Genomic DNA, 144,179 nt, shown 5'->3' with positions numbered 1-144,179 from the left:
TAAAAATTAAATGCGTCATCGACATCATTTTGTTAGTAATATCATTATATAATCTATTGTACTTTTTTTTTTTTTTAGTGTACTGGGGAATTAAAGAAAATTTCTCAAAAGTATCATCATGTTTTCGTAAACTGATATATAGTGTTAAATTATTATATTAAATTTCAGTTTATTATAGCAGAAATCGTAAATAGCTGCATTATGTATAGCTCTTGCTTCGCTGAGCTTTCAGAAGTTAATCTGCGTCCATCCGCATAATCGAGGAGCAGGTCGATTTGTTTCTCAGTGCAATCGCTGTGGGATCTTAATTCTACTGACCGATGTTCTATAAATTTAAAATATTTTGCCTTGCCTAAATTCTGTAGCTCTCTACATTCTAAAACTTTTGCCGTTGTCAAGTGCCAAATTCTTAGAATTTCGCCATCCCTAAATTTTCTTGTTCGATGCCTCTTTAAATTCTAAGAATTTTTCAGCCATTAATCTGCCTCCTGGCCAGACGTGTTTTTCGATGCCACATATGTCACTGAAAAAGTTGAAAAATCGGAATTTTAAAAGCAAACTTCCTACTTTTCATCAAATAAATTTTATCGATTAGCAGTGCTATGGAAGCATTAAAACATTTATGTAATAAATACACAAATACTTCAGAAACATTTTTTTCTCTCTACTGAAGAAAGGCCTGTCTCTGACTACCTGCGAATTTGATTAAGTTTTATCCAAAATCTACGTCAAAGCATTTCTTTTTGGCCTAATATTAAATTTTACATTGGCATGTTCCTGTCCCTGCTTGATGTTGACAAGATTTATTCAAAACTTACTGTTCTTATTTTTTATTTTAAAACAAACAATTTAAATGGAAATCCTCAGCTTGCTTTTATTTATTTAAATAATAACATTTGATAATGTGAATTGAGATCAAGAAGTAATTTGCGTATTTGAACCCAAAAAAATGTTAAACACCAATTTTGAAGCTTTTATTTTGGTTTGTGGTTTTCTCTGTGCATAATGTGGGCGTGAGTAAGTTTTTCTTAGAATGTCCTCCACGGAGGCATTCCTCCCTTTAGGCAGATAGCTCTCGCGTGCTTTGAAGGTGTTTTTTTTTTGGGGGGGGGTTTGCTTTATTTTTCCTTCAAAGCACGCGAGAGCTATCTGCCTAAAGGGAGGAATGCCTCCGTGGAGGACATTCTAAGAAAAACTTACTCGCGGCCACATTATGCACAGAGAAAACCACAAAAATTCCACTTTGAAAGCTAAAAGTGTCTAATTTTTTTGAGCGAGATTTTCCTAACAATGAATTTTAGCAATTTAATATAAGTGCTATATTTAATTAAGAATTAAAACAATGTTCTTTTGTGGTTAACGTAAGGTAACTCTTTCTGTCAAAAATAATCATATGAAAATGCACCGAATTTCAGTACCATGTAATTTAGTTCGGAAACTGAGAGGTATCTGTGACTTCTTGTCTATATGTAGAAAATTTTTAATAAGGTTATTATAACTGAAATTTGTTTCAAAATATTCAATATTTCATAACTTCTATCAACCAATAAATGCGATAAAGGTAAACTCATCTTTTATAAATATGAAACAAGATAAACGAAATAAATTTGTGATAAAATGAATTACAAACATTATGTCGAAATGACTGACACTGAGCATGTGTTTGTTATTTTAATAGTAATTTAATTATCAATTACATGTAGCTTTCAATAGAAATTGGGTATTTTAAGCCTCTTATAAATTTTTTCTTAGCGTTAAAGCTCGATAACATGAATCAAAAGCAGAAAATTAGTTAAACTACACTGTCTCACTAGTCGTAAGATTATATTACTGAAATATGCATATAAAAACAAATTAACATTCTATAAACGTACATTAAAATACCGAAACGCAATAAAAATCAATAACATTTATACTTAAAAAGCAACAAAGCCGGGCTCATGTGAATCACTAGAAGAGGCGCCAAATTGGCTATACGAATTCGAAAATTACCTTAATTATTAGAGGAAATAGGCTTCGTCAAACTTAAATCAATAAAACAAACCAAAAAAATTGCAAGAAAACCTGGAAATTAATGCAATATGCATTTCAGTGTTATTTCTTATTTATCAAAAACGAATTTTTTAACGTTTTCATTTGAAAATTATAAATAATTGGCTACATTATTTCTCTGAATTTATAAAACTACGATTAAAAAATACTTTAAGAATTATGGTATAATTATGCTATAAGAGTTACGACATTTTGATTTAATACAATTACTTTTGCTTAATACAAGTGTAGTTATTTTTATATTTATATGGACGCGCATTGACCTTTCTGCCTCGGGTGAAAAATTATCTTGGCACGGCTCTGATAAGCAATTAAGATTAGAAATATGCACAAAATTAGTAACAAGGCAATACAAAACTTCCTTTTCTGTTTTGGATTTCCAGAAAAAAATATCTTTTTTCGTCTAACCAAAGCATGGACAAAAAACGTGTTCCTTCCTCCGTAAGGGCAAAAGCAGCCCATCTGCTTACTCGCCTCTAGGCGGTAATCAAAGGACAGTAGGAAACCAACACTTAAGTGAAACGACTTGTTGATCGCCCTACAAGGAGGGGGAAAGAAAATCTAACAAAGGCCGTTTTCAGGACAATTTTGGTTCACACTAAATGAAAAAAAATTGTAAACATGGTTAATTTTTACTGCAGTTTTCGAGACGTAAATAGATTTGAATGCGAGCCGCCCGGTGGGTTAACAGACTTTACTGCCAGGGCAGTGTCGTCTGCATAACAGGCCAAAATAGCGTTATTTTGAGATGCTTGAGGAAAGTCAGCAGCATAAAATAGATACATATAAGGTCCTAGAACTGACCCTTGTGGAATACCGCTATGGATATTTCTAGACGAGGAGATAGCACCGTTCACACAAACACAAAAAGTCCGGTTTGTAATGAAGGAGTGAATTTTCAAGATCATTTCTCGGTCCACGTTAGCAGTAATTAATTTGGATATGAACCCCTCATGCCAGATGCGGTCGAAGGCTTTCGCCACGTCCAACATGAGGAGAGCAACACTTTGTTTGTTATGCAAAGCAGGGCCACAAAAGTCAGTAATGCGTAACAATTGCTTCGTAGTAGAAAGGTGCTGGCGGAAACCAAATTGTTCCGGAGGCAGCATGTTTAGATAGGATTGCATACGTGAGAGAATAATGCTCTCATAAATTTTTCCGAGCACAGGCAGGAGACTAATAGGTCGATAGCCATCTGGTTTCGTGTGGTCCTTTCCGGGTTTAGGAATTAAAATAATTTTTGCACTTTTCCACTGCTGTGGAAAGTAGCAGTTAAATAAAGACGCATTTAAAATGCTAGTGAAATTCGCTACTGCACAGGGAGGTAACATTTTAACTGCAGCATTAGAAATGCCATCATTTCCGGAAGCTTTGCGTGATTTGAGATTTTTAATAATTTGAGACACTTCTACAGGGGTAGCAAATTTGGGAATATTTCGTGCTGGGGGGGGCATTTAGCCAATCTTTCACATGAGTAAGGGTGAAAAGTTCAAAGTTTCTGTCCACAAGCCAATCATTTGGCGTAAATTGTAGTTCCAAATGCGAGGCGAAAACATTTGCTTTATCTTCATTTGAAAGGGCAACAACTCCGTTGTGGAAGATGGGACGATTGGTAACAAAATTTGCTTTGAGGTTTTTTATTAAAGTCCAAAGAGATTCGTCACGGAAATCTAAGTTGCACATTTTTTCACCCCAAAGTTCGTCCTTTTGTTGCTTCACAGCAGTTTTGATGTCCCGGTTTAGGCAATTTATCGCCCTTTTGGCGACAGGATCCCAGGTAATGTTGTAAATTTTTCTGAGGCGATTTCTATGCCTCATCATTTGACGTATTTTAGGCGGCAGTCGGAAGAGCGTATTTGTATTTACAACTGTATCACTAGCATTTTCAATAGCCCTTTGAATTTTTGAGGTAAATGAGGATACTGCAGAGTCGATGTTATCAACACAGTTCAAATTTCTGACATCAAGAACACTGTCTTTCATGAAGAGTTCATAGCGCTGCCAGTCAGTAATTTTCCCAGTGGAAGCAGTATTATTTTTGTTCACTCCTAAAGTAGCAATGATAGCAATTCACTGCTAAAGTAGCAATATTTTTGTTCACTCCTAAAGTAGCAAGAAGTGATCCGAGGATAGTTCGTGCAATACTTCAAGCTTGATAGGGATAGCTGTGGTGGACAAGACAATCCAGAATCACATCCAGAATGTCGGAATATTCTATTCTGTCCGGGCGATAAGTGTATTCGTTCGGTGTGTAAATAACAACAGGATGGCTTAAGATGTAATTTTGTAGAGTTTTACCGTTTGTATTTCCTTTACGGCAATTCCATGCGATGCTCTTAGCATTTAGGTCTCCTGCCAGGATCGTAGGAGTATCACGAGGAAGGATTGAGTCTAGTAGGTTATAAGTTAACACATTATGCGGTGGATTATAAAAAGCACTGAAATAAATATTTTTGTACACCGGAAGGGTAATGCACACTATAATCAGCTCGCAACCAAAGTCTTTACAATCTTTAACTAGGCAAGATGGTAAATTTCTCTTCACATAGATGGCGACACATCCGCCTCGATGGCTAGTTCTATTACAGCGATAGATTCTGTAGTTGGAGATATTCAGACTCTAACATCTTTGAGCATGTGTCTCAGTAATGAGCGCGAAGTCAATATCGTGCTCGTACATAAATTCTTGCAGTTCTGAGATTTTATTGCGGAGACTTTTTGAATTCCACACCATGAAGCGGATTAAATTTGCGTTATTAGTGTGTTGGCCCATTATCTGAGATCACATTTTCTTGAGGTAGAGCGTTTTTTTCTTGGGTTAGTTGCTTGAAGAGCAGGGTAAGTCCAGAATTTTGAATAATTGCGACAAAGCTTTTAAGTTCATGCAGAATGGTTTTAGCTTCGCTTACCGCTTCAGAGGCAAGTCCACTGGCTAAGGCTTGCGAGTAGGATTTGTTACTGATTATTCGATCTGCATAAAATGATGGCTGAACGTGAGCTTTAGGCTTTGGAAACTTTTCACAACCACGAAAGTTCGCAGTGTGTCCAGTCATCTTACAATTCGCACACGTAGGGGGAGTATTCTTGTCTTTTTTACATAAAAACGATTGATGAGCATCCCCACACTTAACGCACCGAGGTTCATGGTTCATGGTGTCTGAGCATGGTGAACTCCCTGGCACCGGAAACACTGCAGGGGTCCAGCTCTACCTCGGTATCTTTCTACTTTAATCCTCATTCCTAGGATGAATTCTTCGTCGAAGATATTTTTACTTTTTTCCCTACGATCCAGGGTGATCAAGAAGAGAGGCATATTTATGACTTTTCTGTCTCGTCTTCGTTTGAGTTGATTCACTCTGATGATGCTATAACCTTTTTGAGTTCAACACTCAGCAATTTCGCTTTCGTCCGTGTCATTGGGGAGATCTCTAATAACAGCCTTAACATATTTGTTTTCAGGCAATTCGAAGCAGTGATATCGAATACCTTTGTCTTTGAAGACCTGTATGATTTGTTTATAAAGCGCAGGGGATTTGGATTGGATTTTAAATCCACTCTGAATTAATCGACCAAAGTAATCCTTTTCAGCCTGCAGATTATAGCCGATGAGGAGTGCTTTGACTTCTGAAAATTTGAATCTTTCATCTTTAACCATGATAGGCGGTGGTTTTCTTGAGCTCGTGATTGGTCGATGGTAGCGTCAGCATTGGTTGCGGACTGGGAGAAGTGTCCATGACGTTATTTTTTGGTGTTTCGGTAGCCGGATCTGCGACCTGTACTTCTGGGGCTGTATCCATATTATCAGAAGTTGTTTCCGTGGTCGGCTCAGCTGTCGAATCAGAGGAATCCGTCAGGGTAGGCTTTCGAAAGGGTTTTCTTGGTCTTCTAGTAATATCTCCTTTAGGACCTGAGTCCGTATCGGAGCTGTCTTCATCCAATGCTTTATATTTTTTCGACTGCTCTTCATCTGAGCGCGCAGGGCTGCTGGCTCGTCTGGCATTAGTTTTGTTGATTCCAGTTATTGAAGAATCGTTGTCATTAACCTTAGGAGCAGAGATGTTTGGTTTGGGAAGAGAAGTAGAAGAACGATCAGCGTACAATTCTCTGTCGATGAAAAGTTTGAGACGACGAAGGAATTTAAGGTCTCGCGCATCTTTAGATGAGAGAGATCCATCAGCTTCTTCGACGCATTCTAAGTTGGTAATCTCAGCGGCAATAAAATCAACCATTCGATCCATGGTGGAGCGGATGGCAGAGAATATAGCAACGGGGAAAGCAATCAGAGTCTAATGCAATGCCGGCCTACTGTTACAGCGGCCTGCACTCTGATCAGGTTAGTAAAAGAAGAGTTCCAATAGCACAAAATCAGGAGCGAGCAAATGTACGTCTTACACGTACGACAGTCAAAACTCGAATCCACGAGTGCATTCTAAAATAACTAACTGCGTCGCGGTTTTCGAGACAAATGAACTTTTTGCGCCGCGTAGCAGTCAAACGGTTAAATGCTTTACGCAAGCTCATTTTATTTTTCCTTCCATAATAAAACGTGTGGAGATTTTCAATTAAAAATTCCGATTCTTAATTTCGCTTAGACTCTAAATAAAATACCTCGTTATGGAAAAACAATCATATAAGCAAAAATTTGTGAGATTAATCATTTGGATCCATAGTTGAGTATCTGCTTGGCATACATATCAAACCAAGCATTCACCTATTTTATATCTCTGACGCCGACTTGGCGAGTCATTATTCATTATATTTTGCTTTCAGCACCGCATGTTTATCAATACATGACAGCTTCAGTAATAACTCATGCTGTGATGTCTAAACTTTTTTTTTATATTAGTAATTGAATAACAAGAGTATAGCAATCTTTTATGCTAACATTACGCTTGGCGATGATTATCGATTTTTAAATGCTCTAAAACAGTGTTTCTCAACCGCTGGTCCGCGAAATATCCAGCTATCTGTCCAAAATCCAAAGTGTCATCGGCCGACCACCGATATTACAATAACAATAATTTACTAGTTTACAAAATAATATGATCGATGATGATTTATTTATGTTAAACAATTGTGCCAATGGGTCGAATCATTAAACTTACCGGTCCTTGGAGTAAATCCAGTTGAGAAACACTGCTCTACGAAATGATGACGACGAAAAATTCAGCAAAAATTTCTTTTCATATGCTAAAAATAGATTTTGTTAATATAATTCAGGCCAAAATATTACATTTAGTGCTATTTTAATTAAGAATAGCTGATATGTTACTCACCATAAACCCAGAAACGGCGGCAGAGTATGTCGGAACCGGACGGCAGAATTTCTGGAAGCACCGAGCGGCAAAATTAAGGGATGAGAAGTTTTTTATGGTTTAGGGAAAGCACCTGAGATCCAAAGTTTAAGCGCGGTGAAAATTTAGAATTTAGACTCTTTGTAGCAGAATTTAGGACCCGTAGAGACACTGCACCAGGCGGTATCTAGCGCCGGCCCTAGATAAAGCCTTAAGTATATGTGGGAGTTTATTTATTCAGGACTCAGATTAGTTTTAAGTATGTGCAAGAAATAAACGTAGGTATAGTAAATAACTAATATAATTCAGGCTTAATTCAGTACGCAGTAGGAGCAAGACAAAATTTAGCGAAACATTTTGAATTTCGTCGCCAATCTTGTGATACACAGCCAATAATGTACAAAGTCCGGCTATTAATTTCCAAGACTCATGGAATAAATCAGAAGAAAAAAAGGTTAAATACATAGCCATTTAATATGATTCAAAGTAATCCCCATCAGCCGTAATGCACGTCTGTGCTCGGCTGTACAAATTTCGGAAAGACGTTTTAAAGTCCTCATTTGGAATGCTCTGTAATAGTGACGTTACAGTTTCCTTGATGGCTTCGACATTCTGAAATCTTGTTCCCTTCAGCGAATTTTTCAGCTTAGGAAACAGGAAAATGTCTGCGGGTGCTAGGTCTGGAGAGTATGGTGGATGCTGCATTTCAACGACACCATGCTGGGCTAAGAATCGCCTCACAGGCAACGAAATGTGCGGGCGGGAATTGTCATGTAGCAGCAGCCAACTCCCATTTTGTTGAAAATGAGGCCTTGCTCTACGAATTCGTTTTCGAAGTCGGTCAAGAAATTCTGCGTAGAACTGTCCATTGACAGTCATGTTAGGAGAAAGAAATTCATGATGAATGAGTCCATCGCAATCGAAGAAAGCGATTAACATGACCTTGATTTTGGACTTTTCAAATCGAAATTTTTTCTGTCTTGGTAAGCTTGGAGACCGCCTTTCGGAGCTTTGACGCTTGGTTTCAGGGTCATATTGATAACACCAAGACTTGTCTACCGTGACTATTCTATCCAGGAACGCAAGGTCAGCATCAGCGTTGTCGATAAGTTCGCCACATGCGTCCAGTCTCAGTTGCTTTTGTTCGTCCCTTAAATGGTGAGGAACGAATCTGGAACAAATCTTGAGTTTGCCTAGGTCTTGCGTCAAAATTCCCCGAACCGTGTCTTTGTCCATGTTCAGTTCATTGGCGAGTATTCGAATAGTCAATCGACGATCACATTTCACCATATCGCGACCTTTTTCAGTTGCTTCCGGCGTGCGTACGGACTGCGGCCGACCTGTGTGTGGATCATCTTCGACGCTTTCGCGGCCGTCCCGAAAGTGTTTAAACCATTCTAAAGTTCTTGAGCGGGATAATGCTTCCTCGCCGTAAACTTGTTTTAACATTTCGTAGGTTTCCGCAGCTGTCTTGCCCAATTGGAAGCAAAATTTAATGTTAATTCTTTGCTCCATTTTCACTTCGACAATAGGAATTTAAGAGCTACGTTTTAATGCGCCTTTCCACGAGAACCACTTACTTCAGAATGGCGCCAGTTGCACTGCACATGCGCAAGAAAACGCTCTTCAATATGCAATCATTAATGCCATCTTCCGACTTTTCGTTCTCCTACAGTTACGTCAGTCCTGGAAATTAATAGCCGGACCTTGTATAACGGACGCTATTAAGCTAAACTAAAATTATCTTTGCTGATTCTAAGGTATTTCTGTTAATGTAGCAGACTGCGCTGCTCCCTAATCTTCTAATTTGATGGAGCTGATTGTTTTTTGCAGACTGTTATTATTACGGCAATTTTATAAAAATTAAGCTTGAACTTTCGATTATGTCGAAAAGAGTTTCCAATTCTGGGGCTGTCTAAGGATCTACAAAGTGAAACCATGTTTCAATGTCCAGTAAACAAAAAGTGGAATTGCTGCAAAAAATGAATAAAGGCATATCCGTCTCAAAATTATGCGAGGAGTATGGTATTAGAAAGTCGACTGTATATGACATAAGAAAAAAGGGAGAAAGTGCAGAATGACCCACTGCTTGGCGCGTTTTTAAGAATAGCACAAACTCTGTATCCATGTACACATCGACCTATTTTCACTTTAAAAAAATATCCCAGAATTGCACAAAAATGGCATTGCGCACTCCCTTTATCCATGCACACATCGACCAATTTTCATTTAAAAAGTCAAAGGAAATTGACAAAAATCCAATTCCTCTTACTCTTGTAAAAAGCGCCAAATAAATAAGTGGGCGATTCTGCACCCGAAAAAAGGAACTTTTAGAATTTTTTGTGGAAGCAACTTAAACAAATTACATTGAAAGAAGTTTTCAATAAAGTAAGCAAATAAATATTAATCTTTTTTTTCTTGTAAATTTTACTACCAGTAGTAAGCCACGGTACTCGTCCGGTGGAAGTGACTTCACAGAAAAGGGACGTGACCAGTATCCAGAGGGACCTGTAATGCGAAAGGTGGTTCTAATTCTAAATGAATTGAAATACTTCAACAATCTACAAAAATAATCATTTTATTTACAAAGCAACCTGGATTGCACCGAAGGTTCACTGCTCACTGACTACGTCGCAAACTAAAAAAACTAACATTCTTTTTCAGAAGCGAAGCGCCCTCTAACGGCGATACATAAATCATTTGGGGGATTTTTCCACACTCCCCACCTGATAATTTTTGCAAAAATTATCACTATTTCAGCATACAAATAATAAAATATAAGAAAGCAACTTACATATCAAATACATTCAACTGATGTAAATATAAACTGCAAAAGGAAATTCTATAAAATAAACAAATATAGTTAACTGCATCAACTCAAATGTTACTCAATACGTAAATATTAATTCAAATTACAAACAGTAAATTATTAGTAATAACTAAACTAATTATCTAAAATTAATGTTAGTGAATATGAAATATAAGAAATAAAATTAAAAGGTTACAAATTTAGTTCATTTTCAGTCTGATAGTTCAAGGGGGTATATCAATTGCACAGGTCTCTTAAGGTCCCCTTTTTTAGTTTTTACCATACATGATCGTACAAGACCATCACGTCCTTTGAAGACTTGAATTACTCGACCTAAATCCCAGAGGAACTTAGATTTAGATGTTCCTTCAAGTGAAACTATATTACAAATTTTAAGATTTTTCTTGGCTTCTGGTGTACCAAAGAAGTGAGCATTTCTCAACTCAAGAAGATACTGATTTTTCCATTTTTTCCAGAACTGTTTTATAAGTGTTGTTTGATATTCTTTTCGTTTTATTAGACTCTTTCTTGCTGGAGAGTTATTCAGGATCTCAGCAAAGTTGTATGAATATTCATCCTTATGTCCAATCAATAGAAAATCAGCTGGTGCAAGCGGTTCAGGTTCATGTAAATCGTTGTAAACGTAGGTCAAAGGACGTCTATTCACAATATTTTCGACCTCTGTCAACACACTCATAAATTCTTCAAAATTCAATTGAGCTCTGCCTAATATCTTTTTCAACGGTTCCTTTATGGTTTTCATAAGGCGTTCATAAAAAGCTCCCCACCATGGAGCAAGCTCGACGATAAATTTCCAAGTCAAGCCTTCATTTGCTAGAAAATTTTGAAAGTCTGTACCTTTAATTATGCTGTAAAAATACTGTAAATCTTTGGCAGCATATTTGAAAGTTTTCGCGTTATCTGAATAAAAGGTGCGACAGTTTCCTCTTCTCGAAATGAAACGTCTGAGAGCCAAAATGAATTTGTTTGCAGACATATTGGAAATGAGTTCTAGATGTAACGCTCGTGTAACAGCGAACGTAAACAATACGATGTATGATTTCTGAATTTCGTTTCCAGACCTGATGTAAACTGGACCTGTGAAATCCACGCCTGTAACATAGAAAGGTGGAGTTTCAACAATTCGATCTTTAGGTAACTGAGCTGCCATTTGTTTCGCTGGTTTTACTGCGTATTTCCGACAAATTAAACAGTTCCCTAAGACTTTCTTTACCAACTGACGGCCTTTAGGAATCCAAAATTTCTGTCTTAGTTTGGCTAAAGTTGCTGCAACTCCCGCATGCAGAACGTTATTATGTTCCCTTTTTACAATTAATTCAGTAAATTTGGAATCTTTAGGAAGAACTGGATGTTTCTCGTCAACTGTATATTCGGTTTCTTCTAATCTTCCCTTAATTCGAAGAATTTCATTTTCATCAAGAAACGGTGCCAAGCTGAATATATCAGAGCTTGGAGAAATTGACTTGTTAGACTGAAGAGCCTTAATTTCAGGTGTGAAGAAATCCATCTGGGCTTTACGAACACAAAAAATTTCAGTGTCCTGAATTTCAAAAGCACTTAATGTTCCACTATTAGCAGGCAGTTTTCTTGCCTTAGCAACGAAACGTCTAATCCATGCCATAATTCTGAGATATTTCAGCACATTACTGAATTTTGTTATATCCAATAGTTGATCATCTCTTTTCACAACAACGTCATAAACAGATATCTTACTACGGAGTTCTAGTTGCTTATCGTTTCCCACGTCAAACTTCGGTTGAACTGGCCAGTCTATACGTTTGTTTTGTAACCATTCCGGTCCAAACCACCAAAGTGAACAATTTCTTAAATTAGCAACAGTAGTTCCTCGTGATATGAGGTCGGAGGGGTTATCTTTCCCACGGCAATAATGCCAATTATTGCTTTCAGTTAGTTTCTGAATTTCATAAACTCTGTTTTTGATGAAAGATTTAAATCTTTCGGGAGATCCCTGAATCCAAAAATACGTTATTTGAGAATCAGTCCAGTGGAAGGGGATTACTTCGTATTTTAAAGATTTTGCTATTTTATCACTCAATCTAGCGGATAAAAGCGCACCCAAAAGCTCCAATCTAGGAAGTGTAAGGGATTTCAGAGGTGCAACTCTACTCTTGGAAGCAACAAAAACTGTTTGAAAAGTTCCATTGTTCAAAACTATTCTCAGATATACCACGCATCCATAAGCTTTCAAACTAGCATCAGAAAAGCTATGGAGTTCTATTTGTTTCACATCTGCATCTAATATTCCTTCTAAATAGTAGCGGGGAATTCGAGGTGGTTCAGTTCTACAATTTCTTCGTACCAGGCTTTCCATTTATAACTAAGATCAGGTGGAAGTTCATCGTCCCAATCAATTTTGGCAGACCAGATTTTCTGAATCAGACACTTTATTCTTATAGTGAAAGGGCCATAAAATCCGACAGGATCAAAAATACGGCCTGCGGTTTGCAATAGAAAACGTTTTGAGTTGATTGACGAGGAAATGAAATTTGTCAAGTGCTGAGTGTGAAAATAAAAATCATCATTATCCGTATCCCAGTTAATTCCTAACACTTTGATCGGGACAACTTCAGGAGATTTTTGCATCGAAAATTCTTTGCGATGCCAAATATCTTTGAGTTCTTTGGAATTAGTATGCCACTTATGTAGTGACATGCTAGCTTCATTAAAAATGTTCACAATTTCTAAACTTGTTTTCAGGGCTTGTTCTAAATTTTGTTGACCACCAATAATGTCATCAACATACAGGCAGTTCTTTAAGAGTTCTACTGTTTCAGGATATATTTCTGAATATTTTTTAAGGTGATGCTTAATAGTAGCAGCGAGAAGAAAGGGACTAGATTTTACTCCAAACAAAACTCTTGTAAATCTAAAGGTTTTCAAACTTTCATTGTTATCACCGGGATCATCTTTCCAAAAGAATCGTGTAACGTCCCTGTCTTCTTCATTTAACTCTATCTGTAAGAATGCTTGTGTAATGTCCGCTGTAAAGGCTATCAAATTTTGTCTAAATTTTATCAATAAAACAAAAATATCAGGATATAGGTTCGGACCAGTATATAAACAGTCATTTAGAGAGAGTGTTTTTGGTTTATGGGCTGAAGCATCATAAACTATTCTTAGTTTGCTTGTTGCTCTATCATTTCTGATGACTGTTCTATGAGGTAAATAAAATAGGGTTTTATCATTTTGATTGTTTTCTTGAACTGGTTCAATAATATGTTTTAACTCGTAATCCTTTAAAACCTCTGTGTATTGAACAAACAAAGAGTTATCAATTTTAAATTTGTTACTCAATTTCTTAAATCTTTCAAATGCTATATCCCTATTATCTTCCATTAAATGTTTTGAATTCGGTTTCCAAGGTAATTTTACTTGGTATCTGCAGTTCTTATACCTGATATCAGATTCGAAAGATTTCATAATTTCTAAATCAACAGTTTTGCCGTTTTGAGTATCACTTTCCAAACCCAAGTTTTCTAACTTCCAAAACTGTTGTAACTGATCTGATATCAAGTTTTCATTTACAATTACTTTCATAGTTAATAATTCACTATGATCATTATTTACTTTACCCTGCTGTTCTTGCCGAAGATAGCTCGAACTTATTTAATGATACTTAACTTCAGTAAGTGGACTGTAATATTAACAATAACGATTTTATTTTAACAAAAACAACATTATTGAATACTAGCACACGCATGTGCTTATAGTTACCTATGTAACTTAGCTAAGAGCGAGCAACCATATGCTCTTACAGCAAGTCAGAAATCATTCATACTAATACAGCAAAAACGAAATAACTTTAGGGTTACACTAAAGCCAAACTCTGCTTGGCGTAAAACAATGCTGCCAAGCAATACTCTTTCAGACACCGAACATCCCGCCCGGCGTTGAAATATTAATTTCAATACAATAAGTAAAATTCAAAAAAGTAATAAATGTTCATACAATACAAAATGATACAATGTAAATTAATACACAAATTATAATACATGTAATTACAATGTGAAAAGAACAAATATGATAGATTACAATTCAAACCTTCAAATAAACATAAAAATTCGTACATTATTTCTCAATTGGCAGTACAGCAATTTTAGTAACTGCTCGTTTATAAATACCATTTTTGGTTTTGACAGAGACAACTCGCACTAGGTTGTCCTTCCCATAAAACACATCTACAATTCTCCCTAACAACCATTTACAGGTAGGAAGATTTTCTTCCTTAATCACTATCCCCTATTTTAATATTTTGTTTAGCAATCATCCATTTATTTCTTTGAATCAAAGTGCTCAAGTAATTATTAGTCCAGTTCTTCCATATATTTTGTACCAATTTTGTAGTTTTTTGCCATAAACTAAGTCTGTTATTATCTACTTCTGTTAAATTGGGTTCAATTATTGAATTGATCGGTCGACCTATAAGGAAATGACCAGGGGTCAAAACATTTTAAATCATCAATATTAGAAGTTAACGGTGTAAGAGTGTGAGAATTTAAGATTCCCTCTACTTGAACTGTTACTGTCAAAAATTCTTCGTAGGTTAATACTGAATTTCCTACTGTTCGTTTAAAATGAAATTTAAAGGATTTTACTCCTGCTTCAGATAGACCATTAAAATTTGGTGCTCTTGGGGGTATAAACTTCCATTGTATACCTTCCTCGGCTAGAAAATTAGCTAAAGTTCCATTCTGCTTTAGAAAAATACTCATTATTTTTTTTATTTCTGTATTTGCACTAACAAAGTTTTTTGCATTGTCACTAAATATTTTTTTTGGTTTACCTCGTCGGGCAAAGAACCTCTTCAGACAAGCAATGAATGCTTCTGCGGTTAAGTCATTGACAATCTCTAGATGAATTGCTTTTGTCACCATACAAACAAAAATACAAACATATATCTTATGATAGTTACCCTTGCGTTGCCCTTTGTACTTTATCAAAAATGGGCCGCAGTAATCAATAGCACAACAATTAAATGTAAAGTTAATATTAATTCTCTCTTTAGGTAATTCTCCCATTAGTTGTTGAGAAATTATTGGTTTTGCCTTAAAGCAAATTATGCAGCTTTGGACTATCTTTCTAGCTATATTCCTGCCATTAATGGGCCAATAAATTTGTCTAATAGAATTTAATAGTGATAAATAAATAAATATAAGTTCAGTTAACTTATTCTTGGCAGGCAAAATAATGGGATGTCTTTGACTATAACTTAAATTAGAATTCTTTATCCTACCACCTACCCTTAACAGACCTTTTTCATCTAAGAAGGGATCAAAATATTTTAACTTACTCCTTGATGTTATCTGTAGACCTTTCTGCAACGAAGAAATTTCTTCTGCAAAATACCTACCTTGGATATATTTAAGGAGTGTATTCCTTGACAGTTCCATTTCATCTATACTAATACTACCTGTTCGTTTCTCACTTGTGTTCCTACAGTTGTAGATAAATCTGAAAAGTAAACTAAGAATTCGTATTAGTTTCAAGAAATCATTAGTTATTTTTAGGAAGTCATCAAAGAATGAATCAGTTTTTAAAGTCAACAAGGAAGTCGTAACTGGTTTCAGTTCTGAAGAATAAAGCTCATCACTAAGTCCATTTTTATCTTGAAAATTGTCCTTGTTCAAAAAATCAGGACCTTTCCACCACAGCTTGTTAGATCCAAGAGTTGTAGCATCTGATCCTCTGGAAATGATGTCGGCTGGGTTCATTTCTGAAGACACATGTCCCCACTGATAGTTAGAAGTAAGTTGAATTTGTGAGACTCTATTACTCACAAAGGTTTTCAAAAGATGCGGTGATGTATTGATCCAGGCTAAAGCAATGCTTGAATCTGACCAGAGCTTAACGTCATCAATTTTGAGTTTCAAAGCTTCTAAAACCTTTTGCATAAGTTTGGACAGGAGTAGACATGCTGATAGTTCTAATCTAGGAATATTCATAGTCTTGATTGATGCTACACGAGATTTGCTACAAAGAAGTTTACTACAATATTCACCAGGGCTTGTAATGCTTTGAAGATATATCACTGCCCCAAATGCCTTCTCGGAGGCATCCGCAAATCCCTGTAAAATGAGCATTGAAAAGGTCTCCTTTACAATGCAACGAGGTACTTGTATATTTTCTATACTCTGAAGAGTTTTAATAAGCACATTCCATTCATTGGCAAGAGGTGGTGGTAACTGTTCCGCCCAGTCTAGCTTAAGCAACCAAAGTGCTTGCATGAATATCTTTGCCTTGCTAATAATAGGACCGAGTAGGCCTAAAGGATCATATAATCTTGCTATTTGAGATAAAACATCTCTTTTCGTAACATCAGGCTTTTCATTAACAGTAACTTTATATTGCAATGTATCCTTCTTATTATTCCACAACATACCTAACGTCTTCACAGTTGTATTACTATTACGATCAAATGAAAAATTCTGTAAATCAGAGTTCTGAGAATCAAAACTAGTACACCACTTGTGTAGATTCATTCCTCCTCTTTGGAGCAATTCTGTCTCTTTCTGGAGCTGAATGCATTCCATCAAATTCGAAGATCCAGTAAGACAGTCGCCTACATAGAAATCTTCCAAGACCACTTTCGATGCTACAGGAAAATCCTTTTCTTCATCCTTCGCTAGCTGTTGAAGAGTCCTTTGTGCCAAATATGGAGCGCATGCTGTGCCATAAGTTACCGTTTTGAGTCTGTATATTTCTATAGGCTTATCTTCATCTTCCTTCCAAAGTATTTTCTGATATTTGGTCTGCGATGGCAATATTTCAATTTGTCGAAACATCTTCTCAATATCGGCAGTAAATGCATAAATATGCTTTCTAAACCGTATCATGATGGAAAAAAGTTCCTCTTGAATCATTCCACCTTTACATAATATGTCGTTCAATGAACAACCGTTAGTAGTTTTGGCACTAGCGTCGAACACAACGCGTAACTTTGTTGTTTTACTATCAGGTTTCAGCACGCCATGATGAGGAAGAAAATATCCTCCTTCAGTTTCAGAATAGTCTTCCATCCTTTCCATATGATTTAATGATTCATATTCCCTTAAAAATGAAACATAAAGTTCTTTCATTACAGAATCACTCGACAAACGTTTCCACAACTGATTCAGTCTTTTTTCAGCGATTTCCTTTGAATCCCCTAATTGTATGTTTTCACCAATATCTGGCTTGAACGGCAATTTAACCACATATCTTCCATCCGCATGCCGGTAAAATGAGTTTTTAAAAAGTTCGTTGCAATAATTTAATTCAGAATTAACTGTAGATTTAGTTTCATTTACTTCTTCAACTTCCCAGAATGACTTTACTAAGTTATTTAACGAATTAATTTCTGTTGACAAAAAACAATAATTTAAGTCATAATTTTTTACATGTGGAATTCTAACGCTTCCAGAAACTAAAAAGCCGAAGCAGCTGTTTTGAAGAAGTAACTCATTATCTTCTAAACGTATTTTATCTGTTTTTAAAAATTCAAAAAATAATTCCGCACTTAATAATAAATCTACCTTTTTTGCCTTGAAAAACTCATCATCAGCTAACTTTATTCCTTTCGGAATATTTAATTTCGAAATATCAATAGATTTCGATGGTGTCATGTCAGTTATTTTGGGAACAACTAATAGCTCTATTTCCCATTCATTTTCCTTTTTTAAGTTCGATAAACTCGTCTTTATTTGCGATTTAACATTCAAAGTAGTGTTGCCTATTCCACTAACTGGAATAAATGCTCGTTCTTTTTTTATTCCTAATGAGTTCATAACACCTACAGTACAAAAATTAGAAGTCGAAGCTGAATCAAGCACGGCTCTAAAAGGAATTCGTTCATCGTTAACATCGCTGTATTTATTAACACAAATTTAGATTTATTTGCAGCTGCCATCAAAGTTGTGTGTGGGGGGGAGAGGGGCAGTCCTCTTTCCCATTCACTGACGAAAGGTTCAACGTCAATTCATTTTCTTTCGATGATTCATTTTGTTTTTCGTCAATTTTATGTAACAGCGAATGATGTGTGTCTTTCTTACAGACATAACAGCTAAATTTAGCCTTACACTGCGATAATACGTGTGATGGAGAAAGGCATTTAATGCATAATTTATATTCTTTAACAAAATCATACCGCTCAGAAACAGAAATACTCTTAAATTTCGAACAATGATAAATTGGGTGTGGTTCTTTACACATAATACACTTTCGAAAAGGGTTTGTTTTAGTTACCAAGGATTTTGAATTTCTAGAGCGACTTAATTGATTTGATACTTTAGTAGCATAGCTCTGCTTAGGAAAACTAACTTTGTTTATTTCTTCAAGAATGCGAATTCTTTCTTCGAGAAATTCTAAAAATTCATCAAGTTTGGGAATTTCATTTGATTTTACGTTTAGTTCAAATGCTTTCCTAGATTCTCTATCTAATTTATGCAATAAAATATTTAATATCAAAACATCAGATAAATTATTTCTATCAAATTCTAATACACTTAAAGATCTCAAACATCTTTTAACATTATCTACCAGTGATCTCAACTGAGAAGGTGAGTCATTTATTTTTTCAAAGTTCAACAAATTATTGATAAAGGCATCAACTACTGCTCTTTTGTTTTCATATCTGCTTTCAAGTGCAGAAAATAGCGACTCAAATGTATCCTGACATGATTCTAACATTTTTGCTTCACCTTTAAGTGATGCTTTCAAATAAAATAGTTTCTCAGTATCATTTAAATTATTATTATTACCAATCATAGACATAAATTGCACTTTAAATTTTTTAAAATCTTCATATTTACCATAAAATTGAGGAAGAGGTAAATCAGGCAGTTTAAAATTTGATTTAGAAACAGTTTTGGTTTCAAATTTATCTGTATTATTTGTTTCACAATTAGAAAGAAAAATTCTAAATCTTACTTCGAACTCTTCGATGCTTTCTTCCAATTCTTGTGTAATGCTTAGATTATCCTCATCTATTATCAGTTTCCTCTGGCAAATTGGTGTATTCCACTATGAGTTGTTTAACCCGAGATTTTAATTCCAACAAAGAATCCAATTTAGTCTTCATAATAACATCATGGTTGAGTTTATTCTCCTCCATTTTATACTCATCAAGGAATTTTATCAAAGCTCCGAGTTTCGTTTTCACTACGCCGCGTTGGCGATTCAATGAAACAATATTAGTAGCCATATTCTTCTCCGGCTAACGTGAGACCAAACTGTTCTTGCCAAAGATAGCTCGAACTTATTTAATGATACTTAACTTCAGTAAGTGGACTGTAATATTAACAATAACGATTTTATTTTAACAAAAACAACATTATTGAATACTAGCACACGCATGTGCTTATAGTTACCTATGTAACTTAGCTAAGAGCGAGCAACCATATGCTCTTACAGCAAGTCAGAAATCATTCATACTAATACAGCAAAAATGAAATAACTTTAGGGTTACACTAAAGCCAAACTCTGCTTGGCGTAAAACAATGCTGCCAAGCAATACTCTTTCAGACACCGAACATCCCGCCCGGCGTTGAAATATTAATTTCAATACAATAAGTAAAATTCAAAAAAATAATAAATGTTCATACAATACAAAATGATACAATGTAAATTAATACACAAATTATAATACATGTAATTACAATGTGAAAAGAACAAATATGATAGATTACAATTCAAACCTTCAAATAAACATAAAAATTCGTACATTATTTCTCAATTGGCAGTACAGCAATTTTAGTAACTGCTCGTTTATAAATACCATTTTTGGTTTTGACAGAGACAACTCGCACTAGGTTGTCCTTCCCATAAAACACATCTACAATTCTCCCTAACAACCATTTACAGGTAGGAAGATTTTCTTCCTTAATCACTATCCCCTATTTTAATATTTTGTTTAGCAATCATCCATTTATTTCTTTGAATCAAAGTGCTCAAGTAATTATTAGTCCAGTTCTTCCATATATTTTGTACCAATTTTGTAGTTTTTTGCCATAAACTAAGTCTGTTATTATCTACTTCTGTTAAATTGGGTTCAATTATTGAATTGATCGGTCGACCTATAAGGAAATGACCAGGGGTCAAAACATTTTAAATCATCAATATTAGAAGTTAACGGTGTAAGAGTGTGAGAATTTAAGATTCCCTCTACTTGAACTGTTACTGTCAAAAATTCTTCGTAGGTTAATACTGAATTTCCTACTGTTCGTTTAAAATGAAATTTAAAGGATTTTACTCCTGCTTCAGATAGACCATTAAAATTTGGTGCTCTTGGGGGTATAAACTTCCATTGTATACCTTCCTCGGCTAGAAAATTAGCTAAAGTTCCATTCTGCTTTAGAAAAATACTCATTATTTTTTTTATTTCTGTATTTGCACTAACAAAGTTTTTTGCATTGTCACTAAATATTTTTTTTGGTTTACCTCGTCGGGCAAAGAACCTCTTCAGACAAGCAATGAATGCTTCTGCGGTTAAGTCATTGACAATCTCTAGATGAATTGCTTTTGTCACCATACAAACAAAAATACAAACATATATCTTATGATAGTTACCCTTGCGTTGCCCTTTGTACTTTATCAAAAATGGGCCGCAGTAATCAATAGCACAACAATTAAATGTAAAGTTAATATTAATTCTCTCTTTAGGTAATTCTCCCATTAGTTGTTGAGAAATTATTGGTTTTGCCTTAAAGCAAATTATGCAGCTTTGGACTATCTTTCTAGCTATATTCCTGCCATTAATGGGCCAATAAATTTGTCTAATAGAATTTAATAGTGATAAATAAATAAATATAAGTTCAGTTAACTTATTCTTGGCAGGCAAAATAATGGGATGTCTTTGACTATTACTTAAATTAGAATTCTTTATCCTACCACCTACCCTTAACAGACCTTTTTCATCTAAGAAGGGATCAAAATATTTTAACTTACTCCTTGATGTTATCTGTAGACCTTTCTGCAACGAAGAAATTTCTTCTGCAAAATACCTACCTTGGATATATTTAAGGAGTGTATTCCTTGACAGTTCCATTTCATCTATACTAATACTACCTGTTCGTTTCTCACTTGTGTTCCTACAGTTGTAGATAAATCTGAAAAGTAAACTAAGAATTCGTATTAGTTTCAAGAAATCATTAGTTATTTTTAGGAAGTCATCAAAGAATGAATCAGTTTTTAAAGTCAACAAGGAAGTCGTAACTGGTTTCAGTTCTGAAGAATAAAGCTCATCACTAAGTCCATTTTTATCTTGAAAATTGTCCTTGTTCAAAAAATCAGGACCTTTCCACCACAGCTTGTTAGATCCAAGAGTTGTAGCATCTGATCCTCTGGAAATGATGTCGGCTGGGTTCATTTCTGAAGACACATGTCCCCACTGATAGTTAGAAGTAAGTTGAATTTGTGAGACTCTATTACTCACAAAGGTTTTCAAAAGATGCGGTGATGTATTGATCCAGGCTAAAGCAATGCTTGAATCTGACCAGAGCTTAACGTCATCAATTTTGAGTTTCAAAGCTTCTAAAACCTTTTGCATAAGTTTGGACAGGAGTAGACATGCTGATAGTTCTAATCTAGGAATATTCATAGTCTTGATTGATGCTACACGAGATTTGCTACAAAGAAGTTTACTACAATATTCACCAGGGCTTGTAATGCTTTGAAGATATATCACTGCCCCAAATGCCTTCTCGGAGGCATCCGCAAATCCCTGTAAAATGAGCATTGAAAAGGTCTCCTTTACAATGCAACGAGGTACTTGTATATTTTCTATACTCTGAAGAGTTTTAATAAGCACATTCCATTCATTGGCAAGAGGTGGTGGTAACTGTTCCGCCCAGTCTAGCTTAAGCAACCAAAGTGCTTGCATGAATATCTTTGCCTTGCTAATAATAGGACCGAGTAGGCCTAAAGGATCATATAATCTTGCTATTTGAGATAAAACATCTCTTTTCGTAACATCAGGCTTTTCATTAACAGTAACTTTATATTGCAATGTATCCTTCTTATTATTCCACAACATACCTAACGTCTTCACAGTTGTATTACTATTACGATCAAATGAAAAATTCTGTAAATCAGAGTTCTGAGAATCAAAACTAGTACACCACTTGTGTAGATTCATTCCTCCTCTTTGGAGCAATTCTGTCTCTTTCTGGAGCTGAATGCATTCCATCAAATTCGAAGATCCAGTAAGACAGTCGCCTACATAGAAATCTTCCAAGACCACTTTCGATGCTACAGGAAAATCCTTTTCTTCATCCTTCGCTAGCTGTTGAAGAGTCCTTTGTGCCAAATATGGAGCGCATGCTGTGCCATAAGTTACCGTTTTGAGTCTGTATATTTCTATAGGCTTATCTTCATCTTCCTTCCAAAGTATTTTCTGATATTTGGTCTGCGATGGCAATATTTCAATTTGTCGAAACATCTTCTCAATATCGGCAGTAAATGCATAAATATGCTTTCTAAACCGTATCATGATGGAAAAAAGTTCCTCTTGAATCATTCCACCTTTACATAATATGTCGTTCAATGAACAACCGTTAGTAGTTTTGGCACTAGCGTCGAACACAACGCGTAACTTTGTTGTTTTACTATCAGGTTTCAGCACGCCATGATGAGGAAGAAAATATCCTCCTTCAGTTTCAGAATAGTCTTCCATCCTTTCCATATGATTTAATGATTCATATTCCCTTAAAAATGAAACATAAAGTTCTTTCATTACAGAATCACTCGACAAACGTTTCCACAACTGATTCAGTCTTATTTCAGCGATTTCCTTTGAATCCCCTAATTGTATGTTTTCACCAATATCTGGCTTGAACGGCAATTTAACCACATATCTTCCATCCGCATGCCGGTAAAATGAGTTTTTAAAAAGTTCGTTGCAATAATTTAATTCAGAATTAACTGTAGATTTAGTTTCATTTACTTCTTCAACTTCCCAGAATGACTTTACTAAGTTATTTAACGAATTAATTTCTGTTGACAAAAAACAATAATTTAAGTCATAATTTTTTACATGTGGAATTCTAACGCTTCCAGAAACTAAAAAGCCGAAGCAGCTGTTTTGAAGAAGTAACTCATTATCTTCTAAACGTATTTTATCTGTTTTTAAAAATTCAAAAAATAATTCCGCACCTAATAATAAATCTACCTTTTTTGCCTTGAAAAACTCATCATCAGCTAACTTTATTCCTTTCGGAATATTTAATTTCGAAATATCAATAGATTTCGATGGTGTCATGTCAGTTATTTTGGGAACAACTAATAGCTCTATTTCCCATTCATTTTCCTTTTTTAAGTTCGATAAACTCGTCTTTATTTGCGATTTAACATTCAAAGTAGTGTTGCCTATTCCACTAACTGGAATAAATGCTCGTTCTTTTTTTATTCCTAATGAGTTCATAACACCTACAGTACAAAAATTAGAAGTCGAAGCTGAATCAAGCACGGCTCTAAAAGGAATTCGTTCATCGTTAACATCGCTGTATTTATTAACACAAATTTAGATTTATTTGCAGCTGCCATCAAAGTTGTGTGTGGGGGGGAGAGGGGCAGTCCTCTTTCCCATTCACTGACGAAAGGTTCAACGTCAATTCATTTTGTTTTTCGTCAATTTTATGTAACAGCGAATGATGTGTGTCTTTCTTACAGACATAAGAGCTAAATTTAGCCTTACACTGCGATAATACGTGTGATGGAGAAAGGCATTTAATGCATAATTTATATTCTTTAACAAAATCATACCGCTCAGAAACAGAAATACTCTTAAATTTCGAACAATGATAAATTGGGTGTGGTTCTTTACACATAATACACTTTCGAAAAGGGTTTGTTTTAGTTACCAAGGATTTTGAATTTCTAGAGCGACTTAATTGATTTGATACTTTAGTAGCATAGCTCTGCTTAGGAAAACTAACTTTGTTTATTTCTTCAAGAATGCGAATTCTTTCTTCGAGAAATTCTAAAAATTCATCAAGTTTGGGAATTTCATTTGATTTTACGTTTAGTTCAAATGCTTTCCTAGATTCTCTATCTAATTTATGCAATAAAATATTTAATATCAAAACATCAGATAAATTATTTCTATCAAATTCTAATACACTTAAAGATCTCAAACATCTTTTAACATTATCTACCAGTGATCTCAACTGAGAAGGCGAGTCATTTATTTTTTCAAAGTTCAACAAATTATTGATAAAGGCATCAACTACTGCTCTTTTGTTTTCATATCTGCTTTCAAGTGCAGAAAATAGCGACTCAAATGTATCCTGACATGATTCTAACATTTTTGCTTCACCTTTAAGTGATGCTTTCAAATAAAATAGTTTCTCAGTATCATTTAAATTATTATTATTACCAATCATAGACATAAATTGCACTTTAAATTTTTTAAAATCTTCATATTTACCATAAAATTGAGGAAGAGGTAAATCAGGCAGTTTAAAATTTGATTTAGAAACAGTTTTGGTTTCAAATTTATCTGTATTATTTGTTTCACAATTAGAAAGAAAAATTCTAAATCTTACTTCGAACTCTTCGATGCTTTCTTCCAATTCTTGTGTAATGCTTAGATTATCCTCATCTATTATCAGTTTCCTCTGGCAAATTGGTGTATTCAACTATGAGTTGTTTAACCCGAGATTTTAATTCCAACAAAGAATCCAATTTAGTCTTCATAATAACATCATGGTTGAGTTTATTCTCCTCCATTTTATACTCATCAAGGAATTTTATCAAAGCTCCGAGTTTCGTTTTCACTACGCCGCGTTGGCGATTCAATGAAACAATATTAGTAGCCATATTCTTCTCCGGCTAACGTGAGACCAAACTGTTCTTGCCAAAGATAGCTCGAACTTATTTAATGATACTTAACTTCAGTAAGTGGACTGTAATATTAACAATAACGATTTTATTTTAACAAAAACAACATTATTGAATACTAGCACACGCATGTGCTTATAGTTACCTATGTAACTTAGCTAAGAGCGAGCAACCATATGCTCTTACAGCAAGTCAGAAATCATTCATACTAATACAGCAAAAATGAAATAACTTTAGGGTTACACTAAAGCCAAACTCTGCTTGGCGTAAAACAATGCTGCCAAGCAATACTCTTTCAGACACCGAACACCTGCAAACACCACCCAAATAAAGATTCTGTGGCTACTACATTTCTTGAAATTCTTTTAATTTTACCAGTAATTATAGAATAGTAGAAATCTACCCCTATGAGAATATCAATTTTGTCACTTTTCCTGCAACAATCTGCTAATCGTAAATTTTATAAAATTTTATTTTTCTTAGCAAAGTTCAAATCTGGAGGAGAGATAACAGTATTGGATATATTTTCGGTTTCAAGAAGCTCAATATATATATAAAGATTAGGATTGTTAACATTTGTAACTGATCTGATATCAAGTTTTCATTTACAATTACTTTCATAGTTAATAATTCACTATGATCATTATTTACTTTACCCTGCAAACACCACCCAAATAAAGATTCAGTGGCTACTACATTTCTTGAAATTCTTTTAATTTTACCAGTAATTATAGAATAGTAGAAATCTACCCCTATGAGAATATCAATTTTGTCACTTTTCCTGCAACAATCTGCTAATTGTAAATTTTATAAAATTTTATTTTTCTTAGCAAAGTTCAAATCTGGAGGAGAGATAACAGTATTGGATATATTTTCAGTTTCAAGAAGCTCAATATATATATATATAAAGATTAGGATCGTTAACATTTTCTAGTTTTGCTCTAACAACATTAAAGGTTTTTTTCTAACGCACTTTTATCATCAAAGGAATAAACAGAAAGTGATTCTTTTCTAACAATGGGAAGTTCCATTTTAGTAGATACATCTTTAGTTATGAAAGATCTCATTGAGCCATTATCAAAAAGAATTCTGACATTTTCAGATTTATCATTATTTCGGATCAATGCAGAAGCCGTTTGTAATAATATTTTATTAGATCTATTTTCATCGGAATTATATGACGAAACAGAGGAAATAACGCTCGAATCCGACGTTTTCTTTTCAGGTTTTTCATTATCTTTTTTTCTGATGAAATGAATAACAAATGGCTTTCGAGTGTTTATTAAAGCAGAAGGCACAGTTTATTTTTTGTTTACAATTTTGAATCCGGTGAAACCGACCCAAACATAAAAAACACCGCAATTCACGTTTTAAGATCTCTTTTTTCTTTTCTACACTTAAAATTTCGCAATCCGCAGATTTATAATTTGTGTTCCCACAGAACAGACACTGTGATTCGGATGACGCCGCTAATAACTCAACTGTAGACGGCTTGCTCGTTATGGCTGGAGAATGTTTATGTTTGAAGGCCAAATGCTTTTCCAATCGCAAATATTTTTCTCTAGAATTATAATTAACAGAAGCCGCGCGTTCTCTACTGAATACTTCATTCCTCAAAAAGGCTACCAAACCTTTAAAATCCCAATTTTCGTCTTTAATTTTTCGGCTATAATCAAGAACGAATTCATTAGGAAGTAATTTCAAAATTAAAGGCGTTAACAGATTTCCATAGGTATCAGAGTCTATTTTTAATGCTTCAAGATTTCTTATCTGTACTTCGGCATGATCTAGAAGTTTTCTTAAGCCGTTTATATCATTAGGATTTCTAACAGGAGAAGTACTTAAGAGTTGTCCTAAATGCGAATTAATTAAGATGTTCTTTTGACCAAATCTCGAACGTAACAGTTCAAGAGCAGCTTCGTAATTATTTTCGATGAGAGCGAAACCAGAAATAGCTTTGGCGGCTAGCCAATGCAACAACCCGGCTTCAATTATCAGAGGTTTTTGATGCCCTCTCTCTCTCTATATATATATATAAACATTACAAAAAATCAGGGCACATCTTTAAAAAAAGAAATTCAAAAATTTAATTTTATATGTATGGTAGTTTATGGTACAAAATACTGAACAAAGTTAATGTTAGCAATATTCTCCAAAATAAATTTTTAATATTTCTCAGGCTTTTGAAAGTTTAAATAAATTAAACTGCTTTCTGAACGAATATGGATCTGATAAAGGTTTCAGTGATATGCTCACCGAAAGTAAAGAATTGGCATCTTCTTTAGATGTTTATACAAATTTTAAAAGCCAAAAAATATTAAGGCCTAGAAAAATTTCAAAAAATAAATTAAAAAAATTAGGAAAGCGAAGCCCAGTCTATACAGAACAAAAAAGTAAACTTTAAAAAAAAAAAAAAAAAAAAACATATATATATATATACAGTCAAAAGTCATTAATTCGGACCTCAAAGCTAAAAACTTTCTGCGCGTGCGCGTAAGACCTTGACTACTGCGCATATGCGTGTGCGCAAGTGCAGAATACGTTTTCGCCTGCGCGTTTAATGTATAACGGACGGTGTAAGCTAAAATTATCTATTTCAGTTAATGTTAATGATTGCGTTGTTCCTTAATCTTCGAATTGGATCTCGCTTATTATTTTTTGAAGACTGTAAGAGCAATTTTATAAAAGTAAACTTGAACTTTCGATTATGTCAAATAGAATTTCCAATGCTGTAACTTCCAAAGGATCTACAAAACGAAAGTATGTTTCGATGTCCAACAAACAAAAAGTGGAATTGCTGCAAAAAATGGATAAAGACATGAAGAATGTGACAGAGAGGTTAGTGAAAACGAAAAAATTTCGATTGACAAGTTAGTCAGTATTCTCGGCACAGCAATTAACGGGACTTGAACAGCGGAACTTTGTAACTGAACAAGAAATTATGTCTTTTTATAGAATTAAAGAGAAAGTATTATCACATAAAATGAAGCAACTTCAACAACTTACATTGAGAGAAATGTTTAATAAAGTAAACAAATAAATATTAAGCTCTTTTTTTTTTTTTTTTTTTTTTGTGTAAATTTTGATACCCTTTAGATCATAATTGTTCTTTATTTCATAAATTACGGTTTCATATTTTTAATTTTAGAATTTGTGCATGCCATCTTACCAGATTTAAACTGATGATCTATAATCCGGAATCGCCGAAGTCCCGACGAGTCCGGATTAACGACTTTTGACTGTATATATTTTTAAGATGTTGCAATATTATCTTTAAGTGAAAGGTTTGATTTCATCTTCTTCAGAAGTTTCTAATTTTTTTTGGAATATTTCCGATTTCAATAAATACACTGAACAAGATCAGCTCAATTTATGTCAAAAACTGCAAAAAGCATTAATTGATAAAAATCAAAGCGATATAAACAGTGTATATCTTATACATGAACCACAGTTTTTGCAATTACAATACAATTCTGAATACAAGACCTCTTATCTAAAATAGCAACTTAGTACAAGGGACAGAACGAGGGGCTGAAGATGCTCTCTTTCACAATCTAAACACCCTAACCAAGAATATATTATAATTGCATTATAGCAGGTAAACAAAAAGGGAGAAATGACAGCACAGATCCAAAACATATAACTGGTTAATTAACATAAAGGAACCTCACAAACTATTTAATTTTACTTATACACTGAAAATAACCAAAGTCTGTGTTTTACATTATTTATACAATTTACTATTCAGAATTTTGCAACTATATACAAAATTTCCAACTATATACAAATATAACTATTGCTTTCACAAAGGAATAAATAATTTGCACGAGTTTTTGTAACCAAATTATAATATTAAAAAGTTTCATATTAAAAACTTAAGAGAAAAATCATTCAGTTTATGATATTTTAAAACATTGAAATGTTTGCTCTAGAAGAAATAAAAATATCTAATCTGATGTGCATATAAAAAATTTATTTCACTTATATACATATTTTACAAAGTCCGGAACAACTGCACTAGCATAACTGTTCCTCATTTCTTAAATACTCTCCTATGTCTGCTTGGTGATATGCAATTATTGCCAGGGGATCAGCATTCCGCGTCTCTTCTGCAGATTTTGCTGCTACTCCAAAACCCTGAAAAAGTATGATTATTATAAGATATTGAGACTTGTCATTTTCAGGATATTTTATAATTTACTTTCAAATATATATCACCATAAATGTTTAATATTATAGAAATATGGTACAGAACTAAATAAAAATATTACAAAGATTACACATATTTTTTCTTCATAAAAATTTTGTTACTTTAAATTTGTTTCACACTTTTTTCAAAAAATATTTTGATTTTTTTTTCAAAAATATGCTTTATATATACAAAAGTTTTATATATACTGTTTAATATTTCTAACCAAAATTAATATGCAGTCTGATTTTTAATAGTTTTTATTGATTTTTGTACATGCACACATAAACACATAGGGCATTATTTTAACTCCATGTACATTTCGAAACTGACATAAAATGTATATGGTTCTTGATGATGATTACATTTATCTAAGGTGCAATAAAAGACAGGTTTGCATTTTGATACATCAAGATTTTCAAAAGGTTTCTTATCCTTAATTTGTTAGAAAAGTTGGAGATGCCTGTACACACATATGCAACACAGTCTCAATCTATTATTTCCACAATGACCTTTTTCAACACGTACGATTCAAAATTTTTAGTTTCCAATCAAGTTCTACATTATTTATTTCCACATTATCACCTGTAAGTTGCAGGACCAGCGCTGCATTTCATGAATGGATGTTTAAGGAAAAAGTGCAAAATACATATTTGTGTCATTTTATTTTTGAATTATACTGTCAGCACAGCAATACAGTAATATTTTATATATGACTCTTAGCTTTATGTCCAGATTAATGACTTTTGAATATTATTTCATTATAGACTGGGATAAGTTCAGGACTGGCAGGTTAAAACAGCAATGGCCCAAACAAGCTTCTACCATAAAAATGACTTGAAATAACTGAAAACAGATCAAATTATTGCTAAGTAGTAGTAGGAAGATAACAAGTTCAGCTGCAATGTTTACAATATTTATTTAAAGGTTAAATATCATCATCAAAGTTTAGCTCAACATTTCCTATAAAGTAGTCTATAGTAGAATACCATTCAGCTACTCTTTTAAAATTCAAAGAATTTTTTCAATTTATTGTGAATAAATTAAAAAGCTAATAAAAAGCTTTTTCAAGCCACAGGATTCATACATATTTCTGCACACAGAAGTCAAGTACCTTTAAGGATTATCAATAAAAAAATTAGGAATCTATCAGAAAATGGGAAATGAATAAATTAAAGCAATTATCTACTCCTGAACTTTACTTTTGTAATTTCATTTTAGGAATACAACATACCTATATGCTGAATGCATTATTATTAAATATAATTTAATATTTAAAATAATTATACAACAAACTCAAGAATAAAATCAAATTTGTAAAATTTATCAAATAATTAGCATAAAGTTATAAAATTTATTGAAATAGTTATATTAAGTTTTACTAACAATTTTATGTTGATTCTTTCTTTTATGCCCTGTTTTATCATATACTCATTAAGTCTAGAGGTTTATGCAGATTTGATGTCAAGTGGTTAAAATGAGAAGTAAAACCATAAGAGCATGATTCATAACAGATGCATGGCCGTTGTCACCACTCACAATGCTGGTGCAGTTAGTAAGGATTGAAAGTTAGTTGTGCTTTGTCCATCTGAAGCAGTTAATAGCTTTGTGTAGGAATTGCTGGAGTCGAACTCACTTAATATACTGTAAAGTTCCACTAAGCCATTGAAGCACCTGAAGTGATAAGTTGTTTCATACTATTTCTAGTCTCATTAGGTGTAGAGAATAATGTTTGTCATGACGTGATGACCACGCATGCGCAGTTTAGCCGAACGGCCTGCAACGCCTCTCTCTCATGAGACTTACTAGAGAAGTAGTTAGTAGGGAGTAGTTAGTAGGGAGTAGTGAAGTAACGAAGGAAACGTGTTGTATGTCAGCTTAGATGCAAAATACGAAGTTATACTTGTGTGTTAATCGCTTGTACTTATTATTTTTATTTGTGTGTTAATAAAGTTTTGTGCCGTTAAAATGGCTGTTTTATGCAACGCACACAATACGATACGTCTACGGTAGGAATTAAATATGTATCCAGAATCTACACACCCAAGAAAAAGAAGGATATGACAGTGGTGTCAGAACAGGAGGATATGTCATGCAAAGTTCACGGATAAATGCGTAAGTGAGTCTTCAGAAAGGTAAGAAATTTGTTCAATTTACTTTGTGGTAAAGTGGAATTCAAGGTTACAAAAATGGCTGAAGAGCTAACGAAATCTAAGAAAGAACAGAAAGTTATTCGTTCAGCCATTACTAAAGTAACAAATGCTATTACTAAAGTAAAAAATGCTAAAGTAACTATGCCTATAACAATCATTAATTGCAGCAGGTAACCTTGAAGACCTTGAAGAATCACTGGAAATTTTAAAAGTAAAAGCTATTTCTTTGAAAGCGTTAGACGAAAAAATTAAAACTTTGACTGATGTTAATGACATTGAAACCGAAATCGAAAGTGCCTTGGAATACGAAGAAAAAATTGCGAAATGGAGCTTTAGAGGCACAAAATTATTGAAAGAAAAAAGAAATAGCAATAATTCGCTAGTTTCTAATGGTTCTTCTAATGATAGTAACAATTTATCTATTTCTGGTGTCGATAAAAGTTCTGATTATAATGTTAAATTGCCAAAGATTATGATTGATAAATTTTATGGGAATGCTGAAGTGTGGCAGACATTTTACAATTCTTTTGACATGGCAATAAATCAAAACGAAAAACTATCTAAAGTAGATAAGTTTAATTACTTGCTTAGCCTGTTAGGCGGTGCAGCTTTAAAAACAATAGAAGGCTTTTCTTTATCTCCAGAAAACTACGACGAAGCTTTTAAAATTCTCAAAGATAGGTATGGTCGAAAAGATCTCCTTATTAATTCTTACATACATAAACTTTTAAATTTACGGCCTGTCCGAAGTTCTAATGACATTAATTCTTTGAGGGAATTATATGATACCTGCAACGTACAAGTAAGGTCACTAAATTCGATAGGGGTCAAGACCGAATCGTATGGAAAGTTACTATACCCTTTGTTAATGAAATGCATACCTCAGGATATAACGCTTGATTTTGCTCGTCAAAACGCAGATGAGGAAACTTTTAATGTCGGCAACCTCATGAAATTTCTAAAACGGGAAATTGAAAGTCGCGAACGAACTTCATTAAATTTATTTTATTCTAAGAGTCACGCTAATTCTCTTGGAAGGCATTCACAACCAAATGAAAAGCGAAACAACTTCCACACTCAGAATTCATTCAACGCCAACAAATTTGGCACCAGCTATTCCCCTAATGTAAGCAAAATTGCAGTTGTTCGAACTTTCCTTTGCTTATTTTGCGAAAGCGAGAATCATGCTTCGGAAAAATGCGTTATGTCTCCGGAAGAAAGGAAAAAGAGTTTAATGGCTTCTAATCGGTGCTTTCTTTGTTTCGAAAGGAATTGTAGAATAAAAAATTGCCCTTCTCAATTAAAATGTAATTCTAAGTATCATAATATATTGTTGCATGAAGATAAGGAAAGGGTTGCTAAAGAAGAAATTAAGAATAATTCTAACGCCATAACTGCAAAGATTTCTTCTAAATATTTTACTGCGAATCAAGAAGTTAAAGAATTAATAGATGACTTGCTAACCGTTAAACTTATATGTGATGGTAAATTAATTAATGCAGTAGCAGATACAGGCACGCAATTAACCGTTGTCAAGGCCGACATTGTACCAGAAAAATACCGTACGCCACATGGAAGTGTTATCCTTACGTCAGCTTTCGGGCAAGCTTTAAAAGCTCCTCTCATTAACCTACCTTTAGTAATATATTCTGAAAATGATAAATTTATGTCACCTATTTTTATAACATGTGCAATGGTGGATAAGTTATGTAATGATTTACTCTTGTCGTTAAGTGCTTTTAATGAGTTAAGGGGAGATGATAAAAGAAAGTTTAATTTTGAATGTAAAAATGTAAACATTGCTACTGATAGTTTCGGTGAAATGCCTTTTCATGAAACTGAAAATTTTGACGAAATACTTAACCATGATAGGGAAAACCTAATTAATGAAAAAATGTAATGAAACTGTTAAGAAGATATTAGAATGTTGTGCGCTTGTATATGAAGATACAGGTAAGGATGATTCCAAAGGTAGCACGGGACACGATCAATGTGCTTCGGATTCAGAACTGTTTCGAGTGCAACAAATGAATGACCCATCTTTAAAAACATGCTGGCAAAATGTTAAGAACGGAAGTAATAACTTTATTGTTATTGACAACTTTTTGTATCATAAAGATAAAGTTCTAGGAGAAAGAGTTTACCAGTTAGTCGTTCCTAAAGAAAGAAGAAAACAAATTTTGGACTTAGCTCATTCTAGCTTATGGGGAAGCCACCTGCGAACCAAGAAGACAGCCGAACGTTTGAGATATTCGTTCTATTGGCCGGAAATCAAGAAAGATGTAAATGAATACTGCAGTGCTTGTACTTCTTGTCAACTTCAAGCGAAAAAGCGTCCCTTTGATGAAGTTCCGATTACGCCAGTAACACGTCCTAAAGAACCATTCCAGGTAATTAATGTGGATATCCTAGGACCTGTAGAGCCAAGCTGTAGAGGTTACAAATATGTTCTGTGTGCTGTTGATCAATGTACAAGATGGCCCGAAGCGGTGCCATTGAAGAATTTGAATGCCAAAGCAACATACGATGCATTGTTGCAAATCTTTTCATGCACAGGAATTCCTGAAATTGTTGCTTCAGATCAAGGAACTAATTTTACTGCTTCGTTGACCCAAGAGTTTTTGAAAAGGATCGGATCGTCCCCAAGGTTCTCGACTCCTTATCATCCAAGTTCAAATGGCCTGGTAGAAAGATTTAATGCTGTTTTAAAGGGAATGATACATCATACCGTTAGAGAACATTCGAAAGATTGGGAGAAACATCTACCGTATTTACTTTGGGCCTACCGAGAAGTTCCTAATGCTACGACTGGTGTTAGTCCGTTCCAAATGCTTTATGGAAGACGTCCTAATGGCCCGTTGTCTATTTTGAAAACGTCTAATGGACTAATGAAACTCCTGTTCCTCATGGACAGTTAAGTTCAGTTACCGATTATCTGAATGATTTGAAGACGAAATTGGAAAAAGCTGCTGAATACGCAGGACTTACAGATGTTGGAAAGCAAAAAGCTTATGCATTCTACCGTAACTGAAAGACTCGTCATAAAGAATTCAAGGAAGGTGACAGGGTTATAGTTTTAATCCCTGATAGCCAAAGCAAAGTTTATGCCAAATGGACGGGATCTGCTACGATCATCAAAAAGCATACTTAAAAAGCATATCAAAAAGCATTTGTTACATAGTACAAATGCTTGACAATTCATCGAAGCACGTTCACGCAAACAAGATACGAGAGTTCAATACCGCTGTGAATAATGTCGGTGTGATATATGATACAGATATTGATTTCGGCGAAGTTGAAAACGTTCCAAGAATTGTTCCACGGAAAGCAAAAGAACACTATTCTAATGAGGAATGTGATTTTACACACCTTGAACCGCATAAGAAGAAAGAACTTATGGAAATTTTAAGAAGGCATAAGAACCTAAGAACTGGTATTCCGAAAATCGCCAATGTGGGAGAACACAGCATGAAACTGAAACCTGGATGTATGCCAAGAAAGCAGAAACCGTATCGAATACCTGAAGTTCTAAGAAATGAAGTTGATCGACAAATAGATGAGCTATTGCAGCTAGGGCTAATTGTTGAGTCGGAGAGTGAATATGCACATCCGGTAGTTTGTGTATCCAAAAAAGACGGAACTGTTAGATTATGTGTGGACTATCGATACCTGAACTCACAGACGGAAACCGATGCCTTCCTGATGAAAAACACTGTAGACCTAATTTACCAGGTGTCAAAGTCCAAATACATCACTTTGATTGATCTTCTTAAAGGGAACTGGCAGATACGACTGAAGCCCGAGTGCCAACCTTTGACGTCGTTTGTGACCCACAGAGGACAATATGCCTTTATAGTTTTACCCTTTGGATTAAAGAATGCCGCTGCAACTTTTCAGAGAACTATGAACAAACTTCTCGCCGAACATAAAGACTACGCCGATTCTTATATTGATGACGTGATTATAGTTTCTGAAGACTGGAATACACATCTGGAACATCTTAACAAAGTCTTAAGTACGCTAGAAAAGGCAAATTTCACGGTTAATTTCAATAAGTGTGACTTTGCAAAGCATAAAATCAAATTTCTAGGACACATAGTTGGTTCCGGTTCACATGAACCTGACCCAGAAAAAGTTGAAGCCATGCAGAATTTAGAAGTTCCCCGGACTAAGAAAGATGTAAGAAGTATTTTAGGACTATTATCGTATTACCGGTCTTACGTACCCAATTTTTCTGCGATAGCACAACCTTTAACGGCAATAACAAAAAGAAGGGCTTTGAACGAAATTACTTGGTTGAAGGAACACGATGAAGCGTTTATTCAACTAAAACGTGCCATTTGCAATGCCCCTAAATGTTACTCTCCAAATTTTAGTTTGCCTTTCATCATTTACGCAGACGCATCGGCATACGCTGTAGGAGCTTGTTTAGCTCAACAAGATGAAAATAGTGTAGAACACCCAATAGCCTTCACTAGTAAAAAGTTGACCGAGACACAAAGAAATTACGCTGTTATTGAAAAGGAAGCGTTTGCCGTTATCTTTGCCCTGAAGAAGTTTGAAGCTTATATCTTCAGTTCTGAGATAGTCATCGTTAGTGATCATAACCCTCTTAGATTTCTCACCGAATGTTCTTCACATAGTTCTCATTTACAACGCTGGTCTTTAGCATTACAGCGATTTCATGCAGTGGGAGCATGACTGACGTTATGAACTATGAACTATAAGACATTTTGACTGTTTAGTTTGATTTTTTTTTTTTTGCTAAAATGCTAAATTTTGTTTTTCTAACGTTAGGTAATGTGTTTATAGATTTAGCCAGGGTTTGCTAAAGTATTATGTTTAATGGTAATGATTGATTTGCATTGTCTCGTTTATATGATAACTGCTTATATGACTATGATTATGTGAAGGATTTAAGATTTAAGTTTGAAAAGTTAATTGAATGTTACATCCTTTTAAATGAATAGGATTACTGAATTTATGTTGAAGTAATTTTAATTTAAAATGGTAAGAATTGGTTAATTAAGTTTGAAAATTTCATAAATGTTATTTTATTTTGTTTCAAGAAATGTTTATATATGTGAATTTGACAAGTCATTGAAAGACGCAATCAAATCTTTTCGAGGGGAGGTGTCATGACGTGATGACCACGCATGCGCAGTTTAGCCGAATGGCCTGCAACGCCTCTCTCTCATGAGACTTACTAGAGAAGAGTAGTTAGTAGGGAGTAGCGAAGTAACGAAGGAAACGTGTTGTATGTCAGCTTAGATGCAAAATACGAAGTTATACTTGTGTGTTAATCGTTTGTACTTATTATTTTTATTTGTGTGTTAATAAAGTTTTGTGCCGTTAAAATGGCTGTTTTATGCAACGCACACAATACGATACGTCTACGGTAGGAATTAAATACGTATCCAGAATCTACACACCCAAGAAAAAGAAGGATATGACAATGTTTAATGTTAACTTTTACAATTACGCAATCTGAAATCAGCACGTATGCTAGATTCAATGCGCTGATAAATGGGCACGTTTGCTAGATTTGGCGCTTTTGCGCATACATTTTCGCTGAAATTCTTTTTACGGTCCTCAAAACGGAATAGTACCGACAATTCTTAAATATAGGCAAATAAATGTTCTATTTAATAAAAATGAATTAAATGCATAAATGTGTAATATAAAATAAAGAATTACATAACTTTGAGTTCATGGAAATTCGGATTTTATACATAAAATGAAACCATAATCATATTTTTACCCACTCATTTAACCCTTTAGTTCCTAATGGACACATAAGTCCCAGAGATTAGATTTCATTCTCTATTAGAAAATAAAAGCAACTTTTAATTATTATTATTATTTATTATTTTTTGCATTTGCAGTATTTTTAAGGATTTGGGGAACAAACAAATATAAGACTAAAGAAACCTGGCCTATTTTGCCACATGTGTCAGGTTGTACTTTGTAAAGATAGCTTTATGCCATATCATATTTAATTTGTACTGCAAGAATAAAATATTTGGTACATTTCATATAACTTTATTATTTATTCGCATGCAGTGTTAAGGTTATTGGAACAACGATCCTAGATGATTGGGACAAATTGTCCCTGGAGATTTCCAGAAAATGGAAAAAAGTTAAAAACTTTAAACTCGTATTACACTTTTCATAGTTAAATTTTAATCATGCAAGAGTCGGGCGAAAATGGTTATGAAACAAGGAAAGAGATGGAAATGGGAAAACTTTAACCTTACGAGTATTTCATAAAATTGGTAACAAAGTATTTAAAGCAATACAACTTTAAACAAAATTTAACAAACCTAAATCACACAAAAGTACTTACAAGGGGAAGATCATTCAAAGAGTAAACAACAACACCTCGATATTTAATTGTGTTTTCAGAAATTCTTGCTAGACCAGTCTTTAATATATTATGACCATATAAAAATTGCTGTTCAGCATTAGCCTTCAGCCATATTTTGTGCTAGAAGAAGATATAAATTCATACATTACATGTTTGATATACACAGATCACAACTGCAAAATAAGACTTTTTATTCATATTTACCTAAAAAATGCTTATCACATCTTTTAATTAGGATATATATGCTAAGTATCTATGCTATATTTTATTACTATAAAATACAGCTATACTGGATTTTATTACATAATCAGTTTAAATGATACTTATATTTAATTTCATTTAAAGATTAAATCTAGTTAAAAATTAAACCTTTTTACTTCTATAAGATATAATTTAAAAAAAATTCTATTCTTTAATTCTGTGAAAGCATACAAACTCACACCTACCAACATTACAGAATTATTTTATTTCATAAAGCATTCAAGCCGTTTGCATTTCAATTAAAATAAAGCAATGAAATTCACATTTCTTTCTGAAGATTTAAAATAAATTTAATCTTGTTTATTCTCCATAAAAATTGAACTAAGAAATTATTTCCTTTTTGCCTAAAATAAAACTCACAGCCTCTTTTATTACAGTACAAAGTCTTTAATCCGGACCTCAAAGCTACAACCTTTCTGCGCATGCGTAGCGTTTAATATATAACGGACAGTATAAGCTAGGCTAAAATTATCTATTTCAGTTAATGTTGCAGATTGCGTTGTTTCTTAATCTTCTAATTGGATTCGGCTTATTATTTTTTGCAGACTGTTAGAGCAATTTTATAAAAAGTAAGCTTGAACTTTCGATTATGTCAAAAAGAGTTTCCGATTCTGGAGCTGCCAAAGGATCTACAAACCGAAAGCATGTTTTGATGTCATCAAACAAAAAGTGGAATTGCTGCAAAAAATGGATAAAGGCATGAAGAATGTGACAGAAAGGTTAGTGAAAACGGAAAAATTTTGATTGACCAGTTAGTCAATATTCTCGGCATAGCAATTACAGGACTTGAACAGCGGAACACTGAAACTGAACAAGAAATTATGTCTGTTTACAGAATTAAAGAGAAAGTATTAGCACATAAAACGAAGCAACTTAAACAGCTTGCATTGAAAGAAATGTTTAATAAAGTAAACAAATAAATATTAAGCCTTTTTTTGTAAATTTTGATACCCTTTAGATCATAATTGCTCTTATTTCATAAATTATGGTTTCATATTTTTATTTTTATAATTTCTGAATGCCATCTTACCAGATTTAAATTGATGATCTATAATCCGGAAAATCCCCTAATCCGGAATCGTCGAAGTCCCGACAGGTCCGGATTAAAGACTTTGTACTGTACCAATCAACTAAAACTAATACGTTTTTTTCAATTAGTGAAACAATACAAATTATATTTTTTTGCACTCAGGTTTGCCTGAAATTTATGGCCCGCCGTCTATATATAACAAAGTGTATTCAACAAATGTTTTAATGGGATGCCACACTTTTTATCAAAACACTTTGCATTCCAAGTCCATTTTTTATTCAATGAATTAAAAAAAAATCTACCGATATTTTCATTCTATCATGAAAAGAATATTTCATTGGTTGAATTTACTACGCTACATACAGTTATGTACAAATATCTATTAATAACAAATTTAAATATCTCAGGAACTGTGTTAACTATAGCATGATCTAGATTTGTTTTCTGAAAGAGAAACTTTAAGTTCTATTACCAACACAAAATAATTCCCTCATTTAATTACAGGTGAAAAATTCTGCATATCTACTTTAGTTATTTGACACGTCACGCTGAGATTCAGTCTCTCTTGAAATGTTCTGCAACATATCACAGATTAATAGTGACAATACTTTCCTGAAGGTTATCCAAGCCTTGCATAATTGAATAATGGGCTGTTATGCAATATGCAACTAGACATTTTTGGTCATGGGTAAAAAGTAAATACAGACTCCACTAACTTAAATATTAAAAATTGGAGATGTATTCTAAGCACGTAGATACAATGAAAAGCCACAGAAAGAAGGTGAATACTGACCTAAAGCTAGTGTATAATAAAGAAACTTAAAATTCTAATATAATTTTTATTTAGGCTTCAGATTTGACATTACCTCTTCTATGGAGATAAAAAAGCTGAGAAATTCTGGTAGTTTGGCATGGATTTTGTCTTGATGTATCCCTAAAAAATCTATGGGAATCATTAAATGGAGCTTTCTCTCTAATTGAAAATGATGGTTATGATTTTGGAAATTTCAATTTGGTGAAACCAATAAAAATGTACATAACCCCTAAAAAGGTGATAAGTTTCATCAAGAAGTCCCAGACGACATACGGCTGTACAGAATCATAAAAGTATTTTGATTACTGATACTGTCTTGCTGCCCTATTAATAACAAAATATGTAAGTTCGTGACTTTTCTGCATGTGTGTGCAAATAATCAAAAAATACCAATATTTTGCATTAAAAACTTATAAAACAAATATTGTTTATGATATCAGTTTAGTGTTTAAAACATTCATAGAAACCTAATTTGATAAATCTCCATTTAAGAAACATTTTTATAAGATTACTTCACTTTGTCAACTAGAGTCTTCCAAGACTTCTAAATTATAATTTTTAAAGCATATCTTTATTAAAAATATTACTAAATAATACAGACCTTAGCATAAGGGGCAATGTAATCTAAAGCTGTGATATGAAACTTAAACTGTAAAGACTTTGTAAATTTTCCAAAGCAGGTTCCCAAGCTCAAAATTGCTTCTTTGGGTATATTACAGGCAAGTTTCATATTTACTTCACTGGAAAAATAGATATTACATAAATTGTAACTTATCTGCAAACATAAAAATATACTAAAGAGAAGAGTTATTACTTTATATTTACCTGACATAAAATACTCTGTTCTTGTGTAATCTGAAGCAATAAATGCCGTCTGGACGATCTATTAATAATTTCACATTCTCTCCAATACTGAAAAAGATATTTTAAAGTGATTTGAATGCATAACTATTAACCATGTCACTTTATATTATCTATCTGGTTAGTAACAATAAAAACACAGTCATTATCAAAATACTTAATTAAAAAATCATTTCCTGAAACAAAAAATAATAATAGTTAACAATATACGTATACATGTACAGTGGGAACTCTATAAAATATCTGGCATACAGAGAGGGGGTCCAAAACCAACAGTTTTTATAAAGAAATGTGTGTGCAGAAATGACACATTGCGGTGATATGTCATTTGAAATCTTCACACCTATTTCTGCGTTAATGGATGGGGAACCCCACCAAATTGCATCAAGATAGTTGCATTAATACATAAGTATCTACTTACCTACTGCTACTTTTCATGTAGTTTAATATTACAATACCAATAGTTTCTTTTGGTTCCAATAATGGCTCATGGGGAGTAGGTCACCCGATGCGGGAATATCCTTAATTCTTCAACAATGATCAAATTTTTATTTCCTTCTTATGACTGTCATCTCTCTTTCAGGAGGAGGGGACTAAGGAAGGGTGGGGTGGCTTTTTAATTTCAAAGTCAATTTCCATCATGAGACGTGTCCCCATTTAAACAATGGGATGCATATGAGGATTAGACGGAAAAATGAATGGAAGCTTGCCACCGCTTTACTCATTATCATTTATTTGCTTATTTATCACAGTTCATGCCATGGCACAGATAATCTGTCGAGAACAGCAATGCATTTGAAGCCATTTTGAATGCAATGCTACACGTTACGCAAATCAAAACACAGATTTTTATCACCAAAAGATTGTTTGTGGTGTACCTGCAAAGATACTTATGAGTTATACAAACCACTTTAGTAGAAGCTGCCATATTCTGGTAATCATGGTCATAATAATCCTCAGATTTTGTAGGTACATATTTTGTAGAGAAGTGTGCATTATGATGAATGATAATATTCTGATTCATGGTAAAGGAGCAATAGTTAAAGTGGATGAGAGTAAGTTTGGAAAAATTATATATGGAAGAGAAAAGCCTGTAGACGGCCACTGGGTACTATTGAAAGAGGGATGAACTGATTTTTTTTTAGAGATTGAAAACAGATTAAAGATGAGTTTTGAGAGAACGATAGTTGGATGAGTGTTGCCAAGATCCTCTGTGGTTTTAGACTGCTGGAAAGCATTATGGTGGGCTGAAAAAATTTAGGTTTTGACCATATTATCATCAACCACTGTCTGCCCTTTGAGGATACTGAGACGGGTACGCACACCAATTCCATGCAGGGTCCAAACATAATTTGCATCGAAGTACAAATCACATTGATGGCAAATTTGGTTCATACTTAGCTGAATATATGTAAAGAAAATGGCACAATCTCTGAATGATGAAACTCTTTATGCGTTTCTAATTGTGATTATAAACCTTTATTTGCCAGAAACTACAGATAAACATGAGTAATTTTTTTTCAAAGTGGGAGGTTGCCGGGGTGTCCTGCCTGACATGAAATTTGTAAAAAGAATATCAAACTCCTCAAAAAAGACGTTTTATTCCAGTTTTGCTGAAAACAGTAAGGGGAAAAAACATCAGATTTTTTTCAATTACGTTTCTTTAAATTTAAAAAATTTGTGTAATTTTTTTAAATATTTGTTCATTTCTTGGTTGCCATTTTATTTACATTTCTGATGAGTGTCTCGGGGAGGTTACAATCCTAAAGATGTCCCCAGAAAAATGGCAAATTGCCAATTTTCAAAAAATTGCCAAGCAGTGGGCTAAAGTACATTTTCACCTTAAAACAATTTTCTTATTTATTATTACACTTTTTTCCTTATGTTAGGTTATTATAATTATTTTTGGTAAGAGTCTGGTGATTTTTTACAGTTCCGGTAACAGAACTGTATCCTTTTATCTGGTACTTGCAGAACAATTCACACAGAACGTGTTGCAATTTAAAAATTGTGGCTTATTTTTTATGACAGCAATTACTACACTTATTCCTCCAAAATCCGAAAAACTTAATCATCCAGTATGTAAGTGCAAATTTCAAATGTCAACGGAGGCTTAATTTAAAAAGGAAGTCACATTGTAGTATTATACTAAACATTGAAGGATGTGGGTGAAAACTTTTACAGTATTATAATAAATACAGTCAAAAGTCGTTAATCCGGACTTCGGTGATTCCGGATTATAGATCATCAGTTTAAATCTGATATGATGGCATGCAGAAATTATAAAATTAAAAATATGAAACCGTAATTTATGAAATAAAGAATAATTATGATCTAAAGGGTATCAAAATTTACAAAAAAAAAAAAGCTTAATATTTATTTTTTTACTTTATTAAACATTTCTCTGAATGAAAGTTGTTTAAGTTGCTTCATTTTATGTGATAATACTTTCTCTAATTCTATAAAAAGACATAATTTCTTGTTCAGTTACAAAGTTCCGCTGTTCAAGCCCAATAATTGCTGTGTCGGGAATACTGACTAATTTGTCAATCAAAATTTTTTCGGTTTCAATAACATCTGTGTCACTTTCTTCACTATCGGAAGCGAATTATAATGATGAGGAATTTGATTTAAATCATATCAAAGACGGAGTACATCGAGATGAAATACTACAATTAGTAAGGAATTATAAGCCAAATATAATAAAAACATCTGCCCTGAAGATAAGGATAGTGCTGACAGATCAACTTCCAATTCATTGCGCGCTGCTGCTCCCCCCCTCCACCACAAAGCAGCGTGAAATTGATAAACAGATTTCGTAACGGTTAGAGAAACAAATGCCTTTATCCATTTTTTGCAGCAATCCACTTTTTCTTTAATGGACTTCGAAACATACTTTCGCTTTGTAGATCCTTTACATATTAGTAAATATATATCGGAAATTCTATTTGACATAATCGAAAGTTCAAGCTTACTTTTATAAAATTGCTCTAACAGTCTGCAAAAAATAATAAGCCGGATCCAATTCGAAGATTAAGGAACAACCCAATCTGCAATATTAACTGAATTAGATAATTTTAGCTTAGCTTATACCGTCCGTTATACATTAAATGCGCATGCGCACACACATATTCGCAGCCGTAAAGGTCTTGCGTGCATGCGTCAACGTGACGCATGAACAGAAAGTTTATAGCTTTGAGGTCCGGATTATGGGTTTCCGAATTAACGACTTTTGACTGTATAAGTGACAACAAGAAGAACCGACACACAGCATAGTTAAAACGTACATTTATGAGGGAAAGGACAGGCTTGCTGATGTCGCATTAGAGAAAACAGGTGTAGTGTCTTTTGATGGAAGCAAAAGTAATTAATTCCTCAAGCTTTCCAACAAGACTTTACGCATCGGAAACTGCTAAGTGTTAAAACTTATTAGTGTGTTATTCAACTTAACCATGAACTGCACATTTCTGTTTATTCCTGACAGTAAATGATAAAACATACTAGAATGATGCATATTGTATGCACTCATAATACAGCATAACTAGTTCTAATGTTAGAAAAAGGGAGTCCATTTGGATTCACACCAAATATCAACCTTGGTTTTTTGCTAACCCAGAATCAACTGTTTCCCCAATGTTACAGCAACCATATTTTTGTTATGTGCCAAAGTTTCTCTTAAGTTTAATCTGACTAGTACTTCGTAGTTTAGAGATCGAGGGCTACATGATTTGTAGTATGTGTATCACATGCTACAAATTGCATACTTTGAATTTTGACTATATTTCGAACTGCTGTTGGTTTTCGTGGGGGAACGTGCAGAATCAGCCATTGCTTGGCGCGTTTTTAAGAATTGCACAAATTTGGTATTCGTTACACATCGACTTATTTTCACTTTCACTAACATAAGAGGACTGCACTAATTCAGCACTGTGCACTTCCTCGATTTTGTCCATGTACACATCGATGGATTTTCACTTAAAAAGTCAAAGGAAATTGAAAAAAATCCAATTCTTCTTACTCTTGTAAAAAGCGCCAAACATAACGCATCAAATAAGGGGGCGATTATGCACTTCACCCATTTTCGTTAGCTGGCAGGTTCTAATTAATTGCTGGGTTGTCACTTTCACAAAGATTTATTGCTCGTAAGATAAATATTCATTTTTCTTTCTCATGATTAGGAGTGAAATGACAGGAAAGTTATTATTGACTGGAGATGAATGAAGATTCATACTATACACACAGTATATACCATCAAAAGTCGTTAATTCGGACACCCATAATCCGGACCTCAAAGCTAAAAACTTTCTGCACATGCGCCCGTAAGACCTTGACTACTGCACATATGCGTGTGCGCAAGTGCAGAATACGTTTTTGCCTGCGCGTTTAATGTTAACGGACGGTGTAAGCTAAAATTATCTAATTAGCTATTTCAGTTAATGTTAATGATTGCGTTGTTCCTTAATCTTCGAATTGGATCCCGCTTATTATTTTTTGCAGACTGTAAGAACAATTTTATAAAAGTAAACTTGAACTTTCGATTATGTCAAATAGAATTTCCGATGCTGGAACTTCCAAAGGATCTACAAAACGAAAGTATGTTTCGATGTCCAACAAACAAAAAGTGGAATTGCTGCAAAAAAATTGATAAAGATATGAAGAATGTGAGGTTGATCTTTACAATAATGGTAACTGGTAGTTTGGCGACATTTTGGAGGCGATAAAGGTTACTACCTGGGACTTTGGTAATAATGTGAGCAGTACTCAGTTCCGATTACGCATTATTTTGCGTGAGGGAAATGAGAGATCATGGGATATGTCGTGATATTAATGGACGAATTACGGCTCTTTAATCGGAAAAGGGGGGAAATCGGGAAAAAATGTGGAAATTTTGTATTTAGCTTTATTCTGTGTTGTGTGAAACAGTGTTGTTAAATTTTTGGATCCCATGGCCCTAACTAAAGTGAATTCGAAATGGGTATTTAGGCATTGTGATAAAGAGAAGTTTGCTTTTTATTTAGCGGAGGAAGTATGGAGGAAAAATTCGCAGAAAAAATCTTTCAATAATTTTATTGAATGAATTAGAAAAGTGTATCCGCCACGTAATCAAGATTCTGAAGAAGATTAGGTAAGTTAGTATTTTTAATTATTTGAGGATATTATTTTTATGCATTGTTCTAAATGTAATGTGGAAAGGAATTTGGTATTATTGGGAAAATTGTAATTAGCAATGATTTAGTTTAAAGTAATTAGGATTGTAAGGTAATTTTTATTAATTTAATGTATGTGCTCATTTATATTTTAGGTAGTGTTTTTGAATTTAATTATATTTTAATGAAATGATAGTTATTTTGTGAATTTTATGTTTGTAGGAATTTGGTATACGTTTCAGTTGAAGTAAACGTGCATGGAAATAATTTAAATATTTGATACTAAGTATTTGTAATGCTTGTGGTATGAATTCGTTGGTGACGTTTATAATATAATAGATGATTTAGAGGTAAAAGTTTTTGGATATTTTATTTATTTTATATGTGGAAATGTTCATATTTGAAAAGGGTAAATACTTTTTCGCGATCAGCTAATTTCATATATGTTCTTTTTACCGGGTTTAAAGATTGAGAAAATTGTCATGTATTTTCGTGAAATTTTTCTAATTTATGAGAAAAAAGGGTACTATTCGGTTTTGAGGGCCGTAAAAAAATTGCAACAAAAATGTATGCGCAAAAGCGCCAAATCTAGCAAACGCGCCCATTTAACAGCGCGCCAAATCTAGCGTACACGTTGATTTCAGATTGCGTAAGTTTACATAGTTCTATATTTCTTAAGCCGCCATTGACATACTAGTTTAATTTTTAAATCCTTTTTTGATATCCTACAGATTTAACAATTTGGGAATTGCCCATGACGAAAAGTCGGCAATAGAATTTTGGGTAAAGTCCAGATTCACCCACTGCTTGACGCGTTTTTAAGAACTGCACATGCTCGGTATTCATGTGCACATCGACCTATTTTCACTTAAAAAAAGTCCTAGAATTAAACAAAAATGGCACCGCGCACACCCTTGACTTTATCTATGTACACATCCACCTATTTTCACTTAAAAAGTAAAAGAAAATTGACAAAAATCCAATTGATTTTACCCTTGTAAAAAGGGGCAAACAAATAAGTGAGCGATTCTGCACTTTACCGAAAATATTTTCAAAGAAAAGGCATCATTCATTATAGACAATTACGTTTGAACAACCAACGAGATGAAATTATGCTTTAGCAATAAGTCGGTAGCGAAATTATGCTTTAGCGATAGTCGGTAGCGAAATAGCGAATAATTTATCCATTCAGTTATGTTTAGCAATTTTTATATAAATATAATAATGATCTGAAATAGTTATTCACTCTTATGCTTCCATTCAGTCATATTTAGCCTTTTTCATATAAATTATAATAATAAAAAAGTATTATATGAAATTAACCTTTCATCTAAATGAAAACATCAATCTTAGATAGTTATTTACTATTATACTTCCTTTCTTGCCGAAATTATTTTTGGCAGCATTGGCATCAACAATAGTTTGGCGATTTTTTACGGCCCTCGAAACCGAATAGTACCGAAAAAAGCAGTGTACATGGATATAGTGAAGAGTGTGCGAAATGCCATTTTTGTGCAATTCTGGGATGTTTTTTTAAGTAAAAATAAGTCGGCATGTACATGGTTTATGTGTATGTGTTATTTTGAAAAACGCATAAGGAGTATGGTATTGTGCACTTTTTCCCAATTTTGCAGTGAATATTTGTCATGATTAAGCAGTTTTGTTTGATAAAATTTCTAGCATAAGTGTAATTCGGCTAGTAGATTGTTGGAAGAAGTGTTCAGTAGATAAGAAGAAAAGAAACATGTCTTTACTTCGTGAAGACAAAATGGTGGTGGGGAAAAAAAAAATAGAGGGTTGCTGTAGGAGAGTTGGTTGCCAAATTTTCGCCAAGTTACCATAATGTAAAGATCAACCGAATGTGACAGAGAGGTTAGTGAAAACGAAAAAATTTCGATTGACAAGTTAGTCGGTATTCTCGGCACAGCAATTAACGGGACTTGAACAGCGGAACTTTGTAACTGAACAAGAATTTATGTCTGTTTATAGAACTAAAGAGAAAGTATTATCACATAAAACGAAGCAACTTAAACAACTTACATTGAAAGAAATGTTTAATAAAGTAAACAAATAAATATTAAGCCTTTTTTTTGTAAATTTTGATAACCTTTAGATCATAATTGTTCTTTATTTCATAAATTACGGTTTCATATTTTTAATTTTAGAATTTCTGCATGCGATCTTACGAGATTTAAACTGACGATCTATAATCCGGAAAAATCGATAATCCGGAATCGCCGAAGTCCCGACGAGTCTGGATTAACGACTTTTGACTGTACTATGCATAACTATACATATTCTTTGAATGAACTGTTTACTACTCATCATATATGTCCCGTTTTTACTCCTCATCATAAACTCGTCAAATCCATGTGCACAGCCATCTTGGTAACATTGTTTTTTTTGGCGTTATAAAAATTGTCAACAATATCAAGGGGCACCCAAGTGCAAATTTTTACTGCATGACTTTTCAAAGTTTATCGTTATTTGTAGACTACATGATTTGTTTGCAAAATGTTTTGAATTCGAAGTTTTAAAAATCTCTTCCAGGACATTTACCTGAAAGTATCCGTGCAGAAATGGCCCCGTTCACTTAAGAAATCAACTGATTAGGAAACAGGGTGAATCTTCACATTATGGTAACTTGGCGATTTTTTGACGACCAACCCTGCAAAAGCAACCTGCTAGGGTACTCTTCTGTTTTGAGGGCCGTAAAAAAATTGCGGCGAAAATGTATGCACAAAAGCGCCAAATCTAGCGTACGCGCTGGTTTCAGATTCCATAAGTTTATATAGTTCTATATTTCTTAAGATGCCAATGAAATACTAGTTTAATTTTTAAATCCTTTTTTGATATCCTATAGATTTAACAATTTGGGAATTGCCCATGATGAAAAGTCTGCAATAGAATTTTGGGTAAAGTTCAGAATCACTCATTGCTTGACGCGTTTTTAAGAATTGCACATATTCGATATCCATGTGCAAATCGACATATTTTCACTTTAAAAAAAATCTAGAATTGCACAAAAATGGCACTACACACACCCTTCACTTTATCTATGTACACATCGACCTATTTTCACTTAAAAAGTAAAAGACAATTGACAAAAAACCAATTGTTTTTACCCTTGTAAAAAGCGGCAAACAAATAAGCGAGCGATTCTACACTTTACTGAGAATATTTTCAAAGAAAAAGCATCATTCGTTATAGAAAATTACGTTTGAACAACCAACGAGATCAAATTATGCTTTAGTGATAAGTCGGTAGCGAAAGAGCGATGCAGGCATCCATTCGGTTATGTTTAGCAATTCTTATATAAATTATAATAATGATCTGTAATAGTTAACACCTGTTACTTGTCTTTTGCTTCCATTCAGTCATGTTTAGTCTTTTTCATATAAATTATAATAATAAAATAGTATTATATGAAATTAACCTTTTATCTAAATTAAAACATCAATCTTAGATAGTTATTTGCCATTATTATACTTCCTTTCTTGGCGCAATTATTTTTGGCAGCATTGGCATCAACAATAGTTTGGCGATTTTTTACGACACTCAGTGTTGGTGTATTTAATTATGGCAAAGCACACAAGGGCTATCTGCCTAAGGGGAGGGATGCCTTCATGGAGGACATTCTAAGGAAAACTGGCTCGTATACATGTTACACATGGGGAAAACCACGAAAACGCCCATGCAGCCAGCCCGTTCGCGGGATTCGAACCTCGGACTGAGCTACCAGTGTTCAGCGACTTTACCGCTCGACCGTTGGTGGGCCTTACAGCCTTCGAAACCGAAGAGTACTCCTGCTAGTTTTTTTTTTTTTGGACGCCATTTTGTTTTCACAAACCCTTTTTTTTTTTACTCAACATTTTTTTCAACAATCTGCTAGCCGAATTACGCTTATGCTAGAACTTTTATGGAACAAAAGTGCTTGATCATGACGAAGATTAGGTGCGAAATTGGGAGAAAGTGCAGAATCGCCCACTGCTTCGCACGTTTTTAAGAATTGCACATACACGCTATCCATGTACACGTCGACCTATTTTCACTTAAAAAACATGCCAGAATTTCACAAAATGGCATTGCGCACACTCTTCATTTTATTCATGTACACATCGACCTATTTTTATTTAAAAGTCAAAGAAAATTGACAAAAATCCATATTCTTCTTACTCTTGTAAAAAGCGCCAAACAAATAAGTGGGCGATTCTGCACTTTAGCAGCGAAATCGTTTCTAAGTGATTATTAGCTAAAATCACGATTGGAATTTTCCGGAAAATGTCACATGACATGTCTCATGATATCTCAGACAAAATAATCTGTGATTCGAACTGTGTACTTCTCAGATTATTGTTAAAGTCCTACCTAGTAACCTTTATCGCCTTACCAAAATGTCGCCAAATTACCTGTTACCATATTCCAAAGATTAGCCGGAAACAGTTATACTAAAAAAATGCCTCATTAAAATTTTATTAAGATTTAACTGTTTATAACAAGTAGTTATAAATACTTACTATTTTGATAATTTTTCAAATAGAACTCTTGTCTCCTCATCCGTAAGCGGTCGCATATTAAAATGCTTCAAAAGGCAAGAATATAATCACAGTACTTAATTATAACTAGCTTACAATTACAAATTCAAATTTTCGGTTTTACACGTGCAGTTTTTATTTTTTTTCGAAACGTCAGAGTGTTGAGTTGAACAAACGCTGCTCTTCCGTTTCTAATAAATGATAACGATGTTGATTTAAAAAAAATGAGAAATTAAAACTCAAAAACATTCTTTTTCTGTATGGCAAATGTAGCAATAAATTTATATCAAGTTTTCCCCTTCATTTAGACTTCATCTTTGTATTTAAGAACTATGGCCATTTATTATATTAAGAAAAAAAAATGGTGTGGCAATACTAAGCCAAAACGAAAGTTGTGAAATTTGAAGATTTAAAAGAAAAATACAAATTTCCTCATAATAAACTGCAAAAAAAGAATCAGAAATAGTTACATTTATAACTTTCCTTTGATTTAATTGTAAAATCAGTCTTGATTTTTTTAAAGAGGCATTGATTTTTAATATTAGACACTTTAATTCAGTGCGTTATGATCAATGAGTATTAATTCTCTCCCAAGATCTTAGAATTCTGACACCCGTGAACGAAACAATGGTTACCAATGGTGAAGCAAGTAGCATATTTAAAGATTTTTGGGCCTGGCGTTTGAAAGATAGTCCAGAATTTGCTACTCTCATTGGTGTACATTTACATGATGGATGTTTGCAGGAATATAGCTTAGACTCGTTTGCAAAAAGAAAGGTATGATTTATGAACAATTTTTCATTTATGGTTATTTCTGTTTTAATGTGTATCATTTATAGATCTTCAGGAATTTGCTTTAATAATGTTGCAATGCTTAATATAGGTTTTAGAATATGTTTAGACATTAGAATGTGTTTTTTTAGAATATGTTCACCTGTAACACCTGTAAAAATGTAATTATTCTTTTTTGATTGCTAATATCCATTCACTTGTAAATATTTAACCTTTTTATATTGTGAAATTTGTATTTAGACCACATATTAATTGGCTAAATTTTTTTCAGCTTATCATTTAATTTATAAATTAATATTTATTTTTGAAATTATTGTTTAGAGAAATATAATCTGATATCTTCATTATAATCTTTAATGCCATACTAGTGCATAACTCTTGTGTTTGAATGACCATATATACTAATACCAGTTTACATATGCTTTATTTATAAATTGAAAACTTTTAAAATAAGTAACGTGCAGTTTTGTTTTGCATTTTTGGTCATCAGGAAAGATATTTTGAAGGAATGACATGGATTATGAATTATCTGAAGATAATTGCTGTCTGGAAAGATAACTGCTCTCTGTGTGGAAAGAGCAGATTGGCAGGACTTGAACTGCATAGATATACCTTGTGCATAAGTATGGTGGATTTGTTTTCACCTCTTATTGGGTAATCAGAGTGATGTTAGTATTGATTCCTTGAAGATCAATGAGGTCTTCTATTTTTCTTTTGCTGTTTAACTCTTGAGAAGATTTCTATATGTTTTTGTCTGATCCAGACCATTTTTCAACCTTATTTGACCTCTATGCTAATCAAAGCAGCTAGGTGGAATTATTATGCAAAAGATATAACAGTAAAAGTTTACAATTGACTGCCCCTTGTTTTTTTTTGGTGATTCTTTTTTGACACCAAGATTGGTGCGTAGAATGTACAATTTCAAGATGGCCACTGCACAAAACCAAAATAAGAAGTCAAAGAATTGCATGAACTCTGTGTCCATGTACACATCGATTTATTTTCACTTCAAAAAACATCAGAGAATTGCACAAACTCGTCATTGCACTTGCTTTGACTTTGTCTATGTATCTTTGTACACCGATCTGTTTTCACTTTAAAAAAAGTCAGGAAGCTGAAAACAAATTAAAACTATCATGGTAATCAGAAATGGGGGAATTACTCATATATATGCCCTTGGTTGGTGACAAATTTCTTGCCAAACATTTTTTGCGAGAAACTAGACAGCACCATATTATAACCTAAATTTTTTGTCTATATTTTGAAACATTCAGTTTATGCCAAAAATCCGAAACAAAAACAAAAAATTTAGATAGCGAAAACATAAAATTTCTAACCAAAAATATTTGACAAGAATCTATGTACACAGCGATCTGTTTTAACTTAAACCTGTTAGGACGGGTGTCCCATATACGCATTCCTTAAGAACGTCTATTACAGCCGGGGGTCCCATCCACTCATCGCTAGAGATTGCATTCAGAGGACGGGTGATGTGTATACTCATTTTAAGCTGGAACATTTTTTGAAGGCCACTAGATGGCATCCTATGTCCATTACTTTTGAATAAACACACAGTTTTAGGTTCCTGACCTTGAGTTTGATATATTCTGCTTGACTTTGGTATTTTACTCATCAGCTCTTGCGAGGGTGGGGGGTAGAAAGCGTAAACATAGGTGAGCTCTTTAAATTGCTGCGTGCTAATGAAAACATTTGCATGTCTGATTTATATCCAATTCCTTTTTTTATTCTATTTTTTTTTTCCTTTACTATGTATGGTCTTTTAGGTTTAGTATGTGGAGTATTCTTACGTTTTGCATTGCCTTCAGATATATTTCCGTTTCGTCTCTTTTTATTTCGGAAAGCCTCACCTCCAGTCTTTTATGGCGGGAAGGTGCTATTTATCAGAGGAAGAATACTCTCGTATGGTCAATGAACCATTTACTCATGCAGATGAGAGTGATGATTCATTTTCTAAAGAGTGTTAGAAAGCGATATTTTTTCTAAGAGTTAGAAAATGATTCTGCTCTGTGCTTCGAGATTTACCACAGTCTTCATTTTGTTACTTCTTACCGTAAATAGTCTTTATTGTGTTGTTTTATTAATTTTAAACTTTACTAACGAATTTTATCAATTAAACTTTCGAATAATTTGGATAGCGCTTCCAAAAATTATTTTACAAGGTAAGCAATTTTTTAAGTATATTTTCATGTAAAATAAAGAAAAAAAAAACGTTATTAAGTGCTAATTTGAACATATATAAGAGCTCAAGTAATAATCTAAAATGATACAAAAAATTATAATGCTAGAAGCAAAACTTTTTTTTTTCTGTTTTTTTTATAAAATTAGGCTTAGCGACGCAAAACCTCCATCCTATATGGTGACTGCCTTCCATTCCGCACGAGCATCTTAAACAAAGTTGCGCCATCGCGAAAAGGTTAAAAAAAAAATCAGAGAATTGTGCAATCCAAGCAGCGAAGGAATCTAGAAATTACGCACACCTCGCTAAAATAAACTAACATAACAACAATAAATTTCAAACAATACCATGTACACAGCATTCTGTTTAATAAAAAAAATATCACCAAATTGCACAATCTAGGCATTGCGCACAGCCTCAGCATTAGGCACAAATCAACAAAATAAACTTAAAAAAAAAAAAAAAGTGAACGTAACATTCTGCAAAATAACAATAAAATAAAATGTACTTATCATTGTGAATTCTTCTTCAAACAGCAGAAATATCAATTTCAAACATCAGCAAAATTTCAACCACTTTATCCTTTTCTCTATCTTTTGAGACACGGAGCATAAATTCGTGAATAAAATTTTGGCAGTCACACAACATCTGTGAACAAGAATGCCATGATTTTTGTATATCACACATCTTTTTGCAATTAAAAATTTCAAAAGTAACAATAAAAACTTCCTGCAAAGTTAACTTACTACACGAAAACCATGATCTAAATCTTAAACTTTGCTGACAGTTATGAAGCTATTTCAAAATGCCCACCAAACCAACCAGCAGATAAAACCACTACAGAAAAATCAAGTTTCAACGTGAAAAGAGTTGCATACAAACACACAGAACATACGATAGTGCCAAAAACTAGCGTAGAACACATATCGCCACGTTTGGCGTTATATAAAGTATATAAAAGTAGTACCGAAAGGGAGTTTCATCACCAAAATTGAACAAAATCGAAGGGGCACCCAATTGTATACTGGAGCCAATATAACTTAATTTAATCAAAGTGCTACATTTTTTAATATACAGTGGAACTTCAAGATACGAGCTTAGTTCGTTTCAACATTGAGCTTGTATAAAGAATTACTTGTATCTAGAAACAAACTTCCCCATTGAAATTAATGGAAATCCAATTAATCTCTTCTGCACCCCCAAAGATGTTAACATAAAAATTAATTTTTCTAATAAATAACACTGGTAAGTAATATAACGGTAGTTTACCTTTATAGAAGCTTCCGATAAATGATAACTGTCAACACTGAATCTCCTTTTAACTGCCTCTTGTTAATCCACACCAAGCTTCTCAACATCTTCTAGGTGTTTTGGGCAGTTCTTGGAAATAACAGTAACTCCTTTGGCCACATCAAGTTTTTTAATTTCTTTCTTCTTCTTCAGAATAGTGCAGATTGTTGGATATTGAACAGCCGTAAGTCTTCCCCAGTTCCTTCACTCTTAACCACATTTATGTTTATCTATAATTTCTTTCTCTATTTTAATGACCATGGCTTCCTTCTTTTTCTTTGCAGCACTATCTGAGACAACAATCTTCTTGGGAGGTATTGTGAAGTAATTATTTTCGCGTTAAATGTAAAAAATAATTAACTTACAAGCACAAAAACACAAAGAACAAAGAACACTGAGTGATCTGACGAGATTATTCCCCGAGTGAAGCCGAATCGGGAAATAGCTCCACGCATACCAACAACATGGCTCTTTGCTCGTTGCTTGAGTCGGTGCTCGTATTTAGAGACGAAGGTTTCGCTCATACTTTCCTCGTATCTCTAATTTCTCATATATAGAGGTGCTCATATTTTGAGGTTCCACTTTATTATCGTTAAAACAGTACTTGAAGAAAATCACGAAAATTTATGAGATAAGTAATAGGTTTAAATATGTGCCATAACCATTAGAGATAGGCAAGAGGGCAGGTACAGATACAGGTGGGTGGTATGTGAGAGTTTCACTATTGTCTGTGCAGATATAGTCCCAATGAATGCAGTTCCATTCTATCTAATACAAAATGAAAATTTGTATTAGAGGTTTGCCATTGCTGCAAAATTAAAATATCTTATATATACATATCTTGAATCCATACTTTTCAGATGCTATTTGACTATAGATAACATGGCCAGGAGCATAAATATATGTGTACAGCTCATGCCAGTTTATTTATGAAATGGGCAGAGCTTATCTAGGGTTTTCAGCATCTGGATACAACTGAAGATTTCATGCTGCCTCTTGTTTGCCAAGAATGGAAAATATTTCATTCTAAAATTTTGTAACATGAATTTGGCATCCCGTAGATGCTGCACCAGGGCACAGATATCCTCGCTAGTTATACAGCTGGAAATGCAGTTGATATGATCTTTTCAAGAGGATTTTATTTTATTTTTATGTGCTTCCTAGAAATTCGTGAAAAGTGAAGGTAGAGCAAAACAAATAAAAAACTATGAACTGTTTTTCATGTTCCTTCAGATATCCATTTTTCCAACTAGTGATCCTTCTCTGCAGGTCTAAGGGGTTTTGCAGAGAGCTGACTAGGGCTATGGTAATAAGATAATACCTTTTTTCTTTTAAATGAGTTTCCTGAAAGCAGATATATGTATATATACAGGGTGATTCTAAATTGTTTTTACAAATTAAAAGGGTCTGATAGTACTCATCCAGATGAGCAAAAATTACCATAGAAAATAGGGTCGCATTCCACTCTGAGAGGCAGAAAAGAGAAATATTAGAATTCCAACCTGAACTTGCAACAATGTCGAGTGAGCGAATGAACGAGACCAAAAGTTGCATAATCAGTTTAGTGAAAAACTCTCTGAGGACTCAAAACAGATAAAACCAAAAACTTGGAGTTCGAGTGTTAATTCGAGCTCAGACTTTGATGGCAAACACTCAAATGCACATCTTTGGTTAGCAAGGTGTCACCCTTGCAAATGATTACAGCAAGTTAATTATCTAAATTATTAGGGGAAAAATTGCTACCTTAATATCAAGTATCAATGTAGCAGTTTCCCCCCCCCCTTCGCCATCTTTTATCCTGTTCTCCTAAATTTACTGTGCAGCACTCATTTTACTTGAAGCACCCTTCTATGGGACACGAAGTTCTGACAGCCCGAACACAGCATGAACTTTTTATGCTAATCTCAGCATACAGCAGAAGTTAGAATTAGTTTATAATATTCAGCCCTTGATTAGATAATTAACTTGTTGCAATTGTTTGCAAGGTTGAGACCTTGCCAACCAAAGATGTGCATCTCAGTGTTAGCCATCTTAATCTGATCTTGAATTAACTCTCGAACGCCAAGTTTTTGGTTTTATCAGTTTTGTGCACTCTATGAGGTTTTTACTAAACTAATTGTGCAACTTTTGGTCTCGTTCATTTGCTCTCCCAACATTGTTGTAAGTTCAGGTTGGAATTCTAATATTCCTCTTTTCTGCCTCTCAGAGTGGAATGCGACCGTATGTTCTGTGGTAATTACTGCTCATCTGAATGAGTACTATCACCACTCTTAATTTTTAAAAACAATTTAGAGTCACCCTGTATAAGAATTACTTATTTAAAAACTTTTGGCTGATTTAAAATTATTTTGTTGTAATAATACTAAATATTATTCATGGCTGTTTTGTACACATTAAAAAAATTTTTGATTTTAATCATATGTGGTAATTTTAATTTCAGAAAAAGTGTAAAATGTTTTTAGAGGAAGCTATCCAGTATGCTTCACATGTTAAAGAAGATAATGAATTAAAAGAAAATCTACAACTGTTTATTGATGAATTATCTAATTATATAAAAGGACTGGATGCGAAAGGGTAAAATATATTGTAACTTTTTAAAACTTGGATATATTCATGATATTTTAGATCTAATGCATGTAACATTTTAAAACTGAGAAATTTTCTGAATATGTTAGATCTGCATATAATTTTCCTTATACTATTCTCTTTTTGAAAGCAGCATGAGTTTAGCAATATTTAAAATGCACTGTTGTCTAAAAATTGAACATAATTAAAAAAATGGGCAACATAAAGGATTAATGGATACGCATATATTACCCAGCAGTCATAAATGTTGGCTAACATTGAGCATGAAAGTTAGTAGAGATCCCACCAAAGGATCACTAAACAATCTGTTTCAATTTTTTGCTGCATAAAAAGGCTTATATCAGTTTGTACTATTTTGTTAGGACTCTACCAGAAGCTGTTTTAGAATGCTGTGAGAATGGAGACTTTCCCCAGGTTATTGTTCCCATCTATTACTGTTTTGTTGGCCATATCCAGTTGTTCATTTCTCTGTTTAACATATCTTGGTAAAAATATATTTACGTGTGCCCCTTGGTGACAATTGGCGATTTTTGGCGGTACGTGGACACTGAGTTTGTGCATTTCTTTGACTTGATATTTTGGCTTTGTGTAGCAGTGATTTTTGTGGCAAAAATCGTTGCTACACAAATCCAAAATAAAAACTTAAAGAATTACACAGACTCGGTAGCCATGTACATATCGACCTATTTTCACTTTAAAAAAAATCAGGGAATTGTGCAAACTAGGCATTGCGCATTTTTTTAACTTTGCCCGTGTACACATCAATCTATATTCACTTAAAAAGTCAAAGGAGCAGCGAAAAAAACATATATAATTTCAATAAATTACATTTTTTAAGTCAAACAATGATATAATATAAAAAAGGAAATTTATCTTAGTAAATGTCCACTTACCTTATTTACAAACTTCCATCTCTTCAGTCAAACAAAATTCCTTAACAGCATCCAAAAACTAACTAAAATTGTCCAAACTAGAATCTGTGTACTGGCATCACCACATGAATTCACAAAAATAAGAGTAAAAAATATCCTCCGTAGTGGCAGTATCCTCCAATGTTCGACCATATGCATTTCCTTTCTACAAACAGGACACTTATAATGACTACTAATTAAACCTTCATTTACACACCAGTCAATTAATGCTTTTTCCCTTTTTGTACCAAATTGTACAGAAACTTCAAATTAATCTTACCATGTAATGTTGCGCGGCCCCAACCTGCACGCAACAATAGTGGTGACTGCTGAGAACTGGAAAGAACTGGAAAGTCTTGAGAAGGGTTTAAATCCCTTTTTATTCAACTTTAAAAATTACAGATGCGTGCTCTTGACGCTCACAAACTACGCCGACTCGGCGGTAAAATAAAAATAAGAAACTAAAAATGAATAATAACAAGTGACTACCTACGAGGCTCTCTAAACGTAACTAACCTAACCGCGTTCTAAGATACCGCTGATAATTCAACAAACTTCTGAATATTACGTTGAAAGATTTAACTATCTGCCGAGGCAAGCACACAGGCCGAAACGCGCGGTTCTTCAATTTCTACCTAGCCACCTCCACGCTCGTGAAGCAAGAAAGCACACTTTCGAACTCGTTTCCCTTCTATTTAACTCAGAATACTTCCGCTGACTATTTTGAATACTTTGCGCGTTCTACTAAAATTTACATACTCTGGCATTGGCAATTCCAGGGGAAAGTAAGGCTTGACAGGAAAGAAAGTTTAAATTTAAAATAAATGTTAGTTAAAATAAATATAAACCCTACAACCATATTCAGCTATTTCACCATGTAAACCACAAAATAACAATATACTTCTTATCCAAAATCCGACACAAACAAGCATTTCAAAATCTTTTCCCATCATTCAAATTCACTGCAATCATGCAACCAATTACAAGTAACCCTCGTATAACAGGGTAGATAGGTTATGAGAAAATGCCGTGCTGTGTGAAACCGTGTTGTACGAGACCCAGAGGTAGTATAAAATGGGGGGTTATGTTCCGAAAATTTATTAAAACAAACTTTTTAAAATTGTATTTAAACATTTAAATTTTTATTAAAAATATACACAAAACAAAAAATATTACATATTAATGCAACTTTAGTTTAATAAATTTTTTCATTGTCACTGCTCCGTATAATCAACAGAGAACGCTTTTTCGTTGGAAAGAGATTGGTTTGGATGCCATTTCTATCGAAATCTTTGTCAATTTCTTCTTCTACTGTTAAATCTTGAATGTCCTCAATAGCCATGTTCACAAAGTTTTCACCTCCAATTGATTTAGCAAGTTCTAATATGCCACCACTTTCATTTTCTGACAATTCACGCATGTTTTCTAGTTGAACTGAAGAGGGCCATATCTTCTTCGAACATGCATATAACGTTGATGCTTTCAGTTCTTTCAGCGACAAAGAGATGAAGTCGATTCAGTTCTTGATTGAAATGTCTTCCACGCATCCATTATATTAATCAGTTTTGAATCAGTTACGTCTAAAATCTTCTGCAATGCTCTTCTTATGTAATATGTTTTAAAGGTATAAATAATATCTTGATCCAATGGTTGGAGTAACAAAGTAGTGTTATGTGGTCGGAACAGTATTTTAACATTGAGATGATTGAAATCCTGTGGGTGACATGGAGCATTATCTAATAGTAATAGAGCCTTAAAGTTCAAATTTTTCTGCCTCAAATAACGTTCAGCGTTTGGCACAGAATAATTTTAAAACCTTTAAATATATTCCCATCTACCCAAGCTCTTGATTTTGCTTTCCAATACACTGGTAAGGTGTTTTTATTTACGCTTTTAAGTGCACGAGGATTTAAAGATCTATAAATCAACAAGGTTTTTGTCATAAAGTTCAAAGTCATGCTGCAGAAAAATACAAAAATAGCGTTAGACAATTTTTAGACACCTTTAAATCAGGATGCAATTTTTTTCTTTTTTCAATATAAAGGTTCTATTGGGCATTTTTGTTCCACCAAAACCCAGTTTTGTCGGCATTGAAAACTTGAACTGCTGTATATCCTTGTTCTGTAATATTCTGAAATTTTTCAGGTAACTTCCTAGCAGCTTCATAATCAGCCGATGCAGATTCTCTTTGAATTCTTATGCTATGAATTGCAAAATGCTTTTTGAAATTTTTGAACCAACCTTTCCTTACCAGAAAATCTGGGTTGACGGAGGGTTCTCATGTTCTTTGAGGTGCTTGAAAATTTTGATTGTTTTTTGTTTAATGATATTACCAACCGACAAAATTCTTTTTTGACAGCTATCATCAATCCAAATGCTGAGTGCCTTTTCCATCTTGTCAATTATTGGTGGCCCCAGGGGCGAACTGCACATTTTGCGGATGTTGAAGATTCTTCAGCAATTGCACTTGTTATTTCTTTTTCATTTTTTTTTTAATTGTCTGAACTGTTTCTTCATTCCAATTAAAACATGTGAGATTAAATTAAACAATGTGAGATATCTTTTCTCCTTTTAGAAGACGGTCAAAGATTTGTATCTGTTCTTCAAAAGAAATTAATATCCTTTTAAACGTTTTTTTTTTTTAAATATTTATTGGACATGTTTCGGGACTGAAACTTAATGTTCTAAAGATGAAAAAGTTATTCTTTAACACACTGGGAGACTGCCAACCAGCAGCGTGAGACACTTCTGTTTTTAATCCATGGAGACGAAAATTTTAATTTTGGAAGCCGAACTTGCAGGTTGTGTATTTTAGAGCACTTATTGTGACCTTATGTTGCTCACCTTCTGCGATAGTGAGGTTTTTTCATTGTTATCTGGAACATTTGTTCATACGGGTCATCTGAGGACATTTGTTCTTACGGCGACCAGATCTTGGAAGACATCTGGCAGAACTTACGAAACAAGGATTCTTATGTATTAAATGACTATATGGGTGCTTTGCACAATATGGAAAAACTTCGTGCGGAATTCGTTGAATTTCTTTGGATTGCTTGGGCAGTTTTCTTACCGTGTTAGAGCGAAACCGTGCTATACGAAAACTGTGTTATGGGAGGGTTCTCGCAATTTATGAATCATGTTATAGTGAAACTGTGTTGTAGGTGGGCTACCTGTATATCGTAATAGGGTTTCCATAGCATTCAACTACTCAGGTTACCATAAATGAAACAACAACTTGGCAATGAATGAAACAACAACTTGGCAATAAATGAAACAATGTAGCGATAATCCAAGGGGCACCCTTAAATCTACTCTAACCCAGATGTTAATTCTCTCAACCAGCTGTAAAAGAACTATGGGGCTATCACAAATGTTAAATCCCCATTGTTTATCCATTTTCAAATAAAGTACCGTATCATGTCCATTAATACTCATTTTTGATGGTAGAATCCCGTAACTTTCAAAATAATCCAATGTCTGCTATTCTGTAGAAGCCAGGTCCTGAATTTTAATATTTTTTTTGTTTTCAAAATGCAAGAAAAAATTTTAGTAATAGCAGTAAATTTATATCCATGTTTGTAAAAACAAAACGTAGCCTATCGAGGATCAGTTGGGGTTACATCAAATAAAAGCTCATATGTTCATGCTTATTCATAACTAGCATTAAGTCATACTGCTTGTCGATAGTTTCAAGATCAGTGGAGTAATATGTAAGTATTAATTAATCTAAACTGAGCATGGATAAATGGATTATCCATTGACTTTAACAAATCTCTGTTATTTCAGGTAACATTATATACATATAATTATAATTCATAGATGCAGTTCATAATACTATAATCAGTGAATCAAGTTTTGCTCTCCACTCCTGCAACTTAATGCAACTGTGGATAACCTAAGCCCTCTGTATTATGTGGGAGGAGTAGGTTTAAGCAGACTGGTCGTTATGGCTTACAAGTGGTGTTTGAATCCACGTGGACACTCAGATTATCGCCCTCCATATTAGGTTGGAGGAGAAAGATCTAGTGTTGCAAATTAGTTCTGCGATAATAACAGTGCATGCCTTTGGCACAAACATTTAAGACAGAGGCACCACGTGGCGAAATTTATCTGTCAGTTTTACATCCACATTATGACCTCTCCGACTGGAAGATTTGTCTGCTATAATGGTCTCACCATCAAGCCACTTTATTTTAAGCCAGTATCTTCTTAACTTTATTTTATTAATAATATCAAAAATATAGAGCAAGATTAAATTTATGTACAATATTTTAATGAGGAGATGTCATGGTGGAGCCATGCATTTACATGCATTATAGATCAATTTTTTTATTTTACATACCTTTAGCATACTCAATGCTCCTCGTCTACTGCAAGTTTAATGATCATTTTAATCCTCTTAACTCCTGCTGGGAATTTTTCTAAATTTTTCCATTGCTAATGATGAAGAGAAGGTAGTCTTCCTTTTCTGGTCTAGTAGAGGACAGCTGCTGACGTAATGTGTTGCATCTGCCAGCGAGCCATTCGTTCTGCTGGTGCATCTCACTTGCCTTTTTTGGAATCTGGTATAATAACAGGAATTTCTGGTGATTAATAAGGGCTTGGTTTTCATAATATTCACACTTAAGTCTGTTTGTTGACATTTTTGGGAAAACCCAAAAAGTCATCTTGCCTGTTTGATCCTCTTCCCAACTGGTTTGCCATTGTCTTCCAAGCCAAGATTTCCTGGTATACCTTGGTCTTTACCGCGTCTTCTGAAAGTGGCACTTCAATGTCTGTGTCTTCTTTTTGGTATTGCAGCTTTGGTTTCTTAGTCGGTTTTCTCATTCCCTATTGTACCTCATGCTTTGATCCAGTTGATCAATACTGCATGGGTATTTCTTAGCATTATAATTAGTTCTTTTAAGGCTTGGATATTTCTTTTGCTTATTTTTGAACTGTTCAAGGTGGAGGGCACTTTGGCTATCTGTGAATGTCTTTATTGGGATATCCTGCCAAGCATATTGTTTAAGCCAGAATGATACTTTCTTTAAGGCTGGAACTTCTGCTTGGTAAACTGTGGCATCATAATAAAGTTGAAGACTTTAACAAACTTGAAGATTCGAAAACTTATGTATATAATTTAAAATCATGGTTAGAGCTGAAACAAAGGTTGGAAACAAAGGAGGTCAAGGTTACGAGGTCTCATTCTTGAACCATGATCCAAAAGCTGTATATATTTTTTGCATTGACAACTTTTTTGTGGCCCATATTAAGAAAACACCTCAAAGCTCTTAGATTGAAACCATTAAGCGACACTTATTGAGAAAGTCATGTAGATTCTCTAAAACCTTTACGTTTTGAAATAGAAAATATTAGCTGTACTTTATTTAGTGTTTATGAAAATATAGAAGTAGATAATTTGATTTGATATGAAGCCAGTGTTTTTTTTTTTTTTGGTCACAATAAAACAATTTAAGTTTTTATGTTTGATCATCATTTGGGATAATTTTGAGTCATATTAATTCGATAAATAAGGGACTTCATTCAAAAGATTTTGATTTAAACTCAGCTATTGATTTATTAAATAGTTCATTAATGTTTTTTAAAGATTTAGGATTGGATGAATCCTTTGACAGCCTTATCTTAGAAGCTGAAAAATTAGCTAATGAAGGGAGCATAGGAAAACACTTTGAGTTGACTATGCCACATCATTGTGTTTGATGTAAGAAACAAAATTTTTCATATGAATTTTCTAAAAACCTCTTTATCATCGAATTATGTACTTCCTTGTCGTGCTGCTTGATCAATAGTTGCTGTTTTTCCTGCTCGCTTCCTAAGAATGGCATCAATTTTGGGAGTTATTGCTGCTTACCTAAATTTACCAGTGAGATTTGTAACTAAATGAATCAGTTTAATGACTAATGGCAAATATCCCATTCATCCTCCTCCTTTATATTTATTTATTAGTATGTCAATAAAATAGAAAATAACTATTTATTAATGTATATAGTTCATAAATAAAAATAATAACTCAGCTTGTCATTAATTTTTTTCAATTAATTTTAATTTCATTTCAAATTCAAACTGTCCAACAAAAACTGGAATCGGAGTCAACCTGTTTTTAGAGACTCCAGCTCCGACTCCTTTTACCCCAAAATCATCATCGACTACGACTCCACAGCCCTGCTCAAAAGTTGATATTTTCGCCCCATAAATACATAATACTGATACAAAATCACTGATATTTAGTACATAAAACCAAGGTTATGTTGTTAGCAAATATCTAACCTTAAAATATGACGTTGTCGTTGTCTTGCCCATATTACATGGAACTTTGATTGCCAGAGCCTACTCCAAAGAGAGGTTGACATCTATTTTCCACCTTCAATTTTGAGGGAAAACACCCCAGGGGTATTTAGGAGGGGTCTCCCACCCCTCTCCCCTTCCACCAGTTCACAAGAGAGGACTTTCAGCATGCTGCATATTTAGATTGCAGCCATGCCACACAAACACTATACATTTAAAACATCCACGTCTCCTCCAGGATTCAAACCCGGTCCCTTCGGTACCTTAGTAGACTTCCCTAAACACTATACTGTCTGGGCGACACGATGTGACATTTTACTTCAGTTTTAACCATAACTTACTGGTGGCGCCATTTTTTTTTTATCAAAGTGGAGAGTTATTTGTACTTCCAGTAAAAAAAATAGATCTGAAAGAAGTTATGCATGATTTTACAGAAAAAAAAAGTTCGAAAAAGGTTATTTTAATTTAGGTTTTAACTTTGTATATTGTACGGGTATTTTTTATTCTTTGTTATTTTAAAAGTATTGTTTTGTACTAGCTTTAGTTCCAAAGTTTGTCTGTTTTTATATATAAAAAAAAATTTAATTAATATTTTATGTGTGTTATTGTCTTAATTTAATTAGATTAGAGTACATTTTTCTGGTTATTATTATTATTTTTTCTAAATCTGTTTGTAGAGTATTTAAAGCTTGTATACTCTTTTGAGGTTTGCCTATGATGGCAAAAATGCTAGAGGTGGCGGTGGCATTATATAAATGACAAATGCTCTTTAGACAAAATATTAAAAGGTTTTTATTGAAAAGACGAGATGTTAAACTTATGATGATGACAAGATGTTAAGCATTAATGGCTTCTTTAACAAGATAAATCAATTTTTATTTTTCTCTAACATTACATTATAACAATTCAATAACAAATGCATAGTTCATGGTTCTTTCTTAGTAGTCATTTTGACATTTTCCTTGCTAACATCTGTTAAGTAGTTTTGCAGTAGACAGAATCATCATTGCATATCAACATGCTATGATTTCTTCTTGAATATTACACCTTGTCTTTCCATTTTCATACAGACAATAGCGTGGAGGTTTTGCTGAGCAAATTCAGAGTAGCATATTTTGTCACTTCCCAACAAAGACTGAACTGTAAATGGTGAACTCTGTATCTGAAGCAAGCATCAGTCAGTGCCTTGTCATGCAGTTGTTAGTATGAGTATTTTATATTGTGCCAGTTGTCTTTTGGCAATCCACAGAATGCCTAGGAAATTTGTCAAATATTAATTGTTTTGTACTTCAGCATTAAATTTTTGGCATTCTATTAAGTGCTGCTTATATACATTAATTAATATTAATTATTATTGGACAAGTCAAACAACAAGAATCAGTATAATATTTGTAAATTTTGCAGACCTACTTGTTAACTATAGAATCATCTCCTCAGCTGCCTAAGTGCAAATGAACGAGATAAGATATGATGATAAGAATTACTAGAAAGAAATTAAGGTACTGGTGCCATCTATTGATGAAACAAGAAAACTAAAACAAAATTTCCATAAAGGCTGAAGGTAAAGATGGGTTGGAATTAGGGTCATCAACTAGAACATAAAGATTTTTTTGAATGTGAATTGCACCTAGAAAATCTAATTATAATGACAGGAGCTTTTCAACCAACATTATTAACCAAGCAGTTAAAAAAAGTTCTTATTTCAGCACATCAAAAGGCATACTCTCATTTTTTGAGATTGTAGGAATTCTGTTGTCATTCCTTTATTTCCATCGATTAGCTATAAAACTGCATGTATTTTATAGAAATTTAACTTTCTGATTATTTTTTTTCCTTAGCAATAAAATTCGCAATTTCGTACTTAAGGATCCCATTCAGGATATGAATTCCTGGAGTATTTACAGGATCCCTTGCCAGTGTGGTTTAATTTACATTAATCAAACTAAGGCAGCCTTAAAATATCATGTTAAAGAATATGAGGCATATATTAGGAAAAAGGCTCCAGAAATCTTCTATTGCCAAGCATTGTTGGTCAGGAATTCACACTTTCCATTTTTCTGCAGCCAAAATTATTCAAAAAACATCTTCCATTGGTGAATTAGATTTTCTAGAGGTGTTTCACATTGGGGGGGGGGGGAAAGAGCTTTTTCATCTAATTAACAACCCTAATTCCAATCCATCTTTACCTTCAGCTTTTAAGGAAATTATGTTTTAGTTTTTGTTTCATCAATGGGTGGCTCCAGTAGCTTAACTTTTTCCAGCCGTTCTTATCTTATCTCGTTCATTTGCACTTAAGCAGCTGAGAAAGATGATTTTATAGTTAAACCACCAAAACAAGTCCTGCAAAATTTATAACTATTACTCTGATTCTTGTTTTTGACTTCTCAAGTAAATCATTATTTGGTGTGTTATTTTAACCTAAACTAATATTAATTAATATGCATCTTGGTGAGTGTTGCTGAAGACAGAGATTATAGTTTAAGCAAATTAATAAGGTAACTGGATTAAAATCACATAAAATCGTATAAATTTTAGGGTTACCTTAATCCAGAAACTTCTGCAGGAATTAGGTGATACAGTGTTGATGTAAACTCACCAATATATGCATCTACATTTTGTGGGTGGCAGAATAATATGAAGATGTCTTTTATATAAGTTTAAATAATTGACTTTTATATTTCTTTTTAGCCCAAAAGGGCTTTGTACCTGAAGGACTATTGTTTACTTTTTGTGATTTTGTGTTGAAAACTTTAAAAAGCTGTATGACTTTTCAAATCATTGCCACCAAATACTATCGCCCTGTATTATATTTGGTGAAATTAAATAATGAAAAATCTGCATAAATATATGTATGTTTCTCACATTGTGATAAAATAATGGTACCTAGAGCCGTCCAGTTTTGAATGGCGTAATCCTACTGAAGCCCAAATTTGATATTTCGAATTTGTTTTATTATCGATTTCATATTTTGTAAAACTTTAATGAATTTTTGATTAACAGATTCAATTATTTCAAAGCGAGCAATGGCAACGTTGTACGGAAAAAACATTTTATATCCAGCTCGTGAGACTGTGTATCGGAAATTCTAAAGATATGCTCATTTTAAAATTATTTTGCGATATTGCTCTTGAACTGAATTTTATGGTTTCAGTGCAAAAACATGATATTTAATGGAACATGATATTAAAGGTAACACACAAAATGTTAAAAAAAGCACCCCTTTGGACGTAATTTACAATCTGAAACCTTTCAGTTTTATTATTATTATTATTGTAGTAGTGTTTTTAAAAGTAGTATCCTGAATTTTTCTAATGATATGCTTTATATGCTTTTTAAATATTAAAACTAACATTTTTATGCTTTATAGATATGTGTTTCCAATTAATTATCTCGAAGGAGTGCAGTTAGAATTTGTGAGACTAATTGAATTAATGAAATTTGAAAATGAGCGTGATTATCGTAACCTTTTTGCCAGGTATGGAGGACTAGCAGGACAGGTTGGTAAAAATATTTACTTACAAGTAATTCTTTTTATTTTGTGTGTATTCATTTGATTTTTATATAATGTGGTCATTCATATACAGAGCCATTGAAAAAATGCTGTAAGTGTAGAAGTACACGTTTTAAAAATTCAAATGCATTGAAATAAATATTGAAAAATGTCTGAAATTTTCATCTGGTTTTAATAGCATTGCAACATCAAAACATAACAAAATTTTTACTGATAAATTGAGACTTTTTTGCTGGGCCTGTTCAAATAACATATATAATATATGTGTGATATGCATATGCTTTTTCCTTTTACACTGTCAGTAGTACTACAGAAGATACGCTCTGCATGTTTTCAAGAATTTTTTTATAGTTAGAAACTGATGTCTTTTTATCATAGAAAAATCAGAAAATTCTTTTAATTTTTGGTTAATTTCAGCCATTGTAATTTTTAACTGAAATACTTAACGCATCACTCAATAAGTCTGCAAACTAGCTATGCTCCTCTAACTTTAGGATGTCCTTTTTGTAGAGCGATTTGTCTTTGCTCCCAAAATGGGCCTCACTTTCAGCAATCACTTCCCCATTTGAGGCAGATTTCTTTTCCTGGAGCATCTTTCTGATCATTGGGGGGGGGGCAGGTTTGGGGAGTGTGATGGGTGGGGAAACAATTTGAAGTGTAATTTATTCAATTTAACCATTGTTTTCATCAACTTGTGTGACACAAGGCATTGTCTTCGTGAAACAGCATTTTTTTCTTTTGCATATGATGCCATTTTTTCTTGATCCAGTAGTGCCATGTAACATTCACTTAGTTGATCCAGTAATGCCACGTAATATTTGCTATTGATAGTTTAATAGTTCAATCTTTCTCGAGATAGTCAATGAGCAAAATGCCGCAAAATACCTACTACTATCCAGAAATCTAATGGGTCTTTTCAACAGTATTGCCATATATGTGTCAGACTGGAGACTTGAGTGATGTGTTGTGCCTTTAATAATTTATTTGGTACAACTCTGATATACGCCTTAATTTCAACAAATGTGGTGATATATGTTCTGCGCTGGTTTTTGGCATGATTGCGTGTTCTATGGCAACCCTGTTGACGTTGAACAATCTTTCGCTGGAGCTCGTCTGTGTCTGAGAAGATGGGAGGGAAAGATAAAATGGTAGAAGTTGTTGAATTGAAGTTCGGCAAAAGGAAATATCATTGTGGCTATCCTGTTGAGGGGTAGTGGGTATTTGGAGGTGTGGAAAGAGGGTCTGGGAGATTATTTTTAATGGCTGTGCATGATAGAAGTAGGGATTTGTGATTTTATTTATTTGTGAACCATAGTATGAATTTTCTGGAGTGCATCTGGCTGTCATGTAAATATGATAGTGATTACGTGACGGCATGTTAAAGGCGGTATGAAATTGGTATTTCTGCTGCTCGAAAAAGCATTAATTCATGGTAAGTGCATTTTATTTTATTCTTGTTCTTATTTTGTAGAATGTTATGATCATTGGTTATTTAGTATGAATTTCTGTCGTTGTTGTTTTTGAAACAGAACTCTGTGTACATGGTATTATTTGAAATTTATTGTTATTATGGTATTTTATTAAAGTGAGGTGTGCGTAGATCGTAGATTCGTTCCTTGCCTAAATTGTGCAATTCATAGATGTGTTTTTAAGTTTAAACAGGATGCTGTGTACATGATATTCTTTGAAATTTATTGTTGTTATGTTAATTTATTAAAGCGAGGTGTGCGTAGTTCGTAGATTTGTTCGTTGCCTAAATTGTGCAATTCGTAGATTTTTTTTAAGTTTAAACAGGATGCTGTGTACATGGTATTCTTTGAAATTTATTGTTATGTTAATTTATTAAAGCAAGGTGTGCGTAGTTCGTAGATTCGTTCCTTGCCTACATTGTGCCATTCATAGATTTTTTTTTAAGTTAAAACATGTCACTGTGTACATGGATTCTTGTCAAATATTTTTGGTTAGAACTTGACATTTTTGCTATCTAAATTTTTAGTTTTTGTTTCGGATTTTTAGCTTAAATCATGTGTTCGAAACGTAGTTTTTGCATGTGCGAAAACCGCATTTTTGGAGACATTTTAGGCTTAAAGTTTGAAATATAGACAAAAAATTTAGATAGTAATATGGCAGTGTGAAGTTTCTCGCCAAAAATGTTTGCCGAGAAATTTGCTGACTTGAGGGCGCATATCAGAGTAGTTCCATTTATTTTGCAGTGCTCTTAAATGCTTATTCTTTTACAAGCAAAACATTCTTATTGGTTTTAAAACATCCAAGTTTTATTTTTTAAATCTGTCTATAATGCATTTTTATAGAGAATGAATTTATACTGTTGTTTGATGCAATTTTAGCATTAGCAGTTAATTTGCTTCAGCTGCAAGTTTCTTTGATAAAAATTAAAATTGCTGTTAAAATATTTTGCTGTAAAACATTAATTTATAAATTTCCTGACATTAAATGAAATGCAGAATGCACATGCACATTATTTGTGGATGATTTGATACACAAGTAATGTGCAGCCTCTGTTTTTCGAGTAGCACAAAAGGAATTAGTCTGCAGTTGTCAAATTTGGAAAGTGGGATGGCCAAATCAGATCACTAGAGTGAGAAATTGTATGATTTAGAAATTCGTATAGTATTACAGCCATACCATGTTTGCCTTTTCAATTTTGAGAATCTTCATTGTTCCACTGTAATACACACTGTGAACATCTGTCACTTAGTCTGTTTGAATAAAGGCTTTTTGCAACTGTGGTCTGCAAATGTATGCCAACAATATATGGCATACTAGTTGCTTGATTCCTGTCGTGCATTCTAGGAGGATTGTCTGTTCAAACTGATATATTCTATTTGTGCCCACCTTTTTCTATATCCACTAGTTTCCAAAAATTAAGTGAAAATCACAAAAATAGTCATAACTTGTTTTAAAATAAGCCAGTTCATATAAAATTTGAATATGTTATCAAATAAGAATTGCTGTCACTGAGTAAAAATACATCATCTGCGAGGAGCTTAAAGTTACACATTTGAGAGCAGGCCTGTGAATTTTGCTGTGATGCTAAGATAAGAAATCTGGAATAGCCAATTCATAACAGTGACCTCCAGGCATTATTTGCCTGAAGAACTGCAGTGGAGAGCTATTGAAAGACTAGACACATGTGTCAGACAGAAGTAGCCAAATGTGAATGTGACTGGCTAAGTGTGAATTCACCGTGGTTCGTAGACTTTGGCGACAATTTCTGACCACAGATTTGGCATCCAAGAAGTTTGGCGAAGGATGGCCAACCACTAGGCTGTGCGCTGCTGGTTGATTTTTGTTGTTATGTTCACGAAGAAATAGAACCACAGCGCCAATAACTCAGTTCCTCCCTTACTGCAGCTACCAGAATGTTGGTATTGATGTCAGCGGTCTATAGAAGGCTTCATGAAGGAGGTCTGTATGCGAAGCGACTAACCATTTACGTGCTACTACTTGTGTGATGTCATAGAAGGGAATGTTTGAGTTGGGCACATCAACATGCCCACTTGACGGCTGATCAATGGAGGGCTGTTCTGTTTATGTATGAATCCAGCTTTAGGCTCCAAAGCAATAGCAGGCATTATTTGATTTGATGAGAACCTGGAACCTGTTATCATCCAAAAAGATGCTTGCAGAGGAGACAGTGTTTGTGCTTGAGATCTTATCTCTTTGGGTAAACACATAGACCTTTATGTCTTAACCACGTGGAACTGTGAATGCTCAGGCCTAGTGAATGCTTAGGCTCAGTGAATGCTCAGAGATGAAATTCTTGATGCTTATGTGTGCCCTTATGCTGGAGCAATAGGTGGTTTGCTACAGGATGACAGTGCTAGACCACATACGACTCGCATTGTGGATGATTATCTTCAGCAGCAAACAATTCAGCACATGCAGTGGCTACTCGAACACTGGATCTGAATCCTATCAAGCATGTTTGGGATGCTTTAGGAAGACATATAGCTGCTCTAAGTCCTCCTCTTCAGACCCTTGCCATGCTTGCAACTGCTTTGCAAGAGCAATTGCTTCTAAGGGAGATCATACTCCATATTGAAAGTAATTTTCCGGTACCAAACTTACACATCCGATTTGTTCGTTTTATATGTATGTTAATTTCTATAACACCATTGTCTGGTAATTTCTTTATGTGTTATTTTATACCTTACTATGTGTCGTATATTGTGAATCAGTTTCATTAAAGTCTACTTAAAACTTGTTGAGTAATTGCGATTTTCGTGGTATTTCAATAATTGATGATAACCAGTGTAAGTTGCCAACTTACCCAATTTAGACAGGAGACTTCTGATTTTTGATCGTTCTCCCGCCAACCTGATTTAAAGCATATTTCTCCCAACTTTCTCTTTTTCTTAAAATTTCTCACGATTTTTATGTAGCTTGACTTAAAATGAGTTTCAGCATCTGAAAGCACTTGGTTTTTCTCCAGATTACATATAAAAGTAAACTAAAGTCCTTTCATCAGTGAGAAATAATGCCGCGCTTCTGCTTTGTGAGTAAGAGCACACATACAATTCCAAAATGTCATGTTCCAGTTCTTCAGTCAGCACAGAACAAGATCAAGGTTGTTATCTTGTTGCTGAGCAGTGTTGAGTCATGTGCTTTTGAGAAAAAGTTTAAGAAATTAAATGTTTTGTTTTAGTTATGTCTGTGAAAAAGGTAAACTTTCAAAAATCATACACAGATGACAGCTTTATTTAAAAAATTGTTTCCTGGAAGCGAAATCGCTAATAAATACTCTAGCGCAAGGACCAAAATGCCTGCTTGTTAAAGAAATGGGAATGAAAAATAAATCTTCGGTTATTGATTGCATTAAAACAGTTCTACTCATGGAAGCCAGTAATATCAATTCAAAACTGTATCCAATTGTTGTTTCGGTTGATCTTTACATTATGGTAACTTGGCGATTTTTTGGCGAAAATGTGGCGACCAACTCTCCTACAGCAACCCTCTATTTTTTTTTCCCGCCGCCATTGTGTCTTCACGAAGTAAAGACACGTTTCTTTTCTTTTTATCTACAGAACACTTCTTCCAACAATCTACTAGCCAAATTACACTTATGCTAGAAATTTTATCTAACAAAACTGCTTAATCATGACAAATATTCACTGCAAAATTGGAAAAAAGTGCACAATACCATACTCCTTACGCGTTTTTCAAAATAACACACACACATAAACCATGTACACATCGACTTATTTTTACTTAAAGAAACATCCCAGAATTACACAAAAATGGCATTGCACACACTCTTCACTATATCCATGTACACTGCTTTTTTCTCATAAATTAGAAAAATTTCACGAAAATACATGACAATTTTCTGAATCTTTAAATCCGGTAAAAAGAACATATATGAAATTACCTGATCGCAAAAAAGTATATACCCTTTCCAAATATGAACATTTCCACATATAAAATAAATAAAATATCCAAAATCTTTTACCTCTAAATCATCTATTATATTATAAACGTCACCAACGAATTCATACCGCAAGCATTACAAATACTTAGTGTCAAATATTTAAATTATTTCCATGCACGTTTACTTCAACTAAAACGTATACCAAATTCCTACAAACATAAAATTCACAAAATAACTATCATTTAATTAAAATATCACTAAACCATGTACACGTCGACTTATTTTTACTTAAAAAAAAATCCCAGAATTGCACAAAAATGGCATTGTGCACACTCTTCACCATATCCATGTACACTCCTTTTTTTCTCATAAATTAGAAAAATTTCACGAAAATGCATGACAATTTTCTGAATCTTTAAACCCGTTAAAAAGAACATATATGAAATTACCTAATAACAAAAAAGTATATACCCTTTCCAAATATGAACATTTCTACGTATAAAATAAATAAAATATCCAAAAACTTTTACCTCTAAATTATCTATTATATTATAAATTTCACCAACGAATTCATACCGCAAACATTACAAATACTTAGTGTCAAAGAAATAGAATTAAATTCAAAAACACTACTTAAAATATAAATAAGCACATACATTAAATTAATAAAAGTTAGCTTACAATCCTAATTACTTTAAACTAAATCATTGCTAATAACAATTTTCCCAATAATATCTTTACTTCCACCTTACATTTAGAACAATGCATAAAAATAATATCCTCAAATAATTAAAAATACTAACTTACCTAATCTTCTTCAGAATCTTGATTACGTGTCCGATAAACTTTTCTTATTTCTGTTTCAGGATCTTTAAATTCATACTTATAGTTCACAGCAAGGTACCAGGTAAAATAAATAACTTAATAAAACATCTTTACTTCTATCTCGCAGAACCTTAAAGAAACACTTATTACTACCTCTTTCAATCCCACTAAATACCCATTTCGAATTCACTTTAGTTAGGGCCATGGGATCCAAAAATTAATGAACACTGTTTCACATAACACAAAATGAAGCCAAATACAAAATTTCCAGATTTTTTCCCGATTTCCCCCCTTTTCCTATTAAAGAACCGTAATTCGTCCATTAATATCACATGACATATCCCATGATCTCTCATTTCCCTCACACAAAATAATGCGTAATCGGAACTGAGTACTGCTCACATTATTACCAAAGTGCCAGGTAGTAACCTTTATCGCCTCCAAAATGTTGCCAAACTACCAGTTACCATATTCTAAAGATCAGCCTTAACTTTATATGAAGAGAGAATATTTGTTAAATTCAAATTTAATTCTTTGCAGCAATGGCGCATGAGAATTATTTAAATTTAACTTTACTTTTTATTCTTATGAAACAATATATATATATATTCTGTAACTGTAGGGGAAAAAGCATGAATTTTTCTCAGCTGTTTAAACAGTTCCCATGTGTAAAATAGTATTTCATCTCCCAAAATATTAGTTAATTTTCTCCTAATGTTTAATGTCTTGCCTGTTCGTACAGTGTAATTAATGTCATGGTAATTTTGGATACTTTCTATAGATCTTGCATAATAACTACACATGTAAGTTATATGCACATTCGTAAATCTCTTATGATATGAAAAGTTATTGCAGACTTTCACATAAATATTAATAACTTGATATTCTTGCAACAGGTGACTTACTTCCATAGACCATGATCAGAATTAAATAAACTTATAAGTTTATCATACTAAATTACACGAAAAGCAGCATGACATAAATAAATGCAAAGAAATTAAATGTATTTACTGTACTAATAGATTATTATATTACACGACATTGGTTTTGCCCATGTATAATGGGAATGAAAGCCAGTTTTCCGTAGGAAGGAAAACTGGGTCATCAACATCCTCTACAGAGGCATCTGTTTTCTTAAGCAGATTGCTTTTACCACATTTCAGTGACCTTGATTTAAGTATGCAACTGGATAATATTTTCTTTCTGCATGAAATGTGTTAACTGAGTTTTAGAAATATAAGCTACTTGAAGTTACTGTGATAATACTAATTTTTGGTACCTCCATATTATACCATCAACCATGAAAGTTGTGCCAATTGCTGCTGTGGAATTCTGAGCCAGACATTTGTATACAGCAGTTACAACAAACCGTACATCAGTCTCTCTGCAGAATACATGAAATAGCCCTGCTGTGAAAGTATTGGACCCACTTCGTGAAAAAACATTTGTTCATTACTACTGTTTTACTTGCCGTCAAATTTTACCAAAAGCTCATTTTAGAATGCTATGAATACAAGTTGTCCACAGGTAATTGTTTCAATTTCTTACTGTTTTGTTCGCTATTTCCACATACAGTAGATGTTAATTCTCTCGACCAGCTGTAAAAGAACTGGAGTGCAATCACAAATGTGATTCTACCTAGCTTACCAAGAATTATTTTGGGTTACATTCAAATGAAACCGCAGATGTTGAGAGTGTGGTGTGATATTAATTTTTGTTTTGTCTTTATTAACCGGAAAAATAAATTTTCCATTAATGGTGAAAGGGTAAGAAATATATGATAATAAATATAATATTATAGTCATTTCAAATTACTGCAAGAATGTTTTATTATTATTATTATTCGAATAATAATAACAAAAAGCTATCTATACTATAATTATAGTGAAGTATAGATATTAAATAATGCAAAAGCTTTTAGAATCACCTATTTACTACAATTTAATGAAAAAAGGGTAGCTATAATGTTTTTTTGTTTGTTTGTTTGTTTTAACGTTTTATTGCATATTTTTAATAATGAAAAAACAGTGACATATTTTTGTTAAAAATGGAAAGTAAATTCCTTTATTAACTGCTCACATTATTACCAAAGTCCCAGGTAGTAACCTTTATCGCCTCCAAAATGTCGCCAAACTACCAGTTACCATATTCTAAAGATCAGCCATTGTTTCTTTTCCTAATTCAATGTCTTCAGAAAATGAATGTAGTTTACATTCTGTCTCCACTTTAGAAGCACTTTCGTTAGGCTTTAATGTAGCACAGCTAATTATTAAAACTTTAAAAGAAAATACAATTCCTCTGGATATTGCTTAGCACTTGATACTGATAATGCACCAGTAATGGTAGGTTGGAAGACCTGGTGTTGCAGGCATCTTAAAAAAAGAAAATTCAAATTTTCAGATTATGAGGTACACCTCTTAAATTCATTTGTTGAAAAAGGGGCAGCTTCTTTACCAACAATTGAAACAATTCCAACAGCTGTATAATACTGTATCCAGTTGTTGAAAAGATTTTGAAACATGAAGAAACTAAGGAAAATTTTGGACTAAGAAAAATTTTGAAACATGTATGTACACACTGGCTATCTTTAAAGAAATCTTTATCCAGAGTTTTTAATCGATGGAACCCCCTTCTCATATTTTTTAAAGAAGTAAATGCATCTAGAGTTAAGATAAAATAAGGTTGTCTGCACAGCATTCTAATTTATAAAAGTGGTCCTCATTTGGAAAAGAGTTTGAGAAATGTCATTCACACATCTTCATGAATCATGTCTGGCATTTCTCATGAAATATCTACACTGTGTGGTGAATGTGCTGTACTTAACCTCACAACTGTAAGGTAGTGTAAACAATTTGAAAATTATCATGTTTTAACCCACGAGAACGCGCGTCGGGCCTGCGAGGCTCGGTCGTTACAAAAACGTAATTCTCCCTATGATGAAATTTTTAGACCTTCTCAGTAGCTGCATTTAAGGTCATGTGCTTGTCATTCACAAGCATTTCCAGAATTTCACCCTTCATCTTGTATCAGAAACTGAGTAAATGGGCTTCCCAGACCCAAAGCGCTCGCTCACATTGTCATTTAAAATTGAGAAAGAGATCAGGCAGTTGCAAAAAGGTTGCGCTATTTGAGCAATGAGGATGAAATAAACAGAGAGAAAAGACTACAGAAACTATTAGCCGAAGTGTCGACTGATGAAGATGCAATTAATGAAGATGACGAAAAAATAGTTGGTGAAGAACAGTTTAGTGATCACCAATCGAATTCTGAAGAGGCAATCAAGCGATAAATCTAGCAGTTAATTAAGTAATTTTGTGTCCATCAGCGAATTGTTATCTTGGCAAATATAATGTGACAAAATGGAATAAAAAAGAACCAAGACTTGCTGTGAGAACTCTTGCTCACAGCATTGTGAGAAAATTGCCGGAAATGTTTGTGAAGCAAAATTTGTGTCTTTCCCCTATGAATTCTTGGCAACTGCTTATGGATAAAATAATAGTAAAGATTCTAGTAGATTGCGCAAACATTTATATCGAATCCATTGCCATCAAATTTGAAAGATAGAGAGATTCTCGATCCACAAATATTACAGAAATCAGAGCACTTATCAGTCTTCTTTATTTTGAAAGACTCCACAAGGTTTCTCACATAAATGTTCTCGACCTTTGGGTGACTGACAAAACAGTGCCTGACATTTTTCATAGAACAATGTCTAACAAACTTTTTTTTTTATTTTTAATGAGATGTTTGAGATTTGATGACATAAGAGATCGCTTTTCTAGAAGGGAAATAAATAAACTGGCTTCGATAAGATATGCCTTTGAAAAGTTCATTGAAAATTGCAAAAAAGTTTACAGTCTTGGCGTAACGGACCGAAAATCACAAATTTGCTGCGCTTTGTGCGAGAAAAATGTTTGTGATAAACACAACATGATTATTTGAAAAAGAAAAAAAAAAAAAAAAAAAAGTGAAATGTCAAATGTAAGTTTTATTTTGAAATTATTGGTGTAAAAATTTAATATTGCGTAAATTAGTACTAAATTTTATTTGCACTCAAAAAGAAATCAGTTTAATTTTTGTTAATGATAAATAATTTCAGTCTTTAAATTGTTTTAAAATAGAATTTTATTAGACTTATTAAATTAAAGGTATATATTTATATTTTATACACTCTGTTTTTATTATTTAAATGTTTTCTTCAATTACACAAGCAATTTTATTTTTGTTTTGTTAAGAAAAATGCTTCAAGCCTATGGAGCCCGACATGCGTCCTCGCGTAGCTAAAAGTAGCGCGCGTCTTCGTGGGTTAATCTGACTGGTGATATTATTACTGTAAATCATATCAACAGACCATCATCTTCCAGTTCTCTAAATCATATCTTGCAATTAAATGTCACAAATGGCCAAAACCTATAGCTCGTTTTTCTGTCTCATTTTCCAAAATGTTGCTGATGGTGTATTCTATGGGTGACTAAATTACACTTATGAGAAAGTGAAATCTGTTCCTCAATTTGGTTGAAAAACACCACTGAGGAGGGATCTGAAGGTCTCCTATCCCTCTTTCCCCAACCTTTGTAGAGAGCAGTCGCAGACACTATATAATTAACAAAATCTATGTCTTCGTTGGGGCTCATAAGAGTGCCATTAAATTGAAATTGGAAATTTAAAAATAGCTTATGGAGGTAGTGATTTGATTGAGAAGATTTTAAATTAATTTTTGCTTAAAGCAAAATCTTTGCATGTATACATTTATATTCTTTTCTGTTTTCATGTATATTACTATTTATTGATCATATATTATATATTTTTAAACAGAAGTGTGGAAGTTTTCTGCCTTTACATTCTAATTGCAGTCAGTTAAACAAATACATTCAAACAAGATTAATAAACATTGTTGTGCTTAAGTATAATTTTCATGAAACTTGGCAGCTTTAGCTGTGGACCTTTATTAATAATTAGAAGGATTAGGATAATTGATAAAAGACAATCTTGTTGAATGGTTTATATGCAAAAACACTTATTTTAAATTTATAATTTCTTTGTATTAAATGGAAAATAATTCTGTATAATGTGTGTGTAATTAGATGTAATGTAAAAAATAAAACTGAAGGTAGCAACTGTTTTAAATTTTTCCACAGCATTAATTTATAGGACTTGTAATTTTCTTATTGCTGCTAACATTATTCAGTTCTTAAAGAAAATTTCATTAAAAATTCAGTTATTATAAAACTTGTAAAATGTAACAAAGTATTTGGTCTTCATTGAGCTTGCAAAATTAAGATTCAGTTTATTTGTGCACCTTTTTTAAGCATATTTTTTCCCTTTCAGTTTTTGGATATGATACAGGTAATGCAAGAAGGAATGAGAACTGGGATGACTTACCATCCTGTGTCAATGGCAAGTAATTAAATCTATACATTTTTCTTAAATAACATTAGCATTTTACATACTGTTCTTAATATGATAATTTTTTTAATGTATTTAAAGGAAGGTGTAATTGACCAAATGAAACGTCTTCAAGAAGATGCACCTGAAAACAGTATTTTTTATAAGCCGTTATTGTCAATGCCTGATACCATATCTGAACAACGGAAGTATGTTTTCTTTTTCTTGTATTTTCTAAATTTATTTTCAATAAGCTTACATGCCTTGTTCCCCCATACTTGTAGAGATGCATAAAAGAACTTTTTTCTTTAATAATTTTCCCTATTGATATTCATGCAGGCAAAAAATTAAACTGGTATTTATATTTAACACAGCCATTTTATCACAGTGTAGTGTTTCTTTTACAGAAGGAAAAAAGGGGGGGGGTTATGCCTAATGATTATAAAAAAAAACTATCACATACATATTTTATGTTTTAACCAAGTATTTGTCCCAAAAATTAATCAATAAACCAAGTTTTTAAAATTTGTTATCTATCTACTAATTTTTTTTTAAATATTTCCCCCCATTATATGATGAAAATTCATGGAAGTTGCTGTAATAGACTGAAAACAATTGTTCTCTTTTGCAGTTTTGTGTAAAATGCTATATTGACGGTTCTGGTGTATTTATATATAAGTTCCAATTAATTATTATGCACATTTGCTTTCTAAATTTCACTTTGAACTTCCTAGGAGATAATTTCCTTTATGTTCACTATTACTTTTTTGAATTGAATATTATCTTTGCAGCAATAATGCAGGATTTTACTTTTTAGTCATAATACATAAATTTTTAAATTCACTAATTTGAAGCTTTTTCTTCTTGTTTGTCTGTACTATATATATATGTGTGTGTGTGTGTGTGTGTGTGTGTAATATAAAAGAAAATAGACTTTAAATTTCTAATTTGAATTAAAAGGCAACCTCTTCGCTTCTGCACTGACGTCACTCTTTCCCTGTAGTATTCCGCATTGCTGTGAGCTTTAATCCGCTTATTATGTAGTACTCAAACAAAGAATTTCCGACTATTTCAGCTGACTTGTGCACACTCTCTTTTGCCGTACAGTGTGTTTCAAATACACACTGTATGGCAAAAGTGTTATACATAATTTATACAGTGTGTTTCAAAAAGAATATACGTATTTCAAATGCATATATTTATTAAACTGTATGACATGCGAATATGAAACTTTACACACATATGTACGAACCTGTTGAGTTTAGATTACAGATGTTACAGATATTCAGTATATCCTCCATCAGCGACACAAACAGTATCACATCGATACTCAAATTCCTCCCATACTCGAGTAAGCATGTCGTCGTCACTGATATTATGACAGTACGTATCCAGTTCTTCACCTCTTCCAGGTTATGTGGGAGTGGTGGCACATGAACATTGTCTTTAATGAAAACCTACAGGAATAAATCACAGGTTGTCAAATCCGGTGACCGTGGAGGCCAGCTGAGACATGCTAAGTCGCCAGCTCCTTGACGACCAAACCAGTGGTTCAGTAGAGTTTCATTCAGATAATTACGCACTTAGCGACACCAGTGAGAGGGTGCCCCATCTTGTTGAAAAATGAAGTTGTCTTCGTTCAGCCTCGGAAACAACCACTTTTATAACATAGACAGATACTGCTGATCATTAACCATGTTTCCATCAAAGAAGAATGGGTCGTAAACAGATGATCGGGATATCGCACAAAACACATTGATTTGGGGCAAATCTCGTGCGTGTTCAATGGCTGCATGTGGGTTCTGTAGACCCCAAATTCAAACATTGTGCTTGTTTTCATGACCACTAACATGAAAAGTCGCTTCATCACTGAACATGATGCATTGTGCAAAAGTGATATCATTGTCAGTAGCATCAAAAATCTCGTTACAAAATGCCACTCATTTGCGTTTGTCATCAGGACGCAGAGTCTGTAACAAATGTAACTTGTAAAGCTTCATAATTAACCGACATCTCAAAACACACCAAATTGCTGTTGTAACTCCCAACTCACACAACGATTTGATTTTGAAGGAGTACGTTGGAAAGCAGTTTGAATCCGGGCAACATTTTCGTCGGGAACACTATCACGCACTTCGCAAACTCGAGAACACAAAATGATTTCTGCTGTGGAGTAGCCATTTTAAACATGCGACGGTTACCACGTAAAACAGAAGACAGCTAACATCTAGTGGCTATTAATATAAACTAAACTATGTATTTGTTTCGCCAATAGCTGAGCCAAGGCACAGTGGTTGATAGTTTGGACAAAATAACTCTTTGTAATACATATATTCTTTTTGAAACACGATGTATTATCAGACATATATTATCAAACTAAGGCTATCTGAAAAGTAAGCTATATGAGAAAGCATTTTTATAGTCTATTCTGACTCTTCCATCTTAGTCCTAAGTTTGCGTTAATGCTTTTAACCATGGGAATTGTTTTCACAGTAGACATTAATGATAAAGTTTGATTAGATTGTTCACTGTCTTAACAGATTTAGAGCCTATGTTGTTGATACTGGACTTAGTTCAGCTTTTTGTATGTTTGCATTATAACAGTATTCAGAAACGAACATCATATTCAGTTATAATTTATTAGGTCATCTGAGGACATGGTTTTAACATGTTTACAGCAAATACTGTAAAAATTGGGAATGATGTATATGGTAGGGGTGTTTGCAAATGCCCATGATGGTTCTCTAAATCGTAATAAAAGCATTTTATCTTAAAGGATGCCAGCTGTACAGATACCCTATCTGTCTCTCTCTCTCTTTTTTAATGATATGCTTCAGCATATCATTAAAAAAACATGCTGTAACAAAATGCTGTAATCAACATGCTGTAACAAAATGAAATCCATATGCAACTGTTAAGAGTTGACAGAAAAGGTTAATTCATCATCATTAACTCTGCATCACCATTTGTAGGAAGTTGAAAGCTTTTCTGTGCTTGGCTAGTTAGTTCTGCATGAACTTAGTGATACTAATTGAAAGAGAACATGTAAATATCTATGCTGCTTTTCATTCATATGAAAACATTCTACTTTTTTTTAACTGTCTAGTATACATGGCGATAAGAAGTGACATGTGGCTCAAAGCTTGCAAAATTTCATGGATCGAAAAGATACAGCTCACTTGAGGTATTTGAAACAGATTTTCAAAAATTTTTCACCAATAAACTGGCTTATTTCTTTAGGAAGGGCATGAAAAATTATTAGAAATCTGGAAGAAAGTTATTGATTCAGTGAGAAATGCATAGTTGAATAAATGAGTCTTATTTTTTAGTTTTTCTTTCTTGAAAACCTACTTCAAAAAACAACGTTACATATGGTTAGATCTGAAAATTCTGTTCTCTTGCATTATAATTGCATATTCAAAGAAATGATTTTGAATTGCTGTCTTTAGAAAGTGATAAAATTACTAGTTTGAATTATGGTAATTTTATTGAAATATAGTAATTAAAATTATTAATACTGATTTCTGAAATAATACCATTTATACTTTAATTCTGTCTCAAATGTTGAATCATCAGTAATAATTTATTGTGAGTTCTCATATTATTATTATTCTCTTTTTTAAAATTTCTTTCTTTTTTTTTTAAATTTTTGTATTACAAGTGCTGTTATATTTCTTTATGATCATGTATACAATAAAATGTTTCATTATGCAAAAGTGACACTAATTTATTCTAACAGAGAGCATATGAAGAAGTACTATTATAATCTTTTTCTTGAGGAAAGAATTATGTATGCCTCCTATCTAATAAAATTTTATTAATCTGTAACTTTCATCTCAGTGTCAGTGAGCTGTTATTCACTTTTTTAATTAAAAATGTAATTCTTATTTTATCCTTTTATAAGTGTCATTTGACTGTCAAAAATAAATTATATAGTTAAGAAATCATTATATTATATGGTGGTACATCATAATAACTATTAATTAAGCTTTTTTATTTTCAACCCATTGTAGTCCTTAGCTCTTCCGCTTTATTTTAAAGTATTATAAGAGTAACATTTACTGTGAATGATGTTATAAATTTGTTTTAGAGAATGAAGTTTTTCTCAGTGTTTGCTACTACTTTTTTAAAAACCCTATATACATTTTTGAACACAGATACATTTTTCTTTCATGTATTTCTTTTATTTGCCTTGCTGTAATTATTTAGATATATTATATTATTATTTTTAATTATTTTTTATGGAAAAATTATTCAGTTATTCATACTTAATTTGATTACTAGTTCTTGTGTTTGGTCAGAGAAATTTTTCCATTTAGTCTTAGAAAGTCTGAGAATTTTATTTTCAGATGGCTGAACAATTTCTCTTCAAGCATTATTTGGAACAATTAAACTAGTTATTTAACTATCTAATTCCTGAGGCTGAATTTAGTATTTGAGAATGTTGCCTAAGGTACACTACAAGTGGTAGACTGGCATTATACCTGCAAGAAATGAGGGTGGACATATACAAATATCCATGCTTTCAAACTTGGATTGTAGGCTAAGGCAGCGGGTTTCCAGATCGCCATGCCAGTAGGGTGGCACGTGATGGAAATTAAGATGGAGTGGAAAATCTGTAAAGAGTTGTAACTTCCATATTTATGTTCAGTATACAATAGTAAAGATATGTTATTAATATTTAGATGTTGTTTAACTTTGCTTAGTGTTATTTGTAGCAGATGTTCTCTTCTTTTGAAGAAGTTGAGAAATTTTTTTATTTTTTAACAATGAAACAAATGTGACCCAAACTAGGTTACATTATAGATCTTGCTGTGCTATGCCATTAACAGTGTTACCCTATCCCATTTTATAAGGACACACTGGTGCTCAAAATTTCTAGATACCTTATGTTTTTGTAGGATTTCCCATTTACCTGGAAATTCATGGAAAGTGACAGAAATAAAAAAAAAAAATTGTCATAGAAAGGAAACTATAAACATTTTTGAAAATTGTCGTATAACAGTATTTTTCCCTGAGAAAGTTAGAGAAATTAAAAAATGCACAGATCGATTCTCTCAAATTATAAAAATTTTATATTTTTGAATAGTACAAAATAAACAAAAATTACCTTTCCTCGACAGAAAGCAAATGAAAAATTACTGTAGTGTTCATTTTACTACGGAAAGTATTTTATCTCCTTCATATGTTATAAATTTTATCTCTTTTCCTCCTGGTAATGGGTTTTTCATCACTTCTTATCTTCAGAAATGTACTCTTCTACTATCTCTTTTTTCAGAAGTCTATCCTTCAGAAGTAAATAGTGTAATGTAATCCTTAGCTCTGTGTTTGGAAATCCATCGTTTTCTTTGGACTAAAAGTTAAAAAGTTTTCTAATATTATAAATGACATATTTCTCCACAATGAGTGTTTTTTTTTTTTTTTTTTTTTTTTTTTTTTTTTTTTTTTTTTTTTTTTTTAAGAATGGACAGTTTTTCCGGAATTTAGTTTTCTTGCCAAAAAATTCTCTGTATATTTTTTAATGTTGATATGCATATTTGTATTTTTAATTCTTTCATTTTCCTCACATCAACAAATAAGATAAATTTTCATAATGTATTGTGTTTTGTAGTAAATGTAAAGATTCCATTGCTTCAGTTTAATTTGAAGTTACATTATTTTGTTCTGGGGATTTTTCTGTTCGGTCAAGAAAAATTAAGAAAATTAAAAATTGGAATTTAGTGACAAACTTCTTTTCAAATGTAGCATGACTTCTAAATTCCTAATTGAAATTATAATTAATTTTCAGAAAAGTATCCAGTTGGGAAGAGAATATACTAATATTAAGTATACAGCAGAAGCAGCCGGTGCAACTGATCCTGTCAAAGTTGTTACAAATGCTTCAGCTTGTGCTACAACTCTAAGTCCGCCAACGCCAACAATGCCTCCTCTTGTTACTAGGTCTTCTTGTGAAAATTTGAAACCACCTGTGCCTCCAAGACCTAGTCCAGATTCAATAGTACCAAGGTATTCTTTATCTGTAATTCAAATATGCATTTGGATATTTATAATATTTGCCAGAGCTATGCTAGCTAAATATTTATCATTAAATATCATGTGTTAATATTGTAATTTTAAATTTGTAAATTATTTATGAAACATGAATCAAATTTGATAAGACTGACAGTATACTGTGTTTACTATAAAAAAACAAAATCACCAAGCATGAGTTGCATTTGACATATAAAAAATGCCACACAGAAATAACAGAAACCTTGTAGAAAAAAGCTAAATATAATAAAATTATACTCACATTTATTTTTTGCATACAGTTTCTGGTAGTTATATGCATGCAATTGCTATTAATATGACTTCGAAGCAATTTTGTTTCTTATATATTGCTGCTCAATAAATTCTGCTAGGTACAATTCAGTATGATTCTGAAGAAAAAAATAATTATATTTCATAATAATAGAGCATGCACAGATGGTCACAAAATGCATCTATTTATACAGTGTAACAGAATTAATGGTCATGTTTATAAGCAGTGAAGGACATGGAAAAAGTAACAATTTTCATAATAAAATGTGTAGTAGATTGTGAAATGTGAAGGCAACTAACACAGGAAATATGAAGATGATAGTTATTTTAATCATAGATCTTAATTAAAACAACTCATTATTTCTTATTATTACTATTTTCGTAAAACAGTGTTTGATATTTGTAAGAGTTGTTCAAATAAATGGCCAACAACTGCAATACATGCGGGACAATGATGATTGTTTATGAGAAGCAGATTGACATTTTTTAAGACTTTGTCACCAAAATTAGCATCACTGCTGCAGAAGCATATAACATGTCGGGCATCTGTCAATCACTTCATCATCAATATTCTGTTTGGTGATCATTTATTTGGATGGTTGTTGTAAATATCAAGCATTATTTCTTCTAAATATCCATCATTAAAATTACTTTTCACTTTCATGTTCTTCATACCTATTGTGTTTCTGCATTCATATTTCATGTTCTATCCCATATTGTATTACAGAAATTGTTACTTTCTGTCACCTTTTAAACTTATGACTATCAGTTCTGTTACATCTTATATATCAATGATAGAAATATTTGGAGATGCAGTGTTATGGAAGAAGAAAGGCATTTATTTATGCTAGAAACTGATTATGCGGCTCCTGGTTATTTTTTCTAATAATGTTGCAGTTTATTTACTTTTGAGAACTCCCATACATTTATTAGTTGCAGGAAGTATTTAAAAATGTGCAAAACATTTTTTGACTAAAATAATTTTATTGCGTGTGTGAGGTGCTAAGTAGAGGTAGTTTTTAGTCATAATCAACTTTGGTGATTGATCAGAGAAGCAGTAGTTTTCGTTCATGGTGGCCACTGCTGTATAAAATTATCAGATGGATATTTTTTTTTTTTTTTTTTTTTTTTCCATAAGGGTAGCTTTGAGAAGACAAAATTGAATAAAAATCAGCTGACTAAATTTAGACCATAATGAAAATCATTGCTAAATTTCCATTTCAGTTTTTAACCCATAAAATATGAGAACTAATATCTGTTTGCATACACTGAGATTCTCCTTTTCTTTTTTCTTCCCCCCCCCCAGTAGTACTGTTTTTTTTGGGGGGGGGATACATATTTTTAAAGTTGTGTTGAGTAAATTTATTGTCTACTTAATGTCCAATGCAGACACAGATGCAACCCTTCTAAAAAATATCATCATTATGAACATTTAAAGAAATTAGTATAATAAATCAATGTGTGTTTATATAATGTACAGTACAAAGTCTGTAATCCGGACTCGTTGGGACTTTGATGATTCCAGATTAGAGGTTTTTCCGGAATATAGATCATCAGTTTAAATCTGGTGAGATGACATGCAGAAATTATACAATTAAAAATATGAAACCATAATTTCTGAAATAAAGAGCAATTATGATCTAAAGGGTATCAAATTTTACAAAAAAAAAAAAAAAAAAAAAAAAAAAAAGAAGCTTAATATTTATTTGTTTACTTTATTAGACATTTCTTTCAATGTGCGCATGAGTAAAGCATACATTACGCATAGTCGAAATTAGAAAATTCCAACCAGAAAACTATTTTATGTGTATTCCTGATATTTATAATGACGAGGCAATTGATTTAAATCATATCAAAGACGACGTACATCAAGATGAAATTCTACACTTAGTAAGGAATTACAAGCCGAATAAAATAAAAACATCTGCTCAGATGAGGATAGTGCTGGCAGATCAACTTCCAGTTCATTGCGCGCCATGATGTCACCCCCCCCCCCCACAGAGCAGCGTGAAATTGATAAACAGATTTCGGAATGGTTAGAGAAACAAATCGTTAAGCCAAGCTGTTCTGATTATGCAAGTAATATCATGCTAAGTAGAAAAAAATGCTGTTCATTTAGATTATGTCTGGACTTAAACAACACTGAAAACCTGGTGAATCCCTTTCCAAATATTTAATGGCCATGCGTGAAATAGCCAGTCGCGGTTCTGTTGATGATTCATCAATTCCTGATTATGTAATTAATGGGATACTCGATCAGAGTAGTAACAAAATTATTTTGTATGGACGTAAAACTATTTCTGAATTCAAAGAAAAATTAAAAATTTATGAGAAAATCCGTGTTCCAGATACGAAGAATAAGGGTTATTCAAGTACTAACGCACAAAATAAAGCACGCGCTGTACCTAATAAGAGTAATGAACCAAGGTGTTATAACTGTGGAAGTATGGGGTGCATAATGTATGTGCATTCTTTTGCACGCATGCATAAAGCATACAAAAGAAAGTTTGTGGCTTTCAGGTCCAGATTATAGATCATTCTGGATAATGGACGTCCGGATTACGAACTTTGTACTGCATTTACTTTCAGTAGTGAAGATTTCTGTTATTTAAGGAATTTACTTCTGCTTGTGAAAATGCCCATAAAATTTATACCTGTTGTTAATTAATATATATATTTTTTCTAGATTTAGTTTCAGAGAACTTTTCGTATCCAAGTTTCTTCTTGTAATTCAGCTGTTCTATTCTCCTATATATTTAAATGTGTTTTAAGATTTTATCGGAATTTACTAGAAAAAATCTGCATCAAAATTTATTATAAATAATTTTCTTACCATAAAAATCACCTAATGATTAACTCATGTTGCAGTGAATATTATGAATAAAATGCATAGTAAGTATAGAATTCTGTTTGCCAAATACTCTGTAAGATTAACTAATTGATATCAGCTTGCTTTGTATTGTAAAAGCCAGAATTAATTTTCATCATTTGTTTTTGATTTCAAAACATTAATCTGTTGTATGAAAATTTTACATGCTGTGCCATCTACATGCATAGTATAGATTCAGTTGGAAGAAATGCTCTTGTTTGTATTTCTTCATATTTTTTGTATGTTTCCTTTCAGGAATCTACTTCTTGTCAGCATTTTCCTTCCCTGTCAGTTAAAAATGCTTGACTGACTGCTCACATTTTCTTACATTATCCAGGTTGCCACATTTCTTTCTATTGTATACAACAGAAGCAATATCTTTATGTGTGCATTCATACAACTATATGCATTTCTAGGAAATTCAATTGTGTATCTGAAAACCTCAGCTGTTTTTTTTTTTTTATTATTTTTCTTCATGCTTTTTTCATTATGGTTTTTCGCCCACCAGCGGCCGAGCGGTAAAGTCGCTGAACACTGGTAGTTCGGTCCGAGGTTCGAATCCTGCGAACGGGCTGGCTGCATGGGCGTTTTCATGGTTTTCCCCATGTGTAACGTGTATACGAGCCAGTTTCCCTTAGAAAGTCCTCCACGAAAGGCATCCCTCCCCTTAGGCAGATAGCCCTAGTATGCTTTGCCATAACTAATACACCATTATGGTTTTTCACCTTGAGAGAGTAGCATTTTTAATTCAAAATGTGAATTTGAAATGCTATTCTCTCAAAGTTAAATCCAACATTACACAAACCAACATTACACATCGGTTTCATATTTTAAGTAATTATGTCTTTCTTCTCTGTTTTTTCCAAAGTAGTTTAACACAAAATAAATAAATACAAGAGAAAAAAAGAGGTTGATTGGTTATTTAAATATATAAAAATATATAAAATTCTGAGCAAAGAAAAATCACATTTTTCTTAATAGCTATAATGCATCTCACTTTTTTTAATTAGTCAAAAATGTAAGATCATGTACCACTGTTAAAACTCCCTCTGATGAAAAGCATGGTAAGATAAAATTGTTTATATTCTTGCTTCTAAAAGTAAACTCTGCAGGAATAGATTTTAATTGTTTACACTATTATGGTAGTTTATATAATTTCAAGTTAATTTTTATTTATTTATGATTTCAGTTAATTTATTTTATTTATCTCTAAGATCTGTTGCTGATGCAGAAGCACGTGTGTGCAATATATAAAAGAAAAAAAAATGCATGTTGCCTGTATTATTTGCTTGTAATTAAATTTTAAAAAATAGCCACTTTTCTTTTTTGCTGCATGTTGTTGTTTTTGTTTTTGCTGCCTTTCTTAATTTCAGTTTCCTTAAAGGCCCCCCGATGAGCCCTTGCAATTGTATGAAAATATACCATTGAAGGATAAGCCTTTGGTAGTTCCTTTGACTGCATCATTCAACATTGGGCCTCCTCCAACAATAGCTCCACCTCCACCACCTCGAAAGTCATGACAGTTCCTAACTCCAGAATCTGATATTTGTGAAATAGTTTCTGTAGAAAGTAAGAAAATTACGTATTTTGATCTTATGACACGAGAGGTTATAGTAAGGAGGAATAAAAAGGAAATACATGAAATAAAAATCGTGATCAAGGCAAATATAACTCATACAGGAAAGCAGAATTATTTTGTGTTAAAATGTAGTTTGAATATTGGGGTTAAATTACTTAAGGTAGCACATTTGAAAGTATTCATAGGAGAGATGTCTTCACAGAAGGCTTCTTAAAAGAAATTGGCTTTTATTTGTGTTACAGATGAAAAAATAATTAAAAGCTTATGCAGGAAACCCTTTTAATTCTCAAGATACAAATTTTAAATCAAATACCTGTGTCAAGAATTTTATCCATTTGAGCATTGGTGATCCACTAATAAGTGTAAAGAAACATTTCAAAGTAAACATTTTCATCACCAAATTGAAAGTAATCACTAAACTGATTCCTTTTTAAAGTTGGAAAGATTCATGTTGTTATTTTTAAAGTTCATATTGTATATTTTTATTTTAATTTGAAAGCATTATTGCAATTAAAATGATTGCAATAATGAAATTGTAATGTGAATGATTGCAATAATGAAAGCATTATTGCATTTGTTACTTTTATGCATAATTTTAGTTTCTAATTTATTAGCATTCTAGAGCTAAAACAGTGCTGCTCATCATTCATTCTGAATATATAATAGTAACATTTTCTCAGGAAAATTCTCATAGAATATAGTTACACACTTTCAATTTGATTGAAATATTAGGATTAGTGGTTATTAAAAAAATCTACATGATTTAACAGATTTAACTCTTTGAATTAAAAAAAAATACCCTATTTTTTATTCAAGTGAACAAAATATGTCTATGTCATAAATAAGGTAAATTTAGCATTAGGGATATTTTTGACAAACGGTTTCCAAGCCAAAGGGACCGTTTCCAAGCCAAACACATATGTCTTAGCCATTGTTAATGATGGGATACACAAATCCCATATCTAGCGATCGACTTACTATAAGCACACCTATTATTCTCGAAAACTTTATTATATGAAATAGATTTTACATTGTAGGGTACAGGGTAAAGCATTCTTTGTATAACCCAACATTACACATTGGGCAACTCATATTTGTTCTTTTCTCTATGTTCATTTGTGTACAATGAGCACAGCTGCATCTTGATTTTCCAACTATTGGAAAATGATCCCCAACATTCAGAAGATTCTAAGTGCTTTTTAACCTAGCAATAATTTTTAAACTTTTAATGGGACATATATGCCTGGTTAGTAGTCAAAGAGTTAATCTTCTTAAAAATAGGTTTTTTTTTTTTTTTTTTTTTTTTTTTTTTTTTTTTTTTTTCTTTCCATGAAGCCACAAATTGTATCCTGCATTGTTTTCATTGCAGGAAGCATACCTGGGATGCTTTTCTGGAATATAAACTACTGCCTCATTATGTTCTTATGAATTTTCTTGATATCTTGACATTTTCTTCCTTCAAATGGAATTTGATATTTTAAAAGAGAAAAATGTTGCAGGGGATGAGATTGGGAGAATATACAGTGGCTATCAGATCTACAAAATTTTGTGCATAGCCAAAAACTTGTGCATGCTGAGTTAAAGGGGTAAGTGCATTATCATGATGGAGTTACCCTTCACTGAGTGCATACAAATTACCCATATTAAAAAACAGACTTTCTTAAATACCACAGCACTTTATGGGAGTACATCTGAATTATATTATTCCAGATAGAAAAATTCATCATCAAAAATACTGTTGAAGTTAAAGAAAACAATCAACAGTATCTTCACATTGCTTCAACTCATTCATGCTTTCTTGGATCTCAGAGAAATTAGAATCTTCCATTGTAAAGACAGCCTTGGTTTCAGGGTCATAACTATTTAGTCAAGATTTGTCATCTGTTATGAGAATTTTCAGGAAGTTTTCATCATTCTTGCCATAATTGTACAGCTGAAATCAAATTTTGTTTTGTATCGTTTGAAAGCAGTTTTGAAGCAAACTTCACAGATGTGCATGGCATACTCAAATCTTCGCTAAGAATGAAATAAACTGAACCATATCTAATGTTGAACTCTTCAGCAGTTCCATAAATTATGATCTGATGATCTTTCTCTATTTCTGAAAGTACTACTTTGATGTCCTCTCTCTCTGTTTTGCTGCTTATGGGTCTTTAAGGATATTTATTACTTTGGATACTTTTTTTTTTTTTTTTTTTTTTTTTTTGCCATTTTGGAAATACAATATGTCAGTAAACCACATGTAGTTGATACACTTATTTTTGTACATTTTCTGAAACTTTAAAATCTCTGTAAAGAGTCAGCAATTTCAGCTTAACTTTCTATTCCATGATTACTGTGCCAATGAAACACTTAATGTGTTTGTTCAAAACATTCTTACATGGGTAGAGAGTTTAGGATATTATTGCATGGCCACACACTCAGCTTAATCCGAGATCAGTTTGTGACAAGTGGCTTCACTGTGAATGTTTTTGCTGTGACATGTGGTATCAGTCCCCTTTTTTTTCATACCTTGTCTATGAAATTGAATTACACCATTCAAGCACATATTTTTCAATAAAGATTCAGGACACTTTTTTGGTTGATTTTAAAGCAGGATGAAACTTCAACAGATAGTTTATATAAATTACATATGTTTTTAAAAAAATGCGAAAGTGTTAGTCATGTCATGAGTGCATAGAATGTTTTTTATTCTAGTCTGTTTAAAATAAGTACAATTATGTTATAAAATGTTACATTTTTTCAACATGTGAACACTTAAACACTTGCAGATATACTACCAAATTCATTACCATATGTGTAATGCAATTAAATTAATTCTTTAACCAAAATTGTGTTAGTATTGGGGTGTTACCAGTATTGTTAGTATCTGCCAAAAACATGCATTAGTTATTTCTGTTTGAAGAATTTTTTTTCACTTCAGTAAATTGAGTATTGCTGCAAATCATACTATTTCAGCATTCTTAGTTAGTTTTCACTGTATTTAGTGTATTACTATAAATTTTAAGCAACAAAAAAGCTTAAAAAGCACAGTAATTTGCATATGAAGTACATCAAGTTATGCTAGTGCTGCTGCCCAAAACCAGACAAAAATCAAGCCATTTGAAAAAAAATATGAATGCTCATAATGTACTGTAATTTTTTCAAAAATTTTCATTTTTGATGTCTAGTGTTAGTTATGCATTCAATATGTAGAACGTTTTGCAACCGATAAGATAATAGTGAAGGATTTGAAGTTTTGCAAGTTAATTGCTTCAAACTTATGTTATGGATGAATGCAGTTTAGTACTATAGATGTGCTTTTTTCCCCTTGGGCTATTTTTTCCCCAAAGAAAAGAAAATTGTAATATTATTGTGAGAACAAAACGTACAAATATATATATATATATACCAGCATATGGGAAAATCTCTTAATGTTTATCATTAAGCATTGTGATCAGTAACAAGCTTTTCATTGTTAGGTTTCCGAGAAATCAAATCTTATGGAAATATATAGGTTGCTGATATTCCTAAACATTGAATGCTTCAAACGTCAGCCCTTTTTTATTTAAATGCACAGGTTAGACATTTTGTCCATTTTTAAAAGGTTTACAGAAAGCCCTTTTTTTGGAGGGGGGAAGCAATGCTTAGATTATCCATTATCAGATTGTTAAGTTCAGTAATTGAAAAAGAGCTTATCCCTTAGAGAACTAAGCAGTAATTGCAAGATATTAGCTCTTGTAGATGCAAAAGGATATTTTCATTATTTTTATGCTTGAATCTTGACTAACTTGAGCAGACAAAATGCAGTATGTAGGAACACTTTGTACAAATTTTTATACCCAAGAGATATTTCAGAGTGTTATCAACAGAATGAATGAATTTCTGCTTTTGCAGACATTTTTGCAAGTGTTATGATTCCTTGTATGGGAATTTTAGCTTATATGGTAGTGCACTGCATATTGCAGCGTTTGGCATCTTCAGTAAAATCTTGGGCTTAATTTTTTGCAAGTGAAAATAGGGAAAATGTGCATGGGGAAAACAACAGTGCAAGGGAAAAAGACCTTGTTTATAAAAAGAAGAATGTTAATAAAAATAGGCAGCACTGAATGGAATGTTGAAATAGACATTAATATACCCAAACAAACATTTCTCACCAACAGGTTTGCAAATGCTGCCCAATGTCACCAACAAGTTCACAATTTTTCAGTGAGGGTCCAGATTATCAGAAATTACTGACGGAAGATTGAGAGTAGTGAGCGTATTGGATATTTAGTGATGAAAAACTGAAAAATTATCACTGTCTGAAGAAACATAAACAGTGTCCACAAGTCAAACATAAACTGCATGCAGGTCGATTAGTATAGGCATTTAACGCTAGAACAGCGGAAAATCTTACCTACTGAAACGGCAGTAAGGGGTCAGTTTGACCCTTCGATGAAAGTACTAAAACAACAACGGAAAACAGTTTTAAATGCCATACCTTGCCACAAATATGAACTTTATATGTATTTCATAATTTATATTTAATATCACATGATAATTTATTGACTTTTTAAAATACTGTAAATGTTAAGAATTGATTTCAAATAAATGGTTTCACAAATTAAAACTAATCTTAACTAAAATAAAACAAAATTTATGTAATATATTTTTTTATGTACTTACTCAGAGGAGAATTCATTCTCTAAATCCAGAGATGTTCTCTAATGTTTCATTTATATCATTATATGTTTCATTTATATCATATCTCTAATGTTTCATTTATATATTATATGTGTAGCTGAATGGAATATGTAAAGCATTTCATTTCAGTTCTATTTAATGTTTAAAATATTAGAGATTACACATACATATTAAGAATTAATGCAGTTGATGCAAAAATAATTTTAACAATTTTTCCAGTGCATTTTCCGCACACAACTTCGGAACAAGATGCACAATATTCTTGAGATTTGTTTCCATTGCATCTCTGTACATGACACTTTTTTCTCTTTATATCCATTTTCTTTTCATGTGTTTTTTCTGAAGACTCAGGAAGGATCTTTGGGAGTTTTGTAGCCATATGCACCACTCTTAACTCCTCTCCTAATTTCAGTAGAAAATCTCTCCTGTTAATGGTGTTTCCTGTTACACTTTTATAAATTATCCAGGTGTTCAAAGCTGCGCAATCCAAATTATTGAAAAAAAAAGTACAGGCCATCGTCTAGAAGCCGATTTAACTGAATATTTTCGGCACATCTGATCACGAATATATACCATACTTTGTTGCATTGTAAAATGCTATTGAATCGAACAACTTCTTGAGACTGTCTTCAGTTTTTTACAGTAGAATGTAATGAGCTCTGTAGAAAAACGCTTTTGTTTCTTTTGCCTTGATAAATGGTAAATGTGATATTATCATGTTCCACTGTCGTCGATGAATAAAGATTACCATGCATAAGATATAGGAATTTCTCTACTGTTCTTTTTGATTGTGCGTACCATAGTTGTATTTTTTGATTTTAGCATTTCTGCTAATTTAACGCTAGTAAAATAATTATCCGTGGTAATATTCCTCTCTTTGTTTAAATGTGGCTCCGTTAATTTTATGACAACATTTTCAGACAAACATAATTGAAGATTTAGACATATATTGTGTAAATATACGCATAGCTTTAGATGGGAATAATTGTTCATAAACTGTAATAACTTGTCCTGGCCGGTAGCACATTTTGCAGTTTTCAATAAATTTGTTCCACATGTCTGATGCAAGAGCAAATTTATCAGTCTGTAATTGAGTAGATCTTGTCGTCTTTTCATAGAACCTTAAAAAATCGTTTTATTTCTTTGAATCTATCTTTTGATATAGTTTCTTTGCAAAATGGTATTCCCCATGCTTCAGACCACAAGGAATATAAATCTAAGCCTTTTGCTCCTATTACTCCTCGAACATACAATATATCAACAAAAGCATCTATCTCTCAGCCAATGATAACTTCCAGTCTTTATTTCCAAGTTGCCAATGAGCTTTGGATTATGTACATTTCTTTATACGCAGCAAGGTATCATCATCATCAAACAGTTTGTCCTCAGAAACACGACTCTTTGCACAAGATGGTTGGTCCTTCTGTTTCATTTAGAACATTATAAGCAGGAACACAGCCGCAGACTGAATTTTTGGAATTTATTTTATTCCATATCGTGTTATCAGGAGTTGTAAAAACAGTTTTGCAAGTACCCTGATCCATTTTTGCCCGTTTATTTCAGCTGAGTTCTTCGTTTACTTCACTGTCCTCGGATTCACTAATAGTTTGTGTCTGGAATTCATCTTCAGTTTCTATAGAAAAATTATCAATTTCACCTCCATCACACTCATTTTCAGATAGCTCCTGCTACAATTTTTTTAATTTCTTCATCCGTAAGACCTCTTTTTTGCTTATTAGGCATATTTTGTAAAAGTTGAAAAAAGTAGAAAAATATCTGACTATCAGAAAATGATAGGGAATATATTTTAGCATATGATTCTTACAGCGTAAAGGAAAGGTGATAATGAACTTGACGGCAGAATTCATATTACTGAAATACTGATTTGGGATTACCAAGAAAACATCTGTCCTAACTGTTATCACCTGCTTTAAGTAAGCTGAACTAACAACTGTCTGTAAAATAAACTATTTCTGAAAAGAAATCTAGGCATGAAAAACCCTGCATCAACCTTCTGTGCAGTATTTTCTTATAACGAATAGGTAATTGCAAACAAAGAGACAACAACTTATGTAGACATTACAAAGTAGTGAGACCACCCAGGTTTTTATTCCTCTGGGAGATAATATGAATACAATCGAAAAATCCTTAACAGTGAGCTTTTTTCATTTGTTATTTGACAATGCCACGAGCAGAAAGAGTGATAAAAGTAAAGAGGTCAAATTGTCCGCCATTCTAGGAATACATTCCAATATTTCATAAACTAACAAACCAAGAATGGTCATAATTGTTTTACAAATATTTGTTATCTATTTAGGAAAAGTCAAAAAATTCCAAATGATTTCTTCTAATAAAACAAAAGTAATCAACAGTCAAAAGTGTTCAGGGGTCAAAATGACCCCTATCACCATTCTAGTGTTATTCCTTCTGTGCAGCTCAAAATGCATCATCAAATTCACTTTTAGTGTGTATGTTCCAGGTTATTTAATCTTGGCAGAGGTAGCCGGCTAGGAACAAAGTGCACTTTTTAAATGAATTTCTAAGAGAAATGGTCTCATATTTACATTACATGGTGTGTAATGTAAATTAAATGATAAAAATGAGTAAGCAGCCAGTGATTCTTCTAAAGGAAATAAAACCCAGGCTAAAATTACCAGTACTCTGTTGGCTGCTAGTGGGCCTTGCTTATATCAGTGTTAATTTTGTTGCTTTTTTTAAATGTGCTACTTTACTGGATTTGATGCTATTTTGGGATTTTCAAATTGTGTGGTTCATATGATGATTATCAAAACTAATTTTTGCACTGATAGCTTCAGATTTAGATCTGAATGAAGTATAACTATCTTTTGTCGATGTGCTGTTACCTTCTGGCAAATAATTAGTGAGTGCTTAACTACTAACTAGTTATTTGCCAATTGGTTGGGAAAAAAGAAGTCTTGAAAATTTTTTTTTTTCCCCTATGGGTGAAAGAAAAATTGGGAATAATGTACTGTATTCTATGATTATAGCACTCATAGAATTGAATTTAAAATATAGCATATATAATGTGGTGTGTGTTTTGATAGTGCTCCCCCTTTTTTTCTACAGTACAAAGTCCGTAATCCGGATGTCCATTATCCGGAATGATCTATAATCCGGACCTCAAAGCCACAAACATACGCATGCGCATTTGATGCGCGCGTCCGCTACACATGCGCGTAAAGCCAATAAAGCGTTTACCCATGTGTGTGCTTCCAATAGTGAAGAAAGTAACAGAGAACGTTATTGAAAACGAAAAAATTTCGATTGACAATTTAATCGGTATTCTCGACACAGCAATTACAGGACTTGAACAATGGAACTTTGTAACTGAACAAGAAATTATGTCTGTTTATAGATTTAAAGAGAAAGTATTAGCACAAAAAACAAAGCAACTTAAAAAACTTACATTGATAGAAATGTTTATTAAAATAAACAAATAAATATTAAGCTTCTTTTTTTTTTTTTTTTTTTTTTTTTTTGTGTGTGTGTAAATTTTGATACCCTTTAGATCACAATTGCTCTTTATTTCATAAATTATGGTTTCATATTTTTGATTGTATAATTTCTGCATGCCGTCTTACCAGATTTAAATTGATGATCTATAATCCAGAAAAACCCCTAATCCGGAATCAGCGAAGTCCTGACGAGTCCGGATTACGGACTTTGTACTGTAGTTCTTGGAGAACTGATAAAAACTTTTAGAGGACAACTGTTTGTGAGTAAATTCAGTATGTAGACTTCATAACATATCCTTCCAAGTAGGGAATTTAAAGAAAGATTGTATGAACATTCTAACGAGTAAATATTTTAAACCTTCATGTTTGCCTCCTATGTTGGGGAAATTTGGGGGGGGGGGGATTGGAGATATAAGTTTTGCTGCTATGGGAAATGATAGGCATTCATTTATTATACTGCATTGATATATCTTTGTTGTGTTATTTAGAAGGAAACTTAGTTTTAAAAAAATGCATCACAGAATCATGAAATTGTCGTTATTTTTGTTGTGCTGAATTTTTACTGTGTAATTCTGGTAACAATAATTCTTACGTTTTCCACCAGGTAACCACAATTTATTAATTTTTTAAATATGAGCAATGCAAAATAATGTTCAAATAAAATTCAAATGTGCATAATAAGAAACAGGCAACAAAGCAGGAACTTAAGTAAACTGTTAAGAGAATTAAATAGAATTAAAAATTGAAAGAATATGAAAAAAATTTCTGTAAATGCATGGCTCTTTTAAATGACTGACCCAATTTCAGATCACTGTAGTCTAAAAATTTATGAAAAAGCACAGAATGGCTAATCTTATATGAAATTAAAGTTTATATCCAATTTTTTCCCACAGTGTTCTATGCATGTTCCATTGTTAAGTTATGCAAAGTCAGGATGGTACTGAAAGTTTTTGTCATGCTTGCTTCATATTCTTTTTCACTATCTTTACAGTAACAATGAGGGTTTTGTGATGATGTAGATTCGAGGGCAAAATGTGGTGAAAATGCATATTTAATAAACCTACAAAGTAAAAGTTATATAATGCAAGGTCTGCCAACATAAATTCAAAGTGTGAGAAACAACTTTGCAAAGAAAATTTATATTTCATTTATGATTTTGACCTTAAATAATTGGAGATTTGCTTTTCTTATGTGATGAATGCTAATGGGTACAGGATTATTTTTATCTATCATTTTGAACCACTGTATAATATTAAAAAAAAACTATTTTATTTGTTGTTTATATTTGTAGTATTTCTTCCCTTAATGCAACTTAAGTTATACGAAATGTATTTAATGAATATTAATAAAGCTGACTTTTTGTCATGTTGTTGTTTCCAAATATATTATGAGTTTCTGATATCGTTGTAGACAGCTTTGATTGGTTTGCATTTCACTTGACATTTTTGCTAAAGGGTCTTTGCTAAAACAAGCATTAAACTTCATTTAATCTATGCAATATTTATGTTGCTACTGCAAGCTACTAAGAACATTAAACACAAGGCTATACAAAATGCCTCCAGTTTGTAAGCTTACATGGTGATCTTTCTGAATGCTCTAACTGTGACCTCAACTGTGAAGTAAACTGAAAACTGATGCTCTCCTCAGTCTAGTGTAATTTTTCCCCATCCACTGAGAAGTTTCCTTTGAATTTATTTAATGCAGTCGATTGAATCTCTTTTATGTCTTCAGTAATGTTCGCTGCAACATCTTTCTGTTCAGACTTTTCAACAATCACAATTCTTCAGATTCATCAGATGAGGAATGTTCAGCGTTCATTTTTCAAAAGGTTGACACAGATTTTCATTTGGGTGCAGATTCTTTAGTGTAGTACAGATTGCACTAACAGATATGTAACAGCAGTTCTCTGGCAAAGACAGACTCTGAGGCTTTTCATGTTGCATTATACAAGAGATACTGATCGCCGCTCAATTAGGCCTCCGAGTAGGATGTTAGCCACATGGAGTTTAGGTGCCAGATCGCCAGAAGATACTAGGGGTATGACAATGAGTTGGGTACTGATGAACTGACCAAATGTAGTTTGGAATTTATTAAAAGATGACAGTACACTTTGTTTTTGCAAAAGACTAGAGCACACAAGTCACTTTGAGCAATCAGGAAGAGACAAAACTGTAATGGCATTGTTTGTACAAAGTTAAATTGCAGCTGGGCATAAACTAATGCAGGAGAACATATCATTTAAACTTATGGACAGTTAATTAAAAAATAATCAATTTAGAAACTAAGATATTAATGCTGAATTATGTACAGAGTTAAATATAGTCAACAGCATTGAGTATAGGGGGAAGTGTGCTGCTATATTTTTATTGAGGCAGGCAGCATATGGTTTGGCTGAGTAGGCAGTGGCATAATAGGTAATGACTGAGACAATTATATTTTGTGCAGATCTGGTGCTGCTAATGTTAGTGGCCCATGCTGACAACTTCATGGGAGCTGGGTTTTTTAAGGTGGTATCCTGAAGTCTGTAGGCAGTCAAATACGTAATGGTCTGCTTTTCCTTCCCTACCACATATGCAAAGATCTGTGTCATTGCACTGGAAGCAGTGCAAATATGCTGAGAATGAACCATGTCCAGAGAAGTATTGTGTCAATGAAGCGGTGCTGCTGCATAACTCTATTGATACTTTTGGAAAGAAAAAGAATTTCACTGCGACCTGTGAGAGCTGTGAGCCATCTTTTCTACCACTTTTTGAGCATGTGCTCCTGAGTGGTCCAAGTATCCAGGCTTTCTTGTGCTGTGTTTTTAAGGCTGCTCCTACCAGTTACTATTAGAAGAAAGTTGTCAGTGTAGGCAATTGCCTTTGTAGCCTTTGCATTTGCCTTTGTAGTTGTCAGTGTAGGCATGCAGTTTTAAACAATGCTCCGTAGTTGTCAGTAGTCGGAGAACAAAACTGATGCCAGGAAGTTAATTTGGCAGCTTTTGTGTTGCACTTATACTCAGCTCTCGCTCAATGATGTGCTAGCATGCAAGAATTTCTGAGCATTTCTTCTAGCACCCTTCTCCTTAAAGCTGTCACACAGCTGTGTTCTGCCGTGAGAGCTGGGAACCACGAGGAAGTGTTTTTGGCTGGGACCAGTGACTTATATCTATAACCTATAAGCATGTTTGCAGGTGCTTATTGTGCATTCTGTCATGATTGTGTATAAGAGGTCTAATGTGGATGTGTCATTACTTTTCATTAAAGACATTATTAGGTTGTTAACATGTGTCCTCAGATTTCTATAGAACTGTGTATGTCCTCTGTAGGAAGTTTTAAAATGACATTTTATTAGATATAAGATGGTGGTACCTGTTGAGAAAGTAATAATCTTGTGGTCTGTAAAAGAGGGAATATCAGGATTTGACCTGCTGAACAAATTTCACAGAAGTCTCTGGGCTGAACTTAAAACATTACAAAAGAATTTTCTTTACATGTGTATAATTATCAAGCTCTTCTTCTGGCTCCTGTCAAATGATAGAAACAATGTCCATTGGCAGTTCAGCCATTAAATGAGACACGAGACACCTAGTCTCCTTTGTTTACATTTGCTTTGTGAACCTGACACTCAAACGTCACTTCAGTGAAATATCGGATAGTTTGGAATAATTGCGATTCTCTTATAGACCTTAGGAATATTATTTCGAGAATTTAGTTCTTATTAGAGTTTGGTTGTTATTCTAATTCAAACTCTTGTCTCCCTTTCCTTGAGTCTACATTCTTTGTTTTCATTGAGCCTATATGCTGTTTGATCTGAGCTTCAGTAATTGACTCCACCAATGCCTCAAAAAATTTTTCATCATATTGAGGACTCTGTACGATGAGTTTTTAAGATCTTGTAATTTTGCATTGGGTTGGGGAACCTCTAAACTTAATTCTACAGACAGATTTATGAGGTCTTGTTTTCTGCCCTTCATCCAGGTATGATATTTTGCAAATTCAGAAAAAAGCAAAAATCAAGATCATATGATACAGTGCAAAATAAATATTGGCTCTACAATGGTTAAAATTTGTTTTATAAACAGTTAAATTATGCCTCAGTTACAAAGATTATGTGAGAGAGATAGAAAGTCTTATCTCAAATGCTGTGATTTCCTGAGTCCAATCAGATATGTAGGAACTTGCATTATCATGATGGAATACCACTCTCTGATGATTGATCCTCAATGGGTACTTTTTCTACCAAACATTATGAAAATGATCAAGCTATTGGTAGTGCACCTTTCCATTTAATGTTTGGTTCAGTAGTAGAAATTTATGGTAGATCACTTCAGTAAAATCTTATCATAATCTTGATATAATCTTTTGTGCATAGTATCCTTGTTTTGTTATGGATCCTGGAGATGCATGTGTTCTATAAATAATCCTGCATTATTTAATATTGTTTAAGGAAAACATTTTTTATGTTACTATTTGATGCAGAGTTCCAAATGCATTTCGCAGGTCAAGGTTTAAAACACACCGCTTTACTGTTCTGTGTACATCTTTTTCCAGTAAATCATGTGTCCAAATTTATCACAAATCTGAAGGTGTGATTCAGTTTCTCCAGTGTCATCTTATAACCCTATACTGCTGTGCTAATTCTGCTGTAATAATTTTGCTGGCTTGCAGGTTCAGGGGTATTCATGATGTTTTTATTCTGAGATGCATTTCACCATCTCTGAAACTCTTAAATCAATATTAGCATGTGTCTTCAAATCTAGTGTTTAATTTTGTAATAGTAAATTTGCCATATATACTACATATATGTTCACATTCTTCTGCCTGTGGTGCTTTAGATCATATTTGCTCAAAAATTAATGCTTGATATATACTTCTTTTTTAAATTTTAATTTTTCTTTCTTGCTTATTATTTACAAGCAGCATGCTCTGACAATATATGTGCCTTTTACTAGTTATAAACACTGGATAATTCCATTCTGCTTCCAACCAGTCAATGAGCACAAATTAAAAGTTTCCAAGATCTACTCCCGTTAAAGTGCTGAAACTTTCCTACATATCCAGAATTATCCTCAAAGTGGAATATTGCCTCTTATTAGTAAAATGCAGTATCCTCAAAGTGGAATATTTCCCCTTATTAATAAAATGCAGCCATTTGTTGGTGTTCAAATTGTTTTGTCCATCACCTGTATTCTGAGCAGAAAGTATGCAATAAGTAAATAGTGAAGTCTGTTAAATTTTTAAATGACTCTTGAAATAGTTTTATTTGAATATTATATCAAGAGACTGTGCTTTATTTATTTCAGTGAAGGATTTTTAGCCCAAAGAGCTCTTAGTCTCAAAATGACATTTTGTGTCGTTTCACTTCCTTCATTGGTTCACTTTTCAAACTGTTGCCATCAAATATTATCGCCACATATTATATTTAAAGAAACTAAATAATCTTCATGAATTCATGAATCTTTCTCGCATTGTAGGAAAACAAAACTGGTACCTAGGGCCATCCAATTTTGAATAGCATAGTCCTCCAATTGAACATGAGCACTTGGAAGCCTGAATTTTGAGTTTTGAATTTGTTTTATTATCTATTTCAAATTTTGTTAAACTTTAATGAATTACTGAATAACAAACTCGGCGATTTGAAAGCGAGCAATGGCAACACTGTACGGAAAACATTTTTATCTCCAGCACGGGAGACTCTGTATCGGAAAGTCTGAAGATGTGCTGTTTTTAAATACTTTGTGATATTGCTGTTGAATTCAATTTTATGCTGTTTAAGTGCAAAGAACTTGATATTTAATAAAGGTAACACACAAGGCATTAAAAAAAGCCCTTTTGTGAGTAATATAATTTTTTTTAATGTTAATAAGCATTTTTTAAATACACCATAGTTAATGCTTTCTTTTTCTTTCTTGATTAGATCTCCAGAAGACTGAAGTTGCCATTTAGCTTATCATTGTGCAATTTGTACTGAGAATGATTGTGTCACTGTGTATTTGCACTAAAGGATGAAGGAGCTAACCTTCTGCATTGCTGTAAAGCATTTGCAGTATAATACAAAGTGTGCATTATTGGCTATTTTGTAGAATTTATAAAAGTGCTTTTGTATATATTTATGTTTGAAGTCATTCCACTTTGGACTTCTTTTAGCCTTCTGTAATTATAAATTTTGAGTCTATATAGAAATTTCTTTGGGCATTTTTGTTTTAGTTTTGGTAAACTGTTTAAGAATATGCAGTATTTTTCAAATTGCAATTCCCTACCCCAGGTCATTATTTATTTGATAAATTACAGAACCTTCAAGTCTTATTTTTGTTATATGATAGCTTCTTAGGAGCATTTGTGTGCTTTTCCTTTAGCTTTACTATATTAGCATTGTTACTAGAAAAGTTATATATTTGTATAATTTTCTTTATTTTTGTAAACTGTTACATACATTTTTTTAATGAAAAAAAGTTTCTATGGGTGAAATTTACAAGTGAGACTAGGCTGTTGTGTTACAGTGTTGTGTATAATTGTGTATTTTTATATTTTGTTTTTGTTTATTAAACCAAGTCAGAAAACATTTCATACATTTGAAATTCTCTATCTTTCTGTACAGAACTGTATTTTTCAAATGGGTATTGCATTTATTTATTTATTTGTAAAACTTTGCTCAGTTAATGGACTGCAATTGAAATAACAGATCATTTGGTATCCACTTTATATGTATTGTATTACCCAACTTAACACTGGGCCTTAAAATGTGGAGACTGTGCTCAAATTGTAGCTAGATGAAAATTCAAAATTTATGAAATGTATTGTGTGAAACAGTGGTCAGATCTTCATATATTTTTTGTTGGTATTAATGCCATTAGGCATTTATTGGCATGGTAAATGCCAACAAATGCCTAATGTTGGTAAATGAACACAATTTTAATGAATTTTGATGATTTTCAATAGGAATACTCCTGATGAAATTGAAAGCGCAAATAAGCAAAATTACTAATACAATGAAAAAGTAAAATAATGTTGAATCTTATATATAAATAAGGAATAAAGATAAAAATGTTCACATTAACAGTGATAGCCAAATATTATGCATTTTTTGCTATTTTGCTTTTGTGTGTGAATTATGTTTTCATATTATACAGTAATTTTCATATATTTTTATATCAGATGTATAATTTGTTTACAGCTTTAAAATAATTATTAGACTTGAAGAATTCTCTGTATATGCTGGGCTTAAAATTGTTTATCCACCAAAATTAATAACAGAATTTTTCTATTTTCTATTCCATTAAAATATAGTGAAGTCTGTCATCATGATAAGCTTTCTATGGTTGGCATAAAAAGTTCATTGTGTATCTGTTATGAAGGAGGAGGATCTATCTGTATGGTTTTCTTTTTTAAGGGCACATTCTTGTTTGAGTATATTCACATCTAGTTTATTGCTAGAGTACATTGCACATTAATGAAATAATCTTCAGATTGTCATTCCATATTGCTGCCTTGATTGGTATGATGATTAGTAATGCTGGCTATTATATCGTGGGACCCGTGCTCTAATCCCAGAGAAGCATAGATGTTTGTAAGTGGTATGCAGGCACTAGTTGAAGTACTGGTGAGACAAAATTCTAAATTTATGATTGCATATAAAAGCATATTAGAGGAAAGTAACCATAACAGTTAACTTTTAAATTATTCCTTTTGGATAAAACCAAAAAAAGAAGGGGGGATAATTATACTCTTTCTCTCTCTCTTTCATGTGTGCTCTTTCTTTCATATTTTATTTTTGTTCTGAAAATGAAGTATTTAATCTTATAACAAATAATAAAGCCAAAAACAATAAATATGTAGGAGAATGAAAAGAATTAACCAATGAAGTAAAATATTATATTTTCTCGATGTTTTATTTTTATCCAAAGTTAAATAATTTTGTATTCAGCTGCTAGAATAACATGTAAATACTTAATTTTATTAAAATAGTTGTTTATATTTCTTAACAGCATCAAAATATTATTGTTGATGAAAGAAATATTTTTTGATTTTATGAGACAATCAAAACTTCAAGTAATAATATTGGATATCAAGGTATATTGAAATAATTAAGATTATTACTAAAGATGTATTCTATTTTATACATTATCTGTACATTTACAGAAACTGTATAATCTGGTTATTTAGGAGCTACAAATGATAGTGCACTTTATGTGATTAGTACCTGAGGTTTAGGTTCTTATTTAGAATTTAAATCATTTTGTTAATATTCTTGTATACTATCTGTTAAAAAATCGCTTTCAACAACAATAATTTTTTATTGTATCTGCTAGCTACCAGACATATTTCTCGATTTAGGAATTAAAAAGGGAAACATTTGTGTGATGATCGGAAAAATGAATTAACAAGTGCTATACTTTGAATTCTAAGATAATGAGCAAAGTTTCAAACTGATTTTCAAATTTTTTAATTCAAATTTACTTTTTACTGGTGTACAGTGGAATTTGTATGTGGAGAATGTTTTTGTAAATTGCAAAGTTTTGTGGATATTGATTACCCCTGCCCCCAACAGAAAGTTGAAACTAGTATGTATGATTTTTCAAATATTAAAATTATATCGTTTAAAATATACTGGATGGAAAATAAAATAACATGCTACCAAACCTGAAGTTATAGCTTCAGTTTTTATTTTCATTTTGAAGATATTTTAGAAGGAAAAGAAAGTTTTTGCTATAAGATGGCATTACATAACATTTAATATGTGTAAGATGTTCTTCAAATAGTAGAATGGTCCAAATATTGTATCTTGGAATAAAGCTAGGTAATATATTTTATTTTTTCTTCTAGTGTAAGCGTTAGTCTTAAATTTTATTAACACATTTTTAAATGTTTTCCTGTGTATATAGGAGCGATGATTTTTAGCATTTTAAAGAAGAAAAGGTAATATTTTATATTCCAATCAATATACATTATTCAAATTTATTGTGGAATTTTTATTCTTATCCTGCAAATAAGTTAACAAGGTATTCATGTTTGACAGTTAGCTTTTGGTTTGCAGGGTATACTAATTTCTACATCTTAATTTATTTTGATATTTGTAATATCTAAAATAAACTATTTCAATTAATTATTTTTTAATTTAATTACACTATTGTGTAATAAATGAAAATCAGTTTTAAAGCCAAATGAAATAAAAAATTATCATTACTAGGGAGTTTGTTATCAAGTTGAAACAGGATACTCTTAAATTATAATTCAGAGAAGTTTACTGTTTCATAAGAGTTTTAAAATATGTCAGAGCCTTTTGAATATCAGTTTGGAAAATTTCGCAGAGCAACCCTCATACTTTCTATCTTGATTTCTCTCTTGATAGTAACTGGTTCTTGACTTAAGAGCGCAAGTTTTTTACAAGCCTAAGACACAACAAGCTTAGATTATTTAAGACCAATGACACAGACAGTGACCAACAACACAGAAGAGATAAGAGAATCACAAATACAAATTTTTATATGATTCAAACTGGCTTTAACTATTAGTTAAATTCCCTTCAAGAAAAGAAACTATAAATTCCTGGAAGGGAGATAGGAAAAATGGAGGGAATTGAAACAGCAAAAAATAAAGATTACATAATCAAAATTGCATGGGGCAAAAAGGTTAAATCTTGGCATCATGTAAGTACAGCAAAGCAAACAGAAAACTTTCCATATTGTTATTTATTAAATATATCAGTAATTAGTTATATTTAATTACATGTAAATAAAGAAACTTGTAGTTGAACCTCTATTAACCCTCTGAGTGGCGCTGTATTTTAGTTCCGTCATGAAGACCGGTATTTAAACAGTATTTATTAATTTAGTTTGTATAATTACTTATTTTAGTCTGTATTTTCATAAACTTTCATTCATTAAGATTATATTTACATTATTAAAGAAAGTAAGAAAGCAAAATATCTTAAATTATTAGCTATTATATGCCAAGTAGCTAAACTTCTGATAACCAGATAAACTCGGTCATAACGATCAGAGGGTTAATGGATATTACAATTTAGTAAACACTTCCTAAATTTCCAGATCCTTGAAATAAGAGATCAGTGCATTCCTGGACAATAGATCCCATGAATGTGTTAATGAAGGTTCATCTGCATTTATATGTATTAGATCAGTTTATTACCAAGACATATATAAATAGTATGTATGTATTTGTAAAATTTTTGCATTCACCTCTGTAATTATATGGCTAGACATTCAAGAACTATAGTTAGATATTTTGGTTTTATATATTATTTGAATCAGTCAGAAAATATTAAGTGGGATAACATTGTGACATGTGGTAAAAAGGAGGATGAAATGAAAAGTTTTAAGAACTACCAAATTAGATAAAAGAAAATACTTTGCATCTGAAATATAAAGAATTGCATTAAATTATAACAAAGCATACAAGGGCTATATTCCTAAAGGAAAGGATGCCTTTGCAAAAAAAAACTTTTGAAGAGAAATTAGCTCATAGTTGCATTGCATGTTGGGAAAATCACGGAAATTCTCATGCAACCAGCTCATTTGTCAAGATTTGAACATAGATTGAACTACCAGGATCAAGTGATTTTCTCTCTTGGTTGAAATTTTTTCTACTATCTTGTATATACTTCATTTCCGAGGTTACGGCCTTCTTTACCATCCTCTTTTTTTAGCATCATCTCTCCTGCCCTTGAGCAACCTCTTAAGTAGTAAGCTTCTCGGCCAAGGGGATAACGAGACCTTTTTTACCTCCGATACCACCAAATGTGGGCAGAAGTATAAATAAATAAAGCCTATCTGTTCTAGGATTATATATTGGACACAGCCCCCTAGCCTACCTAGCTGCCGAAGCTGATCACATGAATAATGGGGAACAGGCCAGTTTAACCACAAAAGATGGCAGCCAGCAGCCCAGCTGTTCTCATAGAAAATCTAAAGCTATTGTAATAATTAATTAAAATTTAAGCATCAAAATTAGCTAGTCTCCAGAAAACCAAGCCCTAGGTCTGAGTAATAAAAATGTTAGAAAAATGAAACAAAGTACTAAAATATGACCAATGAGTGACAATCCACTCACTCATCAAGCCTAAACTTACAAACCACACCAAAACGAACCCCCCTCCAAAAGAAGGTTTAATACATATGTAAAAACAACACAGAATTAAAAAAATCATACATTCATAAACATCCACATTAAAAAAAATCAAAATATCCCTATTATTTCTCAATTCTTGGTCTGCATGATCTTCCTGCAAAATCTAATAAATTTTTGATTTTCTCAAAACCTTCACAATATATTCTTCTGTATATCTCTTCCTTGCGCTCATGGTCAAAACACATTCAACAACAAAGTGCTTAGTGACCCCATATATAAAAGCTATTGTAGGATTGTCTGAGTAGACCTTTCCAGAAAAAATTGCAAGCTAGAATATTTAATCATTTTCATTACAGATTTAACTGTTTAACTAATTTGGGCATACACTGTGCAAGGGTTGCTATTTGTATTTCTGGCCTAATGTTGAAAACAAAAATTATGACTGAAATTTGTTTTATTGTTTTTCAAAATATTTTCCTTGAAGATCAATACATTTCTGCATGCGTTTGAACTAATTTTCGAAGCACTTTTACCACTCCGATTGAGGTAACTCCAAAGCATGCATTTTGAATGCATCAACCACTTCTTCAGGTTTCACAGATTGCTGATCATATAATTTATTTTTGATGTGCGGGAATTAAAAAAAAAGTCATTGGATGCAAAATCAGGGCTGTACAGCAGATGACACATCGATTCGATGTTTTAGTGTGTCAAAAATTTCTTCGTTTAAGCCAATGTGTGAAAGCTTGCATTGTCGTGATGAAGAATGATTCGCCTCTTCTACTTTTTTTTTTTTTTTTTTTTAATTTCTCTGATGACTTCTGGCAAACAATTTGCTCATGTACAATTCGGAATTGACTGTCCAGCATTGCTGTAATACCACTGTCGCACGTGGCCGGTGTGCCGAACAAACAGGCAACCATTTGCTTCATCCGCAAACAACTTTTGTTGGATTTGGCTCATCTTGGAAGAACCATACAGTCGACTGCTGTTTTATTTGAGGCTTATATACTAGATTCATGATTCCTCACCTCTGTTGATGTTATACACAGCCTTTGATGGACCTTGAATGTATTTTTCCAATATTTCCTTGCACCAATCGACACAAGCCTTCTTTTGAGCGTTTGTCAGATTATGTGATATCTATCGTGAACAAGTCTTTTTTTTATGGCCAAATGTTCATGTAATATCTTATTGATGCTTGTCATGCTAATGCCCTAAGATACCTCAATCTTATGGTATCTCACATGATAATCATGCTTTATCAATTCACACACAGCATCGATATTTTCTGGCACAACAACCGATTTTGGACAACCTTCACTGAATTCGTCCTGGAGTGAATATCAACTAAGACTGAATTCATTATTCCAGTTTTTTACAATGTTGTAGGATAATGCTTTATCTTTGCATAAAGAAGTTCATTGAAGCACTCTTGTCTTAATAATCCACATCAGAAATTATGAAAAATAAGTTAACGAGTCAGTTCCATTTTTTGCCCGAGACGAATTTTTCAGTTTACCATAAATAACACATACCACACTAAAATGACAAAATGTTCTGAAGAATTTATAGTTAAAAATATCAAACTTTCGATTAGAATTGTATGCGGTCACCTAGCAACACTTACAGTTGCCAAGGCTAGAAATATAAATAGCAACCTTTTTACTTGTGTTGCATCTTGACTTGTCTGTGTGCCATATATATAAAAGAATTTTCATGTTTGGTTACTGGCTTAAATATTTGTCCCTGATTAGCATATAGTGCTTCAAAAAGATGGCACTAATAGTCCATTGAAATATTGCCATATTTTTTCCCTAATTAGTTTATAAAACTGGGGGCAAAATAGAAAGGATACTAATAGTCCTTTAAAGCATTATTTGTATTTTAAAATTCCTTTAGTTAACACGTTTTCATTATGTTCATTTTCAATTTTGTGCTGTCTTTTTCATTTTAATGGAAGGTATTGTTAGCATACATTTGTAGTGATGGGAATTCTGATTGGAAATCAAGTATATCAAAATAGCAAAAGTAAATATAATAAAGGTGACTTTCATTCTGTAAAGCAGTTGTTGAAAAGTGATTGCAATAATCCTTCACCTGCACTGGTCAGTTAGGTTTACTTTTATTGGAAGTCTTGCAGCTCATTTGAAGATCAAAATAACTGCTGGAAAAGTACAGTTTATGATGATTCCATGGACTGATTTCACTGGATGTTATTCTTACAGAAGCAAGGTTGCCAACTGAAGTATAAAAAAAGTCATCTCGGCACCAGGGTATTATAAAAAATTTAATACTTGAATAATAATGGAGTTAAAGGCTGTCCACACCAACTCCATTTTTTTTTATCTATGTCTCATACCTTGCTTCAAATTATATCATTTTGAAAAACAGACCTGTAATAAACAAGAAAATGTGTGAGAGTTTAAAATTTCAAATAAATTCCTTTTCCCCCCTTATTTCTGTGCTTATAACTGTAATGTATATTTATGTATGCAATACCTGAGTATACCTAAAATGTTAGCTTTCACGAAAATAGTTTTTAGTTAAGAACACAGAACATATAAATTGAGGTAAGCATATTTTAAAGCTAAATAAGCAATTTAAGCTGCATTTGAATCTGTATAATAAAGAAGTAAATTGTTTCGACTAAATTGCCATAAAAAAAGAAACAGTTTAATGGTTATACAGTTATACCTGAAATTCGTGTCAATTAATTAATCATTTATATTTTAATTGTTGCATTTGTTTTACGCATTCACCTTAACTTTAGGACTTACATCTCCAACAAACATATGTTTAGTTTCTAATGTGAAATGATTTGTATGAAACTGAGAACCTAAAATTCTATGAAACTTCAATGATTTTTGTTACTGATATTGTCAATGAAGAATTATATTTCTTAATATTTCCTTTTATTTATCTGTGATTTGTGGATTGAATAGCTTTTTATTCTTAAAAGTGTGAAATATACTAGTTTATATAGTGTAAGGTAATTGTGATGCATAGAACTAAGATTTTTTATCTTAAACTTCTGATTACAGTCAAAAGTCGTTAATCCGGACTCGTCGGGACTTCGGCGATTCCGGATTATCGATTTTTCCGGATTATAGATCATCAGTTTAAATCTCGTAAGATGGCATGCAGAAATTCTAAAATTAAAAATATAAAACCATAATTAATGAAATAAAGAACAATTATGATCTAAAGGGTATCAAAATTTACAAAAAAAAAAAAAAAAAAAGCTTAATATTTATTTGTTTATTTGTTTACTTTATTAAACATTTCTTTCAATGTAAGTTGTTTAAGTTGCTTCGTTTTATGTGATAATACTTTCTCTTTAATTCTATAAACAGACATAATTTCTTTTTCAGTTACAAAGTTCCGCTATTCAAGTCCCGTTAATTGCTGTGCCGAGAATACCGACTAACTTGTCAAACGAAATTTTTTCGTTTTCACTAACCTCTCTGTCACATTCTTCATGTCTTTATCCATTTTTTGGAGCAGTTCCACTTTTTGTTTGTTGGACATCGAAACACTTTCGTTTTGTAGATCCTTTGGAAGTTCCAGCATCGGAAATTCTATTTGACATAATGGAAATTTCAGGTTTACTTTTATAAAATTGCTCTTACAGTCTGCAAAAAATAATAAGCGAGATCCAATTCGAAGATTAAGGAACAACGCAATCATTAACATTAACTGAAATAGATAATTAGATAATTTTAGCTTACACCGTCCGTTATACATTAAACGCGCAGGCGAAAACGTATTCTGCACTTGCGCACACGCATATGCGCAGTAATCAAGGTCTTACGCGCATGCGTAAAACGCCTGTGCGCATGTGCCAACGCGGCGCATGCGCAGAAAGTTTTTAGCTTTGAGGTCCGGATTATAGTTCATTCCGGATTATGGGTGTCCGAATTAACGACTTTTGACTGTACTTCAGAATATCTAACTATGACTTAATTGAAGAATGTTTCTTTTCTTGAAATCTGTGATTATATTTATTTATTAAACAAAAGGAGTGCCAAGCTTTTCATGATATTTTTGATTGCGAAAATTATTTCTGATACAAATTAGAAATTAATAATATACTGTAAGTGTATTTACTAAATAAAATATTTTATATATTGAAAACAAATCTTGTATTTAAATGTTTTACTTTAGCAATAAAAGCTACAGTGTTAAATTTTTAATATCTTATATGAACTAAATGTTATAATTTATTGTATGTGATATCTATCTGTAACTATATATATATATATATGGCCTAATAATATAGCATGACATGATGCACATGTAATGCTAAAAGCCAATTAAATAATGTTTTGTCTATTTAATGTTATCTATAAATTAACATTTAAAATAAAGTCAGTGTTTAGGAAAAAATATAATTACCGTAATTTCCGGAAGAAAGGCCGCATCAGCGTAAATGCCGCACTCGAGAAAAATGGCGGGAAAAAATTTAAAATTACACAGAAACGCCGCTGTAGATTAAATTGCGTGTGACATCGTCATGGGCCGTATAGATGCAAAAACTCAATCTAAGTCCTGATATATGACATACCAGTTAAGAAAAATGCATGAAATGAAATCATAACTCAAAAATAAATTAAAGGTAAGAAATGTATAGCTTCTGTGCCGTTTAGAGACATTTTCAAAAATTTTCCGCTCCCTAATTAAAAACTATCCAACAAGTACTTGTACCCAAGCTGATGGGATCTGTATTTAGCAGAATGCCAAGAAAAATCCATTCATGCTGAAGAGGAAATACGTCAGAGTTTGTTATTGCGAGGCAGGTGGAGTCGTGTCCGCCTTTGAAAAAAATTGCAGAAAAGGCAGGGGTGGGGAGAGGATGGTTATGGAATGGCAGAGGAGAGAGACTATTCAAACTGATGAGAATGTTGATTTGAAAGGAGGAAGAATGTTATTGTTCTGAGATCTCGTTTAGGGTGAATAAGGCGTGTAGGTCCGTTCAAGGGAAAGAATGTAAACAAAATAACGTTCGCAAAAAGCAACTGAGTGGTCTTTTGTGTGGGAACAGCACCAGTCTATGCACAATGACAAGACCATCCAAACAACGTACAATGACCATCATAGGAAATATTTTATTTTTAGTGCACCTAAACGCCACACCCGCTGAAAATTTAAGTTTTAAACACGTAAACGCCGCGGCGTTTCTTCCGGAAATTACGGTAGTATCATTAATGCAATACATTAATTTTTATTTAGTGATTTTTATACAGATTGTAAAATGATTGACATATACCCATATTTGAAGAAGGAAATTGTTGAACTTTTTTGCAAGCTTTGTTGAGCAAATTCTTTAACTTTCCATAAACTAAAATTCGTTCATTCAATTATTTTTCAATGTACTTTTTTAATGAAAGAATTTATCATAGAAATATCTATATAATATTTTTAATGCTCACAAAATCAAAATAACTCAAACTCTAATTTTCAAGTACTTCCAATTATTTTTTGTGTTAGTTAATAGTAATAAAAAAACTGAACTAAGCAACATGGTAAAAACTGCTGTGTGTTTAGTAGGAATAGTACAAGATAGCAAAAGAAATTTTATAAACTTTCTGATCAGCTAAAACTCATTACTTTATTTTACCTTTATCTTGTGGTACCAGTCCCCAAAAGAGATGGATATGACCTGTAACACCTTGACGTTTTTAATTCTTTTGATTATTCTTGCCCCTCCCCCCTTTTTTATGTATCAAGTTCTTATTTTATTTTGTAATTTTTTGTGGTACTGTTCCGTTTTAGGAACCGTAAAAAATTACAGCTAAAATATATGAGCAACGCCAAATCTAGCAAATGGGCTCATTTAACCGCACACCAAATCTAGCGAATGTGCCGAAGTGCATAAATTTAGATAGTTCTATATTTATAAGTCGCCATTGAAATACTAGTTTAATTTTTTGATTCTTTTCTAATAATGCTATGAGTTTAACAATTTGGGAATTACCTAATGACGAAAAGTCTGCAATAGAATTTTTTCAAAGAACAGGCATCATTCATGATAGAAAATTATGTTTGAACAACCACGAGATGACATTGTGCTTTAGCGGTAACTCAGTAGCGAAATGGCAGTGCAGGAAAGAAACCTGTAAGAAAGGATTAAGAAGAAGAAAGGCAATAAGAAAAAGGCTGTAAGAAAGGATATGGAAGTCAAAATTGGTTCGAAGGATCGAAAATCCCCTAACCGTTAGGTTCATCTGTTTTTGGTGTCAGGAGATGACATCTATTGAATTTTGTGAACTCCAGTGAAGATGAACCACAATACAAGTGTAAACTGGAACAGTTACATGCGTGAAGGGTGTGCCGCAACTTTATTTACTCAATCTAACTTGAAAATCGGCAGATGGGGCAAAATTATTGAAGTAAATGAAAGCCTTTTCAGTAAAAGAAAGAATAACATTGGATGGGTTCTTCCGCCACAATGTGTTTTCGGCGAATTATGCAGAGAATCAAATTAAGGTTTCTGTCTAATCTCTGTTCCAAAATGATCGAAATGAAAACTTTGTTCAATGTCATAAAAGAAAATATCGCAGAAAGAAGCATTAATTATACATATGTGTGTGTGATTATGGCAAAGCCTAGAGGGCTATCTGTCTAAGGGGAGGGATGCCTTCGTGGAGGACTTTCTAAGGGAAACTGGCTCATATACACGTTACCCATGGCGAAAACCACGAAAACGCCCATGCAGCCATCCCGTTCGTGGGATTCGAACCTCAGACCGAACTACCAGTGTTCAGCGACTTTACCACTCGGCCGTTGGTGGGTCTTATTTATACATACTGCTGGAAATCATACAAATCGGTTGAACTGCAAAATACCAGTTTTTTTAACATTTAAAATCTTATCACTAAACCCTTATCACTAAACCTTATCACTCTTATCACTAAACCCTTAATGGTTTCGTTCATTTTTCTTTAGCCATTGCTCTTTCTTAATTAATTCAGTTTTCTTAACAAAGTTGTGGAGGTAATTGCATTAATTTGCAAAGGTACTCCGGAAGCCAACGCCTTGAACCTTAGGCCGTAATTATTTTTGGCAGCACTGGCATGAACAGTAGTTTGTCGATTTTTTACGGCCCTTATAACGGAATTGTACCTTTTTTATTTCTCATACGGTTAAATTCTATTTGGTGAAAAAAGTCTGTAAACTATTTTCTGCTACTTTGTGTATTTGTGTATGTAGCTATATATTGAATGATTGCAACTTTATATTTTATTTTCATAAAATTTAGCTCATGATAGTGGTCTTTCTATTAACTTATGATATGCTTTGGATAATTTTGTATCCACTTCTTCAGACTCCAAAGCTGTTAGAAATTCAAGAAGATTAAATCTATTTTTTCTTGATTATTTATTAAATTTATAATTCATTGTGATAAATTCAGTTAATTGCAGATGCTGGCTGAACTTGCTGAACAAGAAATGAGATCAAATTTTTATTTCTTTATACATTTCTACATGCATATGTTTTATAATATAATCCTATGATGTAAATGGGACAAAGCAAAAAATATACTGCAAAGAATCTGTTGATTATACTTTTAAAAAAGTAATACATTAAAAATGCTTTAAAAAAAGTATAAGTAAAAGCCCTTTTTAAACTGGCATCCATTAATTGTACTGTTCATAAAAATTTTGTTGCTAAAACATACTACAAACGTATTGTGTTAGAAATGTCTTTTAAATTATACTAATAGTAAATTATATTAGAAATAACTCATTATAATTATAGGTAAATATGTGTAAAAATTAAAGTAAAATAATTTGTTTTTAAATAATTTAGAGGTAGTACTGTTTAAGAAAGGAGTGACTGAATTGTGTTAGAAAGATCTTCTTACAATAAACGTGAATAAAAAGCAATAAAATAGTTATTTTAGATAAAGTGTTGGTTTATGATAGCTGAAATGTTATACAGTACAAAGTCTTTAATCCAAACATCTATAATCCGGAATGATCTATATAATCCGGACCTCAAAGCTACAAACTTTCTGCGCATGCGTAATGTTTACGTTTAATGTATAACGGACGGTATAAGCTAGGCTAAAATTATCTAATTATCTATTTCAGTTAATGTTGCAGATTGCGCTGTTCCTTGATCTTCTAATTGGATCCGGCTTATTATTTTTTGCAGACTGTTAGAGCAATTTTATAAAAAGTAAGCTTGAACTTTCAATTATATCAAAAAGAGTTTCCGATCCTGGAGCTGCCAAAGGATCTACAAAGCGAAACCATGTTTTGATGTCCATCAAACAAAAAGTGGAATTGCTGCAAAAAAATGGATAAAGGCATGAAGAAAGTGACAGAGAGGTTAGTGAAAATGAAAAAATTTCAATTGACAAATTAGTCGATATTCTCGGCACAATTACAGGACTTGAACAGCGGAACTTTGTAACTGAACAAAAAATTGTCTGTTTATAGAATTAAAGAGAAAGTATTAGCAACTTTAACAACTTGCATTGAAAGAAATGTTTAATAAAGTAAACAAGTAAATATTAAGCTTTTTTTTTTTTTTTTTTTTTTTTTTTTTTTTTTTTTTTTGTAAATTTTGATACCCTTTAGATCATAATTGCTCTTTACTTCATAAATTACAATTTCATAGTTTTAATTTTATAATTTCTGCATGCCATCTTACCAGATTTAAATTGATGATCTATAATCCCGAAAAACCCCTAATACAGAATCGCCGAAGTCCCGACGAGTCCGGATTAAAGACTTTGTACTGTATATTTCTTGAACGAAATACATTACTTTAGAAGAATTGGAAGTCTTGCTATAAATAGGAGTTTCAAATATTGATGTATTATTTAGAATATTTTATTTACTTATGAGATTAACAAACAATGATACGGATTGTTGCTGAAATAATTTAATATGTGGGATGTATGGCTGAGCACAGTGTATACATAGTTATGGGTAGAACATTCATTTCAAAGCAAAACTAAAAATTTTTAATTTTCTTCTATGTTGCACCATTTCCCGTGTGCTTCACTTAACTATAGATATAAATTTGCAGTTTTAACTCAAATATAGTGAGCTAATGTTTCATTGATTCAAGTATTAAATTTCTAATTTTTGTACATGCTTTGTATGAGTTTTTTTAGCATTATAAATTTGTAAATCAAGAATCTTTTAGAAGCCTGTTATTTTTAGCAAGGGGATATTCCAGCTGATTACAGATGAAACATATAATTAATAGTAATAATAATTAATATTTTTTCCTTTTTGTAAAATAAATGAAGCAATTTTTTACATTACAAAATAAAAGCAAATTTTGATAACTAATTTCACTAATTTATTGTACATCATCAGTGAAATTTTTCTGCAGTTTTTGACTTCTGCCAATTTTATATTTATTCAAAAAGTTAAAATTGATAGAAATCTGAAAACAATATAAGCTAGTAAAAAAAAATGTAGAATACATTAAGAAACTTTTTTTAGTTTAAGCATATTTTTAAGTTTTGTTCATGTGTATAAAATTTAAGCATTCCATATTGGCCTGAAGATAAGACAACCTGATAAGCATGCATCTTGCATGTCGAAGGAATAAAATTATATTGTCTAAATACCATATCTTGATGTAAAACTAAATAAATGAATTTTCTTTTGATGCAAAATTTAAGTAGTTGATAAATTATCTTAATACATTTCTTAAATATTACTGAAGTGATACTGATGCCTTCTAAGGATGTTATTTACAGCATTAGCATGCACCCGTCCTTCCAAGTGCTATATGTTACATCCTAGAATTTCACTGGGACTTATTTACTTGGTTCACACAACAGTATGTAGAGTTACTGTGAAGGCTTAAGAATCATTTTTATCACTTCTTGCTGGTAAGCTCATAAACTTCCTATTAGCTTTCTACAAGATAATAAAGGATATTGTGAGTACTGTATGATATTTTATAATACCCTTATAATAAAATTTAGTTATATATATGTAATGTAGGAAAATATAGTTTTATGTTCAGGTTAATTACAGAACATCAAATGAAAGAATTCTTTTTTCTAGAATTTTACATCTTTTTTCAGAAAAAGTTTATGAAACTTATGATGCCTCGTAATTGCAGCACTTTCATTCAATTTTTCTATATTTTTTTTTCTTTAAATTATTAAGCAAAAATGCAAAGCTAGAAGCCTTTAAACAAATTGCAGTTTTGTTTAAAGTACTAATTGCTGGCTTTTAAAATGTTACTGTATTTATCAAAGTGTTTTAACAATTCTCAGGATCCAAGCACAAAAATCAGTGTTATAATGCATATGTCTGCATTTTAATTCTTTTCAGCATTTTTATATATCTCTAGTTGGTTATTGATACTTTTTTAAAATTAATAAAAATTTCTGTAAAGTTGATTTAAATATGCATTTACATGTGATTGTGCGCAATGATAAAATAGAACCAGAAATATAGATATTTTATATAGCCTGGATCCAGTTGGATCTAGATATATTTGCCCTAATGACTTTTCTTTATGCTAATTGTGATGAATGTTATGTGACATAGTTAAAGTTTGTGTTTCAGTGTTAATAAAATACACTTAACTGCTATGTAACATTCAAGTTGGTAAAATATAAATTCTATTGTATATAAATTGTTTTGCCTAATAAATATAATTTCTGAGAAATATCGCAGTATTCTTTGCTTTAACTAAGTCTTGAATGCAATCCATTAAATTATTGACATTAAATTGTCATCTCTATCAACATTATATTCATATTCTAAGTCATTATTAGAACAATTTTATGTTACAGTACATATCAATTTTTAGTGAAATATAAATTTATAAACATTTTTAGCTGATTTCTTATTCAACAGGCAGAATACTGCATTTCTTGCCTTATCTCACAGTCAATTATTGTAGTTATTTCTGTTACCGATAGACTGTGTTCAAAAGAAATTTAAAAAAAAAAAAAAAAATAGAAGATTAACCATTGTAAAATAGAGAATGTTTCACATTCCTTGGGAATGTTATACAGTACAAAGTCCAAAATCCAGACGTCTATTATCCGGACCTCAAAGCCACAAACAATTTTTTTTAACTGTTTGATTGCCACGCAACGCAAAAGCGCTGCGTTCATTTGCCTCGAAAACCGCCCCACAGCGCTTTTTCGCTGCGAGTTTCAGTGTGTCTTTGTTGCTCCGTGGGTGTCAACGTACGTAGTGACTGACTGACTGACTGACTGGCAGGTTATTGCCGGCAATGCAGTCCTGTGAACTGCGTATCCGGCTCTATCAAACTAGCCCCAATGGCGACATCACGATAAGTCTATCGTCACGTACATACAGTAAATAGGAGGTGGCAAAAAAAAAGGAGGGGACCGGCATCATTCGGTCAGGAGCGCTGAGCATTATGAACAGAGGTGGAGATGTTGTCATGTAATACAAACAAACTATTTTCATATATATACAAATTTATCAAGTGGGGAAGTTCGAGTTACAGACGTGGGCCGCGAATGGACGTAGGTCTTTATCTTATCCTCCATTAATATGACATAGTTGAAAGTCAAAAAAATATTCATGTGATCACACTTAAATGCCTTATCATAAAAGTGCCTATTAAGTTTGCGTATGTGCTCCTCAAGTGTATCCAGACGCAAGTCATGGTGAAGAGTTAAGTTACTGACATACATATGCGCGTTAGTAATAGTACGAAGCACTCTATTCTCTATTAGTTGCAGCCTTTTAATATCATTTTTACGTATCGTCGACCAAGCAGGCGATGCAAATGTGATGACTGGCCTAATAGTAGTGAGTTAAATTAAACGCTTTCTTCTCAGGTCAAGACTTGAAAACTTCCCTAGAAGGGGCTTTAAGCTATTAATAACATGGAACGCCTTTTTGCGAACATGTGTGATGTGGTCCTTCCAGGTAAGCTGTTCATTAAAGACTACCAAGATAGGTGGCATTTCGAACTTTTGGGACAACTTCATTAAATAATGTAATATTCTCCTGCACAGGCGTCCTGGTGTGTTTTTGTCGCACTGTGATCAAGTTAGATTTTTGGGCGTTTATGGATATTCTCCAATTTGCGCACCAGTTCTCAATACTAGGCATGATGTTCTGCAGCTTACGAATAGCAAAATTTGCATTTGCGGACTTAACGGCCAAGGCCGTGTCGTCCGCGTAACATCCCAGGAAGAAATTATTATCTAGCTGCGACCTAGGAAAATCTGCTACATACAAAAGATACAATATGGGACCTAAAATGGATCCTTGAGGGACCTCTGCATTTATTGGCCTGACGCTGGAGTGATCTTTTCCAATAACCACCGTAAAAGTTCTATCTTGGATGAAAGACGCAATTAGCTGAATTAGCTCTCTCTCTCTATTATAATGGATTAATTTGAAGATAAGTCCCTCATGCCAGACGCGGTCGAAAGCTTTCGCCACGTCTAGCATGAGGATTGCCACATTCTGTTTCTTATGAAGTGCGTCTCCTCAAAACTCTGTAAGTCTTACTAACTGCTTTGTGGTGGATAACTTGCTTCGAAACCCGAACTGCTCCGGGGGAAGGACGTTCAGATAAGGCTTTAATCTGTTAAATATAACTCTTTCGTAAATCTTTCCAAAGCCTGGAAGCAAACTGATAGGCCTGAATCCATCAGGTTTTGTTTTATCTTTGCCGGGGTTTGAAAGAAGTATGACCTTCGCATGCTTCCATTTAACGGGAAAGTAACTTAACTTTAAACTTGCATTTATGATGCTAGTAAATATCGTGATGCAATTGACAGGCAGATTTCTAATAGCCGTGTTACTAATCATGTCATAGCCAGGTGTCTTTCGTCTCTTTAATTTCTTAATAATATCCTGGACCTCAGAGGGCGATGAAAATTTTGGGAGATTTGTGACTGACGGCGCGTTTAGCCAGTCGCGTAAATAATCGCAAACTTCGTAGGTAAAATCAATATTACGTGGGATGCGGTTTGGCATAAATTGCTGTTCAAGGTGCTCCGCCAGTACGTGTGCTTTTGCGTTGTTAGTAGTGGCAATATTGTTGTCAGTATAAATGGGCTTGTTGCAAGTAGCAGTACCTTTAAGGTTTTTAATAAACTTCCATAGCGAACCGTCCTCTGGGTTTAAATTCAAGATCCTTTCTTCTCAAACCTCATTTCTATGCTCAGCAATTTTCTTTTTAATGAGCCTGTTTAATTGATTTAACTCTCTCTTAACAAGAGGACTCCAAGTCAAATTCCATCTTTTCCTTAGTCGGTTTCTATCTTTAATTAAGTTCCTAATGCTCTTCGGCAGTCTACCGGCAAATTCCTCCTTATTAACCTGACGAGAGGCGTTATTGACTGCAATATTTATGCTGTCTGTCAAATTATCAATGGCTGCATCTATATCATTTCTGGTTCTTAGGACTTCCAATATTCGGAGGGTTCACCTGCAAGATGTCTTTGAAAAGGTTCCAATCAGTAAGATTAATTTTCTCGCAGCTTCTTTCTTTGGTCGTACCAAATGTAACGAGGACCGGCAAATGATCAGAAGTCAGCTCATGTACAACTTCAGTGAACATCGGAATTGAGGTGTTAGTAAGTAGTAAGTCGAGGATATCTGCCTGATGAGTATTATCAGGACGATATGTAAATTCTGCAGGCGCTTCTAGTGTAATTGTTCAAAAAGTCATACAGGGTTTTCCCGTTTTTATTTGTAGAACGACAACCCCATTCTCTGTGCTTAGCATTGAGATCGCCTGCTAAGATTAACTGGTTCTGTTCAAGACAAATATTCTTAAGAATATCTTCGTTGAATTTCACTTGAGGAGGATTGTAGAAGGCACTAAAATAGATGGTACCCAGAAAGGGTAATAAAACCGAAACTGTAACTAACTCGTGAGAGTTGTTTCTATCCTCGGCAATTAAGCAAGACTGAAGGGAGTTTCGAACGTACACCGCAACACCCCCCCCTGTGACTCAGCCTGTCGCAACGATATGTACGAAAGTTGTTGATCCTTGTGCTACTACACGGAGTAGCGTAGGTCTCCGTAATCAGGGCGATGTCAACTTCATGATCAAATAGAAAATTTTCAAACTCCATTAATTTATTTTGAATGCTGTGCGCATTCCAATACACTAATCTGATGGGAGCCTTAGTAATGGTGTTATTGGCCATTATGTTCACCGGATTTGGGAGTTTCATCAATTAAATTTTTGGCGTGTTGTAATTGTTTTGAAAGTAAGAAGCCGGAGCTTTTAATGACACTTACTAATTCCGCTAAATCCTCGAAGACCTTTTTTGCTTCTTTGATAGTGTCCGTGTAGAGGCCAGCGGATAAAGCCTGCGCAAATGTTTTATTTTCGACTACACAGCTTGGGAAGGTCTTAACCTTGTCTTGTTTCTTCTTAGGGAACTTTTCACACCCCCTGAAGTTCGAAGTGTGTTCTAATTGACAGTTCGCGCACTTCGGGGGTTTCTCCTTACTTTTATTTAGACATTCATAAGAATAATGTTCTTCCGCGCATCTCACACACTTGGGTGTAAAGTAGCAACCGGCCTGGGTGTGGTGGAACCCCTGGCAACGGTAACATTGCAGGGGCCCAGCCCGATCGCGGTAATCCTCAATTTTGGTACCAAGTCCACATAAATTAGTGATATTATAAATTTCTTTCGATTCGTCTTTTTTGGGAAGTGTAATTAAGAATAATGGTAACTTTATAACGTCACCGTTACGCCTACGGGTCATCTGCTTAATAGATTTAACAGTAAAGTTTTGAGCTTCGAGTGCGTCTTGTATGTCATTGATTTCAGTATCAATCAGTAAACCCCGGATTACAACCTTTAAGTCTCTATCCTGAGGGAGTATAAATGAGTGGTGTTCAATTTTGGCAGCACGAAGTAGTCTAACAATGACTTTGTAGTCATTAGCATCCTTTGCAAAAATTTTAATACCTTTAGGGGTATTTTTACTCGTGACATCTATATTTCTCTCAATGAATGTGTTTCTTAAATTTTGAAAATTTTTATTACTAACTCTGATGGTAATGGGCGGAACTCTACTTTTCTTAACAAATTCCGCTTCAAGGTCATCATTTTGCGTGGTAGTGTCTATTTTTGAAGTGCTAATCTGCTCATTAGCAGCAGAGGAAGTATCCATTATTTCGTTATCAGCTGTATTTGCATTTTCTACATTCTCTTCAATATCAGAATTTTTAGCGTTATTCATTTTATCCTCATCATTATTGTTCACCTTAGAAGGAGATTTAGTAATATTTTTATTTTTACCCGTACTCTCTGTGTTGCTTTTAGCGGGTGCAATATAGGGTTTAGTTAAGGGAGGTAAGTTACTTATAACAAGTGCTTTGTGCTCTTGTTTTGATTTCATCACCGTCGCCTTAACAGTAAGACTACGTACATTTTGATCGCCTCGCCTTTTCCTGTAAAATTCCTCATCGGAGCTTACATCTTGATCTAATGTTATTTCATGATCCGAATTAACCTCAGAGTTTTCATTCAACTTTATAGGGCTACGAGAACGATCGTTCTCACTGTGTGTAGCATTCCTGTCATCTTTATGTGCATCAGTGTTATGTCTAGTAACTCCACGTGTGTCACTATCTGATCCTGCAATGTAATTTTCAATACTTGCAAGCATTTGTTGATAAAATTTATAATCGCGCTCCTTATCACTCGCAAGTGCACCAGCAACGCTACGTACCTCATCCAATTCAGCTAGAAGCTGCTGAAAATCTAGCCTTACTCTATCCATGATCCAAACGATAAAGGAAATCGAAGCGCCCAAAAACGCTCAAAAGAAACCTGCGCCCTGTATCAGGGCCCGCTCGACGGCGTCTCGGCAGACAGATGGGCAGGCGGAAAACTCACTGGGCTCCTGACGAACGCGTAACTGCGAAAGCTATGGAGTAATTAAGTAAGCTAAAAATCCAGCTAAAAATCAAATAAAACAAATCAGTGCTAAACCAACACCAATAAGCAAGCAGACGTTTTAGAGCAACGACGTGATAAATCAATTCTATGGCGTTGAGTTGAACCGAGCATCCACTAAGCCTAGCACGTGGCTGTACTCATCAAAGTGTGAAATCATCGCAGAGACCGACAATTTCAGATCGAAAAGAAAGCACAAATTTGTAGGCTTGTATCCCACACAAGGCCTTTTTACAGATCTCAGAACGCAAGGTTCAACGAGAATCTAACCTTTTCAGAGCGAGATACAAGGAAAGCTAAAATAGTAGATAAATCAGCAAGGCTTAGCACAGAGCGAGGGGACTGAGCACCTTCACGCTCAGCGTCTAGCAAGCCGATGATACGTAGTCTGACCTCACGCGTACTTTGTATCCTTTAATTTCCTTTTCCCACTATTGCCGTGTGTAGCTTGCAGATAGCAAGCTGTATACCGGCTGTCATAAATTAAAAAGTACATTGCAGGTATAGCAAATGCATGAGTGTGTCCGGAGGACAGATGCAAAATGAAAGAGGGTGTGACTACTTTGTCACGTGAGGCTATAGCGGCGTCTGGTAGGCTGGAGAGATGCTGGTCCAAGTTTCAGGTACAGTGTGCATTTTTACAAATATTCAGTGCATAAACACATCAAAGTGCATTTTTCTCACAATTAGAAAGACTATATACAAAATAAAATATGTATTTACAAAGTAAAATTACGCAGGGAGTCCAGCAGAAGCAGTCAAAGATATCTTTTAGTAGAGGTCTTTTGATTGGCTGTTGAGATGTGTATGCGAAAATCTTGAAAAGTTGCTATTTACAAAATATTCAATTGCAGAGACATAAAAACATATTTTCCAGTAAACTAGAAGTTAAATTAAATAAAATAAAAGAAATTTGAAACTAATAGGAGCAGTGAGAGATCTACATGCGACATGCGACGGGGGACGTGGGCACCACCCCTTTACCGTCGGTTAATTGGTGTAGCGCCACGTCCACCAATATCTAGAGTTGAACCTTGAGTCTTTCAAAAGAGCAATTACATGGCCATACAAGGGCTGTTAATATTTAGTATTACATTCTTGTTTGCTGGTTAACATATTCTATGGATAACGTGATTTACAGAGTTACATACTGACTTTGTCTCTCATTTCCGGCATACAATGCATATGCATTACCTGAATTACATTAATCTTACATTGCGTTGGATTACTTTTGTGTACAATTACAGTTTTTAGCTGTACATTTCAATAAATATACCTACATTACTTGTAGATTGCATATAAATACAGTTTGCATGTACAGTTACATATGCCAATATTACATGTGCCTTGCGTTACATTATTTTTATATACATACATAGTCAGGCACGCCTGCTTCACATATTACTTAATTTTACCTACACTGCTTAACCTTAGGTTACATATACTTGCAGTTGCATATAGATACATGCAGATACATTCTCATTAATTTTTTAGATACAAATATTTACAAACATAATAGTCTTACAGGTTACTTACATTACATGTTATTTGGGTACTTATTGCATAATTTTCCAGTACATGAAATAGACATTCCAATATATACATTGCTTTGCGTTAGACATCCTATATCCCTTATTCATAATACAAAACATATATGTTACCCATGCATTTTTATTAGACATTTCTGCATTTATATTGCATTACTTTAAATTGCATAACTTACTTATACATAGCTTACTGATACACAAAAATATTTACATATATTACACTCCCTTACATTACTTTGCTTACAGATATATGCACTTTCATACATTCGTTATGCCTACATTATATATCGGTTCATTATATATGGTCTTACGGTATAATTTGCCGAAATTTATTTACACAGTACATGCACATTGTTAAATGCAACTGACTTTCCAGGTATGAATACAGGCAGTCTTTATACTGTGAGTTTCTAGTCTACATTATAGTTTCTTACAATTCACTTGAATGACAGTTTTCCTACATTGCAATACATGTCCTTTTTAAAATGCTTAAGTTGTTTTTACATGCTGGGTTGTTCTATGGCTGACACAAGTCTGTATCTAAGTCGGACAGTCTGTCCATCAACTGTACCAGCTTTTTAATAAAGTGCCGCTGTTTTATCATATATTTACAGGACGGCTGGCGATTTGTTTGAGGGAGATTGATATGCAGTCCTTCTGTTAATGGGCATGACGTTAGATAGTGCTCTGGTGAGCCTGAGTCGCCGCATGCACATTGACTTGTGTGACTTATGCCACTCTTGAAGAAATATTCCGGGTAGGGCCCATGCCCGGAAATGAACCTTACCAACTGTGCGTTCGCTACATTTCGGCTAGTGTCCACATAGCCGATGAAGTAGTGGGTCCTTCTCCCTGTGGTGCATTGGTCCCATTCGTTCTGCCACATGCCAGTAGCCCTTAGGCGTAGTGTCTTCTTTAAATACGAATGCGGCCATGGGATGATAATTGGTGCATCAGGCGGGTCAGTTGTTGCCTCTTTGGCGAGTTGGTCGGCAAGTTCATTGCCATAGTGACCAACATGAGCCTTTATCCACTCTAATTTTGTGCGGTACTGAGGTTACTTCTAAGATCTCTCTGGATTCCCTGTATAATCTCCGAGGGATGATCTGCATTCCAAATGGCATATAACGATGATAAGCTGTCCGTTTTAATGGTGACATGGCTATGCTGGTGCGAGTGCAGGTAGCGAATCGCTTGTGCAATTGCCACTGCTTCGCTTTGAAAGACACTGTTATGTTGTCTTAACTGTCCCTTCCATTTCTCGACTGCGTTGTCTTGTTTCGTGGCGACATAGGCGCATCCCACTCTTTCGTCCAATCTAGACCCGTCTGTATAGATGGTCATTTCCCTTGAGTGATGAGTTGCAGTGGGATTAATTGAGATAAGTATCCCTTTGCCTTTCTCTGCCGGGTGGACGTCAAGAGGGCAGAAGTTTGTTTCGTACTCATCCGGGTAGTATGTTTCATCGTCAAAAGTAACTGCCTTCTTAAGTTGCAAAATGTGTTGGCGTGCTGCCTCCTCCTCAACCCGGATGTGCAGGGGAAGGAGACCAGCAAGTACGTTAATGGCATCGGTGGAGGTGGTGCGGTAGGCCCGTGTGATTCCCAATGCGAATGGTCGTTGTATGCTGTTAAGATGTCTGACCTTCCTTCCTTGCATTGGGTAGGCCCATACTGCGGCAGCATACGTCACTATCTTCTCGATGACTGTCGTGTACAATACCTTTTGAATATGGGGGTTAAGCCCCCATTTGTGACCATAAAAGAGTTTCATTTGTTTGGCTATGGCTGCCGTCCGGAGTTTGAAATCCTGCACGTGAGGGATCCAAGTCATCTTATGATCAAAAGTGACCCCTAAATATCTTAGCTGGTCCACTATCTGCAGGCGTTGGTTGTTAATCTTTATGGTGGGGCGTCTTACTAAGGATCCTCCTTTTTTCGGAATTAAAAGGACTTTTGACTTATGTTCTGCAATTGTGAGCTTAAGTTTGGTACACTGGTCATGAAAGATCGCGCAAACTTCATTGCAATTTTTCTGTAATTTTTCTCGCGTGGTACCTTTACGATAAGCGCCGCGTCATCCGCGTATGCAATGATTTTAGTGTGCGCCGGCCACGTCGCTGTCAGTACTTCATTCAACGTTAAGTTCCATAAATGCAGCCCGGCGCACGATCCTTGCGGACATCCTCTAGTTTGCACCTTTTCGATAATGCCTGCATTATGCACCGCTAATAGCTTCCGATCCTGCAGGTAGTTGCTTATTATACTATATATGTTACTTGGGCAATTGGCCCTTCGTAATGCCTGCTTGATAGCCGGCCACCACAGCGTATCGAAAGCATTCTTTAGGTCTATGCTGACCATAGCCGTGTGGTGGCCGCTGTGTCTATTTTCCAGAATTGCCTCCTTTATATTATGGAGGGCATGCACCGTCGATGAACCAGTCCTGAAGCCATATTGGCTGCTGCTGAGATAACCGTTGAGATGCAAGTGGTGGCGCAGTCTGTTGATGATTAGCTTCTCCAACACCTTCCCCATCGCCGACAAAAGGCAGATGGGTCTGAATGATGAGGCTTCTGAAGGATCTCTGTTTTTCTTGAGGAATAATACCACTTGCCCTATTTTATATGGTGTTGGAAAAAGTCCTACTGACAGAAGCTTATTGAAATAGCTTACGAAGAATGTAGGGTATGCCTTTATGGTAGCTTTTACGATTGTGTAGTCCATGCCGTCTGTCCCGGGGGCTTTCTTTCGCGGCAGACTTGCCAGCACTCTCTGCAGTTCTTGAAGCGTGAATTCCGGATCTGCTTCTGTGTCTACACTATTTGTATCTGCTCGAAGGGCAGCTTGTTCGGCGGTGTCTTGCTCTGCATCGTCCTGACTGAACACAGTATTTAAAACTACAAGCAGTAGAAGACTTTAGTTCGTAGTCACGTGGGAGGTCACCCTCCCGTGCCTTGACCCCGATAGTGGCTGCTTAACTTTAAGCGTTTCAGTTTTCCAAGTAAACACAGGGTAAAAACTTAGGTTGGAAAGTTCTGATTTGCATTGAGGATAAATGCAGTAAATGGTCTAAGGTGCCTGTTTTCGTGCAATATTTCATATTCAAAGAGGTTAAATTGACGCATATGATTGCAGTCCTGGGCTTCTCTGAAGAAATTCCGATTTTGCTTTGCGATGAACTTATCCAAGGGGTCGATCTTGAGGTCATCTTGTAGACACTTATTTGTCATGAAATAGTGAGCATTCGTAATAATCCTGAGATAGCGGTTCTGCAAAACACATAATTTATTGAGGTCAGTTTTCGTCAGGGCGGCCCGCCCTGGGGAGGCGTAAGTCATGATCGGTCTGATCGCAGACGTGTAGATGAGCCGCTTTTTTCCCAGGTCGAGAGTGGAGTATTTACCAATAATTGGGAAGAGACATTTGATAATTTGTAAAGCCTTATCCCTGACGTAATTTATATGGTTAGTCCACGTTAAGCGATCATTTATAATCACTCCGAGGTACTTGGCATAGGGAACAATTGGAACAATTTCGTTAAATAGATAAAAGTCCTCTTTCGACAGGTGTGTTCCTTTTATTTCTGCGTATGAGGAGAAGTTGAGATTTGGCTGCGTTTATTTGGACTTTCCATTGCGCGCATCATTTTCAATGCTAGGAATGATATCTTGTAGTTTTTTGATGGCGTGATTCATATTAACCCTCCAGGCGGCAAGGCCGTATATATGCGTTCGAAAATAATGGCTCTCATAGCGGCAAGGCAGCATATATGCGTCCAAATATTTTGGTCCTCATGGCGGCAAGGCAGCATATATACGTAAACCTAAATTTTGGCACGAAACGGCAAAGCAGCATATATACGGCCTGTCTCAGAATGCCCTCCCCTCACTGCTCTTAATGTAAACTGACAGGTGATAATTTTTCTCTGCGTTAGGTAATTGAGGAGAGGAATCTATCTATTCGCTGGGGGCAAATGGGTTTTATCGTTAGGTTTTGAATAACAGTTCGAAATAAATAGCTCGTTCAAAACTTCCAGCTGTTCCAGATGTTCTGTGCTTATACCAGCTATAGTAAACTTAAATGTTTATATATAAATGTAAAGAGAATTTTCATTTTCCAGCCTAATTATTCTCCAAATTTTAGATGCAGTTTGGCAAAATGTAATTGGAATTAAAATTAAAATTGCAAGAAACTGCAACAATATTTTGAAATATGTGATTTCAATTATATTGCAATTGTAATTAGCTTCGCAATTACAATTAGAAAGTAAGTACTTTTTAAATGCAACAATAATGTATGTAATTGCATTTTAATTCTTAAGTCTTACAATTACAATGCAATGATAATCACAAACATTATAATTATATAATCTAATTACAATTAAAAATTTTATTGCATCTAATCACAACTACGGTAATATTAGCTAATTATAACGTAATTTTAACTGCAATTGCAGTTGGTAATTATAACTACGCAATTAGGAAAGTAATTGTCTCTGATAATTAGAATTACTTAACATAGTGAAATTGTGATGATAATTGTAATTCTAAGTGTAGTATGCAATTGTAATAAAATTATGCAATTACTAAGTAGTTATAGTTAAAAAGTAGCTGTTTTTTTAATTACAATTACAATTTACGTAATTTCATTTAAATTACAATTACTCTATATTTGTGAAATCCAATTTCATATTCAATGCAACTGCAATCATATAATCTAATTACAATTAGACTGTCATTGTAACTCCAGTAAGTAATTATAATAATGTAATTAGGATAGCAATTGTTTCTGATAAAAGCAGTTACGTAGCCCAGGAAAATCATGATCTTAATTGCAAATGTAATTGCAGAATGCAATTGAAAACACATAGTAATTGGAATAATATTATGCAATTATCTTGCAATTACAATGTAACAATTTTTAATTACATATACAATTTACTCATATGCATTTTAATTATAATTGCATTTTAATTGTGAAATCTAATTGAATAAACAGTATAACTGTAATTATATAATCTAATAAAAATTACAATGCAATTGTAATGACCTCTTAATTAAAATTGCGCAGCAGATGATTGTAACTATTTAATCAGAAAAACAACTGCCCCTTATAATTTCAGTGACATAGGCTAAGGAAATCGTGATAATTTTTGAAAATTACAGTCAATAATATTATATTCGAAATGTTTCTCCATTTTGGATAATGTCCCTCAGGGGGCTCACTTTTGTGAGTACGGGTGTGGCAATCCCGAGGTACCCTAGCCCTTCAGGTGATCATCTTCTTGGTGAGACGGGTGTCACGATCCTGGAGCCCCAGTGATCTATCCTCTTTTCCGTCTCCTCTCCTCTTGGCTGGTACTTTTTCCCTTCCCTTCTCCCTCGTGGTTTCTCTCTACGGAGTTTGGGGCTCGTCACAAGAAACTGGAACAGCCCTTGTTTCTAGTTCTCGAGTGGCGAGAAAACTGCCCACGTGTTTGCCGTGCGTGGAGACCCGTGTCGCTGGAAAGGAAGGTCCTGGTAGTTGAGGGGCGAGGTACTGTCCCCAACACACTGCTTTGGCCTCTGCTTCAGCTAAATGGGAGGCACCTTAGTCGTCCTCACGGGTGTCAATCGGCTGGTCACTAGTCCTTGTGTCAGTGGCTTGGGGTCAAGCTCTCGGGAGTACCTGCTTTCGGGAAAGCCGACTGTGGGGCTTCAGTTTGCGTATAGGTCCGGCTAGCCCTAACACAGGAATCTGTTCCCTTGTTGGGCTCCGTGGTGGGCGGGGCCGTCGGACCCGAATCTTTCTTCTCTTCAATATGGCTTCATCACATATATATTTAATTAAAGATTTCGAGGTCACTCCAGTTACTCAAGTCACTCCTGTAACTCAACATAGTTCTGAAACTTCTACTGCTAAACCAGTCACTCAACCTAGTTCTGAAACTTCTACTGCTAAACCAGTCACTCAACCTAGTTCTGAAACATCTACTGCTAAACCAGTCACTCATCCTAGTTCTGAAACGTCTACTGCTAAACCAGTCACTCAACCTAGTTCTGAAGAGTCTACTGCAAAAAAATTACGTACAGATTCAAATAAAAAAAATCATAACAATAGTCCCCGTTTCCTAGTCATCTCTAGTCCTTCTGGCGAAATGCATAAGATGTCTCCTTTCGTAATAAACAAATATATCCTATCTTGTATTGGTGAGCCGAGAAATATAAAGCGTCTCCGCTCCGGAGACTTGCTTATTGATACAAACTCAGCCACCCAGTCTGCTTCTTTACTTCAGATAACTAAACTTGGGCAAGCGAATGTCACTGTAACACCACATAAGTCACTCAACTATTGTCGGGGTGTAATCTCAGAATTCGACCTTCTGTATGTTTCTGAAGAAGAGATCGCTTTTGAGCTCTCCGAACAAAATGTCTGCGGTGTAAGGCGGATCAAGATGCGTAAGGAAGGTAAGTTGATAGACACGAAACACGTGATCCTTACCTTCAACACGCCTGATCTGCCTAAGAATATTAAGGCCGGATATCTAAATATTCCTGTAAGACCTTATATTCCAAACCCTATGCGATGTTTCCAATGCCAGCGTTTCGGCCATTCTAAGACGTCTTGTCGTGGCAACCTCACATGCGCCCGATGCTCACAGATTGGCCACGATTCTGAAAATTGTACCGCTGCGCCTCTTTGTATAAATTGCAAGGGTGAGCACCCAGCATTTTCACGCCTGTGCCCAAAATGGAAATTGGAAAAAGAAGTGCAGACTGCAAAGGTTACGAGGAACATCTCATATACCGAAGCCAGAAGATTAGCCCAGAGCACACAGCTTCGACCAAATACATCATATGCCAGTGCTGTAAAATCATCTCGTACAGTCGCCACCCAAACATCAACAGGCACACAGACCCTACCAAATAAACCCCAACCGTCTACATCCAACAAGAAAAAAGAAAATGCGACCCATATAGTACAAAAGAAAGAAACAGTTATTCAAAGTAAGCCCAAAACTACTACACATAAAATATCCAATAAAAATAGAAGTCGCAGCAATAGCTCTCTTGATGAGATGATTTCTGAATCTGCGGATTCAGACTTTATGGAAGTCGAAGAGGGTCTAGAAGTTCCCAGGCATCTACTTCCACGAAAAACAAAAGAACAGCACAGAAAAAACAAAAATCATTCATAATGGCCACCCTCATGTCATGGAACTGTCGCGGTTTCCACCGAAATTTGCTTGACATCAAATCTATTATAAATGCGTATCATCCTGTGTGCTTAGCTATACAGGAAACAAATCTGAAACCGGAACACCATGCAAAACTTCGGAGGTTTTCTTTCGTAAGGAAGGATAGCCTTGCAGGTGAGCGTGCCAGTGGAGGAGTGGGTCTCCTCTCCTCACTCGATTATCCCTCAAATGTACTTCCTTTGACGACATCCCTCCAAGTTGTCGCTACTCAAATAAATTTTGATATTGTTGTTTTATTTGTTTCTTTGTATTTGCCTCCAAATGAGCGCATTTATCAGCAAGAATTAAATAATCTAATAGAGCAGCTGCCTGAGCCTTTTATCATAATAGGAGATTTTAACGGCCATAGTCCACTCTGGGGTAGCAAAGATACAAATTGCCGAGGAAGACAAATTGAGCAGATGATCGAAGATCACAGCCTTTGTCTCCTAAATAATGGGCAAGATACGTACTTCCATGAGCCTTCAAGGACATTCCACGCTCTCGATCTTGCCATCTGTTCACCATCTCTGTTGCCATTTTGCACTTTTAGTGTCGGAAATGACCTGTACAACAGCGATCATTATCCCATTTTTGTATCTCTTGCACGAAGAGGAGCAAACCCCATGTCGAGACTCCCTCGGTTTATACTGGACAGGGCAGACTGGGAACTCTTCTCTTCCATTGCAGAGCTCAGAGATCAAATGGTAGAAGATCGGCATATCGATGACGCTGTGGAAGCTGTTACTAATACTATTATTCAGGCAGCTATGCTTTCGATTCCTAGAACTTCAGGAAAAATGCTTAAATATACGAAACCATGGTGGAATCGCGACTGTCATGAAGCACTGAAAAAACAGAAAAAAGCATGGGGTATTTTTCGTAGATATCCTACTCTGCGAAACCTCATAGCCTATAAAAGAGCCAAAGCAAATGCACGAAAAGTAAGAAGGCAGAGCCAGAGGGATTCCTGGATTTCATATGTGTCCTCAATAACATCCTCTACGCCTAGTAAGCGGGTTTCGGAAAGAGTTCGAAAAGCATGCGGAATGTATAAAGACCACTCACTTTCCTTTCTGGAAAAAGATGGCCGAGTGATTAGCTCCATAGAAGAAATTGCAAATACTATTGGTGAGACATTTGCTGCCATTTCTTCAAGCAGAAACTATTCACCTGCATTTCTCTCTATCAAGCAACACTCTGAAATAAATCCCATCGCATTCACCTCTTCCAAATCTGAGCCGTACAATAGAGACTTTACTATGGTTGAATTAAGGAGAGCTTTGTTGCAGACACATAGGTCTTGTCCTGGTCTAGATGGCGTGTATTATGAAATGCTAAAGCATCTGTCCTATAAGTCACTGAGTGCCCTTCTCACACTTTACAATAGAGTGTGGAAGGAGCGTACATTTCCCAGTGCATGGAGGAGAGCTGTTGTCATTCCTATTGCGAAGCCAGGGAAAGACCCGAGGAATCCCTCGAACTATCGGCCAATTGCCCTTACCAGTTGCGTTTGCAAACTGTTTGAAAAGATGGCAAACAGCCGCCTAGTCTACTTGGAAAAGAATAATATTATATCGCCTTATCAGAGCGGTTTTCGAAAGGGGAGAACGACCGTAGACAATATGCTTCTATTAGAGACATCTATTCGAAAAGCCTTTGTCAGAAGAAGTCACCTTGTCTCAATATTCTTCGACATTGAGAAAGCTTATGATAAGGCATGGAGATACGGTATACTCCGGGATCTTCACGAGAGTGGCTTGCGCGGCAACCTACCAATTTTCATTCAGAATTTCTTGAACGCTAGAACTTTTCAAGTAAGGATTGGCTCTGTTTTTTGGGATGTTTTTCAACAGGAAGAGGGTGTGCCTCAAGGCTGTGTGCTTAGTGTAATGCTGTTCAGTTTAAAAATAAATTCTGTATTAAAAGAACTTCCTCATACCATCTTGGAATCACTATATGTAGATGATTTACAGATTAGCTGTCGAGGAGCAGACATGAGATACATAGAGAGGCAATTGCAGATGGCTCTGAATAAGATCCAAGAATGGTCAGACAAACAGGGATTTACTTTTTCGAAACAGAAAACTGTGTGCGTGCACTTTTGTAGGAAGCGAGGTCTCCATCCTGAACCTGAGTTATATCTAAATGGTACAATTATTCCAGTTGCGCCCGAAGTAAAATTTTTAGGAGTGACGTTCGACCAGAAATTGACTTTCCTTTCTCATGTTTTAAACCTGAGAAAGAAGTGTCTCAAAACACTAAATATTTTAAAAGTGTTGGCGAACACCTCCTGGGGTGCAGAGCGTTGCTCCATGCTTCGCATTTACAGAGCGCTTATCCGCTCTAGACTGGACTATGGCTCAGCTGTTTATGGATCCGCTCGCTCATCTGTTTTGTTAAAACTGGATCCTGTTCACCATCAGGGTTTGCGGATTTGTTCAGGAGCTTTCAGGACTTCTCCTGTACACAGCCTATATGTTGACTCTAACGAACCATCTTTTTATCTGAGGCGTGAGCAATTGTCCCTTTTACAATATTTTAATATTTTATCCCAACCTGAACATCCCAATAAGCTGTGCTTACTTGATAATGAATGTAACACACTATTTGACACACGTCCATCCTCTTTTCCTACTTTTCCTTTAAGAGTTCGCCCTGTCATTGAGAAATTTTCCCTCTCTGATATGCACCCCCAAGCAGTACAGGATTTTGAAATTCCACCTTGGGAAAATTCACGGATTCAGCTCATTGATGTTTTCAAACATCACGTGAAGGCGAGCACTAACGAGATCGTTTACAGAGAGCTCTTCGCTGAGCACAGGCACAGATATAGCAGTTATTATCCGATATACACAGACGGATCAAAGTCAAATGATCATGTCGGGATGGCTTTTGTATTTGAAGATAACATTGAGGGCAGATGCCTGCACCATGCTTGCTCAGTCCTAACATCTGAACTAACTGCAATATATTATGCTCTTTTGTACATCTCGAAGCTCTGCCACAAGAAGTTCATAGTTTATACAGACTCGTATAGTGCTCTTAAATCTTTGGAAGCTTTTCTCAAAACTCAGAATCCTGTGGTAGTAGATGTCCTGAAAATTCATATAAATTTAACGATTCGCGGATATGAAGTCCTGTACTGCTGGGTTCCTGGACATGCTGGAATAAAGGGAAATGAGCTTGCAGATATTGCAGCCAAATCTGCTGATGAACTGACTAGTCGCCTTATCCCTTTTAGAGATATCTGCTGTGTCATCAAGGGAAAAGTCCGTGAAAAATGGCAGCAAATTTGGGATGTTCAGCTTCAAAACAAGTTAAGACATGTAAAACCTAGAATTGAGCATTGGGAATCAACCAAAAATCGTAAGGAGGAAGCTCTTTTGACTCGCCTCAGAATTGGTCACACTAGAGTGACACATAACTATCTTCTCAAAGCTGAAAATGAGCCTGTGTGTTTTAATTGTAATGTTTGTTTATCTGTTCGTCATATTTTAATTGAGTGTCCATGTTTTAATAGTCTTCGCCAGAAATATTTTAAGAGCTGTGACTTACCTCTCGACCGTTTAATCGGAAGAGAGGTCAATTGTAATTTATTTTCTTATTTGAAAGAAACTGGCTTTTATCACCTAATGTAATTTGTTTTAAAGATTGTATCTTGAATTTTAAATGTGTGGTTTTAACTTGTGTTTATATGAGATCATCCTCTGGATTTGATACATTTGTCTACTTGTTTTTATTTATTGTATTTTAATTTCATCAATTGTACTCACCCCATCACGTGTTTGGCGTACTATAATCATCTTTGGTTTTGCGCCATAATCTCTCACTCACTCACCCATTTTGGATAATGAGTTTTTAAATAATACAAAGGGATAATCACCTATAAGGAAAATATTAATATTTTCTGTCATGTCTTCTGAATCATCTTACATATATTGTAGTTTGTGGTACCAGCATAAATAGGAGTTTATTTAAAGGAAATATTTTATATAGACCGAAATGCACATAACGTTAGTAAGCAAATATGTATGTTTATGATCTTCGATATACATGTGAACTTAAATTACAAGATTAAGGAAAAGCAAGCAAAGAGTTTATGCCAGTGCAAAGGGATGTTTTCGCAAAGGATTTGTTACGGGACGCTTGTCTTGTTTACATTACACAATAAATAAATCATAAAAATTACATTTATCCTTTTCTTTTCAGAAAGGTTTGGTTTGGTTTATTTAATTATGGCAAAGCACACTAGGGCTATCTGCCTATGAGGAGGGATGCCTTCGTGGAGGACTTTCTAAGGGAAACTGGCTCGTATACACGTTACACATGGGGAAAACCACGAAAACAGCCAGCCCGTTCGCGAGATTCGAACCTCGGACCGAACTACCAGTGTTCAGCGACTTTACCGCTCGGCCGCTGGTGGGTCTCTTTTCAGAAAGGAGATCATCAAGGACTAAACTAAGCCTCATAATTTTATCCAACCTATTGCTTTAGCTGGTAAAAAAGGATTCTGATCAGCAATCAGTATGCTTAATTGCTGTGTGTATTAGACATTTTACTAGATCCATTTATTATGAATTACCGCCCAGACAGTAAAGCGGTTCGTGACTCTGGTTGCCGTACCGAAGAGCATGGGTTCGAATCCCGGATAGGGCATGAATGTAATTTCTTCGTCCTCTTCATAGGTGGCAACGGTGGTCCACGTATTAGTTCCCTCCTTAATAACATGACCGGCCTTAGTAGTGATCAATGTTTTTAAACGGCTACTACCTGCCATTGGAAAAAAAAAAAAAAAATTACGAATTGGTCTTTTATTCAACATAACACACATATTCCATAAATAGTTAAAATGCATTATTCAGTTACAAGTGAAAGTACTTGCATGAACTATTTTCCATCATTGTTTCACGTAAGAACAAATAAAAGTACAATTTTCTTATGCACCTGTGATTGTCATATTATTTGGATTACGGTAAAGACTGCAAAGATGCTTCTGTGGAGGACTTTCTAAGGGAAACTGGCTCATGTTCACATCACCCGTTAATAAAAGCAGAAAAAGATCTTTACTTAATTGAATGCAACGAAACGTTTAAGAAGAATGGTGTACTCATAGAGAACTTTCTAAAATAAAATGATTTGTATTCATGTTACACATAAGGAAATCCACGGAGCTATCTAAACATTTAGATTGTTTGCCAAAATGGGCATCCGATTTGAACTAGTAGTATTCAAAAGACGACTTATTACTCTGCTGAGCGAAAAATCTAATTGCTTTTGAAGTTATATTGTAATTCGAACAAGCATTGTATTACAATTATTATTTTTTCCCCAAAGGCAGATTGTGAACAGTTACAGTGCAACACATTCCATTAGTCTATACAAGGCCAGAAGTTGCAGTCACTTTATTATGGAGGCATCTAATATGTGGGATCATCGCCTCCTATGAAAGGACGAACAGTTAAAGCCATGCCTTCTCCGGGATTCGAACCCAGGCCCTTCGGTATCGCAGTCAGGCTTCCCTAACCACTATACCATCTGGGCGGCACAATTACAATTATAACTGCATTAGTTGTAGTTTTAACTACAATGAATAACCAGCTTTTCTCAGTCAATAACAGATAGCTTAAACTTTAAAGATAAATGGAAGGTCTTATAATTTGTCGAATGGCAATATTCTAAGAAAGTGTAGTCTCCAGGATTTTCGAAGTTTAATTACAGTCTTACATTTCACATACTCGCAGCACTTGCCCAAAGGCTGTTCCAAGATTATTTCTGTTCACCTCATCCATTAATTTTGGAGCAGAATCATGTCTAGAGACATTTTTTTCTGAGGACAGTATTTTATATAATAGAAAAAAAATAATAATAATGCGTCTCCCTCAAGGTGCAGGAAACAACAAGTACTGATAAGTTTAATTGAAATTACAATTATAATTTTAGTTAATACAAATACAATGTTACTTTGACGGTTAGAATTACATTATAGTTCTAATGGCAAAAATATCAAATGAGTGTTATAGATTAGTATACTTTTACTTATCACAATATTAAACTTTTAATGTCGTTTTATTTTATTTAGCTTATCACAATATTGAGCTTTTTAATACCGTCGGTACTGAAAAAAATGTTTTACTACTGTCATGAAATGTATATTCGATAATAGTTTCTCATTGATGTTTTTCTTATATATTTTTCTGCATAATTCATAAATGTTTGCAATGGAAATAATTCTGAGGCTTTTATAATACTTCTAAATTTTCATGAAATAAAGTTCCATTAAAGTTTACTTGAAGGAGACTTTCAGTGCAAGCACTCGAAAAGAAGTTATGCTACATTTACATATTATGAAACGATTGAATGTACAGTATTTACTTGTAACAGCGGTGCTCAATATATCGCGTTTTCTGAAAGAATGCATATGTTGCCTAAAATCGAATTTAAATCACTATAATCAGAATAATTGGCTAAAGTATTAAATTGTAATTTTTACAGCATCAATCGAATTAGTGGATTTTATTTAAGATAAAAATGTGTTGATATTGACAAGCTATATTAGTTTTTGTACTATAATGAGTGCTAGCTAGTAGCTATATGAATATAATGAATGTACTATAATGAATGCTACCTAGTAGATACTCTAGTTAATGGCTAGAGTAAAACTCAGGATATGGTAACATTAAATAAATAAATAAATAAAATTAAAAAAAAAAAAAAAGAAGAAGCAGAAAACGAAAGCGAAAAGGAACTGAATACATTCGGAAAGAGAAGGCTTACTATGGTGAAACATTAGAAACGTGTAGACAAAGTGTTAATACTATATGTGAGAAAATACTAAGGACAAATTGAAATACATCATAGCTACGTTTGGTGCTTTCTATATTATTTGTATCAATATTAATATAAGTACCGAAAAATACTTAAAAAATAGGTATTTTCGAAACTTTAAAGGAACAAAATTGCAGTCTGAAAATTTATAGCAGCGGAACTTTTGAAGTAATTTCATGCCTTCTGAAGGTCGCCATGAACATAACAATTTATAACTGTCAGCTTTTACAACTAGGAATCAGATAAACTCTATTGTCTGGTAAACCGGACTGTCTAGTAATGTTTTCGGTACTGTCTAGTTTCCGGGAATGGCGATGTATGCAAGCTTTTTCCTCTTTCTGCCCTAAGAATAAACAGCTCATAGGGGAATTCTGAAAAATATATAACCCTTTCATATATGTACTCATACCCTGATATTTACAATAGCGTTTCTTTATTTAGATAGCTTTGAGCATGCAAATTCAGTAAAAATTAGAAAACAAGTACCATACTTATAACAAAGCAGGTTATCTCAGTAAATGAAGGGAATTATAAGTACCGGCGATGGCAAGATTTTCCCATGGTTTGAAGACTAAGTAATTTATTCCTTTCAGAAAATTTTCTCGGAAAGCAAATCATCACTTACGGATAGAAGAATGTTCTAAGAACTACGGGACAAATTTATAATGGGAATAAAAGAATGAAAGAAATCGGAAACTCTTTTCTAGTAATCATTTTACTCCTCGAAAGTTGGTTTCAGTATCACCTTTTTAAGGAAATGACACATGAAATGGATTTCAGAAACTGAATCTCGAAATCATCAATAACTATCCAATATTCTGCATTTGTAAATATTTATTTAATTTGCATTTCAACCAAATGTTGAAAACAAAGCGGAAAAAAAGGAAATGACACATGAAATGGATTTCAGAAACTGAATCTCGAAATCATCAATAACTATCCAATATTCTGCATTTGTAAATATTTATTTAATTTGCATTTCAACCAAATGTTGAAAACAAAGCGGAAAAAATCTCCTTACAAAAGGAAAAAGAAAAAAAAGATTCCCATTTTTTTTACAGTGATATTCCATTAAATTATATCAGAAAATCATATCACTGATGGATGCAATAAATACTAATTTCAGACATGTTGCCTGTTTATGTTGTTAACTCTCTTTTGCAACTGAACACTGGTAGTTTTGCCTAAGTTTGAATTCCAGCGAATGCGTTCGTTGCTTGGTATTTTGGTGAATTTTAGGTTGAATATATCAAACCAGTTTCTCTGAAAAAGTCATCTACAAACGCATCCTTTTCCTCAAGCAGGTGCCCATCGTATGCTGCCTGACGAATGTGCAAGAATTTTTCTTCTTTTACACAGCTTTCATAATCATATATTACCCACCAGCGGCCGAGCGGTAAAGACGCTGAACACTGGTAGTTCGGTCCGAGGTTCGAATCCCGCAAACGGGCTGGCTGCATGGTCGTTTTCGCGGTTTCCCCCATGTGTAACGTGTATACGAGCCAGTTTCCCTTAGAAAGTCCTCCACGAAAGCATCTCTCCATTTAGGCAGATAACCCTCGTGTGCTTTGCCTTGAATAGCACCATACCAATAATACCATAATCACATATTATATTATTGAACATTTTTAATTTGCAAAACTATAAGTTATGGAAAACTCAATGACATGTTTATTTAGATAAATAAAAAGATAAAAATTAAATGCGTCATCGACATCATTTTGTTAGTAATATCATTATATAATCTATTGTACTTTTTTTTTTTTTTAGTGTACTGGGGAATTAAAGAAAATTTCTCAAAAGTATCATCATGTTTTCGTAAACTGATATATAGTGTTAAATTATTATATTAAATTTCAGTTTATTATAGCAGAAATCGTAAATAGCTGCATTATGTATAGCTCTTGCTTCGCTGAGCTTTCAGAAGTTAATCTGCGTCCATCCGCATAATCGAGGAGCAGGTCGATTTGTTTCTCAGTGCAATCGCTGTGGGATCTTAATTCTACTGACCGATGTTCTATAAATTTAAAATATTTTGCCTTGCCTAAATTCTGTAGCTCTCTACATTCTAAAACTTTTGCCGTTGTCAAGTGCCAAATTCTTAGAATTTCGCCATCCCTAAATTTTCTTGTTCGATGCCTCTTTAAATTCTAAGAATTTTTCAGCCATTAATCTGCCTCCTGGCCAGACGTGTTTTTCGATGCCACATATGTCACTGAAAAAGTTGAAAAATCGGAATTTTAAAAGCAAACTTCCTACTTTTCATCAAATAAATTTTATCGATTAGCAGTGCTATGGAAGCATTAAAACATTTATGTAATAAATACACAAATACTTCAGAAACATTTTTTTCTCTCTACTGAAGAAAGGCCTGTCTCTGACTACCTGCGAATTTGATTAAGTTTTATCCAAAATCTACGTCAAAGCATTTCTTTTTGGCCTAATATTAAATTTTACATTGGCATGTTCCTGTCCCTGCTTGATGTTGACAAGATTTATTCAAAACTTACTGTTCTTATTTTTTATTTTAAAACAAACAATTTAAATGGAAATCCTCAGCTTGCTTTTATTTATTTAAATAATAACATTTGATAATGTGAATTGAGATCAAGAAGTAATTTGCGTATTTGAACCCAAAAAAATGTTAAACACCAATTTTGAAGCTTTTATTTTGGTTTGTGGTTTTCTCTGTGCATAATGTGGGCGTGAGTAAGTTTTTCTTAGAATGTCCTCCACGGAGGCATTCCTCCCTTTAGGCAGATAGCTCTCGCGTGCTTTGAAGGTGTTTTTTTTTTGGGGGGGGGTTTGCTTTATTTTTCCTTCAAAGCACGCGAGAGCTATCTGCCTAAAGGGAGGAATGCCTCCGTGGAGGACATTCTAAGAAAAACTTACTCGCGGCCACATTATGCACAGAGAAAACCACAAAAATTCCACTTTGAAAGCTAAAAGTGTCTAATTTTTTTGAGCGAGATTTTCCTAACAATGAATTTTAGCAATTTAATATAAGTGCTATATTTAATTAAGAATTAAAACAATGTTCTTTTGTGGTTAACGTAAGGTAACTCTTTCTGTCAAAAATAATCATATGAAAATGCACCGAATTTCAGTACCATGTAATTTAGTTCGGAAACTGAGAGGTATCTGTGACTTCTTGTCTATATGTAGAAAATTTTTAATA

The 144,179-nt window shown here is 33.6% G+C and overlaps 3 protein-coding genes across 5 annotated transcripts; 1 reads left to right on the top strand and 2 right to left on the bottom strand.

Annotated features, from left to right (window-relative positions):
* Positions 1-7,817: 7,817 nt before the first annotated feature.
* Positions 7,818-8,861, bottom strand: LOC146995645 (histone-lysine N-methyltransferase SETMAR-like). Its single transcript, XM_085822899.1, has one exon. The coding sequence runs from the start codon at positions 8,859-8,861 to the stop codon at positions 7,818-7,820; it is 1,044 nt and encodes a 347-aa protein (XP_085679025.1).
* Positions 8,862-28,961: 20,100 nt separating this feature from the next.
* On the bottom strand, positions 28,962-50,527 carry LOC146995644 (60S ribosome subunit biogenesis protein NIP7 homolog). The gene is made up of 5 exons (XM_085821566.1): positions 50,348-50,527; positions 40,648-40,734; positions 40,424-40,562; positions 37,697-37,837; positions 28,962-29,145 (listed from the first exon to the last, which is right to left on the bottom strand). Exons 1-5 carry the CDS (start codon positions 50,401-50,403, stop codon positions 29,026-29,028), a joined length of 543 nt encoding a protein of 180 aa, XP_085677692.1. The 5' UTR covers positions 50,404-50,527; the 3' UTR covers positions 28,962-29,025.
* A 188-nt stretch (positions 50,528-50,715) lies between these two features.
* On the top strand, positions 50,716-120,150 carry LOC146995643 (uncharacterized). Of its 3 annotated transcripts, none has more exons than XM_085821565.1 (7): positions 50,716-51,142; positions 57,085-57,218; positions 67,797-67,926; positions 79,486-79,558; positions 79,649-79,751; positions 85,331-85,548; positions 90,096-90,232. In XM_085821565.1, exons 1-6 carry the CDS (start codon positions 50,993-50,995, stop codon positions 85,443-85,445), a joined length of 705 nt encoding a protein of 234 aa, XP_085677691.1. In that variant the 5' UTR covers positions 50,716-50,992; the 3' UTR covers positions 85,446-85,548; positions 90,096-90,232. The 3 variants fall into 3 exon arrangements, with proteins under 3 accessions (XP_085677691.1, XP_085677690.1, XP_085677689.1); XM_085821564.1 differs by lacking the exon at positions 90,096-90,232 and adding an exon at positions 104,330-120,150 and having other exon boundaries at positions 50,719-51,142; positions 79,486-79,554; positions 79,645-79,751; XM_085821563.1 differs by having other exon boundaries at positions 50,719-51,142; positions 79,486-79,554; positions 79,645-79,751.
* Positions 120,151-144,179: the final 24,029 nt, after the last annotated feature.

Source organism: Stegodyphus dumicola, chromosome 8, assembly GCF_044657685.1.
Source record: "Stegodyphus dumicola isolate Sdum_Otavi_A_Nest chromosome 8, ASM4465768v1".
Taxonomy (NCBI): domain Eukaryota; kingdom Metazoa; phylum Arthropoda; class Arachnida; order Araneae; family Eresidae; genus Stegodyphus; species Stegodyphus dumicola.
The sequence above is the reverse complement of the archived record's forward strand: the minus strand, read 5'-3'. Positions and strand labels throughout refer to the sequence as shown.

Bases quoted from the DNA above. Each gene is read 5' to 3' on its own strand.
- LOC146995645 (XM_085822899.1), bottom strand. From the start codon at position 8,861: ATGGAGCAAAGAATTAACATTAAATTTTGCTTCCAATTGGGCAAGACA.
- LOC146995644 (XM_085821566.1), bottom strand. From the start codon at position 50,403: ATGCGACCGCTTACGGATGAGGAGACAAGAGTTCTATTTGAAAAATTA. The intron at 37,838-40,423 runs GTCTGTATTATT...ATCTTCTTCTAG, and splicing joins ACATTGCCCCTTATGCTAAG to CACAAAATATGGCTGAAGGC. The intron at 29,146-37,696 runs GTAAGTACTTTT...ATACTTTTTCAG, and splicing joins CTTTGAATGATCTTCCCCTT to GGTTTTGGAGTAGCAGCAAA.
- LOC146995643 (XM_085821564.1), top strand. From the start codon at position 50,993: ATGGTTACCAATGGTGAAGCAAGTAGCATATTTAAAGATTTTTGGGCC. The intron at 67,927-79,485 runs GTTGGTAAAAAT...TTTCCCTTTCAG, and splicing joins ATGGAGGACTAGCAGGACAG to TTTTTGGATATGATACAGGT. The intron at 79,555-79,644 runs GCAAGTAATTAA...ATGTATTTAAAG, and splicing joins CTTACCATCCTGTGTCAATG to GAAGGTGTAATTGACCAAAT.